Source organism: Chlorocebus sabaeus, chromosome 11, assembly GCF_047675955.1.
Source record: "Chlorocebus sabaeus isolate Y175 chromosome 11, mChlSab1.0.hap1, whole genome shotgun sequence".
Taxonomy (NCBI): domain Eukaryota; kingdom Metazoa; phylum Chordata; class Mammalia; order Primates; family Cercopithecidae; genus Chlorocebus; species Chlorocebus sabaeus.
The window spans coordinates 34,559,159-34,703,337 of NC_132914.1; the positions used below are offsets into that span (position 1 = coordinate 34,559,159).

The window sequence follows — 144,179 nt, forward strand, 5'->3', positions numbered from 1 at the left end:
TTGCAACTACTCAACTCTGTTGTAGTACTAAAGCAGCCATAGCAAGTAAGTAAGTGAATGGGCATGTCTGTATTTCAATAAAACTATTAAAAAAAAAAAAAAGTGGGCTTAGATTTGTCCTGCATGCCAGATTCTCAACTCTGATCTAAGTAGATTTAAAAGAACTATTAAATCTACTATGTAAATTTATGAAGATTATGGGATACAAGAACTAAATTAAAATCCATGTATTTCAGTATCATAGCAGAAAAATTTGAAAATGGAATTGTAATAATTTCTCTTGATTACATCGCTAAAAATCCTAATTACATAGGAATGCATTAAATAAATTGAAAGGCCTCTACCTTGGAAAGTTTAAAAATACTGCAGAAAAATTTAAAAAGACAAATAAATGGAGTTATAACATTTTCACAGGTTAAATTACTGAATATTTGTAAGTTATCAATTCTCTCCAAATTGATTTGTAAGTTTACTGCAACCCCAAACATAAATCCAGAGATATTAAAAAAACAGAAATGGACAAGCTATTTCTAACTTTTAAAAATAAAAAACCAGTGGACCTAGACTAGCCAATACAATCCCTAAAAAGAACATGTTGAGGAATTTACATTTTATAGCAGTTTTCAAGAATTACTATAAAACTTCACTGATCAAGACAGCATAAAAATGATAGTATAATAGCATAAGATCATGAAGGAATAGAATCTAGAAATAAATCTACACATACACAATTAATTTTTGGCCAAGACACCAATACAACTACAATGGAGGATTAAAGTATTTCAACAAATGGTGCTAGAAGAACTGGATATCTATATGGAATGAAAAGACTCTCAACTCTTACCTCATAGTATACACAAACATTAATTCTAGAGAGTAATATATGTTTAAATATAGAAGCTGTATGTAATGCTTCTAGAATAAAACATAGGAAATTATGACTTTGGATAGGCAAAGGCATTTTGGACAGCACACAAAAAGCAATAGCCATAGGGCAGGCACAGTAGCTTACACCTGTAATCCCAACAATTTGGGGGGCCGAGGCGGGTGGATCACCTGAGGTCAGGAGTTTGAGTCCAGCCTGGCCAACATGGACAACCCTTGCCTCTACTGAAAATACAAAATTAGCTGGGCATGGTGGCACATGCCTGTAATCCCAGCTACTTGGGAGGCTGAGGTAAGATAATTGCCTGAACCCGGCAGGCGGAGGTTGTGGTGAGCTGAGATTGTGCCATTGCACTCTGGCCTGGGCAACAAGAGCGAAACTCTGTCTCAAACAAAAAAGAAGGAAGGAAGGAAGGAAGGAAGGAAGGAAGGAAGGAAGGAAGGAAGGAAGGAAGGAAGGGAGGGAGGGAGGGAGGGAGGGAGGGAGGGAGGGAGGGAGGGACGGAGGGAGACCATAAAATGAAAACAACTTATAAGCTAAACTGTCAAAAATTCAAACATCTGCTTATCAAATTATATCACTAAGAAAATAAAAAGGCAAGCAATGGATTGTGAGAAAATATTTGTACTATGTATGTCTGGCAAAGGACTTTATTTAGAATGCATACATGGTAGAAAGTTGTTTTTAAAAAGAACTAAAGAAGTGAATATCTAATTCACAAAGAAAGATATATGAATGGTTAGTTTGTATATAAAAAATACTCAACATCATCAATCACCAGGAAAATAGAAATTAAAACCACAATGAAATTCCATAACATACATCAGAAATGGCTAAAATAAAAAATATTAACAATATCAAGTGTTGATAAGATTGTAGAACAACTGAAACTCTCATACATTGCTGGTAGAAATACAAAATGATAAAACAATGTTGCAAAATAGCTTTGCAGTTTTTAATAAAGTTAAATATATTCTATCCTATGACGTAGCAATTCCACTCATAATTATTCACTCAAGGAAAATGAAAACAGTAGGGTTTATAGCAACTGTATAAAAACCTACCCAAATATTAGAGAAAGGATTTTTAAAATATGGCATACTTATGCAATAGAATATAGTAGCCATAAAAGAATGAACTACTACACTGATATTACACAGAACACATACATAAATTTCAGAGACATGTTGAGCAAAAAGACGCCATACACATAGAGGGCAAACTATAATTTTATCTACATGGAGTTTCAGAACAGTTAAAATTAATATATGGTGAAAAAAATTAGAAAGGGAAGTGAAGAACATTTTAGGACAAAGAAAATACTCTATGTCTTAATAAGATATGGATTACATAGGTGAACTCATTTGTCAAACTCCATCAAATTGAACACATAAAATTTGTACATTGTATATAAATATTACCAAAAATAACTGACAATAAATATTGAACTCTGAAGTTTTGTTGTTCACAGTGGCATTTTATATAAATACAGGAATGACAAATGCTAAAATACACTTGATGGTTTTGGATTGGAATTGTATCAGTATGCACCCATGATTTTTAACATATTGAATATAGGAATGTATAATTTATAGAAACATATATGTCTATATTTATCTTTTTCTTAGCTCTTTTAGAAGCAATGACATACCACTTGCAACGAGTCTGTTGACCCCACTCTGCATTAAAAGGAAACCAGGTTACTATGTACAGGACTGAGGCAGGTAAAATATAAATTAAGCCTGGAGCATCTCGCTGGAGCAAAAAAATTTAAAGTACACAAAAATGATAAGGACATAATAAAGAGATCCAAGAGTTAGTTGGAAGGAATTCCTACTGGCCAGATCTTGAATAATTTAAACATGGAGATAAATAGCAATAATAAATGTTATAACCCATTTCACAAAGTAAGAGTGAATTAGGCCATATGTATAAAAATAGGGTGAACAGATAAAATATCTAGGGGGAAAGGAAAAATGCTTCTCTACAATAGCATGAATGTTAATAAATATATAGCATTGAGGCTACAAAGAACCAGTAGATGATAAAACAAGTAGGTGAAAACTTGATTACAAACAGGAAACTTGCATCATCTCAAAATGTCTTCTCACATATTATGCATTAATAAATTGGACAAAATAGAAATTTTACAATAGAAAAGCCTAGCAGTTATCACTTTCACCAATTAATCAAAGCTACTTGGGAGAAACTGATATAATAGGCCTCTTTATATAACACATTAAGAAAAACAGCCTTACATCAGTGATTTTCCGACCAAAAATACATGATCTCATTCTAAGGAAACATCAGACAACAATCAGGGACATTCTACAAAATAAGTGCCTATACACCACAAAAATGCCAAGTTCAAGAAAGCCAAAGAAAGGCTAAGGAATTGTTCCACATTAAAGGAGACAAGAGATTTGACAACTAAATGCAATATAGAATCCTGAAAGAAATTCTGTTCTGGAGGACAAAAAAAATGTCATAAAGAATGTTATTGAGAAAAATTTTAAATTTGTATATAAACTCTAGATTAAATAATAGTATTATATTAATGTTAAAATTCCTGACTATGATAACTATTCTTTGGTTCTGTTAAAAATGTCATTTTTCTTAAGAAAAACACACTAAATAGTAATAAAGGTATATAGTATCTCTAACTGACTTTTAAGGTTCAGAAATAAATAATTCAGAAAGATACACATTTAGAGAGAAAAACGATAAAGCAACTGGGACAATACATAAACCATTGATAAGCCTGGGAGTTTATTGTATTATTTTTGCATTTTTTCTATAAGTAACAAATTATATGAACACACAAAGTGACCAAACAAGTGTTTTATTTACTTGTGGGTAGTAGAGGCATATATTAGACATTCTCAAGGGGTCTGGTGAGCTCAAACTTTTGCTTTTCTTTTGGGTCCTGTCCCCAGGTCCAATGAAGGTCGTTTCTGGCAGTGAAATTTGTCCTGTATAGTACATCTACCTCAGGCCCTCACTGATTGAAACTGAAAACAACAGATTCAAACTAAGTAACCATGATTTTTTTTTTTAACCAGGTTTTTAAAAATAGGATTAAATGATAGCTTTGAGAAGAAATGCATGCCCTTTTGTTCTCACAGGTAGCTTTTTCCAGAACAACAGTTTCAGTCCCTCTTTTCACCCATTACTTAAAATCATTTAGCTGCATAGTTAGACAGTGACACTAACTTTCATTGTCCCTTAGTTTTCTATGGAGCAGAGATAAAACCTTGTAGCTCCTCTCCCTAGAATCTCCTTGCCTTGTCTTTTCCTTTATGTAAGTTTCCTGGAAAGACTCTGTCCCTGCAGGGATGAGAGCTGTATCTCTGAGAGGGTTTAGTTTAGGAAATAAAATTGTAGAAAGTTCATTTGGCCTTAAATCCAACCCGTATTCTCTAATCCAGTCTTATCAGGAATAAATATTTTTATCTTCATCTGTATGATGCCAACATCTCTAAAACTGGTTTCCCATAGGGAGAAAGGGGTGTGATTAATTATCACCCTCAAACTGCCAGGCAGTCACCACAGAGTGACTGGAAAAGTGAAGAAAAACAGCTTTAGGTAGAGACATGGATTTGAAAAGACAAACATTGATGAAACATTTAGTTCTCATGGATTTTTAATTTATTAACTAATTCCTTCTTCAATTACGGCTACATTTATCTCCCCCTTAGGATTCCAAAAGACACACACACATGTGTTTAAAATAAATCCTAGGACTTAGACTTGGATTCAAAGAGACTGAGCTAATTCCAGGCATTACTCTTCTGGCTAGTATGATAAATTTTAAAAATTATATTTCCACAAATTCCACCATGATGAATTTACTTCTATTATCTTATGTATTGGTTACTGGAAAACCTAATCAAAGAGCCATTTAGACTACAAGACCATGGAGAAAGACACCATTTAGGGCAGGCTGATTATAGATGTGTATTACAACATGAATGTCTTCAGTATAAGCCTTTGAAGTAAGGAAGAGAAGACAGGGAATATCAAGAAACGGATGGTACAGACAGGACTAACTAACACTGGTGAAATCAAGACCCACCCTTTGACTTAATCCCCAGTGTCCTGAGTTCTAAAAGTCAAAGTGGAAAAAAAATGTACTCCAGATCTATTGAAAACAACCCTCACTGGATGATGGTACATGGTGTAATTTCAGCAGAGACACAAACGATTTAAAATAAATTAAGAATGTTACATAAGGTTTTTTGCATCGATGTTCATCAGGGATATTGGTCTAAAATTCTCTTTTTTTGTTGTGTCTCTGCCAGGCTTTGGTATCAGGATGATGGTGGCCTCATAAAATGAGTTAGGGAGGATTCCCTCTTTTTCTATTGATTGGAATAGTTTCAGAAGGAATGGTACTAGCTCCCCCTTGTACCTCTGGTAGAATTCAGCTGTGAATCCATCTGGTCCTGGACTTTTTTTGGTTGGTAGGCTATTAATTATTGCCTCAATTTCGGAGCCTGTTATAGGTCTATTCAGGGATTCAGCTTCTTCCTGGTTTAGTCTTGGGAGAGTGTAAGTGTCCAGGAAATTATCCATTTCTTCTAGATTTTCTAGTTTATTGCATAGAGGTGTTTATAGTATTCTCTGATGGTAGTTTGGATTTCTGTGGGGTCGGTGGTGATATCCCCTTTATCATTTTTTATTGCGTCTATTTGATTCTTCTCTCTTTTCTTCTTTATTAGTCTTGCTAGTGGTCTATCAATTTGGTTGATCTTTTCAAAAAACCAACTCCTGGATTCGTTGATTTTTTGGAGGATTTTTTGTGTCTCTATGTCCTTCAGTTCTGCTCTGATCTTAGTTATTTCTTGCCTTCTGCTAGCTATTGAATGTGTTTGCTCTTGCTTCTCTAGTTCTTTTAATTGTGATGTTAAGAGTGTCAATTTTAGATCTTTCCCGCTTTCTCTTGTGGGCATTTAGTGCTATAAATTTCCCTCTACACACTACTTTAAATGTGTCCCAGAGATTCTGGTATGTTGTATCTTTGTTCTCATTGGTTTCAAAGAACATCTTTATTTCTGCCTTCATTTCTTTATGTACCCAGTAGTCATTCAGGAGCAGGTTATTCAGTTTCCATGTAGTTGAGTGGTTTTGATTGAGTTCTTTTTTATTTTATTTTATTTTATTTTATTTATTTATTTATTATTATTATACTTTAAGTTGTAGGGTACATGTGCATAAAGTTCAGGTTTGTTACATATGTATACTTGTGCCATTTTGGTGTGCTGCACCCATCAACTCGTCATTTACATCAGGTATAACTCCCAATGCAATCCCTCCCCCCTCCCCCCTCCCCATGATAGGCCCCGGTGTGTGATGTTCCCCTTCCCGAGTCCAAGTGATCTCATTGTTCAGTTCCCACCTATGAGTGAGAACATGCGGTGTTTGGTTTTCTGTTCTTGTGATAGTTTGCTAAGAATGATGGTTTCCAGCTGCATCCATGTCCCTACAAAGGACACAGACTCATCCTTTTTTATGGCTGCATAGTATTCCATGGTGTATATGTGCCACATTTTCTTAATCCAATCTGTCACTGATGGACATTTGGGTTGATTCCAAGTCTTTGTTATTATGAATAGTGCTGCAATAAACATACGTGTGCATGTATCTTTATAGCAGCATAATTTATAATCCTTTGGGTATATACCCAGTAATGGGATGGCTGGGTCATATGGTACATCTAGTTCTAGATCCTTGAGGAATTGCCATACTGTTTTCCATAATGGTTGAACTAGTTTACACTCCCACCAACAGTGTAAAAGTGTTCCTATTTCTCCACATCTTCTCCAGCACCTGTTGTTTCCTGACTTTTTAATGATCGCCTTTTCTTAGTCCTGAGTTCTAGTTTGATTACACTGTGGTCTGAGAGACAGTTTGTTATAATTTCTGTTCTTTCACATTTGCTGAGGAGTGCTTTACTTCCAAGTATGCAGTCAATTTTGGAATAAGTGCAATGTGGTGATGAGAAGAATGTATGTTCTGTTGATTTGGAGTGGAGAGTTCTGTAGATGTCTATTAGTTCCGCTTGGTGCAGAGTTGAGTTCAATTCCTGGATATCCTTGTTAACTTTCTGTCTCGTTGATCTGTCTAATGTTGACAGTGGGGTGTTGAAGTCTCCCATTATTATTGTATGGGAGTCTAAGTCTCTTTGTATGTCTCTAAGGACTTGCTTTATGAATCTGGGTGCTCCTGTATTGGGTGCATATATATTTAGGATAGTTAGCTCTTCCTGTTGAATTGATCCCTTTACCATTATGTAATGACCTTGTTTGTCTCTTTTGATCTTTGATGGTTTAAAGTCTGTTTTATCAGAGACTAGTATTGCAACTCCTGCTTTTTTTTCTTCTCCATTTGCCTGGTTGATCTTCCTCCATTCCTTTATGTTGAGCCTATGTATGTCTCTGCATGTGAGATGGGTCTCCTGAATACAGCAAACTGATGGGTCTTGACTCTTTATCCAGTTTGCCAGTCTGTGTCTTTTAATTGGAGCATTTAGTCCATTTACATTTAAGGTTAATATTGTTATGTGTGAATATGATCCATCCATTATGATGTTAACTGGTTATTTTGCTCATTAGTTGATGTAGTTTCTTCCTAGCTTCGATGGTCTTTACATTTTGGCATGTTTTTGCAATGGCTGGTACCAGTTGTTCCTTTCCGCGTTTAGTGCTTCCTTCAGGGTCTCTTGTAAGGCAGGCCTGGTGGTAGCAAAATCTCTAAGCATTTGCTTATCTGTAAAGGATTTTATTTCTCCTTCACTTATGAAACTTAGTTTGGCTGGATATGAAATTCTGGGTTTAAAATTCTTTTCTTTAAGAATGTTGAATATTGGCCCCCACTCTCTTCTGCAAAAATCTTCAATAAAATACTGGCAAACCAGATCCAGCAGCACATCAAAAAGCTTATCCACCATGATCAAGTGGGCTTCATTCCTGGGATGCAAGACTGGTTCAACATATGCAAATCAGTAAACGCAATCCAGCATATAAACAGAACCAAAGACAAAAACCACATGATTATCTTAATAGATGTAGAAAAGGCCTTTGACAAAATTCAACAGTACATCACGCTGAAAATGCTCAATAAATTCGGTATTGATGGAACGTATCTCAAAATAATAAGAGTTATTTATGACAAATCCACAGACAATATCATACTGAATGGGCAAAAACTGGAAAAATTCCCTTTGAAAACTGGCACAAGACAGGGATGCCCTCTCTCACCACTCCTATTCAACATAGTGTTGGAAATTCTGGCTAGGGCAATCAGGCAAGAGAAAGAAATAAAGGGTATTCAGTTAGGAAAAAAAGAAGTCAAATTGTCCCTGTTTGCAGATGACATGATTGTATATTTAGAAAACCCCATTGTCTCAGCCCAAAATCTCCTTAAGCTGATAAGCAACTTCAGCAAAGTCTCAGGATACAAAATTAATGTGCAAAAATCACAAGCATTCTTATACACCAGTAACAGACAAACAGAGAGCCAAATCATGAATGAACTTCCATTCACAATTGCTTCAAAGAGAATCCAACTTACAAGGGATGTAAAGGACTTCTTCAAGGAGAACTACAAACCACTGCTCAGTGAAATCAAAGAGGACACAAACAAATGGAAGAACATACCATGCTCATGGATAGGAAGAATCAATATTGTGAAAAAGGCCCCCATACTGACCAAGGTAATCTATTGATTCAATGCCATTCCCATTAAGCTACCAATGAGTTTCTTCACAGAATTGGAAAAAAACTGCTTTAAAGTTCCTATGGAACCAAAAAAGAACCCACGTTGCCAAGACAATCCTAAGTCAAAAGAACAAAGCTGGAGGCATCACGCTACCTGACTTCAAACTATACTACAAGGCTACAGTAACCAAAACAGTATGGTACTGGTACCAAAACAGAGATATAGACCAATGGAACAGAACAGAGTCCTCAGAAATAATACCACACATCTACAGCCATCTAATCTTTGACAAATCTGAGAAAAACAAGAAATGGGTAAACGATTCCCTATTTAATAAATGGTGCTGGGATAATTGGCTAGCCATAAGTAGAAAGCTGAAACTGGATCCTTTCCTTACTCCTTATATGAAAATTAATTCGAGATGGATTAGAGCCTTAAATGTTAAACCTATAACCATAAAAACCCTAGAAGAAAACCTAGGTAATACCATTCAGGACATAGGCATGGGCAACAACTTCATGTCTGAAACACCAAAAGCAACGGTTACAAAAGCCAAAATTGACAAATGGGATCTAATTAAACTAAAGAGCTTCTGCACAGTAAAAGAAACTACCATCAGAGTGAACAGGCAACCTACAGAATGGGAGAAAAGTTTTGCAATCTACTCATCAGACAAAGGGCTAATATCCAGAACCTACAAAGAACTCAAACAAATTTACAAGAAAAAAACAAACAACCCCATCAAAAAGTGGGCAAAGGATATGAACAGACATTTCTCAAAAGAAGACATGCATATAGCCAACAGACACATGAAAAAATGCTCAGCATCACTGGCCATCAGAGAAATGCAAATCAAAACCACAATGAGATACCATCTCACACCAGTTAGAATGGCAATCATTAAAAAGTCAGGAAACAACAGGTGCTGGAGAGGTTGTGGAGAAATAAGAACACTTTTACACCTTTGGTGGGATTGTAAACTACTTCAACCATTATAGAAAACAGTATGGCGATTCCTCAAGGATCTAGAAGTACCATATGATCCAGTCATCCCATTACTGGGTATGTACCCAAAGGATTATAAATCATGCTGCTATAAAGACACATGCACATGTATGTTTATTGCAGCACTATTCACAATAGCAAAGACTTGGAATCAACCCAAATGTCCACCAGTGACAGACTGGATTAAGAAAATGTGGCACATATACACCATGGAATACTATGCAGCCATAAAAAAGGATGAGTTTGTGTCCTTTGTAGGGACACGGATGCAGGTGGAAACCATCATTCTCAGCAAACTATCGCAAGAACAGAAAGCCAAACACCGCATGTTCTCACTCATAGGTGGGAACTGAACAATGAGATCACTTGAACTCGGGAAGGGGAACATCATACACTGTGGCCTATCATGGGGAGGGGGTAGGGGGGAGGGATTGCATTGGGAGTTATACCTGATGTAAATGACGAGTTGATGGGTGCAGCACACCAACATAGCACAAGTATACATATACAACAAACCTGCACATTATGCACATGTATCCTAGAACTTAAAGTATAATAATAAAAAATAATAAAAAATAAAAAAAAGAATGTTACATAAGGAACTTGCTGACATTTAGCTATATTTATATCTTCTTGAGTCACTTCTGAGATCCCCTAGGACAAGTTAAAGGGTATAAAAACACTAGATTAGTCTTCCCAGAATTTTAAATGGACAGTTAATGTTCAGATCTTCGTTTTAATTATGAAATGTATTTTACTCGCTTAAAATTACATGTCAGAATCATGTACCATGGGTTTACCAAATAATGATGGTGTCCATTGTCAAAGTAGTTTACAACAAGAAAGGAAAAAAAAATTCAATTGACACAATTCTCCTCATGGAAACAAATTAGACAGGGACGGGAGTGAAAATCCTGCCTTTCCACCCTAAAATGGAAGTTGGATTTCTCTATCATCTCTTCCAAAAGATAAAGGCTAGGTAATACTACCTACTCATTCTACCAGGTCTGCATTATTTTAATACCCAAACTAGGCGAGGACATTACAAGAAATGAAAACTATAGAGTAATATATCTCATAAACATAGATGCAGAAAACTTCTACAAAATATAGAAAATTAAGTCCAACACTGTATAAAAAGAATGATAAATGCTATCAAATGGCATTTATCCTAAGTATGCATGAGAGCTTCAACATCCACAAATCAATTAATGTACTGCATCATATCAACAAACTAAAAAAGAAAAATCACACAAACCTATCCATACATGTGAAAAAAGTATTTGACAACCCCAACACCTACTTATGACCGAAACTATCAGTTAACTAGGAATACAGGGGAATTTCCTCAACTTCGTTAAGAATATCTACCAAAAAAAAAAAAAAAAAAAAAAAAAAAAAAAAAAAAAAAACCAACTCTACAGCTAATATCATAGTTAATGGTGAGAAACTCAGAGCTTTCTAAGATCAAGAACAAGGCAGGGATGTCCTCTCTCACCACAGCTTTCCAATACTGTACTGAGAGTCCTAGCTAACTTGATTAGAGAAGAAAAGGAAATAAAAGATTGAGAAGGAAGAAATAAAGCTGTGTTTGTCTACATATCACAAGATCAACTTCATAGAAAATTTGAAAGAATTGACAAAAAAATTTCTTGGAACTAATAAGCAATTAAAGCAAGATTGCAGGATGCAAGGTTAGTATATAAGAATCAATCACTTTCCTTTATAACAAAAATAAATCAGTATAATTTGAAATTAAGACCCCTTTACCACTTATGTTAGCATTCCTACCAAAATAAAATACTTAGATATGAATCTTACAAAACATGTATAAGATCTATATGAGGAAAACTACAAAACTCTGGCGAAAGATTTCAAAGAACTAATTATGTGGAGAATTATTCCATGATCATAAATGGGAAGACTCAATATTGTCAAGATTTCAGTATTTTACACCTTGATCTTACACCTTGATCTACAGATTCAAATCAATTAAAAATCCCAGCAAGTTATTTTGTGGGTCTTTACAAGGTAATCCCAAATTTCATATGGGAAGGTAAAAGACTCAGAGTAGCCAACTGAATATTCAAGAGAACATGGTTGCCTCCAAGTGATACTACATGACTGCAAGATTTCCTGTAAAGCTATAGTAATAGTAACAGCGTGGTATTGGTTGAAACGGACAAAATAGATAAATGGAGCAGAACTAAAAGCCCAGAAATAAATCTACGTAAATAAAGATAACCAATCTTTGACAAAGAAACAAAGGCAATAAAATGAAGTTAAAGATAGACTTTTAACAAATGATACTGGAACAACTGGACATCTGTATGCCAAAAAAAAAAAAAAAAAAAATTCCAGATACAGTTCTTACATTTTTCACAAAACATTGCCCAAAATGGACAATGGACCTAAATGCAAAGTACAATACTATAAAATTCTTACAAGGTAACATAGAAGAAAAGTAAGATGGCCTTTGGTTTGGTGATGACTTTTTGAATATGACATGAAAGACGTGAGCTAATTGGTAAGCTGGACTTTATTAAAAGCAAAATTTAATACTCTGTGTAAGACAATTTCAAGAAAATAAGAAGACAAGTCAAAGACTGGGAGAATATATTAGCAAAGCACACATCTGATTTTAAATAAAAACCTGTTATCTAAAATATACAAAGCTCTCTTAAAACTCAACAATGAGAAACAAACAAACAGATTAAAATATAGGCAAAAGATCTGAACAGATATGTCAGCAAGAAGATATAGAGATGACAAGGATGCATATGAAAAGATGTTCAATATCATATGTCATTAGGGAATTACAAATTAAAACATCATTGAAATGCACACCTATTAGAGAGAGCAGTCTCTGAAACACTGAAAATACCAAACGCCAATGAACGCTCATTCATTAAAGGTGGGAATGTAAAATGATACAGACATTTTGGAAGTCAGTTTGGTAGTTTCTTACAGAATTGTGTGTACTCATAAACTTAAGATAAAGGGGTGGAAAAAGATCTTCCATGCAAATGGACACCAAAGGTAAGTAGGAGTAGCTTTTAAAGTCAGACAAAATGAGGTTTAAAACAGCAATAGTTTAAAAAGACAAAAGAGGATATTATATAATGGTAAAAGGACTAGTCCAACAGGAAAATATCACAGTCCTAAATATATATGCACCTAACACTGGAGCTCCCAAATGTATAAACAGTTACTTCTAGACCTGGGAAATGAGATAGACAGCAATACAATAATAGTGGAGGACTTCAATACTCCATGGAAAGCACGAGACAAGTCATTGAGGCAGAAAGTCAACAACAACAACAACAAAACAATGGATTTAAAGTATACCCTAGAACAAATGGACTTATCAGATATTTAAAGAATATTATGTTCAACAACTGCAGAATATACATTGTATTCATCAGTACATGAAACATACTCCAAGACAGACCATATGATAGGCCACAAAACAAGTGTCAACAATTTGAAGAAAACTGGGCCAAGCGCAGTGGCTCATGCCTGCAATCCCTGCACTTTGAGAGGCCGAGGTGGGCGGATCATGAGGTCAGGAGATCAAGACCATCCTGGTGAACATGGTGAAACCCCATTTCCACTAAAAATACAAAAAAAAGAATAGCTGGGCATGGTGGCAGGGGCCTATAGTCCCAGCTACTCAGGAGGCTGAGGCAGGAGAATGGCATGAACCTGGAAGGCAGAACTGCACTGCACTCCAACCTGGGCAATAGAGCAAGACTCTGTCTCAAAAAAAAAAAGAAAGAAAGAAAGAAAGAAAGAAAGAAAAGAAAAAGAAAAGAAAACTGCGATTATGGCAAGTACTCTCTCAGACCACTGTGGAGTAAAATTGGAAATCAACTCTGTGGCTTGAGGAACCCTCAAAACCATGCATATATACACTTACAAATTAAATAACCTGCTCCTGAATGATCATTGTGTCAACAACGAAATCAAAGAAGGAAATTCAAACACTCCTTGAACTGAACAATAATAGTGACACAACCTATCAAAACTTCTGGGATAAAGCAAAAGCAGTGCTAAAAGGGATGTTCATAGCATTAAATGCCTGCATCAAAAAGTCTGAAAGAGTACAAATAGAAAATCTAAGGTCACACCTTGAGGAACTAGAGAAAAAAAAAAAAAAAAAAAAAAAAAAAAACCAGCAGAAGAAAAGAAATAACAAAGATCAGAGCAGAACTAAATGAAATAGAAACAAAAAAATAAAAAAGGTAAATGAAACAAAGAGCTGGTTATTTGAAAAGATACACAAAATTGATAAACCATTAGGAAGATTAACCAAGAAGAGAGAATATCCAAATAAGCTCAATTAGAAACGAAATAGGAGATATTACAACCAATACCACAGAAGTACAAAAGGTCGTTCAAGGCTACTATAAACACATTCATGCGCACAAACTACAAAACCTGGTTACATTCCTGGAAATATACAACTCCCCTAGATAAAACCAGAAAGAAACAGAAACTCTGAACAGACCAATAACAAGCTGTGAGATTGAAATAATAAAAAAATGCCAACAGTACAAAGTCCAGGGCCAGATGGATTCACAGCTGAATTGTATCAGACATTCAAAGAATAATTGATACCAATTCTATTGAAACTATTCCAAAAGATAAAGAAAGAGGAAAACTTCTCTGAATCATTTTATGAAGCCACTATTACCCTAATACCAAGACCAGGAAAGGAAAGGACATAACAAAAAAGGCAAACTGCAGGCCAATGTCTGTGATGAACATAGATGCAAAAATCCTCAACAAAATACTAGATAACTGGATCCAACAGTATATCAAAAAGATAATCTACAATGATCAAGTGGGTTCCATACTAGAGATGAAAGGATGGTTTAACATATGGAAGTCAATAAATGTGCTGCACGACACAAAAAGAATTAAACACAAAAATCACATGATCATCTAAATAGATGCAGAAAAAACATTTGATAAAATCCAGCATCACTTTCCTCACCTAAATCGGCATACAAGGGACATTGCTTAAGGTCATAAAAGCTATCTATTACAAACCCACAATCAATATTATACTGAGCGGGAAAAAGTTGAAAGCATTCCCCTAGAGAGCTGGAACAAGACAGGGATGTCCACTTCCACCACTTTTATTCAACATAGTACTGGAAATCCCAGCCAGAGCAATCAGACAAGAGAAATAAATCAAGAGCATCCAAATTGGTGAAGAGGAAGGAAAATTGTTGCTGTTTGTTGATGATATGATCATATATGTAGAAACCCTAAAGACTCATCCAAAAAGCTCCTAGATTTGATAAACTAAAGCAGTAAAGTTTCAGGTCACAAAATCAACGTATACAAATTGGTAGCACTGCTATCCACTAATAACAACATAGTTGAGAATCAAATCAAGAACTCAACACCTTTTACAATAGCTGCAAAAAAAAATTCTTAGGAATATACATAACCAAAGAGGTGACAGACCTCTACAAAAGGAACTACAAATCACTGCTGAAAGAAATCATAGATGACACAAATGGAAACACATCCCATGATCATATGTGGGTAGAATCAATATTGTGAAAGTGACCATACTGCCAAAAACAATCTACAAATTCCATATAATTCCCATCAAAATACCACCATCATTCTTCACAGAACTAGAAAAAACAATCCTAAAATTCGTATGGAACCAAACAAGAGCCTGCATAGCCAAAGCAAGATGAAGTAAAAAGAACAGATCTGGGGAAATTATATTACTTGACCTCAAACTGTACTGTAAGACTATAGTCACCAAAATAGCATGATAATAGTGTAAAAATATATACTTTGACCAATGGAACTGGATAGAGAACTCAGAAATAAAGCCAAATACTTATAGCCAAGAGATCTTCAACAAAGCCAACGAAAACATAAAGTAGGGAGGGGACACCCTATTTAATAAATGGTGCTGGGATAACTGGCAAGCCACATGTAGAAGAATAAAACTGGATCTTTGTCTCTTACCTTATACAAAAATCAACTTAAGATAGATCTAAGACTTAAATCTAGGACCTGAAACCATAAAAAACCTAGAGGATAAGATCAGAAAATCTCTTCTAGGCATTGACTTAGGCAAAGACTTAATGATCAAGAACCCAAAAGCAAATGCAACAAAAACAAAGATAAACAGATGGGACTTAATTAAACTTAAAAGCTTCTGCACAGCACAGAATTAATTGGCAGAAGAAACAGACAACCCACAGAATGGGAGAAAATATTTGCAAACTATGCATCTGACAAAGGACTAATAACCAGAATCTAGAAGGAACTCAAACAAACAAATCAAAAAGAAAAAAACAAACAATCCCATCAAAAAGTGGGTTAAGGACATGAATACACAATTCTCAAAAGAATATATACAAATGGCCAACGAAGATATGAAAAAAATACTCAACATCACTAGTTATCAGAAAAATGCAAATTGAAATCACTATGAGATACCATGTTATTCCTGCAAGAATTGCCATTATTTAAAAGTGAAAATAAATAAATAAATGTTGCAGTGGATATGGGAAAAAGGGAACACTGATACACTGCTGATGGGAATGTAAATTGTATAACCTTGATGGAAAACAGTATGGAGATTCCTTAAAGACCTGAAAGTACATCTACCATTTGATCCAGCAATCCTACTACTATGTATCTACCCAAAGGAAAATAACTCATTATATAAAATAGACACTTACACACGTGTGTTTATAACAGCAAAACTCACAATCGCCAAGATGTGAAACCAACCTAAGTACCCACTGACCAATGAGTAGATAAAGAAAATATCTACTAATGTGTAGATAAAGAAGATAAACACACCATGGAATACTACTCAGCCATTAAAAGGATTGAAATGATGTCTTTTGCAGGAACTTGGGTGAAGCTGGAGGCCATCACTCTAAGTAAAGTAACACAGAAGTGAAAAATAAAAAACTATATGTTGGAAGCTAAGTTATGAGTACACAAAGGCATACAGAGTGATATAATGGGCTTTAGAGACTCAGAAGGAGAAAGATGGAAGTGGGGGCTAGGGATAGAAATCTACATATTAGTTCAATGTACACCACTTAGGTGATAGGTAGACTAAAATTTCAGAATTCACCATGAAAATAATTATATATATGTATATAACTGTATATAATTATACAGTTATATATATGCATATATACATATGATTTTTAAAAATCTTTTTTAATATAGAGGCAACAAGTTTATTAGGTATACCAAGAGACGTAGTATAGGCACTAAGCCTCCATTATTAAAAACAAAGGAATCATCCTTCAAAAAACAATGTGTTTTCTTCAGGTTTCTGTAGGGAAAAAATAGAATTGGGTAAATGTTTCAAAAATCATGTCGATTAGCACTTTGGAGGCCAAGGCCAGTGGATCACCTGAGGTAAGGAGTTTGAGACCGGCCTGGCCACATGGCAAAACCCTGTCTCTACTAAAAATAACAAAAAATAGCTGGGCGTGGTGGTGTGTGCCTATACTCCCAGTGACTCGGGAGGCTGAGGCAGGAGAATTGTTTGAATCCAGGAGGCAGAGTTTGCAGTGAGCCGAGATGGTGCCATTGCACTACAGCCCAGGTAACAAGAGCAAAACTCCATCTCAAAAAAAAAAAAAAAAAAAAAAAAAAAAAAAAAAAAAATCATGTAGATTAATTAGATTCCATTTGTCAATTTTGGCTTTTGTTGCCTTTGGTTTTGGTGTTATAGTCATGAAATCTTTGACCATACCTATGTGCTGAATGGGATTGCCTAGGTTTTCTTCTAGGGTTTTTATGGTTTTAGGTCTTTAATCCATCTTGAGTTATTTTTTGTACAAGGTGTAAGGAAGGGATCCAGTTTCAGTTTTCTGCATGTGACTAGCCAGTTTTCCCAACACTATTTATTAAATAGGGAATCCTTTCCCCATTGCTTGCTGTTGTCAGGTTTGTCAAAAATCAGATGGGTGTAGATGTGTGGTGTTATTTCTGAGGCCTCTGTTCTGTTCCCAACAGGTAACTTACAGAATGGGAGAAATTTTTGCAATTTCTCCATCTAACAAAAGGCTAATATTCAGAATCTACAATGAATTTAAACAAATTTACAAGAAAAAAACAAACAACCCCATCAAAAAGTGGGCAAAGGATATGAACACAGATACTTCTCAAAAGAAAACATTTATGTGGCCAAAAAATATATGAAAAAAAGCTCATCATCACTCACCATCAGAGAAATGCAAATTAAAACCACAATGAGATACCATCTTGCACCAGTTAGAAAGGCGATCATTAAAAAGTCAGGAAACAACAGGTGCTGGAGAGGAGGTGGAGAAATAGGAATGCTTTTACACTGTTGGTGGGACTGTAAATTAGTTCAACCATTGTGGAAGACAGTGTGGCAATTCCTCAAGCATCTAGAACCAGAAATACCATTTGACCCAGTAATCCCATTACTGGATATCTACCCAAAGGATTATAAATCATGCTACTATAAAGACACATGCACACATATGTTTATTGCAGCACTATTCACAATAGCAAAGACTTTGAACCAACCCAAATGCCCATTAATGATAGACTGGATAAAGAAAATGTGGCACATATGCACCATGGAATACTATGCAGCCATTAAAAAGGATGAGTTCTTGTCCTTTGCAGGGACATGGATGAAGCTGGAAACCATAATTCTCAGCAAACTAACACAGGAGCAGAAAACCAAACACCCATGTTCCCACTCATAAGTGGGAGTTGAACAATGAGAACACATGGACACAGGGAGGGGAACATCACACACTAGGGCCTGTCGGGTGTTGGGGGGCTAGTGGAGGTATAGCATTAGGAGAAATACCTAATGTAGGTGACGGGTTGATGGGTGTAGCAAATCACCATCGTACATGTATACCTATGTAACAAACCTGAACATTCTGCACATGTATCCCAGAACTTAAAGTGTAACAAAAAATAAAGTCATGTAGAAAATGACTGCTATGAAAGAAACAATATAACTTATAATTCAATGGTAATGTGATAGTAAATACATAGAAACAGAATTACAGAATTATAGCAGATTCTATATTCAGATACAGTTACTCTTTTTACTTGCAAAAATGGTGTAACCAAAGGAAATATTTTCATGCTATTTTTCTTAGTTTTTCATTTCCAAAGTCCCATTCCTAAATTACTATACTTACTGTACTAAAAATTCAAAACAAAAAATGGCTATGTACCCAGAATATGAAAATTATCTGTAGATAAAATAGCTAGTTCATTAAGTAGTTATTCCAAATCATTTCAACCAGTAATGAATGAAAATGCAACTAAAATTTAATTTGTTTTAATACCACCTTGCACTTCTCGGGCTGGAAAACACCATAAGGGAAGAAATTATATGTATCCTGTCTCCAGAATCTATAATATTATGCTATTGAAATACTCAATAAATATTTATTTAACAAAGGATATATTACAAGCATTACAGATTTTAACTATTATGCTATTGAAATACTCAATAAATATTTATTTAACAAAGGATATATTACAAGTATTTTAGATTTTAACTACTTTCTCATTATGACACTTGTCTTATTTTTTCATTATTTAGATATCCACACAAATAATTCTTCAAGCATCCTGGTTTCTTGGTAACTTAACCTCCTTCCTTTTCTCCAAATATCTTGATCTCCATTATACCTTAGTTACCCACACCCATAGTCACACTCTTGAATGTGTCACTACCGATTACTGCACCCATTCCATAATCTGTGTTCTAAGCATATTGTTCTTTGACCTTTATATCCTGTCTTTCTCTTAGTTCATTACTCACTAACACCTCACTCCTACTATTTTTCAACTCTCCATCCAGTACACACAACTTATTGATTCTACCATCAATTCGCTGTCCCTTTTCACCCTCATGTCCTCACTTGCCAAGTGACACAGCTTAAAATTCATAGTCTATCACTATAATAACTCCCTTTGATATATAATTTTAACCCCCTCACTTTGATTTATTCTGGTAAAATTTAACTCTCTACTCGCTCTTACAAAATGCAGCTGAACATGGCTGGAGTCAAATATACAGCATGCTTCATGTTTGCACTCTATAGAATCATAATCACTAGTCACAAAAGGATTTTCAGTATCGCCCCACAGCAATTGCATTACATATACTAATCTGTTCACTCTCCCACTTTGCCAAGCGATTCTTTAATGCATTCTCCTCTCCCTTCATACAACACCATCTCTCCTTTCTTTGCTCTCAGCTGATGACCTTGATTCCTATTTTCTTGAAAAAGTAGGGGAATAAGAAGAGAACTTTCACAGCCTCACATTTAACTTTCACTTGCATCTATGTTCTTTGACTATTCTTTGGGTCTTATTCAATTCACTACTGTACTATACTAGATTCCATTCCCTTCTTATCTATGCAAGAACATTGCTTAAGTTATATTCTCATTCCTCTCCTTCTCCCTTCTCCTCCTATATCATCATATTTTTCTCCTTGTTTTGGATGATTTTATTAAAATATATACATTAATATGTTTAACCTTCCTATATTAGGAAAAAATGTTCTCGCAATCTCATATTCCTCCTCTACCTACTAGCTTCTTTCTCTGCTTCCAGCAGAAATCTTTGAAAAAGTAGTTGACATTCACTAATGTGTGTGTGTATATATATATATTTCTCATTCTTCTTTGAATTTACTCCAATTAGTTCTTTACTCCCAGCGTGGTGAAGAAATGACCAGTGACCTCTGCACTAATTAATCCAATGACCAATTCTCAGCTTTCATTCTACTAGACCTATCACCAGTTTATTGCTTTATTCTTCCTGATATAGTTTTCATTTTACCTCTAGGTCAGTATATTTAAATTTGTTCCTTTTTGGTTTCCTTTATTAGATTCTCCTTATCTTCCCAGTCTCCATAAGAGCTTCCCAGTAGAATATTCTGCATTATGAAAATGTTCAATAGTTCAATTCTCAAATATGGTAGTTATTAGCCAGATGTGGCTATCAAGACTTGAAAAGTAGCAATTGCACCAGAGGAACTGAAATTTAAACCTTATTTTAATTAATTTAAATGTTAACTTTTAGTAGCCACATCTGACTAATGCCTGTCACAGCTCTGTACTATTCCAGTCATTAGGCCTTGGAGCTTCCTTACCTATACTTAGTCCCTTACAAATTGCATTAATTTTCACACCTTTTAAACATAGTCTATATGCTGATAACCCCCAATTTACATTTCCAGCTTGGACCTCTCCCCTGACCTCCAAAACCCTGCCTATTAGCTTTTCCACTTGCATATCTAATAGGCATTATATACTTAACAAACATATCCAAAACTGATTTCGTGGTTCTGTAATCCTCTTCCCACTGTCTTCTCTATCTCTCAGTAAACTGCAACCATACCCCTCAAGATGCTTGGGCCAAGAACCCTAGAATTATCCTTGACATCTTTATTTTCTCATACCTTAATTACAATCCATCAGGACATCCTTTTGTTCTAGTAAAAATTAATAAGTATTCCCACACTTTTCACCACTCCCATCATCTCTTCCCTAGATTATTGCAATAATCTAATAACTGGTATTTGCTTAAGCCCTTGAGCCTTCCCCACCATATATTCTTAACATAACAGCCAGAGTAATCCTTAAACACAAATCGAATCCTATTACTCCTCTGATCAAAATCTCTCAATAGCTTTCATAACACTTACAATAAAAGCCAATTTCTTTTAAATAGCTTTCAATGCTCCACAAAATCTAGCCTTCCTGATACTTCTCTCTTATGCCTTACTATTCTCCTATTTACTCATATTATAGTCCATCCATTCTGGCCTCCTTATTACTTTTCTAAAACATTAGTCAAAGCCTTTCCATGGAGCCTTTGCACTAGTCATTTGCTCTGTCTAGAGTAATTTTTACACAGTCACCCTTATGACTCATCTTCAGGCCTTAGGGATGTCAATAAGACTTGATTGTCCAATCTATTTAAATTTTCATCACTTTCTCATTTCAAAGAATTATCTCCTTAATTTTTTTCCTATAACATTTACCATCACTGATATATTTGTTTGCTTATTGTCCATCTTGCCTCTGGTATAAGGTATAAATAGCATATATTACTTATATCATTTATATTACCTAATGGAGAGCTTGGCAGAAGGTAAGTATAACTCTGATACTTGATGTATAAACAATTAGAATAATTAATCAATTGCTAATCCATGAAAAAATACCTAACCAAAAGAATGCCATACAAAATTATTAGGGGAATGGTTTTTGTCTAATTAATAATGTACATTTGAGCTGACTCTTTTTCTTGGGCTAGAGTCATAGGAAATTAATTACCTATGTCCTGCCTTCTCTAGCAGTTGCTTGATCTACTGGACAGCTCTTTTTATGTTGGGAGCTGGTTAGCTAAAACCATTTTATTCATAATAGCCAATGCACAGGGCCTTGGATCTGAAGTACATCTGTAGAGGATGAACATTTAAACATATCACAGGGAAGAAAATGTGGTTAATGAGATACCATAGATTTTACTGGAAAGATAAAGATTTCAACAAAATATTTTCCTCGTTTCTTATTGGTGACTTGGTTTATAACAAGAAACATATGGCTTCAAATCCACCACATGCTGCTAACTAGTTATATCTGAATGGATTATTTAATCTTCTGAGTCTGTTAGCCCTGGAAAACTGGATAATGACATCTAACTTCTGAGGTTGCTGTGGAATTAATGGCATCCTATTTATCATATAGAAGACATTCATAAATGATGCCTATTATTGTTTTAGTAGTAATGATATAATAGCTCTAAAATAATCATTTCTTTCAAGAAGCAGTGCAGGGCTTGGAGTTACCAAGTTTATTTAATTCAGATAACAACTACTAAGTCCAAGTTCTGAAGTCAATTTCCAAACATGCCCATCATTTTTGCTTGATTTCCCGACCAACAATCAGCATAACCCTGAGTGGCCAACCTAAAAATGTAAGCTAAGTAAGAGCCATGATCAGAGTCAGATGGAGCAGAGGAATGTATCAAACCCAAGGCAATAGCAGCTCAGAGGTAAGCTAGCAGCAATATCATAAGGCTGATTAGACTAGTTGCTTGGAGGAGGCTGGGAAGATTACGCAGTTTTCTAGATACAAGACTAATGTCCACAGGCAAAAGAGAATAACAGATTAAAGGTAGACCTCTGTAAGTGCAGCAGTGCCTAGGAAGCCCTAGTTACCGTGAGTGCTGAATCTGGCAGTAGAGTTGCTACAACCGGTGCCCACATTGGGCGTTTCATTCAAACAGGGATCTCTGGTGAACGATTCAGAAGCTCTTGTTCTATAAATGAGAAGAACTCTAGAGGCTTATTTAGTTCCTCACTGTCAGTGACTCTTTTGACCTGATATACTTGCTGAGCATTTACTATGTATTAATGGATGTAACCCTCACCACGATGCCATGAGGTAGGTACCATGAATATTTACACTTTACAAATGATTAAACTAAAGCAGAGAGTCAGTGGCTGGCTCAGGATAACACAACTTATTATGGCAGAATTGGTATTAGAACTCAGGCAGTCAGGTTCCTGGGTGAAGTAAATCTGACTCTTTCAGAATTTTAGGACAGACAGAAAAATAAGATGATTTGTCACTATGTTCAAGTAAAGAAAACTGAAATACAGTGAGCATCAAAATTTTTTCAAAGTCGTATTGTGTGTCTGAATTTGAAAACTGATTCCAATGTTAATGGAGAATATTTTGCCCAGAGAGTAAAACACCTTTAGAATTTCCATCCCCATATAAGGTCTCAGTGCTCTGCCTTACCTCGTCATTGAAGGAGAGAGGTGGCGCTGAGGGATCTAGATGGCACATTTCTGCACACAGCAGTGCCTTCACGCACAGGGCCAGGCTGTCATATTTTTGGCTGCTGGCTGTAAGTTAGGAGTCACTGAAAGTGAAAGAATAAAATCATATTTAGGTGTATCCTGGGAATGAGAAATAACCACTCCTGCTTCTGTTACTCCATGACCATCTCCAGAATTTTTAGGTTTTGGGAGGTGTTTTTAAAAATGTCCCTCAGTTATTTTCCATTACAGAGAAAAAGTAACTTCTTGGGCAATCATACCAAATTCCATATGATTTGTCTGAACATTTTTAGTCTGCTCAAGTGCATGTTCTAGGTATTCTCTTATTCTTCTCCTACTTGAAATGTTATTTTGAGGATCACTGAGCCAGAAAACATTTCCTGATTAAGCTCATTTGTTAACATCTTCACTAATGTACCTTAAAATTCTATGATAATGAGTATCATCACTGTACTAAAGCTCAAACTCAATCCATTATCAACTTCTATCCTGCAAAAGTACAGGACATATTTTCATAAAGAGGGTGAGTTGATATGGTCGTTTCCAGATTCTGTGATACTCTAAATTCTCTTTAGTCATTCCATTTTTATATACTGAACACCTGTTGTGGATCAGATACTCAGATGGAGGCTAGTGATACAGGAATAAATCAAAGTACAGAGATAGAAGCATGCCAAGATAGAAGAGCACACAGGAGAGCCTCCCTACTCAGATCTTGTGGAGCAAGTCAAGAAACATTTCCTGGAAGAGCTACTCTTTAACTTTTTATGGAAGTTTAAGCTGTGTGTGGCTGTATAAGCTGACTTCATATTGATTTTGTAGATACAAAACTTAAAACAGGCAAAGGGACTTACAGTTTTCATGCCTGCCAAGGGACCAGTGATACTGAGCATATCATAAAATAATTTTTTGCCATGTAAGTAATAATGACCAAAGCTATTCACTTAATTTTTCTATCATCTATGAAATAGAATCTACTTATACATTTATATCATGCAAAACCAGTTATTGAGTGCTTATGGAGTTTAAGTAACTAACGAATGAGGCAGATACAAATATTCATAATATGTAGTTTCCATACTGAAGAAGTTTTCAGTTTAGTGGAAAGAGGTTTTAGAACTGAATAGATAGGAAAAAAATAAGCCCCTAGCGTATTTCAGATGTTAACAGAATAGAAGCACCTGAAATGGGAAAACAAACAGAAAAGAACAATGGGGAAAAACGAGTAGAAAGAAGACTTTCATGATAGCAATTTCACTTATATACAAAGATCAGCATGATCTAATGAAGTTGAGTTATGGATGGAGGGTTCACATTATCATATTAAGAAGCCACAATTATCTAAGCACTGTAAAAATTAAAGGCAAGCAACCCCAGCATGCTGCAGAATCTACCAAGAAAATATTTCTATTAATAAGACAAGCAGTGGAGCACTGAGATGAAATAGCAGTGGCAATAAGTGATGGATGGTATGAAATAGAGCATCTCTCAATGTAACGCGTATGGCTCATTGATTTTAACCAAGAGCAGTTTGAAACAGAAACTACATAAAGTGTATTAAGTAGTTTGGAAAACATTTATCATTTGAAAACAACTTCGCCATTACCATATATAGGAAAATGTAATTCCAGGATTTAAAAAAAAAAAAAAAAAGTGGGATTTTTCAGGGGATCCAGAAGTGAAATTATTAGGATTCATTAGGTTAATTAGAAGAATAAAAGCCACATTCTCATCAACTTCTATGTTTGTGTTTTTCCTGCACTCAAGAGCCTTTATTGTGGGTCTAAACCACATTAGAAAGTCGTTGTTTTCTGGAAACTAGTCTGTAATTCTGGAAATACAGTGTAACAGACAATATTTTTTATTTGTACAGTACATTAAAGCTTCCCTGATGCTCACAATAGCCATGACTGACATTATTTTTTAAAAGCCAAAGTATTATCAATTTTATCAGCCAGGTATAATACACTAATTCCTCCTCTCAATATGATTTGGGTAGTTATATAAATTAATATTTAAAATATTTGTTCATTTTTATAAGTCAGCTTTAAAGAATCATTCCCTAGTTTTAGACTTACTATTCAGGACTTAACTATTGCAAGAGTCAGAAGACTGGTTGGAACTGACAATTTTTAAAACAGTATAGTCAGTCCTTGGTGAAATTAATTGCAATTGATGCAAACAAGATTCTGCTTTCCTCATTTCAGTATGTTTGTTTCTCTCTTGCTTTGAGAGATACTAGCCCTAGATTAGAAAAGCTACTAATGTTAATAGAGCACAAAAAATGGTCTTCACGTAACAGGATTCCAGTGGTAACCCTAATTATAGAGTGGCAATGACATTTTACAAAAAAAAAAAAAAAAAAAAAAAAAAAAAAGAAAGAAAATGTGCTGACTTATTCAGATGTCAAAGTATCCAGTTCCTAATTAAACAGGACTAAATTATTTTCTGAGAGCCTATTGAATTGCATATGACTCACCATAGATAATTTACTGGAAGGGATAAGGATGTAGAAGGAGCCAGAATAAGTAATCCTCACTTTATTCAAAACCCAGAGTTAATTTCCACCCTCTAAAGGACATATTGTGTCACATACCTCAACTGAAAAAAAATGTTAACATAGTAAGCATTGGGAACCTAAGAAATATTAGATGTTGCTGAAACACTTATACCGTTCTCTTTTCTGGTTATTAAATTATTCTTTTGATTATAAACATTTGTAGTGTACATTGCTTTAAATTGCACACATTCACATACACATTCAAGCCAAGAATGCAAGAACATTAGATCTTGTGCATGACAGTACAAAAGGCAAGTGTTTTTAAAAGATTTTTAATTATCACTTATGATCTAGCTCTCATTGTACCTTTCTTTTGCACATTCCTTTGTGCCACCTGAACAGAAATCTTCCCAGCTTTTCTTTGTGTGCCACCCTTTCCTACTTGTTGGTTGCTTTGTGCTCTCAGTCTGACATTCCCTCTTCCGTCTTTTCTTTTGCACGTTCCTTTGTGCCACCTGAACAGAAATCTTCTCAGCTTTTCTTTGTGTGCCACCCTTTCCTACTTGTTGGTTGCTTTGTGCTCTCAGTCTGACATTCCCTCTTCCGTCTTTGACCTATACAAATTCTCTCTGCTCTTTACCACCCAGAACGATTCCATTTTACCTGTGGAGCTTTTGTCATAGCCTCTACCACAGTGAAAATATTTTTTAGAGAAAATAAGAATGATATACATAACAACTAGAAAATAGTACACGACAACCTTTATTGCCACCTCTCCTGCAACCTTTTCTGTTCCTCAATTAAAAAAAAAAAAAAAAAAAAAAAAAGAGTCTGGGTGCTCCTGTATTGGGTACATACATATTTAGGATAGTTAGCTCTTCTTGTTGAACTGGTCCCTTCAGCAGTATGTAATGCCTTTCTTCGTCTGTTTTGATCTTTGCAGGCTTAAAGTCTGTTATGTCGAGACTAGGATTGCAACCCCTGCTTTTCTTTGTTTTCCATTTGCTTGCTACAAAGGAATGTGCACAAGAAACCAAGATGTGTGTGTGGAAAGGTAGGTTAAAGTAAGGTTGTGGAAAGTCTTGATTTCTATATTAAGAAGCATAAACTTAGGGGCATGAAATAAAGTTTTAGAGGAAGAAATGGTATAATGCTTTAGTGAGGGATGAACAATAGCTTTGTGTTTAACTTCCTTGTTCCGAGAAGCTTAGCAATAAACAAATTCAGATGTTTTTTCCGCTGGAAATTCTATGAAGGTTCTACTTTATATTCGCTATAGTAAGCCAAGTGTTCTAGAAGTTGTCTTCAAATAAATGTGTTAAAGTCCTTTAATTCTCACATAGCTAGTACCCTGTAAACAATCTGGTCATAAAAATTGCCCCTCAATCTGAAAATATATCATTTAATTCAACAGTGCCAGCTCTATTTATCTATTTATTTTATCCAAGCTAGTATTTCTCAGTGTGATCACAGGACTCCTGGAGGTCCCAAAGAGTTTTATGGGGAATAGGTGAGGTGAAAACTATTTTCATGATAATACTAAGATGTCATTTGCCTTTTGTTCTGTGTTGACACTTGCACTAATGGTAAAAAGCAACGATGCATATAATAGATAGAATTGATGACATCTTAATCAGTAATTAAGTCATTGGCATCAAACTGTATTGGCAGTCATTGTATTCACATCCACACAAGGGCAGGTTTTTTTTTTTTTCTTAATAATAACTTTTAAGAGGAAAAAATGCTCTTGACAAAATAGTTTGAAAGCACAAATGCAAAAAAAAAAAAAAAATTATGTGAGTGTAGAAAGTAAGAACAAAAAGAGAAAAGAAAACAATCTGAACATCCACCCATAAAGGCTTCGTTACATAAATTATGACATACCCAAATAACAGAACACTGGATTCACTTCAAAGGGTGAAGAATTTCTGGGTACAGATGTTTAAATATGTTCACAATATATGTTAATTGCAAAATCACAGACCAAAGAACAATATATGTAGTACAATGATGATTATCCATATATGTATATAAAATTATACATACAAATATTTGAAAATCAAAAGGTATCTGATTATATTAATGAATTACACGTGGAAACTAATTTTATTCACTTCCATTTGGGTTTTTCTGGTGTGTTTTTTAAACTTTTTTAACTTTAATTTTAGGTTTTGGGGTACATGTGCAGGTTTGTTACATAGGTAAATTGCATGTTGCATGGGTTTGGTGCACAGATTTTTTCACCCAGAAAATAAGCATAGTACCTGATAGGCAATTTTTCAGCCCTCAGTCTCCTTCCACCCTCCACATTCAAGTAATCTCTGATGCCGTTGTTCCCTTCTTTGTGTCCATATGTATTCAATATTTAGCTTCCATTTAAAAGTGAGAACATGCAGTATTTGGTATTCTCTTCTTGTGTTGCTTCACTTTGGATAATGTCCGCAGCTCCATCTATGTTACTGCAAAGGACATGATTTAATTCTACAAAAAAATTTTAAATTGATATAACAATTAAATAAGAATGCCCATCACAGTGTTATTTCTCATTGTGAAAAATTGCAAAAATAATTGTATTTTGTAACATAAATCATGATATATCTGTCTATTCAAGGAAATACTGTACAACTATTAAATGAGGTTATAGAAGGATACATTGTCATAAGGAAAGGTGTTTATAATTCATGGTTTAATAAAAACATTAAAATAGAACATATTTCTGAAAAACATATACATATATAAATATTAATAGCTTTATGTCTGCTTAATTGTGTTGTCTGTGATTTTCTTATTATCTACTTTCTGATTTTTTTACTTAGCAGTAATATTTGTTAATTTGTAAATGGTCCTATGCTACCAAATACCAAATTGAATAACACTTCAGAAGAATAAGAAATGTTCTGAGAATAATATAGAATATTGTGTTTTTGGTTGTGGGAAGATTTAAGAGATTACTTTATTTTTATTTCATTGTCATTATATTTCTGCTGTGACTTTGTAGTTACTATATAGTTTCACATGTATTGCTTAATCCTCAAAGCTCCTCTCCATGTGTAGAAATACCTGTGTGGAGCAAGTATTTTTATCATTATTTTAGATATAAGAAAATTGGGCCTGTGTTTTATATTATGATTTGCCTTCTGTTACTAGGCATGTAGGTTATGACCTATGGTGCCTCCAAATCAGGGCTCTTTCTAATACATTATGATGTTTAAAAGGAAATTTGTTCATATGCCATTTGAGAAAGAAGATATTCTGTCTAATTATTATTATTACTCATAGGTGCTGAAAATTGCACATAGGCTTTTTTTAGTGAAAGAATTTTAACTTTTATTTTAGGTGCAGGAGTACCTGTTCAGGTTATATAGCTAAACTTGTGTCATGGGGGTTTGGTGTACAGATTAGTTCATCTCCCATGTACTAAGTTTAGTACCAGATAGTTTTTCTTTCTGATTCTCTCCTTCCTCCCATCCTCCACCCTCAAATAGGCCCCAGTGTCTGTTGTTCCCTTTTTTATGTCAGTGTGTCATTATTTAGCTCCCATTTGTAAGTGAGAACATGTGATATTTGGTTTCTGTTCCTGTGTTCATTTACTAAGGATAATGGCCTCTAGCTTCATCTATGTGCCATTGCTTTTGGTGTTTTAGTCATGAAGTCTTTGCCCATGCCTATGTCTTAAATGGTATTGCCTAGGTTTTCTTCTAGGGTTTTTATGGTTTTAGGTCTTACATTTAAGACTTTAATCCATCTTGGGTTAATTTTATATAAAGTGTAAGGAAGGGACCCGGTTTCAGCTTTCTACATATGACTAGCCAATTTTCCCAAGACCATTTATTAAATAGGGAATCCTTTCCCCATTTGCTTGTTTTTGTCAGATTTGTCAACGATCAGATGGTTGTAGATGTATGGTGTTATTCCTGAGCCCTCTGTTCTGTTCCATTGGTCTATATCTCTGTTTTGGTACCACTACCATGCTGTTTTCGTTACTGTAGCCTTGTAGTATAGTTTGAAGTCAGGTAGCGTGATGCCTCCAGCTTTGTTCTTTTTGTTTAGGATTGTCTCGGCTATACGCGCTCTTTTTTGCTTCCATATGAAATTTAAAGTAGTTTTTTTTTTTTTTTTTTCCAATTCTGTGAAGAAAGTCATTGGTAGCTTGATGGGGATAGCATTGAATCTTTAAATTACCTTGGGCAGTATGGCCATTTTCATGATAATGATTCTTCATATCAATGAGCATGGAATGTTCTTCCATTTGTTTGTGTCCTCTTTTACTTCATTGAGTAGTGGTTTGTAGTTCTCCTTGAAGAGGTCCTTCACATCCCTTGTAAGTTGTGTTCCTAGGTATTTTATTCTCTATGTGGTAATTGTGAATGGGAGTTCACTCATGATTTGGCTGTCTGTTATTGGTGTATAGGAATGCTTGTGATTTTTGCACATTGATTTTGTATCCTGAGACTTTACTGAAGTTGTTTATCAGCTTAAGGAGATTTTGGGCTGAGATGATGGGGTTTTCTAAATATACAATCATGTCATCTGCAAACAGAGACAATTTGACTTCCTCTTTTCCTAATTGAATACCCTTTATTTTCTTTTGCTTGCCTGATTGCCCTGGCCAGAACTTCCCATACTACGTTGAATAGGAGTGGTGAGAGATGGCATCCTTGTCTTATGCCAGTTTTCGAAGGCAATGCTTCCAGTTTTTGCCCATTTAGCGTGATATTGACTGTGGTTTTGTCATAAATAGCTGTTATTATTTTGAGATACATTCCATCAATAACTAGTTTATAGAGAATATTTAGCATGAAGCGCTGTTGAATTTTGTCGAAGGCCTTTTCTGCATCTCTTGAGATAATCATGTGTTTTTTGTCATTGGTTCTGTTTATGTGATGGGTTATATTTATTGATTTGCATATGTTGAACCAGCCTTGCATCCCATGGATGAAGCCGACTTGATGGTGGTGGATAAGCTTTTTGATGTGCTGCTGGATTCGGTTTGCTAGTATTTTATTGAGGATTTTTGCATCGATGTTCATCAGGGATATCGGCCTAACATTCTCTTTTTTTGTTGTGTCTCTGTCAGGCTTTGGTATCAGGATGATGCTGGCCTCATAAAATGACTTAAGGAGGATTCCCTCTTTTTCTATTGATTGGAATAGTTTCGGAAGGAATGGTACCAGCTCCTCTTTGTTCCTTTGGTAGAATTCGGCTGTGAATCCGTGTGGTCGTGGACTTTTCTTGCTAGGTAGTCTATTAATTATTGCCTCAATTTCAGAACCTGTTATTGGTCTACTCAGAGATTCAACTTCTTCCTGGTTTAGTCTTGGGAGGGTACATGTGTCCAGGAATTTATCCATTTCTTTTAGATTTTCTAGTTTATTTGCATAGAGTTGTTTGTAGTATTCTCTGATGGTAGTTTGTATTTCTGTGGGATTGGTTGTGATATCCCCTTTATCATTTTGTATTGTGTCTATTTGATTCTTCTCTCTTTTCTTCTTTATTAGTCTTGCTAGTGGTCCATCTATTTTCTTGATCTTTCCAAAAAACCAGCTCTTGGATTCATTGGTTTTTTGAAGGGTGTTTTGTGTCTCTATCTCCTTCAGCTCTGCTCTGATCCTAGTTATTTCTTATCTTCTGCTAGCTTTTGAATTTGTTTGCTCTTGCTTCTCTAGTTCTTTTAATTGTGATGTTAGGGTGTTGATTTTAGATCTTTCTTGCTTTTTCTTTTGGGCACTTAGTGCTATAAATTTCCCTCTACACACTGCTTTAAATGTGTCCCAGAGATTCTGGTACATTGTGTCTTTGTTCCCATTTGTTTCAAAGAACATCTTTTTTTCCACCTTCATTTTGTTATTTACCCAGTAGGAAGCATGTTGTTCCATTTCCATGTAGTTCTGCGGTTTTGAGTGAGTTTCTTAATCCTGAGTTCTAATTTGAAAGCACTGTGGTCTGAGAGACAGTTTGTTGTGATTTCTGTTCTTTTACATTTGCTGAGTAGTGTATCACTTCCAATGATGTGGTCAATTTTAGAATAAGTGCAATGTGGTGCTGAGAATAACGTATATTCTGTTGACTTGGGGTGGAGAGTTCTGTAGATGTCTATTAGGTCCACTTGGTCCAGAACTGAGTTCAAGTCCTGGATATTCTCATTAATTTTCTCTCTCATTGATCTGTCTAATATTGACAATGGAGTGTTAAAGTCTCCCATTATTATTGTGTGGGAGTCTAAGTCTCTTTGTAGGTCTCTAAGAACTTGCTTTATGAATCTGGGTGCTCTTGTATTGGGTGCATATATATTTAGGATAGCTAGATCTTCTTGTTGCAGTTATGTAATGGTAAAGGCCTTTACCATTATGTAATGGCCTTCTTTGTCTCTTTGATCTTTGTTGGTTTAAAGTCTGTTTTATCAGCGACCAGGATTGCATCCCCTGCCTTTTTTTTTTTTTTTTTTTTTTTTTTTTTTTGCTTTCCATTTGCTATGTAGATCTTCTTCCATCTCTTTATTTTGAGCCTATGTGTGTCTTTGCTTGTGAGATGGGTCTCCTGAATACAGCACACCGATGAGTCTTGACTCTTTATCTAATTTGCCAGTATGTGTCTTTTAACTGGGGCATTTAGCCCCTATACATTTAAAGTTAATATTTTTATGTATGAATTTGAATCTGTCATTATGATGCTAGTTGGTTATTTCACCCATTAATTGATGCAGTTTCTTCATAGTGTCAATGGTCTTTATACTTTTGCATGTTTTTGCAGTGGCTGGTACTAGTTGTTCCCTTCCGTGTTTAGTGCTTCCTTCCGGAGATCTTGTAAGGCAGGCTGGGTGGTGACAGAATCTCCCAGTATTTGCTTGTCTGTAAAGGATTTTATTTCTCCTTCACTTATGAAGTTTAGTTTGACTGGATATGAAATTCTGGGTTGAAAATTCTTCTCTTTAACAATGTTGAATATTGGCCCCCACTCTCTTCTGGCTTGTAGGGTTTCGGCCAAGAGACCCGCTGTTAGTCTGATAGGCTTCCGTTTGTGGGTAACCCAACCTTTCTCTCTGACTGCCTTTAACATTTTTTTCCTTCATTTCAACCTTGTTGAATCTGACAATTATGTGTCTTGGGGTTGCCCTTCTTGAGGAGTATCTTTGTGGTGTTCTCTGTATTTCCTGAATTTGGATGTTGGCCTGCTTTGCTAGGTTGGGGAAGTTCTCCTGGATAATATCCCAAAGAGTATTTTCTAACTTGGTTCCATTCTCCCCGTCACATTCCAGGTACACCAATCAAACATAGATTTGGTCTTTTCACCTAGTTCCATATTTCTTGGAGACTTGGTTCATTTCTTTTCACTCTCTTTTCTCTAATCTTGTTTCTTACTTTATTTCATTAATTTGATCTTCAATCACTGATATCCTTTCTTCTGCTTGATCTAATGGGCTATTGAAGCTTGTGTATGCTTCACGAAGTTCTCATTCTGTGGTTTTCAGCTCCATCAGGTCATTTAAGCTTTTCTCTACACTGGTGTTTCTAGTTAGCCATTCGTCTAACCTTTTTTCAAGGTTTTTAGCTTCCTTGCAATGGGTCAGAAAATGCTCCTTTAGCTTGGAGAATTTTGTTATTACCGACCTTCTGAAGCTTACTTCTATCAACTCATCAAACTCATTCTCTGTTCAGTTTTGTTCCCTTGCTGGTGAGGAGTTGTGTTCTTTTGGAGGAGAAGAGGTGTTCTGGTTTTTGGAATTTTCAGCCTTTCTGCTCTGGTTTCTACCCATCTTTGTGGTTTTATCTACCTTTGGTCTTTGATGTTGGTGACCTACAGATGGGGTTTTGGTGTGGATGTCGTTTTTGTTGATGTTGATGCTATTGCTTTGTTTGTTAGTTTTCCTTCTAACAGACAAGCCTCTCAGCTGCAGATCTGTTGGAGTTTGCCAGAGGTCCACTCCAGACCCTGTTTGCCTGGGTGTCACCAACGGAGGCTGCAGAACAGTAAATATTGCTGCCTGGTCCTTCCTCTGGAAGCTTCAACCCAGAGGGGCACCTGCCTGCATGAGGTGTCTGTCGGCCCCTACTGGGAGGTGTCTCCCAGTCAGGCTACATGGGGGTCAGGGACCCACTTGAGGAGGCAGTCTGTCTGTTATTGGAGCTCAAATGCCATGCTGAGAGAACCACTACTCTCTTCAGAGCTGTCAAGCAGGGATGTTGACGTCTACAGAGGCTGTCTGCTGCCTTTTGTTCAGACATGCCCTGCTCCCAGAATTGGAATCTAGAGAGGCAGTAGGCCTTGCTGAGCTGTAGTGGGCTCTGCCAAGTTCAAGTTTCCCTGCCACTTCATTTACACTGCGAGCATAGAACGGCCTATACAAGCCTCAGCAATGGTGGACGCCGCTCGCCCTGCCAAGGTCCAGCTTCCCAGGTCGAACTCAGGCTGCTGTGCTAGCAGTGAGCAAGGCTCCATGGGCATGGGACCTGCTGATCCAGGCACGGGAGGGAATCTCCTGGTCTGCCAGTTGCAAAAACCATGGGAAAAGTACAGTATTTGAGTAGGAGTGTACTGTTCCTCCAGGTACAGTCACTCATGGCTTCCCTTGGCTAGGAAAGGGAAATCCTAGCCCTTGCACTTCCCAGGTGAGGTGATGCCATGCCCTGCTTCGGCTTGCCCTCCATGGGCTGCACCCAGTGTCCAACCAGTCCCAATGAGATGAACCAGGTACCTCAGTTGGAAATGCAGAAATCACCCATCTTCTGCACTGATCTTGCTGGGAGCTGTAGACTGGATCTGTTCCTATTCAGCCATCTTGGAAACACCAACCCCACGTTATTAATATTTTCAAAACACCAACTTCTAGTTTTGCTGATCTTTTGAATGTTTTTTTGTGTCTCAATCATCTTCAGTTCAAATCTGATTTTGTTTCTTTTCTGTCTTCTGCTAGCTTTGTGGTTGGTTTGCTCTTGCTTCTCTAGTTCTTTTAGTTGTGATGTTAGGTCATTAATTGGATATCTTCCTAACTTTTTGATGTGGGCATTTAGTGCTATAAATTTCCCTCTTAACATTACCTTATTTGTGTTCCAGTGGTTCTGATACATTGTATCTTTGTCCTCATTAGTTTCAAATAACTTCTTGATTTCTGCCTTAATTTCATTATTTACCCGAAAGTTATTCAGGAGCAGGTTGTTAATTTCTATCTAATTGTATGGTTTGGGGTCATTTTCTTAGTCTTGATTTCTATTTTTTTTTTTTTGGACTGTGGTCTGAAAGTGTGATTGATATAATTTTGTGGGGTTTTGTGCATTTTCTGAGCATTGTTTTATGTTCAATCACATGGTCAGTTTTAGAGTATGTGCCATGTGGCAATAAGAAGAAGGTATATTCTGTTGTTTGGGGGTGGAGATTTTTGTAAGTGTCTGTTAGATCCATTTGTTTCAGTGTTGAGTTGAAGTCCTGAATATCTTTTGTTAATTTTCTGATTCAATGATCTGTCTAATACTGTCAGTGGTGTGTTGAAGTTTCCCACTATTTTTGTGTGGTAGTCTAATTCTTTTTGTAGGCCTCTACGAACTTGCTTTATGAATCTGGTTGCTCCTGTGATGGGTGCATGTATACTCAAGATATACTGAAGATATACTTAAAACCTAAGCTAAGATAGTTAGGTCTTCTTGTTCAATTGAACCTTTTACCATTATGTAATGCCTTTTTATGTCTTTTTTTATCTTTGTTGGCTTAAAGTCTGTTTTGTCTGAAATTAGGATTGCCACTTCTGCTTTTTTTCTGATTTCCATTTGCTTGATAAATTTTCCTCCATCTGTTTTTCCTTTTGAGTCTATAGGTGTCATTGCATGTGAGATGGGTCTCTTGAAGACAGCATACCATTGGGTCTTGCTTTTTTATCCAGCTTACCACTCTGTGCCTTTTAATTGGGGCATTTAGCCCACTTACATTCAAGGTTAGTTTGGTGTGGATTTTATCCTATTATTTTGTTGTTAGCTGGTTATTATGCAGGTTTGTTTATATGGTTGTTTTATAGTGTCACTGGTCTGTGTACTTAAGTATGTGTGGGTTTTTTTGGTCTGGTAATTGTCTTTTCTTTCAATATTTAGTGTTTCTTTCAAAAACTTTTGTAAGATAGGTTGGGTGGTAATAAATTCCTTTAGCATTTGCCTGTCTGAAAAGGATCCTGTCACTCCTTCACTTAGGAAGCTTAGTTTGGCTGGATATGAAATTCCTAATTGGAGTTTTTTTTTTTCCTCTAAGAATGTTGAATGTAGCACTCCCCTCCCCCACCCCCATTTCTTCTGGCTTGTAGGGTTCCTGCTGAAAGGTCCACTGTTCATTTGATGGAAATCTACTTGTAAGTGATCTGCCGTTTCTCTCTAGCTGCCTTTAACTTTCTTTCTTTCATTTCAACTTTGGAAAATCGGATAATTATATGTCTTGGGGGTGATCTTGTGTAGAATCTTTCAGGGATTCTCTGTATTTCTTGAATTTGAATGATGACCACTATAGAGAGGTTGGGGAAGTTATCATGGACAATATCCTAAAATATATGTTCCAAGTTGCTTACTTTCTCCCCATCTTTTTCAGGGATGCCACTGGTTCATATATTTGCCCTTCTTACATAATTCCATACTTATCAGATATTTTATTCATTCCTTTTTATTCTTTTTGATTTATTTTTGCCTGATTGTATTATTTCAGAGTACTAGTTTTCAAGCTCTGAGATTATTTCCTCAGCTTGGTCTATTTTGCTATTAATACTTGTGATTGCATTGTGAAATACTTGTAGTGTGTTTTTTCAGCAATATTAGGACAGTTAGGTTTTCTCTTATACTGGCTATTTCATCAGTCAACTCCTGTATCATTTTATTATATTCTTAGTTTCCTTGGATTGGGTTTTGTCATGCTCCTGAATCTGACGATCTTCATTCCTATCCATATTGTGAATTCTATTTCAATCATTTCAGCCATCTCAGCCCTGTTAAGAAGCCCTGTTTGAGAAGTAGTGTGGTCAGTTGGATGACATAAGACACTGGAGATTTGAGTTGCCAATGTTCTTGTGTTGGTTCTTTCTCATCTCTTTGGGTGTTTCTCTAACTGTGGTGTAGAGTAAGTACTGTCAGTAGACTTCTTTTCTGGATGTTTTCATAGGACCCAGGCACTGTCCAGGATCTAAAAGTATGGAACATTTCACAGATTTGCATGAAATCCTTTTGCAGAGGCCATGCTCTTCTTCTCAGTGTCATTCCAATTTTAGTATATGTGCTGCTCATACAAGCACTATAGACTTTCATTTGCTTGAATTTTTACATTTAACATGGTCAATTAATAAAAATATGTATAATAAACAAAGTAATGTAGTGATTTCTTTAGCAGAAGAAAGAATCCCTTGAGGACAAATCAAGCCTCATCTTGTAATTTTTCATTCAACCTGATTAAATCCATAGAGTAGCCTATTTTCCTTTTACTTATGTAGTTCTTTAAGCTGCTCCTCACAGTTGGATAAAGTTTTTAAAGCAGTTCAGCTCTTCATTTTATCTCAAGTGCCTTCTCATTAATACCCACAGAGGGACAAGACAATAATGTTAAAACAGCAAGATAGAAGAAGAAGTTCAAGAGACAATTACATCCGCAACATCTCCTCTTGACTAGTGACTTAATTTCACAAAATTACAGTTTTGGAAAAGCGCTAGAGGATATCATGTTAAGTCTTAAAAATCTGTCATAAGTGGTCTCCATATCCTCTCTAAAAATCTGCATTAAGCAAAAAGGAATGTCTTCTCTCCCAAGATGACTCATTCTAATTTCTGACATCCACAAATATTATTTATTTTGTACTGAGGCAATTATCTACTTCCTTTTGGCATCTACATATTAGTCTATTTTTAGTCTGTTTCCTTCTTTTAATCCCCTCTAAAGTTTGCTTTCCTTAGCTGCAGCCATTTTCTCCAATGCCTCAATCTCTCCCTTTCATTTAAAGCACTGCAGGCTTAGTTTTTTAAATAATTGATTTCAGTCATTAGGCTTCCCTCCCATTACTCCTCATCAAGGGCCACCCTAACTTTCTTAGAAACAAAATTTGAAAGCAGCTAATTCTGAGAAAGCTCATGGATAAAATCAGCAGTGAGACAACCAGCTGCCCATGGCAGGAGGAATCCAGCCACCCTGCTGCTCTAGCATAGGTCTCAGCTTTAACAGGAAATCAAAATGTCCCCTGGGAAAGTATGAAGAAAAGTTTATTTCACTACCACAATGTTGTCACCTTTGCCATGAAACAAAAAATAAAAAGAAAAGTTAGGTTTGCATAGATGCAACCCAAACTGAAAGTTAGAATAAAATGGATATTTTTCCAAAGTGTAAAAAATGTCTTTCTCTCTTGACCCACTCACACATTTTGGAATTTATTCCAAGAAGATAATCTAAAATATCTCCCAAAGATTTTCACAGCAAGTTGTTCACTACTATTACTTATAATAGCAAAATCATGGGAAATAAACTAAGTGTCTGTAATTTGGTAATGATAGAAAGTTATCAAAATCTATATATGAGATATCTAAAATAGACTCATAAAAGCAGAGATTAGAATGGTGGTTAGCAAGGCATGGGGAGAGGAGGAAGTATGGAGTTGTTCAATGGGTATAAAAATTCAGTTACACAGGATGAAACTGGACGTTAGTTATACGAAGTTACCCCAAAATTCCTGAGTATAAACTGAAAATATAAAACCATAATATATAATTATTTCATAAATAGCTATGTATAAACCTCTTGGCAAAATGTATATAACCATGCACTCCAGCCTGGGTGAAAAGAGAGAAACTCCATCTCAAAAATAAATAAATAAACCACTACATACTGCATCAGGCAGGAACTGCATGGTTATATATATTTTGCCAAGATGTTTATATATAGCTATATAAGAAATAATTATATATTATGGTTTTATATTTTCAGTTTATACTCAGGAATTTTGGGGTAACTTAGCAAAAGAAACTATCAGCAGTGTAAAATAGGCAACCTACAGAATGGGAGAAAATTTTTGCAATCTACTCATCTGACAAAGGGCTAATATCCAGAATCTACAAAGAACTCAAACAAATTTACAAGAAAAAAACAGACAACCCCATCAAAAAGTGGGCAAAGGATATGAACAGACCCTTCTCAGAGAAGACATTTATGCAGCCAACAAGCACATGAAACAATGCTCAGCATCACTGGCCATCAGAGAAATGCAAATCAAAACCACAATGAGATACCATCTCACACCAGTTAGAATGGTGATCATTAAAAAGTCAGGAAACAACAGGTGGTGGAGAGGATGTGGAGAAATAGGAACACTTTTACACTGTTGGTGGGACTGTAAACTGGTTCAACCATTGTGGAAGACAGTGTGGCAAATCCTCAAGGATCTAGAACTAGAAATACCATTTGACCCAGCCATCCCATTACTGGGTATATACTCAAAGGATTATAAATCATGCTGCTATAAGGACACATGCACACATGTTTATAGAGGCACTATTCAAAATAGCAAAGACTTAGAACCAACCCAAATGTCCATCAATGACAGACTGCATTAAGAAAATGTGGCACATATACACCATGGAATACTATGCAGCCATAAAAAAGGATGAGTTCGTGTCCCTTGTAGGGACATGGATGAACCTGGAAACAATCATTCTCAGCAAACTATCACAAGGACAAAAAACCAAACACCACATGTTCTCACTCTTAGGTGGGAATTGAACAATGAGAGCACTTGGACACAGGAAGGGGAACATCACACACCAGGGCCTGTTGTGGGGTTGGGGGAGTGGGGAGGGATAGCATTAGGAGATAGAGGTAAGGGGTTCAGCACACCAACATGGTACATGTATACATATATAACAAACCTGCACCTTGTGCACATGTACCCTAGAACTTAAAATATAATAATAAAAAAAGAAATTCGAATTAGAAAGTTGGGCTCAAAAAAAGAAAAAAAAGAATTAGATCTCCATTTATATATGTAACATAATAAAATGGTAATCACTGTTATGTTTTTCCTCCTCTTGACAAGTGTTAAGTGAGTATCACCTTTCCCAATGTTTACTCGCTTTTGAAAGAGACTCTTTTATACTTTTCAGTGTACACTATTTTTATCCTGATAGTTCTGCTGCTTCCAGTGAGACTTCTAACAGAAATGATCATCAGAGATTCTTGGGCACCGCCTTGCACTTAGGCATTAAATCCCGTCAGTGATGTGACCTTTAAGCAAGGGGCAGTTCGGTTTTTACTTTCTCATATACATTTACAGGGGATTTCAAAAAATTCATTTTATTGCTTCCAAACTTAAATCAATATTTCACTACCTCTAGCCACTTTATTAGCAGAGAAGTTTTATTTTTAGAACAGTGTTACAGATCAGCATTATCCTACAACTCCCACCAGTATTAACCTTAATATAATAATTTAAATTTCCAAGATTTGAATTAGAAAAGAAAGTTTTAAGCTGCTAATTGTCCCTCGGGTACTTTCTTCTGGGCCCTGAGACATAGAATCTCCCTAGACAGATCGATTTTTCACATGCCCTAAGTATGCACTGAAAGGGGCTGTGCTGAACAGCTTTCACCTTCTTTCTGGTTTGTCAATTCCTAAAATGATGCCCTAGCCACAAAATGGTGAAACTCTAGAGTATAGGTTTTAGAATTTGACCAACATCAGTTCAAATCCTGACTATGAATTATAGAATATGCATTATGCAGCAAGTTACTTGATCTCTTTGTGCTTCTGTTTCTACATCTTCATCTGCAAAACATGGGCCATAATACTTGAAGATAAAATAAGGTAATTTAAGTGTTTTGCAGAGTGACTTTCATGTATTAAGTGTCAATGAGTGGTAGCTATTTTTGGCAACAGCTTTTCATCCTTATTTGTATGGCTAGGACTTATCTCTCCTTTCCTGGCACACAAAAAAAGACAAGGAAAAGTATGTAGAATCCCAGATACAAACTAGTATTTTTCATAGTTAAACCCAAGATAAATTAACAACAATATCTTCAATAATACCAACAATCATACTGAGCAAGTGTCTGGAAACAAAAAGAAAATTAATCCTTGATTTCAAAAGGCTTATGGATCAAGAAAATTCTATTAGAAATACCTTGTCTATAAAATGACATTGTCTGTATGATAATATATCCAAAAAAGCTTTCCATTTCTGCTTCTGCAACAGCAATTTTGCTTTGATTTGCTTATATTTTTTATAAATACATACTTTAGCATATCTACATGACCCCAAACTGTGAGAATTAAATGAATTTTTAGTCATGTAGTTACTACATTCCTATAACTAAGTGTGTTTAGGCAATAATATTTTATGCCTGCTTCTAATTTAGACTTCCTTGTTTACACAACCTCTGGGCTTTGTAGGCTAATGTTTTCAAAATCTTATTTGTATATCTTACCTATAATCTCTAAAACTTAGGATATGCCCCTAAAATAAGTAGTATTTTGTGAGCTATTAAAAACAATCACACAAACAGAATGCTCTAATAGAATCTAAGTAGTATTAGAGGACTGATTATGTAAAGCCTGTGCAACATGCTCTTTTAACTCTATTACTTGTGTCATTGCTGACAAAATATTTATTGATCAGGAAATAGAAGTAGGTACTGCAAACACAGAGAAGTATGACTTTGACTATGCATTCAAGAAGAATGTGTTACTTAGTATGACTTTGATTACTAAAAAAAAATCCATTTCTTCTTGTTATCCACCCCCAGGAAAACTGTTCCAACTGTAAGACAAGACAATATGGGTATAACCTAACAAGTAAGACTATGCTATAGATAATAAAATGTAGGAGCAAGCTCCCTACATGTGGTTGGATTTCCCTAAGCTGAAAAGTTTAAATGTAATAGTGTTTAATTAATTAGATGGACTTCCTTTGATTAATCAAATCAACTGACATTTTTAATATGAAGTAGGTCATTTAATAACAATTTCAGCCTACTGCTCTTATGCCTAAAGCTCTTAAAAATATCAATAAATAGGACACACCATAAACACTACAGGTGCAGATGCAAAACAAACTTACATAAATTTAGATGATATTAATGCTTAAAATTCTATAAAAAGATGCATATTATGCACAATACATGGGATTAATGCATTTCTTTCTAATAATGTTTCCTTGCTGCAAAGCGGGCTAGAGTCTGTATTTTTCTTTTTTCTTTTTTTCCTTTTTTTTTTTTTTTTGAGACGGAGTCTCACTCTGTCGACCGGGCTGGAGTGCAGTGGCCGGATATCGGCTCACTGCAAGCTCCGCCTCCCGGGTTCAGGCCATTCTCCTGCCTCAGTCTCGGGAGTAGCTGGGACGACAGGCGCCCGCCACCTCGTCTGGCTAGTTTATTATTATTATTTTTTAGTAGAGACGGGGTTTCACCAGGTTAGCCAGGATGGTCTCGCTCTCTTGACCTCGTGATCCGCCCATCTCGGCCTCCCAAAGTGCTGGGATTACAGGCTTGAGCCACCATGCCCGGCCAAGTCTGTAATTTTCTAATTTGTCATCTAGTATGTCAAAGATTTACATCCAGTAAAGTATCATTGTTTGGAATCCATAATTTCATATTATCATCAAATTACTTGTGAATGGCTTTGAGGGTAAGTAAAACATAAAAAGAAGTTTGCGGGGGGGGGGGGGGGGGGATTCCTGGAGCAAGATGGCCAAATAGGAACAGCTCCAGTCTCCAACTCCCAGCACCAGCAACACAAAAGATGGGTGATTTCTGCAGTTTCAACTGAGGTACCAGGTTCATCTCACTGAGGAGTGCTAGACAACTGGTGCTGGTGAGCTGGTGCAGCCAATCAGCTAGAGTTGAAGCAGGGCGAGGCATCCACTGACCTGGGAAGTGCAAGGGGGAAGGAATCCCTGTTCCTATCCAGGGGAACTGAGACACACAACACCTGGAAAATCGGGTAACTCCCACCCTAATACTGTGCTTTACCAAGAGTCTTAGCAAATGGCACACCAGGAAATTATATCCCACACCTGGCTGGGAGGGTCCCACACCCATGGAGCCTCCTTCATTGCTAGCACAGCAGTCTGAGATCTAACTGCAAGGCAGCAGCTAGGCTGGGGGAGGGGCGCCCCCCATTGCTGAGGCTTAAGTAGGTAAAAAAAAAAAAAAAAAAAGCCTCCTGGAAGCTCAAACTGAGTGGAGCCCACCTGAGCTCAAGAAGGCCTGCCTGTCTCTGTAGACTCCACTTCTGGGGACAGGACATAGCAAAAAAAAAAAAAAAAAAAAAAAAAAAAAAAAAAAAAAAAAAGCAGCAGAAACCTCTGCAGATGATAATGACCCTGTCTGACAGCTATGAAGAGAGCAGTGGATCTCCCAGCATGGAAGTTGAGATCTGAGAATGGACAGAATGCCTACTCAAGTGGGTCCCTGACCCCTGAGTAACCTAACTGGGGGACGTCACCCACTAGGTGCAGACCGACACCTCATACCTCACACGGCTGGGTTCACCCCTGAGACGAAGCTTGCAGAGCAAGAATGAGACAGCAGCACTCACTGTTCAGCAATATTCTATCTTCTGCAGCCTCCACTGCTGATACCCAGGCAAACAGGGTCTGGAGTGGACCTCAAGCAATCTCCAACAGACCTATAGCTGAGGGTCCTGACCGTTAGAAGGAAAACTAACAAACAGAAAGGACACCCACACCAAAACCCCATCACTACGTCACCATCATCAAAGACCAAGGCAGATAAAACCACTAAGATGGGGAAGAAGCAGTGCAGAAAAGCTGGAAATTCAAAAAATTTAAAGAATCAGAGTGCATCTCCCCCTCCGAAGGAACGCAGCTCATTGCCAGCAACGGATCAAAGCTGGACGGAGAATGACTGTGACGAGTTGACAGAAGAAGGATTCAGTCGATCAAACTTGTCAGAGCTAAAGGAGGAACTACGTTACAAGCACAAAGAAACTAAAAATCTTGAAAAAAGAATGGAAGAATGGATAACTAGAATAATCAATGCAGAGAAGGCCATAAACAAACTGACAGAGATAAAAACCATGACATGAGAAATACGTGACAAATGCACAAGCTTCAGTAACTGACTTGATCAACTGGAAGAAAGAGTATCAATGATTGAAGATCAAATAAATGAAATGAAGGGAGAAGAGAAGTCTAGAGAAAAAAGGAAAAATAAATGAACAAAGCCTCCAAGAAATATGGGATTATGTGAAAAGACCAAATCTACGTCTGATTGCTGTGCCTGAACGTGAGGGGGAAAATGGAACCAAGTTGGAAAACACTCTTCCGGATATCATCCAGGAGAACTTCCCCGACCTAGTAAGGCAGGCCAACATTCAAATTCAGGAAATGCAGAGAACGCCACAAAGATACTCCTCAAGAAGGGCAACTCCAAGGCACATAATTGTCAGGTTCACCAAAGTTGAAATGAAGGAATAATGTTAAGGGCAGCCAGAGAGAATGGTTGGGTTACCCACAAAGGGAAGCCCATCAGACTAACAGCAGATCTCTTGGCAGAAAGTCTCCAAGCCAGAAGAGAGTGGGGGCCAATATTCAACATTCTTAAAGAAAAGAATTTTCAACCCAGAATTTCATATCCAGCCAAACTGAGTCACAAGCAAATGCTTAGAGGTTTTGTCACCACCAGACCTGCCGGACAAGAGATCCTGAAGGAAGCACTAAACATGGAAAGGAACAACAGGTAGCAGCCATTGTAAAAACACGCCAAAATGTAAAGACCATCGATGCTAGGAAGAAACTGCATCAGCTAACGAGCAAAATGATCAGCTAATATCACAATGACAGGATCAAGTTAACACATAACAATATTAACCTTAAATGTAAATGGACTAAATGCTCCAATTTAAAGACAAAGACTGGCAAATTGGATAAAGGGTCAAGACCCATCAGTTTGCTGTATTCAGGAGATCCATCTCACATGCAGAGACACACGTAGGCTCAAAATAAAGGGATGGAGGAAGATCTACCAAGCAAATGGAGAACAACAACAACAAAAAAAGCAGGGGTTGCGATCCTAGTCTCTGATAAAACAGACTTTAAACCAACAAAGATCAAAAGAGACAAACGAGGCCATTACATAATGGTAAAGGGATCAATTCAACAGGAAGAGCTAACTATCCTAAATATATATGCACCCAATACAGGAGCACCCAGATTCATAAAGCAAGTCCTTAGAGACTTACAAAGAGACTTAGACTCCCATACAATAATAATGGGAGACTTCAACACCCCACTGTCAACATTAGACAGATCAACGAGACAGAAAGTTAACAAGGATATCCAGGAATTGAACTCAACTCTGCACCAAGTGGACCTAATAGACATCTACAGAACTCTCCACTCCATATCAACAGAATATACATTCTTCTCAGCACCACATGGCACTTATCCAAAAACTGACAACATAGTTGGAAGTAAAGCACTCCTCAGCAAATGTGAAAGAACAGAAATTATAACAAACTGTCTCTCAGACCACAGTGCAATCAAACTAGAACTCAGGACTAATAAAATCAATCAAAACAGCTCAACTACATGGAAACTGAACAACCCGCTCCTGAATGACTACTGGGTACATAACGAAATGAAGGCAGAAATAAAGATGTTCCTTGAAACCAATGAGAACAAAGATACAACGTACCAGAATCTCTGGGACACATTTAAAGTAGTGTGTAGAGCGAAATTTATAGCACTAAATGCCCACAAGAGAAAGCTGGAAGATCTAAAATTGACACCCTAACATCACAATTAAAAGAACTAGAGAAGCAAGAGCAAACACATTTAAACGCTAGCAGAAGGCAAGAAATAACTAAGATCAGAGCAGAACTGAAGGAGATAGAGACACAAGAAAACCTCCAAAAAATCAATGAATCCAGGAGTTGGTTTTTTGAAAAGATTAACAAAATTGATGGACCGCTAGCAAGACTAATAGAGAAGAAAAGAGAGAAGAATCAAATAGACGCAATAAAAAATGATAAAGGGGATATCACCACTGACCCCACAGAAATACAAACTACCATCAGGAATACTATAAACACCTCTATGCAAATAAACTAGAAAACCTACAAGAAATGGATAATTTCCTGGACACTTACACTCTCCCAAGACTAAACCAGGAAGAAGTTGAATCCCTGAATAGATCAATAGCAGGCTCTGAAATTGAGGCAATAATTAATAGCCTACCAACCAAAAAAGTCCAGGACCAGACCGATTCACAGCCGAATTCTACCAGAGGTACAAGGAGGAGCTGGTACCATTCCTTCTGAAACTATTCCAATGAATAGAAAAAGAGGGAATCTTCCCTAACTCATTTCGTGAGGCCAACATCATCCTGATACCAAAGCCTGGCAGAGACACAACAAACAAAGAGAATTTTAGACCAATATCCCTGATGAACATCGATGCAAAAATCCTCAATAAAATACTGGCAAACCAAATCCAGCAGCACATCAAAAAGCTTATTCACCATGATCAAGTGGGCTTCATCCCTGGGATGCAAGGCTGATTCAACATATGCAAATCAATAGATGTAGTCCAGCATATAAACAGAACCAAAGACAAAAACCACATGATTATCTCAATAGATGCAGAAAAGGCCTTTGACAAAATTCAACAGCCCTTCATGCTAAAAACTCAATAAATTCGTTATTGATGGAATGTATCTCAGAATGAAAAGAGCTATTTATGACAAACCCACAGCCAATATCATACTGCATGGGCAAAAACTGGAAGCATTCCCTTTGAAAACTGGCACAAGACAGGGATGCCCTCTCTCACCACTCCTATTCAACATAATGTTGGAAGTTCTGGCCAGGGCAATCAGTCAAGAGAAAGAAATAAAGGGTATTCAGTTAGGAAAAGAAGAAGTCAAATTGTCCCTGTTTGCAGATGACATGATTATATATTTAGAAAACCCCATCATCGCAACCCAAAATCTCCTTAAGCTGATAAGCAACTTCAGCAAAGTCTCAGGATACAAAATCAATGTGCAAAAATCACAAGCATTCTTATACACCAGTAACAGTCAAAACAGAGAGCCAAATCATGAATGAACTTCCATTCACAATAGCTTCAGGGAGAATAAAATACCTAGGAATCCAACTTACAAGGGATGTACAGGACCTCTTCAAGGAGAACTACAAACCACTGCTTGGTGAAATCAAAGAGGACACAAACAAGTGGAGGAACATACTATGCTCATGGATAGGAAGAATCAATATCGTGAAAATGGCCATACTGCTCAAGGTAATCTATAGATTCAATGCCATCCCCATTAAGATACCAATGAGTTTCTTCACAGAATTGGAAAAAGCTGCTTTAAAGTTCCTATGGAACCAAAAAAGAGCCCGCATAGCCAAGACAATCCTAAGTCAAAAGAACAAAGCTGGAGGCATCACGCTACCTGACTTCAAACTATATTACAAGGCTACAGTAACCAAAACAGCATGGTACTGGTACCAAAACAGAGATATAGACCAATGGAACAGAACAGAGTCCTCAGAAATAATACCACACATCTACAGCCATCTGATCTTTGACAAACCTGAGAAAAACAATAAATGGGGAAAGGATTCCCTATTTAATAAATGGTGCTGGGAAAATTGGCTAGCCATAAGTAGAAAGCTGAAACTGGATCCTTTCCTTACTGCTTATACGAAAATTAATTCAAGATGGATTAGAGACTTAAATGTCAGACCTAATACCATAAAAACCCTAGAAGAAAACCTAGGTAATACCATTCAGGATATAGGCATGGGCAAGGACTTCATGTCTAAAACACCAAAAGCAACGGCACCAAAAGCCAAAATTGACAAATGGGATCTAATTCAACTAAAGAGCTTCTGCACAGCAAAAGAAACTACCATCAGAGTGAACAGGCAACCTACAGAATGGGAGAAAAGTTTTGCAATCTACTCATCAGACAAAGGGCTAATATCCAGAACCTACAAAGGACTCAAACAAATTTACAAGAAAAAAACCAACAACCCCATCTAAAAGTGGGCAAAGGATATGAACAGACATTTCTCAAAAGAAGACATGCATACAGCCAACAGATACGTGAAAAAATGCTCGTCATCACTGGCCATCAGAGAAATGCAAATCAAAACCGCAATGAGATACCATCTCACACCAGTTAGAATGACAATCATTCAAAAGTCAGGAAACAACAGGTGCTGGAGAGGATGTGGAGAAATACGAACAGTTTTACACTGTTGGTGGGACTGTAAACTAGTTCAACCATTGTGGAAAACAGTATGACGACTCCTCAAGGATCTAGAACTACAAAAAACATTTGATCCAGCCATCCCATTACTGAGTATATACCCAAAGGAGTATAAATCATGCTGTTATAAAGACACATGCACACGTATGTTTATTGCAACACTACTCACAATAGCAAAGACTTGGAATCAACCCAAATGTCCATCAGTGACAGACTGGATTAAGAAAATGTGGCACATATACACCATGGAATACTATGCAGCCATAAAAAAGGATGAGTTTGTGTCCTTTGTAGGGACATGGATGCAGCTGGAAAACAGTCATTCTCAACAAACTGTCACAAGAACAGCAAACCAAACACCACATGTTTTCACTCATAGGTGGGAATTGAACAATGAGATCACTTGGACTCGGGAAGGGGAACATCACACACCAGGGCCTATTATGGGGAGAGGTGGAAGGGGGAGCAATGGCAGATGGCATTGGGAGTTATACCTGATGTGAATGACGAGTTGATGGGTGCTGACGAGTTGATGGGCACAGCACACCAACATGGCGCAAGTATACAAGTATACATATGTAACAAACCTGCACGCTGTGAACATGTACTCTAGAACTTACAGTATTTAAAAAAAAATAAAAGAAGTTAACTATAGTTATAGATAGTACCCTATACTTCCTTGTTCACTCAACGGACAAGAATCAGACCACCAGATTTTGCCCCTTTTGCTAGCAATGTACACTCTGGCCGTTTTAAAATATTTTGTAATCTTGAAGTTTGCTCAGGTTGTGTAACCCTAATTACAAGCACCCAAATTTTTCTTAGGAACAATTTGAGGGAAAGTGTGTTATGTCCTACATTTTTGTCCCCACAAAATTCATATGTTGAAGTTGTCACTCACAGTGTGATAATATTTGGACATAGGGTCTTTGGGAAGTCATGAAGGCAAGGTCCTGCTATCACGGGATTAGTGCCCTTACAAAAATGAAATATAAGAGAGCTTGTTCTCACTCTCTTCACCAGCACACACTGAGGAAATGTCCTCTACACACAAAGCAAGAAGGCCTCAGTCTGAAAACCAGAAAGAGAGCCCTCACCAGAAACGAATCCCACCAATGTTAATCTGGATATCTAGCTACCAGAAATGTGAAAAATAAATTTCTGTTGTTTAAATCACCCAGTCTATGGTGTTTTGCTCTGGAAACCCCAGCAAAGTAAGACACAACAGTATATTATTTCGTCTGTGAGCCCAACACCCTGATGAATTAGATAGGAGACCAGGCTCATTGAACCCATGCAATAAGACCCTTGTTGTTTCCATAGGATTCACAAGAAGTAATACAATCCCCACTGACACAGTGGAGAGGCTCTTGGTCTTGCCCACTAGGGGGTAGAGGAGGCTGATTGACTCATTCATAGGCATTCTCCCAGGATTATAATCATGACCCCTGCTATGGTTTAAATGTTTGGTTCTTCCAAAATCATGTTGAAATTTAGCTGCTATTGTAGCAGCATCAAGAAGTGGAATCTTTTAATACTGCACTAAATATTGAAAATAGTATTTAGAGGTGGGTGATTAGGTCATGTGGGCTCTTCCATCGTGAGGGAATATCATTATCACAGGAGTGGGTTCTTTATGAAAAACAAGTTTGCCCCCTTTTCTCATTCTCTCTGTCTCACCTTTTTGTTCCCCTTGTACCATGGGATGATGCCAAAACCAGGCTCTTGCCAGATGCTGACCCTTCAATCTTGGACTTCTCAACCTCAAGAACCATGATCCACTCAACTTTTGTTCTTTATAAATTATCCAGTCTGTGGTATTATGTTATAGCAGCACAAAATGGATTAAGATAATCCTATGTGTAGGCTATTTCTCTATTTTGTAACACTTCAAATAACCACAGAAAATTATGTGTTTAGCCACAAGTGTACCTATGCTAACTGAGTTAGAAATGAGGTAGTGTTTCATAAATGGGAGTGATGTACAGTTTGTTCTTCTTCAGGAACTGGTAGAAAGAGCTAGTAAATCCTGATCAACACTAGAGAAAGAGAAAGAGAGGTAGTATCTCTTCTAAAATAAACTTCCTTCAGGTCTTCCAAATTCTATTCTGTTTTTCTATAGGTATGTCTTTATTAACTTTCTTTCAATATCGCTAAAAAATGCCTTCTCAGCATCTACCTTTTGAGAAGTAATTATTGTTGCCCTTTATTTCCAGCCATGGCAAGCAACAGTGAAAGAAGGTGACAATGGGCCCAGCTGGTCTGAATATTACCTGACACCAGGACCCCACAACCATAATAAGGCTGCCTGGGTCAGAGTGACTGCATGTACTCCCCGAGGCAATAACACAGTTAAGAAAGTTATTTACAAGGAGCAAACATCTTATTATGAAAAGAAAACAGAAACAAGAAAAATGAAGTAAATTTCCCAATTACAGACTCTCGGCCATTTTCTAAAATCCTCCTGTCAAGTTTATAAATGTAATTGTTAAACAGTTGCTAAGAGTGGCAAAGAAAATGTCAATAACAAGGATCAAATAATTCTTTCTTAAAAAATCAAAGAAGACTGAGGTCAGTCTATGGTGCCAATCAAAGGCATGAAAACAAGTTATTACTCCCTTGTAAATATAAGTTCATTTTAGTAAGGTTTCTCCCTACAGTCATAATTAGCTAACAGTATTATCCTACAATTGAGATGTCTGGCTTTGTTAAGTGATGGGATGTTAGCATATGTGTACCACACGTATGAATTTTACCTTATACATTTTCAGAAAAGGTGAAATTTGTTATTTGGATGTTAGGCATGACTCCAACTCCAAGCCAGTGTATTTATTAGTGATGATATTTATGCATAGTGCCCAATTTCAGAATATTAGCAAAATTAAACTTGAATGATTCTAATTTATAATTACTTTCAACTCTCTTTAAAACTAGATCTGGTAACCTTTGGAAGTTAGTGGAATAAGTCTTCTTGAAGGTCTTTCACACTACTGCACTTTCATTTGGGCTAATCAGGAAAATATTTTTGTTTTAACTAAAAAACATCCAGCAGGCTGTATATTGGAAGTCCATATCTTAGTAAAAACTCAGACTACAGCCTTTGTTAATACTATCTTTCCCTCTCACAGGCATCATGGAGGAGGCATGATCTGATAAAGAAATAGTAAATATATCAATGAGTTTGGATTCATATACTGGTGTTTTAAAATTCTAACTTAAAGAAAATATTTCAGTATTTACTGTTGCAAACCAAAAGCTAATTTTCATTTTTATCATACTTCATGTTTGCACATTTCATATAATCCCTTTTTTTTTCCCTTCAGAGACAGTAGGTCACCATATTGTGATGATGTGAAGGATCATATGATCTCTGTGGTTTCTCAAAATGAATGCCATTGTTTTGACTGATTTTCCAGGGCACGAAACACATGTTGTTGCTCTTTTATGTTTCATGTCCATAAAACATAGCGCATTACTGTGCATAGCACAGGCCCTTCATTGACAGTAACTGATGAATTCCAAGAGAGGAGGAAAGAGCTTAACAGTTTTCTTACCCTTGGGGGATGGATGAATAAAAGCAGATGCTAAAGTATTATGTGAAGGTATAAACACTAACTTTTTTTTTCAGGGAAACAAGAATGTTACTAATGAGAGAAATTAACATTTCAGAACTGACTTGAGGCCCTTGACTATGAAGAAAGTATTTCTACTAAATTTGAGAATTTATATATATATATGTATATACACACACACACACACACACACACACACACACACACACATATATATTTTTATTACACTTTAAGTTCTAGGGTACATGTGCACAACATACAGGTTTATTACATATGTATACTTGTGCCATGTTGGTGTGCTGCACCCATCAACTCGTCAGCACCCATAAACTCATCATTTATATCAGGTATAACTTCAATGCCATTCGTCCCCCCTCCTCCCTCCACAATAGGCCATGGTGTGTGATGTTCCCCTTCCAGAGTCCGAGTGATCTCATTGTTCAATTCCCACCTATGAGTGAAAACATGCGGTGTTTGGTTTTCGGTTCTTGCGATAGTTTGCTGAGAATGATGGTTTCCAGCTGCATCCGTGTCCCTACAAAGGACACAAACTCATCCTTTTTTATGGCTGCATAGTATTCCATGGTGTATATGTGCCACATTTTCTTAATCCAGTCTGTCACTGATGGACATTTGGATTGATTCCAAGTCTTTGCTATTGTGAGTAGTGTTTCAATAAACATACGTGTGCATGTGTCTTTATAGCAGCATGATTTATACTCCTTTGGGTATATACTCAGTAATGGGATGGCTCGGTCATATGGTACTTCTAGTTCTAGATCCTTGAGGAATTGTCATACTGTTTTCCACAATGGTTGAACCAGTTTACAGTCCCACCAACAGTGTAAGTGTTCGTATTTCTCCACATCCTCTCCAACACCTGTTGTTTCCTGACTTTTGAATGATTGCCATTCTAACTGGTGTGAGATGGTATCTCATTGTGGTTTTGATTTGCATTTCTCTGATGGCCAGTGATGACGAGCATTTTTTTCACGTATCTGTTGGCTGTATGCATGTCTTCTTTTGAGAAATGTCTGTTCATATCCTTTGCCCACTTTTAGATGGGGTTGTTGGTTTTTTTCTTGTAAATTTGTTTGAGTCCTTTGTAGGTTCTGGATATTAGCCCTTTGTCTGATGAGTAGATTGCAAAACTTTTCTCCCATTCTGTAGGTTGCCTGTTCACTCTGATGGTAGTTTCTTTTGCTGTGCAGAAGCTCTTTAGTTGAATTAGATCCCATTTGTCAATTTTGGCTTTTGGTGCCGTTGCTTTTGGTGTTTTAGACATGAAGTCCTTGCCCATGCCTATATCCTGAATGGTATTACCTAGGTTTTCTTCTAGGGTTTTTATGGTATTAGGTCTGACATTTAAGTCTCTAATCCATCTTGAATTAATTTTCGTATAAGCAGTAAGGAAAGGATCCAGTTTCAGCTTTCTACTTATGGCTAGCCAATTTTCCCAGCACCATTTATTAAATAGGGAATCCTTTCCCCATTTATTGTTTTTCTCAGGTTTGTCAAAGATCAGATGGCTGTAGATGTGTGGTATTATTTCTGAGGACTCTGTTCTGTTCCATTGGTCTATATCTCTGTTTTGGTACCAGTACCATGCTGTTTTGGTTACTGTAGCCTTGTAATATAGTTTGAAGTCAGGTAGCGTGATGCCTCCAGCTTTGTTCTTTTGACTTAGGATTGTCTTGGCTATGCGGGCTCTTTTTTGGTTCCATAGGAACTTTAAAGCAGCTTTTTCCAATTCTGTGAAGAAACTCATTGGTATCTTAATGGGGATGGCATTGAATCTATAGATTACCTTGAGCAGTATGGCCATTTTCACGATATTGATTCTTCCTATCCATGAGCATAGTATGTTCCTCCACTTGTTTGTGTCCTCTTTGATTTCACCAAGCAGTGGTTTGTAGTTCTCCTTGAAGAGGTCCTGTACATCCCTTGTAAGTTGGATTCCTAGGTATTTTATTCTCCCTGAAGCTATTGTGAATGGAAGTTCATTCATGATTTGGCTCTCTGTTTTGACTGTTACTGGTGTATAAGAATGCTTGTGATTTTTGCACATTGATTTTGTATCCTGAGACTTTGCTGAAGTTGCTTATCAGCTTAAGGAGATTTTGGGTTGTGATGATGGGGTTTTCTAAATATATAATCATGTCACCTGCAAACAGGGACAATTTGACTTCTTCTTTTCCTAACTGAATACCCTTTATTTCTTTCTCTTGACTGATTGCCCTGGCCAGAACTTCCAACATTATGTTGAATAGGAGTGGTGAGAGAGGGCATCCCTGTCTTGTGCCAGTTTTCAAAGGGAATGCTTCCAGTTTTTGCCCATGCAGTATGATATTGGCTGTGGGTTTGTCATAAATAGCTCTTTTCATTCTGAGATACATTCCATCAATAACGAATTTATTGAGTTTTTAGCATGAAGGGCTGTTGAATTTTGTCAAAGGCCTTTTCTGCATCTATTGAGATAATCATGTGGTTTTTGTCTTTGGTTCTGTTTATATGCTGGACTACATCTATTGATTTGCATATGTTGAATCAGCCTTGCATCCCAGGGATGAAGCCCACTTGATCATGGTGAATAAGCTTTTTGATGTGCTGCTGGATTTGGTTTGCCAGTATTTTATTGAGGATTTTTGCATCGATGTTCATCAGGGATATTGGTCTAAAATTCTCTTTGTTTGTTGTGTCTCTGCCAGGCTTTGGTATCAGGATGATGTTGGCCTCACGAAATGAGTTAGGGAAGATTCCCTCTTTTTCTATTCATTGGAATAGTTTCAGAAGGAATGGTACCAGCTCCTCCTTGTACCTCTGGTAGAATTCGGCTGTGAATCGGTCTGGTCCTGGACTTTTTTGGTTGGTAGGCTATTAATTATTGCCTCAATTTCAGAGCCTGCTATTGATCTATTCAGGGATTCAACTTCTTCCTGGTTTAGTCTTGGGAGAGTGTAAGTGTCCAGGAAATTATCCATTTCTTGTAGGTTTTCTAGTTTATTTGCATAGAGGTGTTTATAGTATTCCTGATGGTAGTTTGTATTTCTGTGGGGTCAGTGGTGATATCCCCTTTATCATTTTTTATTGCGTCTATTTGATTCTTCTCTCTTTTCTTCTCTATTAGTCTTGCTAGCGGTCCATCAATTTTGTTAATCTTTTCAAAAAACCAACTCCTGGATTCATTGATTTTTTGGAGGTTTTCTTGTGTCTCTATCTCCTTCAGTTCTGCTCTGATCTTAGTTATTTCTTGCCTTCTGCTAGCGTTTAAATGTGTTTGCTCTTGCTTCTCTAGTTCTTTTAATTGTGATGTTAGGGTGTCAATTTTAGATCTTCCAGCTTTCTCTTGTGGGCATTTAGTGCTATAAATTTCGCTCTACACACTACTTTAAATGTGTCCCAGAGATTCTGGTACGTTGTATCTTTGTTCTCATTGGTTTCAAGGAACATCTTTATTTCTGCCTTCATTTCGTTATGTACCCAGTAGTCATTCAGGAGCGGGTTGTTCAGTTTCCATGTAGTTGAGCTGTTTTGATTGATTTTATTAGTCCTGAGTTCTAGTTTGATTGCACTGTGGTCTGAGAGACAGTTTGTTATAATTTCTGTTCTTTCACATTTGCTGAGGAGTGCTTTACTTCCAACTATGTTGTCAGTTTTTGGATAAGTGCCATGTGGTGCTGAGAAGAATGTATATTCTGTTGATTTGGAGTGGAGAGTTCTGTAGATGTCTATTAGGTCCACTTGGTGCAGAGTTGAGTTCAATTCCTGGATATCCTTGTTAACTTTCTGTCTCGTTGATCTGTCTAATGTTGACAGTGGGGTGTTGAAGTCTCCCATTATTATTGTATGGGAGTCTAAGTCTCTTTGTAAGTCTCTGAGGACTTGCTTTATGAATCTGGGTGCTCCTGTATTGGGTGCATATATATTTAGGATAGTTAGCTCTTCCTGTTGAATTGATCCCTTTACCATTATGTAATGGCCTCGTTTGTCTCTTTTGATCTTTGTTGGTTTAAAGTCTGTTTTATCAGAGACTAGGATCGCAACCCCTGCTTTTTTTGTTGTTGTTGTTCTCCATTTGCTTGGTAGATCTTCCTCCATCCCTTTATTTTGAGCCTACGTGTGTCTCTGCATGTGAGATGGATCTCCTGAATACAGCAAACTGATGGGTCTTGACCCTTTATCCAATTTGCCAGTCTTTGTCTTTAAATTGGAGCATTTAGTCCATTTACATTTAAGGTTAATATTGTTATGTGTTAACTTGATCCTGTCATTGTGATATTAGCTGATCATTTTGCTCGTTAGCTGATGCAGTTTCTTCCTAGCATCGATGGTCTTTACATTTTGGCATGTTTTTACAATGGCTGCTACCTGTTGTTCCTTTCCATGTTTAGTGCTTCCTTCAGGATCTCTTGTCCGGCAGGTCTGGTGGTGACAAAACCTCTAAGCATTTGCTTGTGACTCAGTTTGGCTGGATATGAAATTCTGGGTTGAAAATTCTTTTCTTTAAGAATGTTGAATATTGGCCCCCACTCTCTTCTGGCTTGGAGACTTTCTGCCAAGAGATCTGCTGTTAGTCTGATGGGCTTCCCTTTGTGGGTAACCCAACCATTCTCTCTGGCTGCCCTTAACATTATTCCTTCATTTCAACTTTGGTGAACCTGACAATTGTGTGCCTTGGAGTTGCCCTTCTTGAGGAGTATCTTTGTGGCGTTCTCTGCATTTCCTGAATTTGAATGTTGGCCTGCCTTACTAGGTCGGGGAAGTTCTCCTGGATGATATCCGGAAGAGTGTTTTCCAACTTGGTTCCATTTTCCCCCTCACGTTCAGGCACAGCAATCAGACGTAGATTTGGTCTTTTCACATAATCCCATATTTCTTGGAGGCTTTGTTCATTTATTTTTCCTTTTTTTCTCTAGACTTCTCTTCTCCCTTCATTTCATTTATTTGATCTTCAATCATTGATACTCTTTCTTCCAGTTGATCAAGTCAGTTACTGAAGCTTGTGCATTTGTCACGTATTTCTCATGTCATGGTTTTTATCTCTGTCAGTTTGTTTATGGCCTTCTCTGCATTGATTATTCTAGTTATCCATTCTTCCATTCTTTTTTCAAGATTTTTAGTTTCTTTGTGCTTGTAACGTAGTTCCTCCTTTAGCTCTGACAAGTTTGATCGACTGAATCCTTCTTCTGTCAACTCGTCACAGTCATTCTCCGTCCAGCTTTGATCCGTTGCTGGCAATGAGCTGCGTTCCTTCGGAGGGGGAGATGCACTCTGATTCTTTAAATTTTTTGAATTTCCAGCTTTTCTGCACTGCTTCTTCCCCATCTTAGTGGTTTTATCTGCCTTGGTCTTTGATGATGGTGACGTAGTGATGGGGTTTTGGTGTGGGTGTCCTTTCTGTTTGTTAGTTTTCCTTCTAACGGTCAGGACCCTCAGCTATAGGTCTGTTGGAGATTGCTTGAGGTCCACTCCAGACCCTGTTTGCCTGGGTATCAGCAGTGGAGGCTGCAGAAGATAGAATATTGCTGAACAGTGAGTGCTGCTGTCTCATTCTTGCTCTGCAAGCTTCGTCTCAGGGGTGAACCCAGCCGTGTGAGGTATGAGGTGTCGGTCTGCACCTAGTGGGTGACGTCCCCCAGTTAGGTTACTCAGGGGTCAGGGACCCACTTGAGTAGGCATTCTGTCCATTCTCAGATCTCAACTTCCATGCTGGGAGATCCACTGCTCTCTTCATAGCTGTCAGACAGGGTCATTATCATCTGCAGAGGTTTCTGCTGCTTTTTTTTTTTTTTTTTTTTTTTTTTTTTTGCTATGTCCTGTCCCCAGAAGTGGAGTCTACAGAGACAGGCAGGCCTTCTTGAGCTCAGGTGGGCTCCACTCAGTTTGAGCTTCCAGGAGGCTTTTTTTTTTTTTTTTTTTTTACCTACTTAAGCCTCAGCAATGGGGGGCGCCCCTCCCCCAGCCTAGCTGCTGCCTTGCAGTTAGATCTCAGACTGCTGTGCTAGCAATGAAGGAGGCTCCATGGGTGTGGGACCCTCCCAGCCAGGTGTGGGATATAATTTCCTGGTGTGCCATTTGCTAAGACTCTTGGTAAAGCACAGTATTAGGGTGGGAGTTACCCGATTTTCCAGGTGTTGTGTGTCTCAGTTCCCCTGGATAGGAACAGGGATTCCTTCCCCCTTGCACTTCCCAGGTCAGTGGATGCCTCGCCCTGCTTCAACTCTAGCTGATTGGCTGCACCAGCTCACCAGCACCAGTTGTCTAGCACTCCTCAGTGAGATGAACCTGGTACCTCAGTTGAAACTGCAGAAATCACCCATCTTTTGTGTTGCTGTTGCTGGGAGTTGGAGGCTGGAGCTGTTCCTATTCAGCCATCTTATCGCATCCCGAGAATTCATATTCTTTAGTGATTGTAACAAGTAAATTTGCTGCCTAGATTTTTTTGCTAATTTTTTACAAATACTCTAGCATAATGAGATTTTTATTTGACTTTATTGCTCTGTGCTATTGATGTTTTTATAAGTAGGGAAACAAGTGAGAAGAAAATGTATTTTATGTTGGGTAAGTAGACATATTGAGAAGGCAACTTAATGCTTTGTCTACTTTATTCTAATCAGAAAATAAACTATTCCTTCCTTCAAATATCAGCTCTATGTATAATATGATTAAGAACTCTGTAAAATTCTTCAGCAAGATTTTCAAAATATTGCCCTAGAACCTTAAGATAGACAGAATAACATCCCCTGAAAGATCCCATACCCTAATCCCCAGAACCTGTGGATATGTAAGGCTACATGGCAAATTACAAGGATAATTAAATTGCAGGTTGAATGAAGGTTGCTAATCAAATAGCCTTAAAACAGAGAGATAGCATGGATTGTCCAGGTGCTTACAAGGTTAACATGGGTCCTTACATGTGGAAGAAGGAGACAGAAGAGAAGGTAAAATGAATATGGTGTGGGCAGAACTGTACCTGATGTGTCTGACTTTAAAGATGTAGAATGGGGGTCACAAGCTGATGAATAGGGAAACCTTTGGAAACGAATTCTCTCCTAGAACCTCCAGAGGGAGCATGTCCCTGCTCACACCTTGACTTTAAGCCAGTATAATTTTGGAATTCAGATCTCCAAAACTGTAAGGGAATAAGTTTAAATTGTTTTAAGCTGCCAAGTTTGCAGTAAGTAGTAACAGTGGTAATAGAAAGGTAATATAAACTCTCTCTCTCCCAGGTTGGTTTAATATCAGAATCTGATGCTATGTACTACACATCTAGTCATATCACTGTTCAGATGATTTATTTGCTGGAAAACTTTCTAACAGACTTAATGAAAAGGGGCTCCACAAATAAAACTTCATAATGATTTTTCAGTGTTTGTTTCCACATTTTCTACAGACATTTCTAGAGATTACCTTTCATGTGCCTACAAGTCAAAATTGAATGTATCTCCAACTAATTTCCCTCAGGCTGCTATTAAACAATTAACAATCACTTTTTTCACAATAAACATAAGCGTTTAATAACTTAACATTTGCTTTATCAAGTCATTTATGTGCCTATATTGAAGGAAATAATAATAATTGTGATCTTTCAAAAACATAATGCAGAAACAGAAAATGCAAAATCACATTATTAGTGATAATGTATGTGTCCTTTAAATGAAGTCCCACTCTGATGTAGTTCATTAATAGCTTGGGCCTTTTAGTATGAAAATACTTTTAAACATTGGATGGGTGATTGGACCTAATCCTTCAAGTCCTTTTCAGCATGCAGTTCCAAAACTCTATGATCCTCTGTTGACGTAGATCAAAGCACAGAATCAGGCTGCTTTCTTAAAATAAAACTTCTTATAAAAATCCTTAAAAGCAAGGCTTCCTTTATTGCATTTGAAGATTTGAAGTTAGCCTCAACAAAATCTCATTTACCTGGCATGCTTGCAGACTTATTTTAAGGATAAACTTTAAAAAAACACACACACATTCCAAAGTCAGACACAGGAACAGATATAGAAAAGTAATTAGTTAAGCTTTTAAAATATCTGGTTATTTCAAACTTATAATACAATGTTATCACTTAGCAATTTGATGAATGTAAATTAACAATGGCTTTGTGATTCAGAAATAATATTGTGAGCATTTGTTTATAAAAAAGTAGTACTTGCCTCTCCCAGGTATCACCATATAGATATCATTTGAAAACTAAGTTATTTAACCAAAAGTTGAAGGAATCTTATCTGAGGATGTTTCTTGCTCTCAATAAAATTATTTTATTTCTTCTTAGCAATATCTGTTGATATTTTAACAGTGGTCAAAATATGTTCCTTATTACACATCAATACCTATTTAAAACTATAAAGGAAAGTTTTACATGCTGATCCATGAAGGCCTAAGAACCGTGAGACTGGATTAATTGGGAGTAGAGGCAGATGCATGATACAGGTAACATTCCTATACCCACCATTTTAATCAGGTAGCTCAGTTTTCTCTAGTTTATATGTTGGATTTCACTTTTGGTTGGAAGAAATGTTTGGATAGCAATGTCTTAAAGAACTTCATTGCAATAAAATTCACATTCATATAGAATATATTATATAAAAGCACATTTCAACTCTATCATAGACTGATGGCTATTCCTGGGCACATGGCTACCCGGAACAAAGACTTCATTTCCTATCCTCCCTTGCAAATAGGTTTGGTTGCGTGACTAAGCTGTCACTAAGAAAATGGAAATGGAAATGGTGTATAAAATGTTTGGATCATGTCTTTAAACTGCAGGATTGTGCCCCTGATGACCCTATTTTCTTTATCTTACTGTTTGAAAGAGGAATTCTTGGAGCTCTCTCTACTTTGAAACTTTAGGATAAAGATCACATCACCAAATAAATCTGTAGATTACCATAACAGCCTTGAATTACCTAAATTCACACTTTCATGAGAAATAAACCTTCACCATGTTTGAGCTACTGTCATTTTGTGTTTCTATCACATCTATGCAAACCTAAATAAATTACCATCTTACAGGCTTTTATGCTATTCCTGATGAAGACTATTAAGCCTAACTGAATTCTGACAACTGGATACATAAATCAGATCTTTTATCTTTTTCTATTCATTTATGTATTGACAAAATAATAGTTATGTAAATAACATAGACATATGTTTGTCTGAAAATTATATTCCTATAAATGTAAGTAGATTAAAAAATGTTATGGCTTTCAAAATTTGTATTTGGTAAGATTGAGAGCTATCATCTCAGTTTACAAAAATAATGTATATTTTATAACACTGCTTTCAATTTAATTACAATCTCTGAGAATGCTCAGAGATAACAAAATCAACTACCCTGAAGAAAAAATGTCTGAAGAATAAGCATATGTATAGCCCAGCATTACAATTAGTCTTTTAAGTAACAGTAAACAAATGTTTCTAAAAGCTTTTGAAGTGAAAAACATTTTAATCACTTAAGTCAGAAAACACCATTATCCTGCAGAATCAGTAGAACTGGTAATAACAATAAATTGAATTGTCTTGCTAAATTAGTCAGTGAGTATGAATGTTCATGATTCACTACTCAAAAGTAAACAAACACAAAAATGCCTTTGAAAGAAATTGACTTTCAGTAGTCAGAACAATAAAGTATTAGCACTGTCATTTAAATTAGGAACATTGAAGAAATTGAAGATGATACCCAGCAATATAATAGATTTTTGCACCAAAGACTGATTTCTGCACCAAAGACTGGTGAGAGACACTAGAAGGAATGCAAGAAAAGGGGCATTCTAAACACAGCAACAAGGATAGAGTCTAGTTATCCTAGGGAAGGAGCTAAGGAAATCAGAACCAAGACATTCAAGAAATAGTAATGCAGGAATCAATGGAGATGAAAGTCAAACTGGTTACTCAAGTACAGTTATGACAGGTGAAACTCAAAAAGTCCAGGTGGTAAAATCACTCCAGGTGGCTGGCTAATCATTATCAGAGAGTAATAACAGATGGATCAGGGATCAGGAGTGAAAAATGCCATTTTTGGTGAAGGCTACTAGGCAGACATGAGATTCCAGGCAGAAAACATAGTCAGTGAGAGCACAGAGGAATGAGGCAGATCTCAGACATTAAGAACTTGGGATACAGGAAAAGAATCACGTTTCCCAAGACATTTCTGGAATATCCAAGTTAATATTTGTGATCTATGAGAGGGGTACCCAGTACTTAGTCATGGTGATAACAACAGGAGATAGACAAATTCCAAGGCAGACAGGGGTGGGTCCCTGGTAGGGCTCAACCTTCAACCTTCAACCTTCAACCTGAGGACTTAGTTTCCAGTTCCAGACAGAGTCCATTACTGGAGTGAGTACTTCTATCCTGTCTTACCTACTCTGCTCTCTCTCTCTGAATTGATTCCTTCTGGATGGTGCCTTGTAACCAATTGAATGATGCTTTTTCCAAGACCACCCATGCACCAGTCAGCATGAATGCCCCCATTACAACTCATAATAACCCTGGACTCAGCCACACAGAGAGCTACCCATTTCAGGTCACCAGTCACTGTTGAGAACTTTTCTGTCACTCAATAAAATTCTACCCTGCCTTGCACATTCTCTGGTGTGAAAGGTAAAGGGCACAAAACAGATATACAGTGACTTAAAATTTTTATGTACATAAAGATGCATTAAAAATCAGAAAGGAAATATACATTTTAGTAGCCTAATGGATAGTTATTTTCTTATCTAAATTTTTATGTTATATATGTGTCATTTTTATGCTAAAGGGAATTACTAAATTTATTTTTAAAATAAATACAATTTATGAAACTTTAAAATTTTACATTTAAAGCTTTAAGGAATTTCAGATGCAGAGATTAATAACTAATGAAATTTATAATATCAAAGAAGAAATCATAACTAATATCACCAGCAAAATTATTAGGGTAAATAATATATAAAAGACAGAACTTGGATTAAAAAAAAAAAAGGAAAACTAAAAAGAGATCAAAGTAGAAACACTTTCTTTAATCAATCCTTGGCAAAGAGATTTCACCAATCTCTAATGAAAAGAAATTGATATCAAACCCTATATAATAATTATGTACTTTTCTGTATAAAATTATGTACAATTTTACAGTACAATAATATAGATTTAGTCACCATTACATTTTTGTTGTCTTCATAAAATTATTAGTTATAAAACCTTTTCTTGGTTAGTTTCAGCTAGATGACTAAATTGAATCAACTATATCACCTTTATAATTAAGATTCTGTTGTCCAAACAGGAAAATTGAAGTAAGCAATTTTCCTTATGGAATATTATTCCATTAAATGTCAACCCAGGATGGGTTCGATGCATAATATAAAAAACACTACTAAGACATCTCTGGAACACTTCAAAGTGTATTATCAACCAAAAAAATCTTCAAATTTTGGTTTGAAAAAGAAAAAACCCTCAAATAGCAACCAGTTGACAGCAAGCATGCTTATAAAGAAATAGAATTCCAGTTACTATTGATAATGTTTGCAGTGCTAAATTCAGTCCTTTCTAGGAGACATTTCCCTAACAGCTGAAGAAAATATGCTAAAAAAAAAATAAGATCCCCCATTCTGCCCTGTGAAGACATGCAAATCCATAATGTATTTCTCCTTTTGCTCTCCATGCCATGGTTGAAGTTCACAATGTTTCCAGCCCTATTAAAATCTATCCTTCTTGGATAACATGCTATTCTTTGATAAGCTGAGATAAGCAATTTACCAGCTCATGCTGAGTTGTAACAGTTACTAATCGGCTGCTTCTCAGGTTGTAGTGTTGCCTTCTGAGATACAAAATTCCTGAACAGTAGAAAAATGAATTATTGGTGAATGATCCAGGCACTGATAAGCAAGAACAATTATTATATTTAGGGAGAAAACTTTGGTTTGACCTCAAAATGCTTCATACACCATTTTAGGTAGGTCTGCCTGTGTTTAAGTGTCTGTCCTTTGTCATCATGAGGGATCAGAAGGATGCATTTTCTCTTGCCTTGCCATTCTGTGGATCAGGATTTGCTGTAGAGAAAAAAAACATGATAACAGGCTTCCTTATAATAGGTAAATCTATAAACTCCTTTAGCTTCCCTGAAAATAAATAGGAGAAAATGGGAAAAAATATATTTCTGAGTTTTTGTATTTTTTGATAAATGTTCAGTCTTCCCAAAATGTCTTGGAAAGATTAGAAAATAGAAAAAAAGCATATACCTTGAAAGCTTCAAATCATGGGGATAAAAAAGCTAAACAGATCTAAGGTCATTTGAGGCAGAAAATGCTTTCAATCAGTTTCCTCATCATGTCATCAAATGTGACTTTCCCTTTAGTGACTTCTTTACATTCATTCTTTTAAACTTAAGTTTCTTAAAAATGAAAGGCTTTGGTTTATTTCTAAATAGAAGGCTATGATGAATGAGGTGTTTTATTGTTTTTCTCAAAGTCTTTCAGTCTTCCTAAAAGAGGCCACTTTGTATTTTTATTTGCAAGATTTAATATTAAGCTAGTTTACATAAAATGAATCTTTCACCTACAAGAGCAAATTATTTTCACTCCCTGGCTGTATTTGTTACAGTTTATCTTGTGAAATTAGGTTTACTGCCAAATTTTAATATAGAGTTGACAATAATGGAGTTTTTGACTAGTTTGAGACCGGAACACAAATCAGCTGATTAAGAACAAATTAACTGACCTCTGGTTCTATTACTAATTTTTTTGACAGCCATTGCCCTAGTCTGCTATGACCTATGTAAATGGAAACATATTTCCAAGATAATCACTCCCTTCTTCTGAGGATGAGGATAATAAGAATGCCAATCTCTTAAGATCATTTTGAAGATTAAGTAAGAAGAAGCATAACAAACTTGTGGCATATGTAAAATCTCTTAAAGGTTAGTTATTATTGTCATTAGTAAATAAAAATAAATGGGAAGAAGAAATAATAAACTATTGATTGGTAAATATGACATTATATTAACAGGTTACAGAAAAAAATATACACACAAACATATCTTTTCTAACATTCTGAATAGGCCTATATTGGAAAGTGCAAAACAAACAATGGGAAAAAAGCGGTAGTAGTTCATTAGAGGTAAGAATGTAATGAGAAAGACAAAGTAGTTTTAATATGCTCAGGTATCCAAGTACTGAGTAATTTTATAACAGATTAGTGAAAGAACATTTATATACCATTTAGGAACATTTATATTAAAAGAAATCAAAAATATTAGAACTGTTCCAGTTTCCAAAATCAAGGTGCTAGTAACTACTGGAAATGACAACCTCACTGTTGATACTTAGTAAATTTCTAGAATCAATTGTTAAAGAAATTGTTTGTTTATTAGTATGTGAAAAATAAGATAACCTTCAGGGAGCATGATTGCTTACTCAAAGTAAGGAACAGTAAAATAATTTTGATATTATTTTATACATTGATTAGAGAAATGTCAGAGAGAAATATATCATCATTTCAATAACACAGTATGATATGGTTTGACTGTGTCCCCATCCAAATCTCAACTTGAATTGTAACTCCCACAATTCCCATGTGTCATGAGAGGAACCCAGTGGGAGGTAATTGGAACCTTCACTGTTCTTGTGATAGTGAATAATTCTCATGAGATCTGATGGTTTTAAAAAGAGGAATTCCCTGCACCAACTCTTGTTTTGCCTGCTGCCATCCATGTAAGACATGACTTGCTCCCCCTTGCCTTCTGCCATGACTGTGAGGCCTCCCTAGCCATGTGGAGGTGTAAGTCCATTAAACTCTTTTTCCATATAAATTACCCAACTCGCGTATGTCTTTATCAGCAGTGTGGAAACAGACTAATACAGTAAATTGGTACCAGTAGAGCAGGGCATTGCTGAAAAGATACCCAAAAATGTGGAAACAACTTTGGAACTGGGTAACAGAAAGAGGTTGGAACAGTTTGGCGGGCTCAAAAGAAGACAGGAAAATGTGGGAAAGTTTGGAACTGCCTAGAGACTTGTTGAATAGCTTAACAAAATTGCTGATAATGATATGAACAATAAGGTCCAGGCTGAGGTGACCGTAGATGGAGATGAGGAACTTGTTGGGAACTGGAGCAAAGGTGACTCTTAGTTAGTGTCCATTTGTTTCAAATTAAAGAAATCCTTTTAGTATTTCTCATAAGGCAGTTCTAATGGCGGATTAACTCACAGCTTTTATTTGCCTGTAAAAGTCTTTATCGTAGTTGCACAGCTAAATAACAGCCTTGCTTCATATATATTCTTAGTTTACAGGGTTTGTTTTCCCCCTTTCAGCACTCTGAATATATCATTCCACTCTCTCCTTGTCTGCAAGGTTTCTACTACTCTGATAGTCTTATGACTGTTCCTTTGTATGTGATGAGTTGCTTTTCTCCTGCTTTCAAAATTCTGTTTTTAATTTTTAGAATTGATTATAGTGTGCCTCAGGGAATATCTCTATTTAATTTATTTGTGGTTATTTGGGCTTCATGGATATGGATGCTCTGTTTCTTCTCCAGATTTGGGAAGTTGTCTGTCATTACTTTTTAAATAAACTTTCCTCTCCTTTCTCTCTCTCCACTACTTCGGGGACCCTCATAGTTTACATAGTGGTTCATATGATGGTATCTTATAAGTCATATATGCTATCTTCACTTTTTAAATTGTTCTTTTTTTGCTCCTTTGAGTAATTTCAGATGCCTTGTCTTTAAGCTCATTAAATTTTTATTTTACTTGATTGAGTTTGCTATAGAAGCTCTCTGTATAATTTTTATTTCAGTCATTATATTCTTCTGCTGCAGGATTTCTGATTGCTTTTTAAATAGTTTCTATCTTTTTGTTCAAATTATTTTATGTATTTTTGTGGGGCTTTTCTATTAGTTTCTACCTGTATTCTCTTGTAGTCCACTGAAGGTCTTTAAGAGGATTATTTTGAATTATTTGCCAGGCAGTTTGCGGATCTTCATTTCTTTAGGATCAGTTACTGGTGATTTATTTTGTTCCTTTGGTGATGTCATGTTTCCCCGATTATTCAATTTTTCATGATCATTATGACCTTCCTTTGGGTCTACACATTTGAAGAAGTAGACAACTTTTGCAGTTTTTACAGTTGGCTTTGCAGTGAAAGCCCTTCACCAGTCACTTCATCCATAAATTCTTGGTGGGCCTCTGGTTGGTTTTGTGGGTAAGATTGCTTCTTCAGTCCTTAGGCAGGGTAGCCTGATGTCTTGCGGGGTCAGAGTGGTTGAGCCTGAAGCCTGAGTTGCATGGGCATGCCATGGTTCTGGGTCCATGAAGACCTCTCTGGCACCTAGATCTGCAGGGGCCGGCCCAGCATCAGGATCTACCAGTGTACGCCTGGACTCTGGATCTGTTGGAGCCTGTGGCTGTGGGAACTAGCCTACAGCCTGGATCTTCAGGGGCTAGTCTGAAAAATGTCTGTGGAGGTTAGCCTGGAGCTAGGTTGATCTAGAGGCAGGGTTCCAATTGGCACGCCTGAGTCATGGGTACATAGGAGCAGTATTAAAACTTGGGTTGGTGGGGGATGTTCTGAGACTGGAGTCTACTCATGCGGCTCTGGACCCTGGGTCTGCTGGAGCAAGCATTTGTTGGGGCCAGTGTTAGGCCTGGGACCAAAGGGACCAGCCTGGTGTTGGGAGGACGGACACAGAATGTAGAGCTGCAGGGGGCTACCTTGCAGACTAAGTGCAGATATCAGCCTGATGCCTGAGCCTATAGAGGCTGTCCTGGAATTTGTGTCTGTAGGTGCCAGCCTGAAGCCTGGGATCAGAGGAGGTGGCCTAGCATTGGGTTTTACTGGGGCATGTCTGATACCAGGGTCCATACCACTTCCCTCCCCTTCTCCAAAGCAGAAGGTATCTCTCTCCATGTTGTGTTGCCTGGGTTTGTGGGGAGGATGATGCACATAATGTGGAACTGTTCTTCCTGCTCTCTTTAATGTGATGTTTCTTATTTCAATGCTATACCCATATGCCATAATCTCTTACATGGATTCCTTAGCTCTTGTGAAGGTATGCTCATACATTGTTATTTGTTCAAATTGTTGTTTTCTTGAGGGCATAAATGCTGTAAGGTTTTATTCTGCCATCTTGCTGATGTCACTCTCTCAAAGCTCCATATGAGTATTAGTTAACCATAGATGTAATAAAAATTAGAAGCAGAATATAGATAGTAAGAAAGCTAGCACATTAATTTCTGATATGGTTTGGGTCTGTATTCCCACCCAAATTTTATATAAAATTATAATCCTCAATGTTGGAGGTGGGAGGCAGTGGTAGGTGATTGGATCACAGGGGAGGTTTCTGAGGAATCTCAGCACCATCTCTCTAGTGCTGTTCTCCTAATAGAGTTGCCATGAGATCTGGTTGTTTAAAAGTATATAGCATCTCCCTTCTCATTTTCTTTCTCCTGTTCTGGCCATGTGAAGTTCCGTATTTCCCTTCACCTTATTCCATGTTGTAAGTTTCCTGAGGCCTCCTTAGAAGCTGAGCAGATGCCACCAGGCTTCCTGTGGGGCCTGCAGAGTCATAAGCCAATTAAACCTCTTTTTGTATATAAATTACCCAGGCTCAGGTATTTCTTTATAGCAGTGAAAGAACTGACTAATACAGTTGCCAAAAATAGAAAATTATGCTTATCATAGGACTAAGTATCCCATTTATTCTATTCCAAATAAACCAAATCAGCTTACAGACTTCTCTTTTTCTCAGTGTGTTTTTTAAAAAGACATTAATAGAAATATGACACTTGTGAGTAGGGCGTTTTGACTTGTTAAGAAAAAGAGAAAAATGTAATATATGAATGAGCTGGGCATGTTTAAACAAAAGGAATTTTTTTTAAATAGCAAGAACTATCTTAAATATTTAAACTATTATCATTTAGGAGTGGCTTTACCATGTGTTGTTTCTAATAGTAAAACTAAAATTAGTAAATGAAGGTCATGTAGTGGTAGATCTCTTGTCAAGATTCAAAGAACAATGGGTTTTTATGATGTATTGAGTTTCATACTATAAAACGAATTCATCTGTATGATCACAGAATAAAAATAATACTGAGGAAGATAAGTCAACTTCTCTTTAATGTCCAGCCTCAACGAGTACAACTATGTAATAGAGGTTGAGAGATTTTGGAGGCAAACTTCCTGGGTTCATTTTCCATCTTCCTTACTCATTTTCAATATAATTTTGTGCCAATTACTTAATATCTTTGTACCTCAATTTCCTTACCTGTAAAATGCAGGTCCCTCAAGTACAATTATAAAATAAAAATTTTTCAAAGTTAAAACTTTTTTTAAGGTTATAGCAAACTTATTTGACAAAAAGAATGTATCTGAAAAGATATGAGTTACTTACAGCCATATTTTCTCATATAATGTGAACGTTTACAAGTTTCTTCATAGAAATGTTAATGTGTTTGATTATGATGTGCTGCCCCCAGACCCTTCTGGGGGTAATATATGTCTATAATATATGTACTGTATTATTTTTCTGAATGCTTAAAGTCTCTAATTTTTTAGACACATCTGTCCCTAATGATTTCAGCAAAACTGTACACCTGTAATACCTATGACATAATAAGATTATATCAATTAAGTATGCAGAAAAAAGCCAGGCGCAGGGCCGGGTGCGGTGGCTCAAGCCTGTAATCCCAACACTTTGGGAGGCCGAGAGGGGCGGATCACGAGGTCAGGAGATCGAGACCATCCTGGCTACACGGGGTGAAACCCCGTCTCTACTAAAAAAAAAAAATACAGAAAACTAGCGGGGCGAGGTGGCGGGCACCTGTAGTCGCAGCTACTCCAAAGGCTGAGGCAGGAGAATGGCGTAAACCCAGGAGGCGGAGCTTGCAGTGAGCTGAGATCCGGCCACCGCACTCCAGCCTGGGCGGCAGAGCGAGACTCCATCTCAAAAAAAAAAAAAAAAAAAAAAAGCCAGGCGCAGATAAACGCATAACTTATTGTATTAGTCTGTTTTTATGCTGCTGATAAAGACATACCTGAGACTGGGTAATTCATAAAGAAAAAAAGATTTAATGGACTCACAGTTCCATGTGGCTGAGGAGGCCTCACAATCATAGTAGAAGGCAAAAGTCATGTCTTACATGGCAGCAGACAAGAGAGAATAAGAGACAAGTGAAAGGGAAAACCCCATATAAAATCATCAGATCTTATGAGACTTATTAACTACCAAGACAACAGTATGGGGAAAACTGCTCCCATGAGTCAATTTTCTCCCACCGGGTCCCTCCCACAACACAGAGGAATCGTGGAAACTACAATTCAAGATGAGAGTTGGGTGAGGACACAACGAAACCATATCACTTATGTTAGCTACTACCACTACAAAAATTATTTTATTTTTTTGTATCCCTTATATTCAGAACACAGTCATGAAAAGGAAAAATATTATTTCTTTATCACATACAAAAGTGATACCATGCATATTGGTACTTGCAAACTTTTATAACCAAGACTTTTTAGTAGTGCTCTTACAAAAGATTTCAACTTATTAGAAATCTTATAATCTTTAATTTCTCATAGTTGGAGAGTGCTAAAAAATTACTTTCATGGAAAAAGTTTAAGCCATCTTCTGTATATAAATAGAACAAAAATGAGAGCATACACTTAAAATGGTTAAACTTTCAAATGCATTTTCATCCAAGACAAACATTTCTGTGAAATATATTCCTGATTCTTTGCAATTCTAAGAATTTTACTTCTTAGAGAACATGATTTTTGTATGTGTGAAGAGGTCGTACTAACTTTCAGAGTAACTATTTTTATACACAGTCCAAGAACTTGTAACTTATAAACTGAGAATCTTAAAGTATGACTTTAAATTCTTACAAATCTTTCTCGATAGACCTGGATAGCATCCATTTATTTCACAAGTTTCAAAGAAATATGTACACTCTACACATACTTTTGAACAATTCTGTTCTAGTAGTCCATTTTCTGTTGGTATAAAATAATATCTGGGATTGTGTAATTTATCAAAAAAAAGAGGTTTATTTAGTTCTACAGGCTGAGAAGTTTGAGGGCATAGCCTTGGCTTCAGGAAAGGGTTGGGCTGTGTCACAATATGGCAGATAAGTCAAAGGGGAACTAGATACCTGCAAAGAGGGAGGAGGGGGAAACAGTAAGGAAATTTGCTTTGTAACAACCTGCTCTTGTGGGAACTAATTCATTCCTGAAAGAACAAGTCTAATATCCAAGAGCAAGAACTTATTACCGAGAAAATGGGACCAAGTCATTCATGAGGTATTTACCCCAATGACCCAAACACTTTCCACTGGGCCCCACTTTCCAACACCACCACACTGGAGGTCAAATTTCAATATGAGCTTTGTGGGGCCAAACAAACCATATCCAATCACAACACCTGAATACTGTATACTATCAGAGACAAAGAGATTATTGGTCAAGTAGAAAAAATTGAATTCTAAAAAAATAGCCATCTCAGAACGAGACTGTAGAGTTTAGAGCGGAGGGTTGGATATTACAATAGTAAATTCATGACTATCACATCGTTGATAATTGATCATTGATGACAGCCATAGAGTTAAATAGCATCATGAAATTGTAGAATATCACTTGCTAAAAAGTCATATTGTTGTGAAGAATGTACATCTTTCTCTATTTTTAATATTTTAATACTTCCTAGAAGATATGAAGAAATAGTAGGAATTACATATTTCTGTCTTATCTTCATTCTCAGTTTAATAACTGGAGGATGATTATGTTCACTGAGTCAGTGAGCCTAGGAGGAAAAGTAGCCTGAGACTTAACAGTAAAATGAAAGGCTGCAGTTTTGTCTGTCAAAACCCAAGTCACTTTATGACATCCAACTGGAGAGTGCTGGTAGAAACCCAATTCTCCTTCATGTTTTCCTTAAAGAGACATAAGTATCAGAATAATACTGTTCTATTCCCCTCAATTACTTCTTCCTCAAACATCTCTCCGTGTGTGGAAAAGCAACTAATCTATTTGCCAAGTTAGAGAGACTTCAGCATCCATTGAGTTAAATTGACAGAGTGGGGCAAAAACAAAAACAAAAAGAATTTAGCGAAGATTTATCTCTTTTCTCTCTTTGTTGTTCCTCTGCTGCATGGAATATGAGAAAGGTCATAGTTTTCTCTTCTAGCCTGAATGTAAGAAGAGGGAGAGACGGGAAGAGGGAGAGAATATGTGTGTATGCACTGAGGATGATTGGCAGGAACGTGAAAAAAGGAATGGGAGTTTTGCCACATTCTCCAACTTAGAAATTACCAAATAGCTCTAATCTAAAACTAATGTTTCATTTTCCTCTCCACATGGATCCTTATTTTGTTTTCTCCCTCTGGATGAAACCCAAAAAGTAATGACCTAGATTATTCCAATAGATTATATAGGATAATAAACTAGATTATTCCAATCTCCAAGAAATATATCCAATAGGTGGCTGGAGATACAGGTATATAACCTATGAGAGATAAATGTTTGGTAATTAGCAAATAAAGGGTCATTGAAGCCACAGGATTGAATAGGAGATCATTTAAGGAGTGCGAGTTAAGGAAGAGAAGACTTCTGAGACTGAAGTTGAAAACTATAGATGACAAAGAAAAAGACAACTTGTTCATGATGGTGAAGTGAAACATATGCGGGAAGAAATTCAAAAGGTTCTGGGAATCAAAGTCAAAGTATTCCAAGAGAGTCATCAAAGGCATCAAATGCTGCACAGGCCAGATGAGAACACTTACCCTGTGGCAAAGGCAGAATAATGCATTTTATTCAGACTGACTTGGTGGTGAGTGTTTTATTTGTTTACAGCACAAATCCCAGCTTCAGAAGAAAATGGGTTACACATTTGCCTGGGTATGTACTGACTAAATAAAGAGAAAGGCTTTTTAGAAGCCTCTTCTAAGTATGAATTACAGAGTTTCCTGTGGAAAGAAAGAAAGAACCAGGCAAGAAATCTTTATTCAGTAAAAAGATGGCTTTTGTTTGGTGGTGAAGTAATAACAAACAATGGCATCAAGTAGGATCTGTAGGAATTGATCTAACATTTAAATACTTGGAGAAAAACTATAAATACTTAACAAGAAAATGAAGATAGGAGACAATTAAAAGTATTGTTACTACTACCATATTATTGTTATGCCCATAAGTTTTCAGGCCTAAAAATTTGTGATACTACATAAGAATCTTTTGTTTTCCTCACTTATAACTATTTATATATTTAATTATATATATATAATAAATATATATTTAATTTTATATTTTATATATATTGATATAATATATTATAATATATATTTAATATATATTATATATATTTAAATACATATAATTATATATAAATATATTTTATATATTAATTTTTAATATATTTAATAAATAAGAGCTTAGTGTAGTTCTTTGTAATGGACCTGTATAGATAAAAAAGATTTCTTTGTACCTTCAGGCATTTAGTATTTTTGTAGATGAGAAACTAAATATACAAATCAACAATGGCCAATCCGTATATAAAAATAGAACTCTGACTCTCCATCTGCAGTAACCAATCCAGAAAACAAACTGCTTACCTATAATAACCTGCTTGGGATGCCAACCTACTATATGTAAGTCAGACTTCTAAGGAATCAGACCACTATTCAGAGTAAATGGTCCGGGAAGCCAAATGATAACCTTGTAACAAGTGGCCCCAAATGCCCTGGACTTGATTAATAATTGATGACTTCCCAAATTTTTGCATGACTTTAGGACCATCTAGAGGCATCCAAATATGTTCTCCAAGCCAATCACATAGGATGCCTCACTTCTAGTTTATCCCACCTATGGCTTTTCCACACCAACACCCCTAATCAGGGCACACCTGAAGGCTTTCCTTTTCCCACTATAAAGCATTCCTATTCCTTTGCCTGCCTTTGAGTCTGTACCAAACACTAGTGATGGTGGCTGACTCCATTGCTATAGCAAGCTCAGAATAGCCTTTGCTTGTTCTCATTTGCTCCCACTCTGGTAAGACTAAAATATAAATCTTTGATCTGATGATTTATTGAATGCCATTTATTAGTAAACTTTTCCAATAAAGGGGCTGTTGTTAAATCAGTTTTTCTAGGCAAACAAACGTATACAATTTAGCCTCCTCACTATACACTTATTATTTTCTTTCATCCTCAGACAGCGCTTTTATTCCGCACACAACCATTTAAGCCTTGTCCTGAGTGCAACAAGAATACTGGCCAGAGGTGCTTGCAGTTGCAGCATTTACCTAGAGATAAGTTTGCCATGAAATATCTCGCTTTTATTATTATTTTCACGTTCCTCTGGTATATCAGCTTTGGAAACAAAAGACATCATTCCGTTTATAGCATTCTGTGTTTATTAGTGGTCTGTCCATTTACAAAAATATAGTAATTCTCAGTTGCTGAAAGTGTCAAATCCTAAAAAATGTAGCATGCCTACATATTAACATCATTCTCAAACAGTTGTTGGCTGAAGATTCATTTGATGAATCTAATTTTTCCAAAATAAACAATTATGATGATTTAGATGATTCTGATGTTAGTTCTGTTTATAAATAACTCCAAGAACACTTTTTATATTTTATTTTCACATTGAAAATCAGTCAGATTTGCTTCGGCCTTGAAGAGTAGGTTTATGTAAAATTAAATGAGTGCTGGCAGCAAGCTGTACTTTTTTTTTCTAAATGGGAAAGTGGCTAAATTAAAACATATCTATTTTTAATTATTATCTTGCAAAATATAGTACAAAAAGCAAATATTGTTTCAGTGAAATCCTTTTAAATTTATACAAATTGTATTTATCATCTTACCTTGCATTTATCCCTTTTATGGGTTCCAAATGACCAGACAATTTTATTGAATCTCACATTACATTTCCATGTGCACATCTTACTATTTCTCTATTTTCACAATTTTTTTTCTTTTTCTTTTTTCTCCTTTTTAGGGATGAAATTGCCTTTAACTTCTTTACCTGGCAAAAATGACATGCCCTTCAAGGTACAATTCACATACCACCTTGTTCATGAAAACTTCACGGTCACTAACAAAAAACAAAAAAAGATTTATAGTTTTCCTGAACTTCTATAATGCTGGTTTCTCTTATAAAATATTTCCTTCTCTTGAAATTATTATTCTTGGCTTTCACCTATTACTTGGAGCTCTTTGAGGGCTGTATCGCTATTAAGTGCCTAAAATATAAAGATAAATTAGGCAACCCACTAGTCTTTGAGGCATTCACACTCTAATGAGGATATGTATGTGTGTTCTGTATAATTAACAATATGATGATATGATGAGTTCTAAAGGCTCACAGAGAGGAATAACGAATCCTACCTGGCAGGAGTTTGAATATGCTTTAAAGAGAAGATAAATGTAGGCATCCTGCCCTGTGTACACTCTTCCTAGCCCTGCATCCTTTTCTTCCCATCAAGAGGTGGCCCTGAAGATATGTTTGAGTAAATATCTATGCTTCTCCTAGCCAAGGCTGATCCTACAGGAGAAGCTTGGCCCAAGCTAGAGTAATTAGACAATTTTTTTAAAAGTACTTTGAAAATAAAAATTCTAAACCATTCTGTTTTTAACTAAATTGAAAGAATAAAAATCCTGTGGTAGCTATTTTCCATCATGTACATGAAAAAAAAAAAAAAGAACCCAGTTTCAGAGGGAGAGAAGAATGAAGACTACACTGAAGGAAAGATAATATAATGACATTTAGCTTCACAGAAAGAGACAAGGAGAGTGAGAAAAAGAGTTTTGATTCCAGGCTATTTTCCAATTCCTGACACTAGTCCTCCTGAGGCTTGACTGTAGTTCTCGCCCTTAGTTTCTGTTTGATAGCCTTGTGTGTCCTTCTATCAAATTCACAGTTTTTATAAAATTTAGCTTAAGGTGATCTCTGGTACTGCATCCAAACAATCTCTGACTAAGACAGCTGTGTAATAAAGGGTAAATAACAATTTGACAGATATATAAAGGGAAAGGGCAGGACACTCTAACAAAAGGAAAAATGACCAAAGATATGGAAATGTGAAGTTTATATTTGAGAATTATCAAGTAGATCAAAATAGTTAAAACATGTGATGACTGACAGCATTGTTGAAGCCTCATTAAAAATACACTTAAACATCTTACTAACAAACTTGGACATTATCCCAATGGCAGTGGAAAAGAGAATGTGGAAACATTTCAACACAGATGTTAATTAAAAAGGCTGCAATTAAAATAGATTAGGCTCCCTGACAGTCACTCTGCGGCCTCAGATGACTTTCTTCCTCTTTATTCTCTTCCTCCAATTAATGATAGTAATAATAGGCAATACTAGTAGCTAATATTTATTTAGTACTTACTTTGTGCCAGACAACCTAGTAATTATTTTATATGTACTACCTGATTTCCTTATGGGGCCCTGAGCTAGAGACTATTATTATCCTCATTGTACAGTTAAGAACAATGAAATACAGAGAAATTAAATAACTTGTCTTATGCAACTAGCAGGAAGTTCGTATTTAGAGTGTATCCAAGATAAAACTTTGGTTTAGTTTCAGGTTTTGGGTTTTTATCCAACCTTGTTTCTTCCTTTTATATATTCCTTGTTTTTCACTGTTATTATAAAATTAAACCAAAAACATTAAATATCAAAAGCTCTACTTAAATTGTTGATTAAAAGTCTTAATCTGTATTGAGAACATCTGTATTGAATACTTGCCAGTGGTGTTTTTAGCTGCAGTATTTACCTAGAGATAACTGGTGACAGGAAGCCACACACACATACACACACACACACAGAGGAATAAACACCCCTCCCCCCCACATACACACACTTTAGTCTCTAATAGGGATTTATACATGTAATCTCTGCAAATAATCCTTTCATGCAAGATAATGTTTACAAATGTCAGGCTCTCTTTTCTTTTAACCAAATTTTGTATCATCAAAGCCACATCCTCATTTTGCAAAACTAGAACCAGTTTTGAGCACTTTCTAAGCATTTCTGAGAAATATATCTGTATCCAGTTTCCAAGGCACTAAAAAGTCTATTGTCTTGCATTTAGGATTCTTTTATGACCTGGATGGTTTTGACAGTGAGTGGTCTGATAACTACAATTGTATATTCATTTTCTCCAACAATAATAGCTGTAAAACATTAAAAAAAAAACTTGCTGCTAGTCATAAATTTTCTTCCTCTGACCCCTCTTGACCTGCATATATAATTGACATAAAAATCCTCACAACCAATTGAGTAGTAGATAGGGTATTGCACCCAGTAGAGTCTTACCTTCATAGCTAGGCTGCAACTTATAGAAACAACAGTAGAAGTTGATCTTTTGCACCAACTGTGGTTAGTATTGCCTAGAATATAGTCCTGTATTAAATATCAGAGCTTAAACAGAAGAAAGGTTATTTTGTTACCAAACTGTATTTCTTGCAAAACTGGTTTCATGTTACCAAGTTGACTCCTTCTCTAGGTCTTCCTTGGTGATCCCTAGACTATTCAGTTCAACAGTGATATAGAATAGGTGGACATTCAGAATTAATGTAAAGTTATCACATCAATAGCCTTTGCTAGCTTCATCATCCCTTTCAATGTAGCATACAGGACTGTAGGAATTTTGAATTCAATCCATGAAGCTACTAATAGTATCCATTGCCTAATTGTAGTATAGATCATCAAAGGAACCTAAGTCTGAGAAAGGCTCTTTCTGGCACCTTCACCCAAAAGCCCATGCCTATAATCAATAAATGTAATCAATGGGAACAAAATGGTTCTATATAGTATTTATAAAACTTATCTCAAGGTTCAATCCTATATTAACCTACTTATTTCTGTCTCCCTAATAAATGAGTCCACCCAGACTCTGCCTAAAAGTCTCACCCATTCAAATACATTGAATATTTAACTATATTGTCAGATAATCCCTATGTACTATGGCAGTGCTAGTTTATAGAAGGAACAATTAAATAGCCCATTTTATTAACACATTTAGCCATAGGTGTTAGGTTATATGTCATGAAAATTTAAGGTACTTCTTTTACACCCAGTTTTATACTGCCTTACTAGTGAAATGAATATTCTGTTTGGAAGAAGTGTAAGTTCTACATCTTTATTGTTTTAATTGTTCTCTAACAATATTCCCCATTTCTATATCTTCTTTTTCTGTAATCCTTTGTGGTGATAACTGGGGTGGCATGAGCTAGTCTGAATCCTAAATGGAGAAACCTTCTGTCTTCTGTATCAGTCAGAGCCCAGTGAGGAAACAAACTACACTAGGTATTTGTATAGAAAAAAATTAATATATAAAAATGCAATAATTAGGATTCATTTTCAACAGAGTAACTGAAAAGGAAAAATAACAGTGAATTATTAGGGGGATAGCAGTGATAGGAAGCAGCAATCATCCCTAAGGCTGAAGAAACAAAGGCAGAAGTTTACATGTACCCTAGAACTTAAAGTATAATAATAATAAATAAATAAATAAAATAAAATAAATAAAACAATTAAAAAAGATTAGTAAAACTTAAAAGTGAGGATGAGGAGACCTGCAGATTTAAAACACAGAGCTTTGAGGATGGTGTGCTCACCTGGTGCTGGTTTCTCTAAACACCAGAAGGTATTTAGAGGAGGGGGCCCAAGCAACTTTGACTCAGACCTCTGAAGAGGGAGTGCCTGTAAACTTACTCCGAAGGTAGTTCTTCAAATAAAAGAAGATTTGCAAATTAGATGCCTCTGCTGCTATGAGAAGGAATTGTACTCCTGGAGTGAAAAATCGTCACTAGAATGAAACACACAGGAAAAGAAAGCAGTCATGAAGCAGACAAATGCAGAGAGAGGAGCAAGTTTCTTCTTCTAGTCTTTCAATGTCTCTCTAGCACACTCCATCAACAAAGCCTAAAGAATACCAGCTAGAAAAGTAGAATTGTGGTGTATAGACATTGAACCCTAATAAAATAGAGTATGGAACAGTGTGTTTGAAGCTCAGAGACAATAGCTTCATAGATGACACCACTGTTCCCTTGGGCTACTCTTCTCCTGGTCCTATGAGTTTCATACTGGTTAAATTTACACTGGTCCCTATTTCTGTTAACAAATAAAGCACAGTTTAATGCACTTAAGGATTCAGGAATATTAAGAAGAAAATGGTTGATTATTGGTGCTGGTTGCCTGAGTGGTAATTAGGTATGTATTAATCAGGGTTCCCCAGAGAGACAGAACCAGTAGAAATGGCTTATACATATCTACATATGCATATATGCATTTATTATATATAAATGATAAATATATTAGTAATACATATGTAATATACATATTAGTTATATATATATATATATTTTTTAAGAGGGGATTTATTAGGAAAATTGGCTCACATGATTATGGAGGCTGAGAAGTCCCATGACAGGCTGTCTGCAAGCTGGAGACCTTGGGAAGTCAGTAGCATGGCTCAGTCCAAGTCCAAAGGCCTAAGAACCCAGGAGGACACTGGTGTAAGTTCCAGAGTCCAAAGGTCAGAGAGTCTGAAGTTTTGATATCTAAAGGTAGGAGAAGAAGAGTGTATCCCAGATCCAAGGTGGGGGGAGGGGGAAGAGAGAGAGAGAGAGAGAGAGAGAGAGAGAGAGAGAGAGAGAGAAAGAGAGACCGGGACCAATTTACTTTCCCTTTGTTTTTGTTCTATCTAAGCCTCCAGCCATCGGATGGTGCCTGCCTACATTGAGGAAGGATCTTCCACACTTGGTCCACTCAAACTCTTAAGATTATTTCATCTGGAAACACTCTCATAAGCATACTAAAAAATAATGCTTTACCCGTTCTCTAGGTATGCCTTAATATAGTCAAGTTTACACCTAAAATTAACCATCACAAAGTATAAGCTCTTCATAAGGTGTATGTGTGTATATATGTGTATATGTGTGTATACACACATATACATGTAAGAGTATGTATATATAGTTTGAAATATGATTGATATATAAATGGTTTGCCCCATACCTCTTAAATTCATTCAGCCATCTATGAGTTCATCTATGAGGAATATATAAAAATATCAAGCTGCAAATTCCACATCTGAGGATCACATTGATGGGATTTCTCATGCTCATTTTGAAATCAGACATGATTGGAACATTTGTCTATAATTAATTACCCCCAAATAGACATACAACAACCAGTCATGTCCACTTGCTTTACCACAGTACGAGTCACTGGTTACAACTCTTGTGTTGGTGTACCCCAAGCAAACAGTATCTGTGTGATGCTCATCAGTCATAGCTAGACAAACTACATGCATTTCAGCCTCTTACCATGACCATTCTTATATTGTTTCACTCTGTTACCAGTTTTGGTCAGCTACAGTAGAGCATCTTTTCAGTGGTAGCCACCAAAATACTTGGCATTATCACCAGTACATCAAGTTCTGTTGTTTTATTCTTTAACAACTTTCTTAGAACAGTGAGATTGCAGACAATCTACTCCTAAAATGAGCAAAAAAATGAAAAAAAAAAAATCTAAATAGCTAAAACACATGAAAATATGATATACTTTCTTACTCACCAAGGAAATGCTATAAAGCAATCTCACTTCACATGCACCAGAATGACTACGATTCTTTTTAAAAGCTAAGGATGCCATGTATTGGGGGATGTGGAACAATTAAAATGTTCCTACTCTGTTGGTGGGAGTACAAGTGTGTGCAACAAATTTGGGAACACTGTCTGTCAGAACCTACTAAAGTTAACCACATGTATGTCCTATGACCCAGAGTGCCACATCTAGTTATATCTGACAGAGTTGTGTGTATGTACAAAAAGATGTACAAGAAAGTTTAGCAGAACTATGAATAATAGACAAAAACTAAAAACAATGCGAATGTGTATTAACTCTGAAATAAATTATAGTCTTTCACAAAAAATACAACCTTGAAAATACATTGCAATTATACCTAACAGCATAAATCAATATCATAAAGCTAATGTGGAATTCAGGAAGCCAAAGACAAGAATACATCCTATATTATCCTAGTTATGTACAGTTCAGTCACAAGTAGAATCAAACTATGGTGAGAAGCTATGATGGTAGTTGCAGTTGGATCTGGTATGGGGCTAAGAAAAACTTCTGAAATAGTAGTAATATTCTGTTTCTTGATTTTGGTGCTGTTACATGGGTGCGATACATTCATAAAAACTTACTGAGCTGTATATTATAAGATGTGCACTTTTCTGCACAATCTTTAATGTTTTCAAGTAGAAGGGAAGAAAATGGTGAAACCTTTGTGCTTTATCTGATAGAAGTTCACCAGAAGACACTGGGACTATCCACACTGTAGCTTCTACTGCTACATGTTCATGGTCCTGATATACTCTGCCTCTACCTCAACCTTTGGCACATTCTTGGATATAACACTATTATCTAATGAGAAAGCAAACTCTGCTCAGCCACATGTTTTTACATAAATATTGCTCTAGTATAACTTAAGACACAAATGGAATTTCTAGGTGCAGAGTAATCAACTGATACTCAATAATATAACAAGCATTGTTGTTCAAATGGAGATGGACTAGCCAGAATCTACATATGAGTGCTATACCATTCTCACAGCATCTGTCATACCTCCAGTCAAGGTATATTATCATGGTAGGTAACACAAGGCTCATGGGAGCTTATGAGTCATTCGAGGTACAGTCAAATCAGTGGGAATGGCCCTGGTCACTCAGGTCTTCACACAAAATTAGCCTAAATTAGTAGGTAATATGAAAGATTTTCATTCTGCCTATATCATGAGAACCTGTATTATTTGGTTGTTCACTTGGTATTTTAGTGGTTGGAGCCATGGCCATACATGAAACACTTATGTACTAGTGACATATTCAGTTAATGGAGACAAAATTACCTCAACCTTATGGAAGGCTCCATACCATTAAGCATGAGGTCATTGTTCTGCCTTATCTGAGAAAGGCCCTGTGATCTCTCCCAGGTGGAGGTCAGGAAACCTTGGCTGCATTCTCAGTCTGCTTTAGAATGAAACTCTTTAGGCATCTGTTTCAGGTTCTCAGCTTTATGGACAGTTTTCTACCTAAGGCTCCTCCACTCTGCATTGTATCTCTTTCTCTACACGATTTGGAAAAAAAAGTACTTTTCTTTATATTGAAAGAATGTCAGTGGAAGACCCTCTAGGGGTATACTCATCTCAGGAGCCAGTGTAGCCATAACCTCAAGCAAAGATCAAAAGAAAAATATAAATATAACTAGATATAAATTCTTTTTCAAGATACCCATCTTGGGAGAGAATGTTTTAATAATTATTTTTTCAGGCCTGTTATCACTCTCCAATTTTATTTCAACAAGTTTAAACCAACCAGATAGTCTATTTTAAATAAAATTATTTCTGAAACATAAAATATTACACCAATATAAGCTTTATATATGTCAATTAAATGTGTTTAATTTGTACTTGAAATTGATATTCTCCTACTAGAAATAGTAGAAAATTATTTCTGTGACTGTCCCCTCTGAGAATCATTTAAAGAAAAAAAAAACACCTCAATTAGCTTATGTTAAATTTTCACAAATCACAAAGCTCCAAGACACAGTTCTTTTCATAATACTACATTTCTTATTGTTAAGAATATTTTAATTTTACATTTAAAAGTTATTCAGAATATTATATGATCTTAACATTTACAGTTAATTATTACCTTTGTCATCCTGCATCTTTTAAAAGGCCATTCCTATAGTGTGGTGGACAGAATAATGGTCCTCCAAAGATAGTCATGCCCTAATTTCCAGAATCAGTGAATATTTTATACTACATGGCATGACTTTGCAGATATTATTGAGGTTACTGGATCTTGAGACTTTATGCTTGGTTACTCAGGTGGACCCAGTGAAATCACATGAGTCCTTAAAAGCAGAGAGCTTTTACTGCCTGGATCAGAAAGATGAGACAGAAGAAAAAAGAAGAGATTCAAAATGTGAGAGAAACTTGACCCACCGTTGCTGACACTGAAGGTGGAGGAAGGGGACCACAAGCCAATGAAGCCCCTAGAAACATGGGTAGCCTCTAGAAAGGAGACCAGCCTTCAGCTGACAGCCAGCAAGACAACAGTAACCTAAGTCCCACAACCACAGGAACTGAATCCTGCCCACAATCCATGTGAACAAGAAATAGACCATCCTGTAGATTCTCCAGAAAGGAACACAGCTCTACCAATACTTTGATTTTATCCCAGTGAGATTCATGCCAGACTCATTACCTAAAGAACATTAAGATAATAAATCTGTACTGTTTTACACACTGCTAAGTTTGTGGTTTTTTTTTATAGCAGCAATAAACATCTAATACATGTACAGAAAGTTGCATAATGCAAGGTAAAGATTTCTCAGACCTTCCCTTTCCATAGTTAAAACAGTTTTTAATGAATTTTTAAATTGAAAATTACTAGTTATTTCCTTGAAGAGGCTTCTCTGGCCTCCTATATCCTTTGATATTACTTGATAAGAGTCAGGAGAGGAGTTATATAGCATGATTGGGCAATGAGCAAAAAGCTCAGGCCAATTCTTCAATTTCCTCTGAGGAATTAGCTCTTCATTTCTTTTACAATATTTATTGAGCATTTTAAGATTTGTACTCTGTTTTTCATGCTGAAAACACAGAAATGCATACATTTTATGTCATTGTAAAGATTACTTTCTAGTTTGGGAAAGGGAGTAAGATTTCAAACCAGTAATCGAATAAACACGTAATATATCAGGGGAAATACATGCTCTGAATAAAAGTAAAGCAGTTTAACCATTCAAGACCACAAATGAAAATAGCCAGTATGCTGAAATTAGGATAACCTAAGATGACGCTGTGGTTCCAAGAAAATGGGGCATTTTTATGCTTCCTATCCTCCCATCAGTTGGCCATAGATGGTTGGCTGGTGCCGTTGTAGGAAGTGTGCCACAGAGAAGGGTAGCTAAAGTTCCAGTTTTCTGTTTGGAAGACCAGAAAGAAGATCATGGTAGAGAAGAAGAAATAGCTGGGGAAATTATGAAGTAAAAGGAGCCTGGGAAAACAACCTTATAAACGTATGTTCTCTTGGACTCAGTCCTGTAATTCTTTAATGTATTTAGGCAAGGTTAGAGAAACATCTCAGAGCAAGATGGCCAAGCAGAGAAGAAGCCAATATGTGATATCTTGATACATTTCTGGGAGCCTCTTTTGTTTTCTGTTTCCTAAAACCCGAGCCTCCAGACAAGCCAACAAAGGCAATGGTTGTAGAAGTGACAGAGGTGGCAGTGAGGGTAGTAGGCCCTTAAAAATGGGAGATGGCAGAATTTCTTTTCTCATCTAAGGAGTTATGGTCTTAGAAGGATAGGTGAATACCCCTGCCCTTACCTTTTTTTTTTTTTTCTCTTTCTGTTCTCCAAATAGTTGTCCCCAGATGTGGGCACAGTCACAGACAAGGCAGAGATTAGTCACCAAAACCCCAGATTTCTGGAGCAAAGAAAGGAGCACTAGGGATTTATGCAAATTGAACAACAGAAAGGGAAAAAAAAAGATTTCAAAAAGTGTGTAGAGTCCAAGGAGCCTGTGGGACAAAACCGAAAGATCAAACACTCTGGACATCAGAGTTTAAAAAGAGGAAAAACACGTAGTGTAAAAAAGTTTAAAGAAATAATGGCTGGAAACTTTCTAAATTTGGCAAAAGGCATAAACATACAGATTCAAGAAGTTCAGCAAAACCCAAAGTGGATAAACTAAACTCCAAAGTATTATGTCTAGATATACAACAATTAACCTCCTAAAGACTAATAACAAAGAAAAGAAACTCTTAAAATTATAGAAAATAGCAGGTCACTTATAGGGAAAAAAAAATGACTTGAATTTCCATTGGTTTCTGATCAAAAACCATGGAGACCAGAAGAAAGCAGAACAATATTTTCCAAGTATTGAAGGAAAAGAATGGTAATTCCAGAATTCTATATACAGACAAAATGTATTTCAGTAATAAAAGTTAAAGACATTCCCAGATGAAGGAAAACTAAGAGAATCGGAGACCTATTCTAAAAGAAATTCTTCAGTTAGAAGAGAAATAATGCCAGCAGAAAACTTGAACTATCTGGAAGAAGGAAGAACAAAGAAATGGTAAATATCTAGGTAAATATAATGGACTATCTTCTCCTTTTGAGCTCTTTAAAATATGTTTATAGTTAAAAGCAAAATTTATAACATTGCCTGGAAAGAAGTTCAATGTGTGTAGACATAATACAAAGGAACAAGTGCCAAGAGTTATGCATTCTACTTGAATTGGTAAAATATTGATTCTAAATAGACTTTGAAAGTCAAAATACCAAAAATTCTAAAGAAATAATAAAAATACAATTGAGAAGTTAAAATATAATAGAAAATATTCAAAAATTCAAAATAAGGAAAGAATGGGACAGCCTGAGTGGAAACGGCAGCTTCTGTTTCATATGAGAAGTAAATGAACTACTTTTCCTCCTTTCAGTGTTAAATGAGAGAATGATGAAAAATAGAGGTATAAAATTAGACGATAAGAAATTGAAACAGTAGCTGCCATAACACAGGAGGCATACACTCCCAAGAGAGAGACAACAGTGGTGGGTGGGGCAGTGTCAGGGGTCGTTTCACAGCATCTTAATACTCTCAGATGTTATTTAAATGACAGAAGAGAGATAATTTGACAAGTTAGGACTCTAAGTGAGGAAAAGGGAAGAATTACTGAAAGAAAAAAGTTGAGAAATTATTTGGTGTTTTTAAAAAATAATTCTAAATTGAAAGATGAGTCAGTGATATTGAGGATATTGAATGAAAGAGGGATAAGCTGGTAGGAGAAGCTATAGAAGATATAAAGGATGTGAAAGAATGAGGCAGGCTCTGTAGGGTAGCTCTGTCGGGTAGCCCATTGAATACTATGCTACGCAGTGATCACTTACTACAATGCTATTTTTTCACATCTTTGTCTCTCCTGCTCTTACTCTCAACTCTATCTTCCAGTATACTTGATATGTAGACGTGTAGATAAATTTTATATACACAAATATATACCCAAACACACCTGCTCTGGGTATAATTGAACATTCCTACCTTATATTCTCTCAGACTGCATGCCACACTCTGAGACGGTATTTGTGCATCACATATAAAAAGAGCTCCTATGACTGCTGAAGTACAGTAGTCTACATGGAATGTGCTTTGTAATATATGTAGTTTACTCTGGTAAAACTTGTTTATCACACTCTAAGTTGTGCATTGTCCAACAGTTTTGACCCATAAACCAGTTGTCAAATAGGATAGAAATGATAGTGTAGAGATGATAGAGTCACAAATACTTCAAACCACCATAAAGTTTTCCTTTTATTGCCCAGTAAAGAATATATATCAATATTTAATTAGCACAAAAATAAAGAGGAATTAGAAGGCAAAGTTAATGGGAAATTAAGAATTTGGTATATTTGAAGAATAAAAACACATTTTTTAAAACTCATAACGGGATGACATCTTTAATGCTTTTCCCATTGAGAAAAAAAAAATGCAGCTTGCTGCCAGAGTTCATTTAATTTTATGTAAACATGATCTTTGAGGCTGAAGCAAATATGACTGATTTTCAATGTGAAAATAAAATGTAAAAACTGTTATCCAAGTTATTTCTAAACAGAACTAACATCAGAATCATCTGAATCATCAGAATCATCTATTTTGGAAAAAAATATCAGATTTATCAAGTGAATCTTTGGCCAACAATTGTTTGAAAACAATGTTATCATACATAGGAATGCTACAGTTTCTAGGATTTTACATTTTCAGGAATCAGAAATGACTATATTTTGTAAATGGAAACACGACTACCAAAAGCAGAATGCTGTAAATAGTATGACGTATTTCATTTCCAAAGTGGGCTATGCTAGACCAATGTGAATATAACAATAAAAGTGAGATATTTCATGACAAAGTTATCTTGGGGTAAATGTTGCAGCTGCAAACACTGCTGGCTAGTATTCTTGTGGCAAACAGGACAAGGGTTAATGTTACTTCAAACTTCATAGTGCCATTTGTAAAAGATTAGTAGTATCTGTGACTAGCCATTTAAAAATCTCAAAATAAGTGGTCATAAAGAGTTGAAGGTTACACAAACATTAACTTAGAACTTTAGAACTGGAAGATATCTTAGTGAATACTTAGTCTAACCCTTCATTATACAGATAAATTCAGTTACTAACCTATGATCCCAAATTAGAAAATGGAAGAGCCAGAGAAAATTCAAACTGAGTCAAAGACGGCCCAATATACCTGTCCTTTAATTTTTTGAGGATATTTAAGGTAAATGTCCTAAAACTCATATGACTATAACAATAAAATGGCATGCTTTCCTATCCCCCAATTTTTAAAAATAATTTCAACTTTTATTTTAGATTTAGAGGGTACACATGCACATTTTGTTTTGTTTGTTTTTTATATAAGGTCTTTCTCTGTCACCCCCACTGGAATGGTATGGCAAGATCTCAGCTCACTGCAACTTCCACCTCCTGAGCTCAAGCAATCTTCCAGCCTCAGCATGCTGAGTAACTGGGACTACAGGTGCACACCACCACACCCAGCAATTTTTTGTTTTTTTCACTTTTTGTAGAGATGAGGTTTGACTGCATTACCCAGACTGGTCTCAAAGTTCTGGGTTTAAGTGATTCCCTCCACCTCAGCCTCCCAAAGTGATGGGATTACAGGTATGAGCCACCACATCTGGTCAATGCAGGTTTGTTAACTGGGGCTATTGTGTGATGCTGAGGTTTGGAGTACAATTGGTGGTGCCACTCAGGAAGTGAACAAAATAACCAATAGTTTGTTTTTCAACACTTGGCCCACACTCTCCCTCCCCTCTTCTAGAAGTTCCCAGTTTCTACTGTGGCCAACATTATGTCCAAGAATAAGCAATGTTTAGCTCCCACTTATAAGTAAGAATATACAGTATTTCATTTTCTGTTCCAGCATTAATTTGCTTAAGATTATGGCCTCCAGCTGCACCCATGTTGCTGCAAAGGGCATGATTTTGTTCATTTAATGACTGCATAGAATTTCACAGTATATGTGTACTACATTTTTTTATCCAGCCAACCATTGATGGGTACCAAGGTTGATTTGATGTATCTGCTATTATGAGCAGTGCTGTGATAAACATGTGAGTGCATGTGTCTTTTTGGTATAATTATTCTATATTCCTTTATGTATGTACCCAGTAATGAGATTGCAGCATCAAATGTTATATTTCAAATTCCTTGAGAAAGCTCCCAACTGCTTTTCACAGTGGCTAAACTAGTTAACACTCCCACCAACAATGTATAAGTGCCCTCTTTTCTCCACATCCTCACCAGCATGTGATGTGTTTGACTTTTTAATCATATACATTCTGACCGACGTGAGATAGTCTCTTATTGTGGTTTCTATTTGCATTGTTCTGATGATTAGTGATGTAGAAGGGTATGTTTTCATGTTTGTTGGCTGCTTGTATTTCTGCTTTTTAGAAGTATACTTTCATGCCCTTTGCCCATTTTTAATGGAGGTATTTGTTTTTTCCTTGTTGAATCAAGTTCCTTACAGGTTCTGGATGTTAGATCTTTGTTGGATACATGGTTTGTGACTATTTTTCCCCATTCTGTAGGTTGTCTGTTTACTCTGTTGATAGTTTTCTTTGTTGTGCAGAAGCTCTTTAATTACCCCACTTGTCAATTTTTTTTGTTGCAATTGCTTTTGAGGACTTAATTTTTTTCCCAAGGCTGATGTCCAGGATAGTGTTTCCTAGATTGTCTTCTAGAATTCTTATAGTTGTAGGACTTACATTCAAACAGTTAATCTACCTTGAGTTAACTTTTGTATACGGTAAAAAATAGGCATCCAATTTCACTTTTCTGCATATGGCTAGCCAAGTACCCCAGCACTATTTATTGAATAAAGAGTCTTTTCCTATTCCGTATTTTTGTCGACTTTGTTGAAGATCAGATGACTGTAAGTGTGCGGTCTTATTTCTGGGTTCTCTATTCTGTTCCATCAGTCCATGTATCTGTTTTTGTACCAGTACTATACTGCTTTGGTTACAGTAGTCTTGTAGTTTTAAGCCAGGTAATGTGATGCCTCTAACTTTTGCTTATGATTGCTTTGGTTATTCCGGCTCATTTTTGGTTCCATATGAATTTTAGAACAGTTTTTTCTAGTTCTGCAAAAAAACGATATTGGTAGTTTAATGGAATAATGTTGAATCTATAGATTGCTTTGAGCAATATGGATATTTTAATGATATTGGTTCTTCCAATCCATGAGGCATGGGATGTTTTTCTGTTTGTTTCATCTATTCTTTCTTTCAACAATATTTTATATTTCTTGCAAAGATCTTTCACCTCCTTGATTAGATGTATTTCTGAGTATTTTATCTTTTTATGGCTATTAAAAATGGAATAGCCTTCTTAATTTGACTCACTGCATAAACATTATTGATGTATAGAAATGTTACTGAAGGCCCAGTGTGGTGGCTCACAACCGTAATCCCAGCATTTTGGGAGGCTGAGACAGGAGGATCACTGGAGCTCAGGAGTTTGAGACAAGCCTGAACAATAAAGTGAGACTAAGTCTACCAAAAAACAAAACAAAACAAAACAAAAAAACAACCCCAAATAAAAAATGAGCCAGGCAAGGTGGCATGTGCCTGAGGTCCTAGCTATTTGCAAGGCTGATATGGGAGGTTTGCTTGAACCTAGAAAGTTGAGGCTGTAGTGAGCCAACGTCACATCACAGCCTTCTAGCCTGGTAAAGATAGTGAGATTCTGTCCAAACAATATTAAGAAAAAAGAAATGCTTGTGATTTTCGAACATTGATTTTATATTCTGAACCTTTACTGAAGTCATTTGTCAGTTCTAGGAGGCTTTTGGTGGATTGTTTAGGGTTTTCTAGGTATAGAATCATATCATTAGTGAAGAGAGATAGTGTGACTTATTTTCCTATTTGGATGATTTTATTTCTTTCTCTTTCCAGATTGCTCTGGCTAGCATTTCCAGTGCTATGTTGAATAGGAGTGATGAGAGTGAGCAACCTTATCTATTCCAGATCTCTGAAAGGGGAATGCTTTCAGTTTTTGCCTGTTCAGTATGTTGGCTGTGGGTTTGTCATAGAAGGCTCTTATTGTTTTGAGGTATGTTCCTTCAATGCCTACTTTCTTGAGGGTTTTTTTTTTTTTTTAATCACGAAAAGGTGTTAGATTTTATTGAAAGCTTTTCCTGCATCTATTGGGATGATCATATGGTTTTTGTTTTTAATTCTGATTATTTGTGAATCACACTTATTGATCTGCATATGCTAAATCAACTTTGCCGTTTATGAATGACGCCTAGTTGTCTGTGGTAAATTTAACTTTGTGATATGCTGCTGGACTCAGTTTGCCAGTATTTTGTTGAGGATTTTTGCATTTACATCCATCAAGGATATAGGCCTGTATCATCATCATCAGGTATATTTGAAGAACAAAAATACATTTTTTAAAACTCGTGATAATGAGATGACATATTTAATCCTTTTCCCATTTAGAAAAAAATTTAAAAAAAAGCACAGCTTGCTGCCAGAGTTCATTTAATTTTACATGAACACGCTCTTTGAGACTGAAGCAAATCTGACTGATTTTCAATGTGAAAATAAAATGTAAAAACTGTTCTTGGAGTTATTTCTAAACAGAACTAACATCAGAATCATCTGAATCATCAGAATCACATATATTGGGAAAAAATCGGATTCATCAACTGAATCTTTGGCCAATAAGGATATTGGCCAGCATCATCTTTGGATGATGCTTGCTTCACAGAAGGAACTAGGGAGGAGTTCTTCCTCCTTAGGAATTTTTTCAGTATAATTGGTACCAGCTCTTTTTCGTACATCTGGTAGAATTCGGCTGTGAATCCAGGGCCTTTTTTTGGTTCATAGGTTTTTTTATTATTATAACAGATTCAATTTTGGAACTTGATATTGGCCCATTTAGAGTTTCAATTTATTCCCGATTCGATCTGTGGAGATTGTGTGTTTCTAAGAATTTACCCATTTCCTCTATATTTTCTAGTTTGTGTGTATAGAGGTGTTTTGTAATAGTCTCTGAGGATGTTTTGTATTTCTGTGTATTTCTCAATTATGATAGAGCATTGGATAGTCTTTTATTAACTCAACATCATCTTCACTCCTGCTAGGAATCCCGCTAAATAAATTTCCCTTCATCTTCTCCCCTATGTGGTTCTATTTTAACATCTGTCAATGAGAAACCATCTCATGCTGTTTAGATGTGACTGAAAGAGACAGTTGCTGGCAGACAAGTAGGCAGATGGCAGTTATATGATTTTCTGACAGTCTCCTGTGAATCACTCACTATAGTTTAGCTGAAACACATGATAGCAAATTTTTGTTAATCACTTGAGTTGGTTCTGCAAATTAAGACAGTCAGTGGGAGACTCCCAGAGGTTCTTAAATTCCCAGCAATTTCTAGGTGAAATCCACTTCAGAGTTCAAATTGAGATTATCTTCTCTGAATTCTGATTCCTCATCCTAGACAGCAGTTATATATGCCTCTAATTTCATGTGTTACAATTCTTTGTAATTAGAATATAGAATGTTTTCCATTTTCTTGACTGAAGCATGATTGATATGTATAGACAAGACTCAATATTTTCACCACCAAAAGTTAGTCCCGTGCAAAATTTGGATCTGTTATTTCTGGGAATAGCTAAAATTGGATCTTAAGAGCGTATAATACATACAGTCACTGCATTGTATCATGTATGACACACATAATCCCATTTTTACACCTTGTAAAGACACTTGGAAAAGTTTAAGCACTGTCACTGCCCATGAAGACAAGGAATATTATCCATCCTGAAGATTTTCATGTATGCTCTCACCACATATGTCATTTTCACCCAGAGGAAGGTAGAAGAGCCTCCTCCTTAGGTCTGAGACATGCTTTTCCACTGGAGTTCTTCTTATACCCAGAGTTTTACAAATCTCTCTGAACACTCTCATGAACTCATTCTCTAGAAATGATTTCCTTCCAAGAATCTCACCAAATGTCTCATGAAAAAAAAAAAAAAAGTTATTTCCTTTAACCAGATGACTTCATTTGCATTACTGGACTGGGAGACTCCATAATATCTGTATAGTCCTCTTCCATTCAATTTTCCCTCCCACCCACCCCCACCACAAAAATAAATTTGTTTCACCTAGTAACCAACAATCCTTTTATCATATTAACCAATGTAAATCTCACAGGATGTTAAAATGGTATTTTTCTTGTCTCCATGTTAGCTGAAGCATAAAAACAATACATATACCTTCCAAAATGACACCATTTTCCTGCAGTTTTAAAGTGGGTAAAAGAAAAAATAATTCCTAACTCCATCATTTACATTGAGGATAAAAAGATTCGTAGAAAATTTATAAAGAAGGTATTTGGAAGTGGTTACTGCTGTGTGGGAAGCTTCAGTCTGCTCCTTGTCAAGATGAAGGACTAGGATTGGGTTTCCTTTTCTTCATCCAAGCCTGGTGTGGAGACCGTGAGGATTTGCATTGTAAACTTCTAAACTAAGAGCCCCAGTTTCTGTATACTGAAATCTATTGTGTTACTCTCACACAGTAGCCTAGAATTAGAAGAATACTGTGACCAACCCATTACAGATAAATATGGGACTTCTCTGATGACCAACTTTGGTTTACAAGTTCCTCCAAGAGCCTTTGCTGAGCTTTCCTTAGACAGCACTGTAGTCTAGGACCCTTCCAACTTGGCTTTCTTCCTCTCTTTTTCACTAAGAGGCTGGCTTTTATTGCAGGTGTGAAACTTTCCCAGCCTTCTCCAACTCCCTCCCATGTTATCTCACAGACATCTTTGTTAATAATATCCTTGCACATTTAATACCTTCTTGGCATCTGCTTCTTGGAAGATCCAAACTAATTCAGGTGGCAGTAGTAGCATAACAGTTGGCTGACCTGACTTAACCCACTGTCTGCCACGTGAAGTGGATTCTTAAGTGGGGCATGGCTAATCCCTGGAGCAAAGTGATGGCTCAATTGCTAAAACTATCACAACCAATGACAACCTGGGAAAATGTCCCAGTGTATGGGAATGCTGTGGCAAGGGTAATGATGCAGGTACTTGAAAAATGGAGGGCTGCGGGGAGGTAACAAACAATGCATACAAAAATAATGGAGTTGACTGGTTACTGTTAAATTATGTTGACACCCTACAGAAGGATAATGGGATTCTGAGGGCTTTTAGCAAGCAGTTTATGGCTAATTAAGAAAGCCAGAAAGTCCCTGTGGTGGTTTATAAGGAGGTCATTATTTCCAACAGTAGAAGAATATATAGTTGAGCAGCAGACTCAAGGCCTCATTAACAATTAATTCTGGAGCTTCTGAGATGTTTAAATGCTCACTAAATCAGGTCTGTTATGCAAAATTTATCTACCTCCCAGAGAAAGTCAGAGATCTTGAAACATGGGACAAGTATATCTGGTTAAATGTCCTAAGTACACTGACTCTAACTCCCCTGGATCTTTTGGGCTTGCAGAAGTACCTCACTCTTCCCTAGTAATTGCTAGTACTCCCACTTTCCCAAATGGCAATAGGTCTCTCCATCCCCAGGAGCTGCTCTCACATCCTCTCCAGCTACCAGATTAATAACTAACATGAAATTTCTGTGTAACCTCGCTAGAAGTGTGCTGAGCCTAGTATTGAGAGGTGAAGCCCACTGGGCTTCTTGGTCTGGTGGGGACTTGGAGAACTTTTCTGTCTAACTAAAGGATTGTAAACACATCAATCAATGCTCTGTGTCTAGCTAAAGGTTTGTAAATGCACCAATCAGCACTCTAAAAACGCACCAATCAGTGCTACGTGTCTAAAAGTTTGTAAAGGGACCAATCGGCACTCTGTAAAAACGCACCAATCAGCACTCTATAAAATGGGCCAATCAGCACTCTAAAATGGACCAATCAGCAGGACATTGGCAGGGCCAAATAAGGGAATAAAAGCTGGCCACAGGAGCCAGCAGCAGTAACGTGCTGGGGTTTTGTACCATGCTGTGGAAGCTTTGTTCTTTCGCTCTTTACAATAAGTAAAAAGCTTCTGGACAGCAAAGAAACAACCAGTAGAATGGAGAGACAACCTGTTAAATGGGAGAAGATATTTGTGAACTATGCATCTGACAGGAAACTGATATCCAGAATATACAAGGAAATCAAACAACTCATCAGCAAAAAACCCAGCAACAACAATAAACAATCTCATTAAAAGTGAGCAAAGGACGTGAATAGACATTTCTCAAAAGACATACAAATGGCCAATGGGTATATGAAAAAAAATGCTCTATGAAAAAAATGCACAACATCACTAATCAGGGAAATGAAAATCAAAACTACAATGAGATATTATCTTACCCCAGTTGGCGTGACTGCTATCAAAAAGACAAAAAACAGATGATGGCAAGGTAACAGAGGAAAGGGAACGCTTACACACTGTTGGTGGGAATGTAAATTATTACAGCCATTGTGGAAAACAGTATGGAATTTTCTCAAAAACTAAAAATAGAACTACCACAATGAGCACAAAGTAATTATTTTCATTATAAAGTTGATAAAGTTTATCATTAAACACAGACAAGAGCCTAGTTTATAGGGCATCTTTCAAGGTTGCCACTCTCATAGCAAAAAAAAAAAAAAAAAAAAAAAAAAAAAAGTATTAATGCTGAGAAATATGCCCTGGCCAAAACTTCCAATACTATGTTGAATAGGAGTGGTCTGAAGAAAACCTAGGCAATGCCTTTTAGGACATAGGCATGAGCAAAGACTTCATGACTAAAACACGAAAAGCAATGGCAACAAAAACTAAAATTGACAAATGGGATCTAATTAAACTAAAGAGCTTATGCACAGCAAAAGAAACTATCATCAGAGTGAACAGGCAACCTAAAGAATGAGAGAAAAATTTTGCAATCTATCCATCTGACAAAGGTCTAATATCCAGAATCTACAAAGAACCTAAACAAATTTACAAGAAAAAAAAATTCAAAAAGTGGGCGAAGGATATCAACAGACACTTCTCAAATGAAGACATTTATGTGACCAAAAAAAACATGAAAAAATGCTCATCATCACTGGTCTTTAGAGAAATGCAATTTAAAACCACAGTGAGATACCATCTCACACAAGTTAGAATGGCGATCACTAAAAAGTCAGGAAAGAACAGATGCTGGCAAGGACGTGGAGAAATAGAAACAATTTTATACTGTTGGTGGCAGTGTAAATTAGTTCAACCATTGTGGAAGACAGTGTGGGAATTCCTCAAGGACCTAGAACCAGAAATACCATTTGACCTAGTAATCCCATTACTGAGTATATACCCAAAGGATTACAAATTATTCTACTATAAAGATACATGCACACGTATGTTTATTGCAACACTATTCACAATAGCAAAGACTTGGAACCAACCCAAATACCCATCAGTGATAGAATAGATTAAAAAATGTGACATATACACCATGGAATACTACGCAGCCATAAAAAGGATGAGTTCATGTCTTTTGCAGGGACATGGATGAAACTGGAAACCATCATTCTCAGCAAACTAACACAGAAACAGAAAACCAAACACCACATGTTCTCACTCATAAGTGGGAGTTGAACAATGAGAACACATGGACATGGACACAGAATTGGAACATCACACACCGGGGCCTGTCAGCAGGTGAGGAGTTAGGGGAGGTATAGCATTAGGAGAAATACCTAATGTAGATGACGGGTTCATGGGTGCAGCAAACAACCATAGCACAGTATACCTATATAACAAACCTGTACATTCTACACATGTATCCTAGAACTTAAAGTATAGTTTTAAAAAAGAAGATATACAGATGGCAAATAAGCATATAAAAAGATGCTCCCCATCATATGTCATCAGGGAAAAGAAAATTAAAATTTATTATCTTTATTATTTATGTATTGATTTGGTAAGGTATTGCTTTAAAAAAAGCTATTAGACTATAAGTGTCCCCAATATTTATGTATGTTGCCTCAATGTTCAAAGCTTTATTTTTTTTTAGCAAGTTGATTTGTGTCTTAACTTTAATTCTATCCTAATTAGAAAATCTAACAAAATAACTAAAAGAAAAGACAATTTACCCAGTCCATCAGTGGTAGTCATGGCAGGAAATAGAATGCACAAACTAATTATTGCAAAGAGTTTAATGGAGAAAGTGTTCCTAAATGTGTGCTCAGGTTTGTAGGAATCCATTAAAGGATTGTGAAATTTCCTGAGACAAGTGACATCATTCGTTAATACTGCTAGGCCTGAGAAGTCCAGGAGAGCTGACAAGAACACAGCTAGCAAGATAACTAACTCTAGGAGCTGGACCTCTTAACAAGACTTGTTTGGTCTTTGAAAGAGGAACATAGCCTCTTCCAATCCCAGTATAAGCAAGAGCAAGAGAGGAGCAGAGCCAGGGGAATATACACGGAGGACCTCTTCTTTCTCCAGGATTATGATCTGCTTGTTACTGTGATTTGCAGAACCCAACTAGAAGTCAAAGGGCAAGGGAACCTTGGTGTACTTGTGGTACATATAGGCCAAGTCTCTGAGGTATGGATCAAAGAAGTGAGGGGTGTGATATGTGTAGACAAACATGTTGTTGGGGGCAGATATACACACACAGCTCCTCTGATAAAAACTCTACAAAAGATCTGGAAAAGAACTGAATTTAAAAATCAAGAAATTCATTAAGAAATTAAGGTCAGGCATGGTGGCTCACACCTGTAATCCCAGCACTTTGGGAGGCCTAGGTGGGCGGATCATGAGGTCATGAGATCAAGACCATCTCATGGTGAAATCCTGTCTCTACTAACACAGTGAAACCCTGTCTCTACAAAAAAATACAAAATATTAGCCAGGCGTGGTGGCAGGCACCTATAGTCCCAGCTACTTGGGAGGCTGAGGCAGGACAATGGCATGAAACTGGGACACGAAGCTTGCAGTGAGCCGAGACGTGCCACAGAACTCCACTCTGGGCCACAGAGCAAGACCCCGTCTCAAAAAAAAAAAAAAAAAAAAAAAAGGAAAGAAATAAATCAAAAACTTGAGGTTCCCATTATTAGATGAATTGTTAAAGGTTACACAAAAATTGACCTCTAAATACATTTAACTATTTGTCTAGCATAATTCTCAGCATTTGTTGACATCTCAAAGAGATAGAAAAATTAAGAGGAATCATGCTCTATTTAAAAATATTGTAAGCCAGAGGGGTATAAGAAAGTCAAAGCAGGAGATCTAGGGCCTTATTTTTACCAGAGAATATGAGAGAGAGAGAGAATAAGAGAGAGAAAATAAGAAAGAATAAAAGAGAGAGAGAATGAGAATGGATATGAATATATAGGGAGCTTAGCTTTTGTTAAATGATGTAATAACTTCAGAGAACATGCTCCACAGTAGTAACTATTACTCATTTTGAGCATTTTGCTCCAAAGTCAGAACATGGTGTGAATTTAAATTTTCTTGAAGCTCACATGCAAACTTCACACTCGGAGGTGTGATGGCGTGCACAGTCCTGACCAGTTCACTTTATGCTAACTCTCAGATAAAACAGAATCTTTGTTTTGGCAGCCAGAGGTTTTACCGTTTTGACCCAAGGCTCTATCCATCCACGCATCCATCCACCCACCCACCCTTTCACCAAGGGTGGTAATAGGAGACTCAATATTCACTTTTAAAACCAATTTCTAATTTTTGTGTGCCTGTAAACAAAAGTCATATATAATGAAAATCACAAGGATTATTTTAAATTGTGTTTATTATTGCTTTCTAAAGAACAGCAGTAACAGTAAGCACATTATATAAAAGTGATTGGAAAATTAAAGTGGAAACTGATGGAACACTACCAGGCAGGCTCGATGGTTGGGTTGATATTTTACTCTCATTTTTACAAACACCTAAAGATGATTAAAATAAGTTTCTGAAATACAGTCTGGTTAAGCAACATTTTTGTTTCATTTTAATGGCTGAAATTAATGTAGACTTTATCGCAATGTCAACGAAGGATTGTTAAGGAAAGGGACTAACAGTGCCGATGAGTGAGTGGCCTGCCACTGAGAAGTTGAACATAAAGCAATGCAAAACTAAACAGAAGTTCCAGGAAAGTAAATTTGGCTTACCCCTCTGATAAGCTAACTTCTTAGCCTGGAACATGACTTCTTATGGCAAACCATCCATTCTTAATATGAAATAATGATGTTTGAATAAAATATATTTTTATGGATTAGCTGTCATGTAAGTGGTTGTTTATAATTTAATTCTTTCTTTCTATGAAAAACATTTTTTCCTTTCTGTCAAAACTAAAACCATTACTTCAACCCTAAACACATAAATTTTGTTTTTTAAATGTCACTTCAAACAATGTCACAGTAACGTTATGAGTCCAAGCTGAATCAAAATTATTTTTTAAAAAATTTAATAGAACAATGATTACATTGCTTCTTGCATTTCCAATTTAAGGTAACAATATATAGTCATCCAGACAGAACTCACTATGACTCACTGGATCTACCTTTATGACACTTCTTTCTAAATGTACTATGCATATTGAGTACTATGACAGAGCAAGAAGTCACCCAATAACAAATTGTTTTGAATTGAACATTCTATACATAGAGTTTACTTTCATAGCTCTAAGCTTAACCTTAACAAAATAATAATAATTTCAGAGTTAACCGTTAAATGGATCTTAAAGGTGTAAAAGACCCATTAACTTTATACCATAAATTATGAGGTACAGACTTCTTTAACTATATACTTGTTACTGTTCTAATACAATCCACTTCAGAGATGGAGAAAAAATCCTAAAACAGCATCCTTCTTTGCTGCTGTGTTCATTTTATTCATTGCAAGAAAACAAATCTCATTTCGAAAGGCTTTGAACAGAAACCTCATATAAACTCTTATCTATTCCATTATGTTCTCTACCTCTTACTCTAAGAAATATTGTATTTATTTTGTCAGGCAACTCCAGTCATGCAGATAGGTAAAGTGGTAGGATATTGACCATAGCTTATTGGAGAAGTGATAAGGCAACAAATCCCTTTCAAAAACATCTTCCCTTCCTACAAAACATACCACTGATAATTTCACTAATATTGTACTGTATTCCTGGGCATATTAGAATCAGAATCAGAAAATAATTTCTGAAGAAAAAACGTAACTACTTTAACTCAATTTCCTTATTCAACAAATAGGGAAATTAAGTGTCAGAGATATTCAATTATTTGGCTAAAGTCAACTAACCACACAAATAATAATAGATATAGGACTACAGGCTGTCTTCTGATTTCCCATCAGTATACTTTTGCTTCATTAAGCTTTCTTTAGCATAAGTCACCAAAAAATACTTAGCTTGAGTTAGTGATTTTAGCTTCCTCTTTCAGTTTCTTGTCTACTTAATCCAAAGCATATACCCTGGTACAGCAGGATGTATTAAAAATTTGCACATATTTTGCCTTGGCTTGTAATGAAAAAAAAAAAAAAAAAAAAAAAAAACCTATGGCAAACACTATCATCCATACATTTTTGATCCATAAGCTGGAGCTGCCCTGAATGACCTTCAGACTGAGATGGGGGTCATTGTTACCTCAGCAAAAGTCAGGGACACATTTCATGTAACCTTTCTAAGGGAATAATATTCCCTATAGGTAAGCTTCCTGCAGAACACATGCCTGAGGATTTAGTGCTCTACCAGGTGTTTTCCATAAGCACTGGGATGTTCCTGACAACAACCCCAAGGTGGAAATCGTGGGGTTTTCATGAGACAGGCCTTGTTTACATACACATACACACACTCAACACATGCGCACGCACACACACACATGCACTACAATTCCAGAGGACACACATGGAACTGTTGGAAACAGAATTTAGAATTTTTAGAGATCCCTTCGCGAGATACATCTCAGTGGTTGCCACACCTCACACATACACACACAATGTGGTCTCCCAGTTTAGTCCCAATAATTCAAGTTAAGCTCAACCCCTGTCAAAGGGACTGCCTCAAGGCAGTCAGGTTCAAGTAGTCCTGCTTGCTGATGCCAATTCATCTGTTCCACAAGGTATAGGCATCAGGAAATGTCCTTTGAGGAAAAAGCAGGAGCTGGGTCCATGCCCTGGTCTCTCGCTGTAAAAGACTTTAGGAAAGGAATGGTTTGTTTGAATTCAAGGTGCTTGCAGCAGCTTGGAAGGTAGCGTTGGATAAATGGCCCACAACAGCAATCTAAAGAGCTGTACAGGTGGTTTCCTCCTGGGAGGAAGGCTCCAGGAACCATTTCTGGAAGACAAGTATCATTAAATCCCCTGCCTCTACTGCCCCAGGAGCCTAATGTGTTTCCTCCTCCGGTGCCCTGGATTTTGCTATTCTCCTTTGTTACAAAGTCTTCATGTCCGCTTTCATTAACTATAACTACATTTTTTTCTGTCATTCCCTACCGAACTTTTCATCCAAAAAGGAGTTTCACAGAAACTTTTTCATGCAATCTAAACATATTTAAGTCCAAATCTCCTAAGCCCCCTTTTCAGCCAGGCTGATATGGGGTCACCTTTAGGAGAAAGACAGTCACATCATCCTGCCAAGGGGAATAATCACAGGGAAATCCTGAAATTTACAGTGTTTCTAATTAAACCATTCTTCGTCCTTTTTGTTCAAATCATAACCTAATTTAAAAAAAAAAAAAAAAAAAAAAAAGCCTGGCGAGATCAGCCCTAGTACATGCCATTGCTCTTTATAGTTTATCTCTAATGTTGTAAACAATCCTGCACTATTACCAGCTGTATAATGATGAAATTGAAGTTCAGGAAGGTTTAGTGAGTTTTCCAAAGATGTATAGGTAGCAGGTGGTCCCATTATGAACTTAGTTTTGACTGTACCCAAACGTGGTGTACATCACACTTCAAAAATCTCTAAGCTCTGCCATAGAGTGGATTAGGTGCAGAAGAAAAGAGTGAAGTAGTAGCAGCTGATTACAAAAAGGTGAAAAGAGCACATTCTAAACTGTCCACTCCTGTTTGAACTAGAGCACCTCCTCCTTGATGATAGATAGATAATAGATAGGTGGATAGATGGATTCTGAAGAACATTTTGTTTGAAAAGATGTTTTAAGAACTAGACACGTTAAGTAAGCTAAGTAACTACAAGGTGGCTAAGTAGACATTTAAGAACTTTTTGTTTTGGTAGATTTTGGAAAGAAAGAAAAATAAACCACTAAGCTTCACCATGCTGTATCTACTTAAAATCGAAAAGGTGAAGATGGTCCCATGTCAAACTTCATGTACCTCAATAGGCCAAAAACATTTACCCACTATATATTTGAAATTTTCACTAGTGTTCCTAAAGATTGGTTAGAAGACAGAATTTTGAAAAAGGAGTCATCTATAAGTATGTGCATGGACCATTTAGCCCAAAGTCATCTTTATGTATCAGTTTAGGAATTTCTCAAAGTCATCTTTATTTATCAGTTTAGGAATTTATTGAGAAAAGTAGCATTTATATTTACTGTAGTTATGGTTACACATCTATAGAGGCAACATGTGGAACAAGAAAAATCCAGGATTGCCATATGTATTGAACACATCTCTTCAGGATAAGCCCTTTAGTAGGCCTTGTAATACATGCCAAAAAAAAATAGAAGTCATGGTAGTATGACTAAATCTGGCCCTATTAAAACATGGGTTAAGTTGAGTTGCAACCTATGATAAGAGACCTACTTCATAAACATATTAACTCAGGTTTGAGGGTCACAGTAGTAAGAAGTAATGATGGTACAGGTAGTGACATTAATAGTATTAGCAATTACTGTAACAGTCAACATTGTCAAGGGTTTACCCTGTGTTAAGCAATGTAATAAAAAGTTTTTATGCATAAAGCTGACTCATTTAATTTCTACTTTAATTCTCAAGTCTCAACTTCAGTTTTAGAAATACAGTATTAAATATAAACTAAAACTGAAAAGGTTAAACAGATTGCTAGTTAGTTAAGCAACAGCTTCTCACTAACAGACAAACATTCAGGTGCAGACCTCTGTGACTACAGTCTGTGCACTTATACTACAGTTGCTCAGAGAAGACATCCGAGAAAGCTTAAGGAAGAGACAGGATAAGACATCCAGGAGAAGGTGAGTCCTTCCTCAAGTCAAAAAGAACTACAGAAAGAAATTTGTTTAAAACAGGCCCAAGGGATTTATTTTGGACCTCCACTTCTGTCCAAAAGATTGAATAACAGGAACTGGATTTATCTTTCTGCTTAACACAGCCAAAAAATGAATATATGAAATAGCTTCAAGGCACTGAACACCTAGACAATTAACCACCGGGATTCTTGAGAGGTGGAAACAAATCAGGTGAGTCTATGATTGCCGCAGCTTACTGCCATGAAAGACACAACACAGGGTGGGGAGCCCAGGCAGATGCCAACATAGCCAAGACCAGGGAGAAGAAAAAAGCCAGACTCAAAAAAATGCATAATAAAGTTCAAGGCCTGTCAGCAACAAAACAATGTTGAAAAGGAACAAACAGGAAAGACTAACCATACAGGATTTCAACACTTAAAGTTATAGTAATCCAGAGAGTGTGGCACTGGAATATAGGTAGACACATATATCAATGGAACAGAATAGAGACTTCACGAACAACCCAACACGTATAAATGACTGATTGTTCACAAAGCTATACATGCAATCAACTGAAGAAAGGATAGTCTTTTAAAGAGATGATGCTTGGACAATATTCATATGTAGAAAAATATCCTTCAATACATCATATTAAATATGAATATGAAGTATTCATATGAATATGAATATCCTTTAATACTTCATATTAAAATTTAACTAAAAATGCATTATGTAATTAAATGTAAAATCCAAAATAAACTGCTAAAGGAAAACATGAGAAAATATTTATTAACTTGCATTACAGAAATATTTCTTAAATATAATGTATAAAACATAAACCCTAAAAGAAAAAGTGAACAAACTGACTTTGTCAAAATTAAAAGCTTCTACTCCTTTTTTTTGGCTAGTCAATTGAAGCAGTGGAGGGGGAGAAGGAACAAAGAAATCTATAACTGGTAGTTATCAATCAATTCTAAACACCACTGCATTCAGACAAGCAAAAGTTTCTACTTTTTAAAGACACTGTTATAGGAGAAAATATTTGGAAGCATATATCTGATAAAGAATTGTATCCAGAATATACAAATGACTTATACTCAATAATAAAACAAACAGAATAGGAAATATGCAAATATTTGAAAAGACACTTCAGCAAAGAGAATATATGAATGCTACATAAGCACATAAAATGACACTAAACATATTTACTTATTAGATAAATACATATTAAAAGCATAATGATATACCAATACATGCTTTAGGATGGCTAAAATGTGAAAGACTGTCTATACCAAGTAGTGGTAAGAATGTAAAGGAACTAAAATTTCCATGCACTGCTAGTTTCAATGTAAAATAGTACAAAAACTTTGGAAAACCATTACTTAAAATGTTAAATTCAAAGAAAAATTTCTGAAATGATAAATATACACTTGCCATATAATCCAGGCATTCTACTCCTAGATATTTACTTCCTCTCCCCTCAAAATCAGAATGTATATCCACACAGACTTGCACACAAATGTTTACAGCAACTTTATTAAAATATCCAAAAGTCAAAATGTTCATCCAGAAGTGAATATATAAACAATCGTGGTACAATACAATGCATCAGTACTACATAATACAAAGGAATGAACTATTGGCACACAACAAAATGGATGAATCCCAAAATAATTTCACTGAGTTAAAGAAGCCAAAGAGAAAGGAGGACATACTGTATGGTTCCATTTATATAAAATTCAAGAAAATGCAAACTGATCCACAGTGACAGAAAGCAGATTAATGGTATTCTGGAGACAGTGGGGTAAGAATGGGAGTGAGAAGGGATTAAAAAGGGGGCACCAGGAAACATTTGGAAGGAGATGGATATGTTCATCATCGCAACTGTGGTGATACTTCAATGGGTTATATGATATATCAAAACTTACCAAATTTTTAAAATTTTACATTTAATATATGTGGAGCTTGTTATACATTAGTTAAATCCCACAAAACTGTTTTTTTTTTTTTTAAATAAGAGACATTAACCTCAAATATGTCCTGGTGAAATCAATTTCAACTGCAATTTGATCATGAATAACAGAAAAGGCTCAGTTGCTATTTTGTAATTGCTATTTTCAAGGTAGTTTCACTGATTTTCATATATGTTGATTTTAGAAAATGTCTCCATTAGACTCCTTTCTTTCTGTAAAAAACTTTTTTGAAATACTTTCTCTTGTTTATATCTAGAAAGGTCAAGTTAAATTGAATGGAAATCAAAGTTTTTCATATCTATCTTCAGACTTGGAATTGACCAGTTTGTAATTGATCCTGGACACTCTATCACAAGGAAATCACTTACATTATCTTCTGAAGCCTACTGAGATGCAAATTAACCAGCTATTCCCAAGAGAGCTGATTACACTGGCTTGTCAACTTCAAAAACTTAATTAACAATTTCTTGGACTGACCCCTCTTAGACACCTAGAATCTAAGAAAATAAACACAAAAATAACAAAAGGATTTTAAGTTTGTCATATCTTAGCATCAATTAAGGAAATGTCAGCATACTTAACGCTGGACCTTTTGAAAGGAGTTGAATAGATTTAGTATCAAAATAAATTATTAATTTTGGAATAAAGAAATTCATGGCTATAATACCATTGAGAATTATACTGTGCTGTTTCCATGCTGATCTTGTGTTTCCTGCCCTATTCTTCCATCTGGTGCTTTTTACACTATTCTGTACAATTCTATCTACTATACAAGTATCTGCTGTGATCACAATCACAGTACAAAACGATGTGAACTCCACTTATCCTGCAAGGCATAGAGGATCACACCCTGCTAAAGAAGAAACTTTGGAAAAGATAGGTCACATTGTTAAATAAAGTACATAGAAAAAGAGGACTTTGTTGGGGGGCATGCCCAAGATGGCCGAATAGGAACAGCTCCAGCCTCCAGCTCCCAGTATGAGCAACACAGAGACAGGTGATTTCTGCATTTTCAACTGAGGTACCAGGTTCATCTCACTGGGGTGTGTCGGACAGTTGGTGCTAGTTTGCAGGTGCAGCCTGACCAGCGAGAGCTGAAGCGGGGTGAGGCATCACCTCACCTGGGACACACAAGGGGGAAGGGAATTCATTTTCCTAGCCAAAGGAAAGTGAGACACACAACACCTGGAAAATCAGGTAACTCCCACCCTAATACTGCACTTTATTTACCTAGGGTCTTAGCACACGGCACACCAGGAGATTATATCCCACACCTGACCCAGAGAGTCCCATGCCCACAGAGCCTCCCTCCTTGCTAGCACAGCAGTCTGAGATCTAACTGCAAGGCAGCAGCTAGGCTGGGGGAGGGGTGTCTGCCATTGCTGAGGCTTAAGTAGGTAAACAAAGCCGCTAGGAAGCTCAAATTGGGTGGAGCCCACCACAGCTCAAGGAGGCCTGCCTACCTCTATAGACTCCACCTCTGGGGACAGGGCATAGCTAAACAAAAAGCAGGAGAAACCTCAGCAGAGATAAATGTCTCTGTCTGAAAGCTTTGAAGAGAGCAGTGGATCTCCCAGCATGGAGGTTGAGATCTGAGAACAGACACACTGCCTGCTCAAGTGGGTCCCTGACCACTGAGTAACCTAACTGGGAGACATCCCCCATTAGGTGCAGACTGACACCTCACACCTCACACAGCTGGGTACACCCCTGAGACGAAGCTTCCAGAGCAAGAATCAGACAGCAACACTCGCTGTTCAGCAATGTTCTCTCTTCTGCAGCCTCTGCTGCTGATACCCAGGCAAACAAGGTCTGGAGTGGACCTCAAGCAAACTCCAACAGACCTGTAGCTGAGTGTCCTGACTGTTAGAGGAAAACTAACAAACAGAAAGGACACCCACACTAAAACCCCATCACTACGTCACCATCATCAAAGACCAAAGGCAGATAAAACCACAAAGATGGGGAAAAAGCAGTGCAGAAAAGCTGGAAATTCAAAAAATCAAAGCGCATCTCCCCCTCCAAAGGAATGCAGCTCATCTCCAGCAATGGAACAAAGCTGGACGGAGAATGACTTTGACGAACTGAGAGAAGGCTTCAGTCTATCAAATTTCTCAGAGCTAAAGGAGGAACTATGTAACCAGAACAAAGAAACTAAAAACTGTGAAAAAAGATTTGATGAATCGCTACCTAGAATAACCAATGTAGAGAAGTCCTTAAAAGAACTGATGGAGATGAAAACCATAACACGAAAACTATGTGACAAATACACAAACTTCAGTAACTGACTCGATCAACTGGAAGAAAGAGTATCAGAGATGGAAGATCAAATGAATGAAATGAAGCGAGAAGTGTAGAGAAAAAAGAATAAAAAGAAATGAACAAAGCCTCCAAGAAATATGGGATTATGTGAAAAGACCAGATCTACATCTGATTGGTGTGCCTGAAAGTGATGGGGAAAATGGAACCAAGTTGGAAAACACTCTGCAGGATATCATCCAGGAGAACATCCCCAAACCTAGTAAGGCAGGCCAACATTCAAATTTAGGAAATATAGAGACCACCACAAAGATACTCCTTGAGAAGAGCAACTCCAAGATACATAATTGTCAGATTCCCCAAAGTTGAAATGAAGGAAAAAATGTTAAGGGCAGCCAGAGAGAAAGGTGGGGTTACCCACAAAGGGAAGCCCATCAGACTAACAGCAGATCTTTCAGCAGAAAGTCTCCAAGCCAGAAGAGAGTGGGGGCCAATATTCAACATTCTTAAAGAAAAGAATTTTCAACCCAGAATTTCATATCCAACCAAACTAAGTTTCATAAGTGAAGGAAAAATAAAATCCTTTACAGACAAGCAAATGCTTAGAGATTTTGTCACCACCCTACAAGAGATCCTGAAGGAAGCACTAAGCATGGAAAGGAACAACAGGTACCAGCCATTGCAAAAACATGCCAAAATGTAAAGTCTATCAATGCTAGGAAGAAACTGCATCAACTAACGAGCAAAATAATCAGCTAATATCGTAACGACAGGATCAAGTTCGCACATAACAATATTAACCTTAAACGTAAATGGACTAAATGGTCCAATAAAAAGATACAGACTGGCAAATTGGATAAAGAGTCAAGACACATCAGTTTTCTGTATTCAGGAGACCCATCTCACTTGCAGAGACACACATAGGCTCAAAATAAGGGGATGGGCTGGGCACAGTGGCTCACGCCTGTAATCCCAGCACTTTGGAAGGCCGAGACGGGTGGATCACGAGGTCAGGAGATCGAGACCATCCTGGATAACATGATGAAATCCCATCTCTACTAAAATACAGAAAAAAATTAGCCGGGCGTGGTGGCGGGTGCCTGTAGTCCCAGCTACTCGGGAGGCTGAGGCAGGAGAATGGTGTGAAACCAGGAGGCAGAGCTTGCAGTGAGCAGAGATCGCGCCACTGCACTCCAGTCTGTGTGACAGAGCAAGACTCTGTCTCAAAATGAAATGAAATAAAATAAAATAAAATAAAATAAAATAAAATAAAATAAAAATAAAGTGATGGAGGAGGATCTACCAACTAAATGGAAAAAAAAAAAAAAAAAAAAAAAAAAACCGGGGTAGCTATTTTAGTCTCTGATAAAACAGACTTTAAACCACCAAAGATCAAAAGAGACAAAGAAGGCCATTACATAATGGTAAAGGGATCAATTCATCAGGAAGAGCTAACTATCATAATATATATGTACCGAATACAGAAGCACCCAGATTCATAAAGCATGTCCTTAGAGACTTATAAAGAGACTTAGACTCCCATAAAATAATAATGGGAGACTTCAACACCCCACTGTCAACATTAGACAGATCAACGAGACAGAAAGTTAACAAGGATATCCAGGAATTGAACTCAACTCTGCACCAAGTGGACCTAATAGACATCTACAGAACTCTTCACCCCAAATCAACAGAATATACATTCTTCTCAGCACCACATTGCACTTATTCCAAAATTGACCACATAGTTGGAAGTAAAGCAATCCTCAGCAAATGTAACAGAAATTATAACAAACTGTCTCTCAGATCACAGTGCAATCAAACTAGAACTCAGGACCAAGAAACTCAGTCAAAACCACACAACTACGTGGAAACTGAACAACCTGCTCCTGAATGACTACTGGGTACATAACGAAATGAAGGTAGAAATAAGGATGTTCTTTGAAACCAATGAGAACAAAGATACAACATACCAGAATCTCTGGGACACATTTAAAGCCGTATGTAGAGGGAAATTTATAGCACTAAATGCCCACAAGAAAAAGCTGGAAAGATCTAAAATTGACACCCTAACATCACAATTAAAAGAACTAGAGAAGCAAGAGCAAACACATTCAAATGCTAGCAGCAGGCAAGAAATAACTAAGGTCAGATCAGAACTGAAGGAGATAGAGACACAAAAAAACCCTCCAAAAAATCAATGAATCCAGGAGCTGGTTTTTTGAACAGATTAACAAAATTGATAGACCACTAGCAAGATTAATAAAGAAGAAAAGAGAGAAGAATCAAATAGATGCAATAAAAAAATGATAAAGGGGATATCACCACCAACACCACAGAAATACAAACTACTATCAGAGAATACAAAAAAAAGAGAATTTTAGACCAATATCCCTGATAAATATTGATGCAAAAATCTTCAAGAAAATACTGGCAAACTGAATCCAGCAGCACCTCTAAAAGCTTATCCACCATGATCAAGTGGGCTTCATCTCTGGGATGCAAGGCTGGTTCAACATATGCAAATCAATAAACATAATCCAGCACATAAACAGAACCAAAGACAAAAATCACATGATTATCTCAATAGATACAGAAAAAGCCCTTGACAAAATTCAACAGCCCTTCATGCTAAAAACACTCAATAAATTCGTTATTGATGGAATGTATCTCAAAATAATAAGAGTTATTTATGACAAACCCACAGCCAATATCATACTGAATGGGCAAAAACTGGAAAAATTCCCTTTGAAAACTGGCACAAGACAGGGATGCCCCCTCTCACCACTCCTATTCAACATAGTGTTGGAAGTTCTGGCTAGGGCAATCAGGCGAGAGAAAGAAATCAAGGGTATTCAGTTAGGAAAAGAAGAAGTCAAATTGTCCCTGTTTGCAGATGACATGATTGTATATTTAGAAAACTCCTTCGTCTCAATCCAAAATCTCCTTAAGCTGATAAGCAACTTCAGCAAAGTCTCAGGATACAAAATCAATGTGCAAAAATCACAAGCATTCTTATACACCAGTAACAAACAGAGAGCCAAATCATGAATGAACTTCCATTCACAATTGCTTCAAAGAGAATAAAATACCTAGGAATCCAACTTACAAGGGATGTAAAGGACCTCTTCAAGGAGAACTACAAGCCACTGCTCAGTGAAATCAAAGAGGACACAAACAAATGGAAGAACATTCCATGCTCATGGAGAGGAAAAATCAATATCGTGAAAATGGCCATACTGTCCAAGGTAATTTATAGATTCAATGCCATCCCCATCAAGATACCAATGACTTTCTTCACAGAATTGGAAAAAAACTGCTTTAAAGTTCATATGGAACCAAAAAAGAGCCCACATTGCCAAGACAATCCTAAGTCAAAAGAACAAAGCTGGAGGCATCACGCTACCTGACTTCAAACTATACTACAAGGCTACAGTAACCAAAACAGCATGGTGCTGGTACCAAAACAGAGATATAGACCAATGGAACAGAACAGAGTCCTCAGAAATAATACCGCACATCTACAGCCATCTGATCTTTGACAAACCTGACAAAAACAGGAAATGGGTAAAGGATTCCCTATTTAATAAATGGTGCTGGGAAAATTGGCTAGCCATAAGTAGAAAGCTGAAACTGGATCCTTTCCTTACTCCTTATACAAAAATTAATTCAAGATGGAGTAGAGACTTAGATGTTAGACCTAAAACCGTAACAACCCTAGAAGAAAACCTAGGTAATACCATTCAGGACATAGGCATGTCCAAGGACTTCATGTGTAAAACACCAAAAGCAATGGCAACAAAAGCCAAAATTGACAAATGGGATCTAATTAAATGAAAGAGCTTCTGCACAGCAAAAGAAACTACCATTAGAGTGAACAGGCAACCTACAGAATGGGAGAAAATTTTTGCAATCTACTCATCTGACAAAGGGCTAATATCCAGAACCTATAAAGAACTCAATCAAGTTTACAAGAAAAAAACAACCCCATCAAAAAGTGGGTAAAGGATATGAATGGACACTTCTCAAAAGAAGACATTCATACAGCCAACAGACACATGAAAAAATGCTCATCATTACTGGCCATGAGAGAAATGCAAATCAAAACCACAATGAGATACCATCTCACACCACTTAGAATGGCAATCATTAAAAAGTCAGGAAACAACAGGTGCTGGAGAGGATGTGTAGATATAGGAGCACTTTTACACTATTGGTGGGACTCTAAACTAGTTCAACCATCGTGGAAAACATTGTGGAGATTCCTCATGGATCTAGAACTAGAAATATCATTTGACCCAGCCATCCCATTACTGGGGATATACCCAAAGGATTATAAGTCATGCTGCTATAAAGACACATGCACACATATGTTTATTGTGGCACTATTCACAATAGCAAAGACTTGGAATCAACCCAAATGTCCATCAGTGACAGACTGGATTAAGAAAATGTGGCACATATACACCATGGAATACTATGCAGCCATAAAAATAGATGAGTTCATGTCCTTTGTAGGGACATGGATGCAGCTGGAAACCATCATTCTTAGCAAACTATCACAAGAACAGAAAACCAAATACCGCATGTTCTCACTCACAGGTGGGAACTGAACAATGACATCACTTGGACACAGGAAGGGGAACATCACACACTGGGTCCTATTGTGGGGAGGGGGTAGCGGGGAGGGATAGCATTAGGAGATATATCTAATGTAAATGACGAGTTAATGGGGGCAGCACACCAACATGGCACATGTATACAAACTTGCACACGTACCCTAGAAGTATAATAAAAACAAAAATAAAATAAAATGCATACATGAATGGCACAAAAAAAAAAGAGAGAAAAGAGAACTTTGGTAATTTTGCAAATATTGAAATAAAATGTAATGTTTATGATGATGTATAAAGCATTAATATTTGCAAGCTAATAGGAAATACATATAACACTCTGTTCATGCAATACTTTGATTTGCTAAATTCTTTTGCCTATATAAAAAGCAGATTGATAGAAAAAAATCAATGCTTACAATTCAGAATGTTTGTCCATAATATTTTTATCTCATAGTTTACCTAATATTGTAACTTACTGTTTGTTCTGTGCATGGAGACTTAGTACATGTTGTGTGTCCTTCAACGGTCACACCTGTTTCTTACTGTTTTGAAAGATATTTCAACAATTTGAGGTGCATGTCCCTCAGGGTGAATCCACTACATTGCTTCTTAAAATTTAAGTCAGACCATTTGAAACACACCATCTACATATAATGAAAAAAAAAATCTATCTTCAAGTATTTTAGCAGAAAAACAATAAGACAAAGAGTTATTTGTAAATATATTAGGCTAATATCAAAATCTAAGGAGAATAAGAATAATGTGCCAACTGGTCTACCTCCTGCAACATTATAGTGGGTAGGCAGGAAGAACAAAGCACCTTATAAACATAATCACATCCCAGGAGATCCTAAGGGTATGGTTAGGTATCCTGTAAAGGAGAGCATTCTTAGAAAAAAAAAAGAAAAGAAAAGAATTCCAAGCTGCAACCTGTGATCTACTTCCTGACTGAGCTTTCTTTACTCAATCGAAGTATGTAGAACAGATTCAATAGCTGTTTGTATTCATTTGTTAGGGTTGCCTTAAGAAAATGCTGCAGACCTGGTGGCTTAAACAACAGATTTATTTTTTCACCTCTGGAGAGTAGGAATCTGACAAGGTGTCAACTGGGTTGATTTCTTCCAAGGCCTTACCCCTCAACTTGTGGGCAACCACCTTTCATCTGTGTGTTCATACGATCTTCTATGGGTCTGTTTAATTTCCTTCTCTTTTTTTTTCTTTTGAGATAGTGCCTTACTAAGAGGTGACAATGTGCCCGGGCAGCCCTCACTCGCTCTGGCGCCTTCTCGGCCTCTGCATTCTCTCTGGTCAGGTTTGAGGAGCCCTTCAGCCCACCGCTGCACTGTGGGAGCCCCTTACTGGGCTGGCTGAGGACGGAGCCAGTTCCCTCTGCTTGCAGGGAGGTGTGGAGGGAGAGGCGCTGCACACAGCCCTCGTGGGCCAGCAGGAGTTCTGGGTGGGCGCGGGCTCGGCAGGCCCCGCACTGGGAGCAGCGGGCCGCCGCCACCGCCCCAGGGAGTGAGGGGCTTAGCACCCTGGCCAGCAGCTGCGGAGGGTGCGCCAGGTCCCCCAGCACTACCGGCCCGCCCAGGTCGGGCTCAAATTCTCACCGGGCCTCAGCTGCTTCCCTGTGAAGCAGGGCTCCGGACCTGCAGCCCTCCATGCCCGAGCCCCTGCCACCTGCGGGCTCCCCGGCTGGAGCCTCCCTGACGGGCGCCGCCCCCTGATCCGAGTCGCCCAGTCCCATTGATTGCCCAAGGGCTGAGGAGTGTGGCGGTGCCCCAGAGGACTGGCTCGCCCCCTGCCCCAGCAGGGAATCCACTAGGCAAAGCCAGCTGGGCTTCTGAGTCTGGCGAGGACTTAGAAAACTTTTATGTCTAGCTGGAGGATTGTATAGGCACCAATCAGCACTGTGTCTAGCTCCGGGTTTGTGGATGCACCAATCAGCACTCTGTACTAGCTAATCTGGTGGGGACTTGGAGAACTTTTCTGTCTAGCTAAAGGATTGTAAATGCACCAATCAGCACTCTGTGCCTAGCTAACGGTTTGTAAATGCATCAATCAGTGCTCTGTGTCTAGCTAATCTAGTGGGGACTTGGAGAACTTTTATATCTAGCTAAAGGATTGTAAATGCACCAATCAGCACCCTGTGTCTAGCCCAAGGTTTGTAAATGTACCAATCAGCACCCTATTAAAATGGACCAATCAACTCTCTGTAAAATGGGCCAATCTGCTCTCTGTAAAATGGACAAATCAGCAGGATATGGATGGGGCCTGATAAGGGAATAAAAGCAGGCTGCCCAAACCAGCAATGGCAACCTGCTGGGGTCCAGTTCGGGGAAGCTTTGTTCTTTCCCTCTTTGCAATAAATGCTGCTGCTCACTCTTTGGGTCTGCACTGCTTTTATGAGCTGGAACACTCATGACGGGGAAGGTCTGCAGCTTAACTCCTGAGACCAGCCAGACTGTAAACCCACTGGAGGAACAAACAACTCCAGATTAGAGGAATGAACAACTCCAGATGCACTGCCTTAAGAGCTGAAACATTTACACCACAAAGGTCTGCAGCTTCACTCCTGAAGCCAGAGAGACCACGAACCTACCAGAAGGAAGAAACTCCGAGCATGTCTGAACATCAGAAGGAAAAACCTCCGGATACACCATCTCCAGATAACACTCACCGTGAGAGTCCGTGGCTTCATTGTTGAAGTCAGACCAAGAACCCACCAATTCCAGACACATTACTCACCCAGGTTGCAGTGCAGGAGTGCAGTGGCATTATCACAGCTCACTGCAGCCTTGACCACCTGAGCTCAAGTGATCCTCCCATCTTAGGCTCCTTGCTAGGATTACAGGCATGCACCACCATGCACAGCTAATTTTCTCTCTCTGTGTGGATGTGTATTTTTTTGTTGAGATAGGATTTCATCATGTTGCCCAGGCTGGTCTTAAACTTCTGGACTTAAGCAATCCACTTTCCTCAGCTTTGCAAAGTGTTCGGAATACAAGCGTGAGCCACCACAGCCAACCTTTTCTTCTAAGGACAACAGTCACATTGGATTATAGTGCACCCTAATTTTACCTTAATTATCTCTTTAAAGGCTCCGTCTCCAAATACAGTCACATTAGTACTGAGAGGTAGGGCTTCAACATATGAATTTGAGGGATAATATGGTTTGACTGTTTCCCCACCCAAATCTCATCTTGAATTGTAGTTCCATAAAGGGCTTTTTCCCCACCTTTCACTCTGCACTTCTCCTTCCTGCCATCATGTGAAGGAAGACATATTTGTTTCCCCTTCCACCATGATTGTAAGTTTCCTGAGGTCTCCATAGCACCGCGGAACTGTGACTCAATTAAACTTCTTTCCTTTACAAGTTGCCCAACCTCAGGCAGTCCTTTATAGGAGCATAAGAATGGACTAAGGGGAGACACTATTCGGCTCACAACATCATTCAGTGTGATACCCCATCCATGTCTCTACCCCCCCACACACACACACAAGAGTGTTTTAGGCTATTCAGCTATGCTTCACTCCAAGTTTTATAAATAGTACACATAGTACATACTACTATTAACAAGTAGTACATAGTAAATATTGAATGAAGAACAACAAATTTGATGAATAATTTTATTTCCTTCAGTAAGTATTTAATATTTTTGTTAAAGTTTGTGAATTTCTCCCTCATTGGATTGTTAACAAACTTGGAGAATTTGTGAAGTTATAAAGCAAGATGAAACATAGAATAATAATTGTAATCATCATTATCTCAGCCATACTGAATTTACACCCAAAACTAAATTAATTATATTAAACGTATAAGCCAAAACAAAATTCTTAATCTCCCCTTTCTCCAAAATTTGGCCTTACTTCTATCTTCCCCTTAGAAAACAGATCCACCGCTTTTATTAAACCAAAAACCTGAGTTGTCCCTGAATCCTTTCATTCACAAAATACCCACATTCATTTTATTAGCAAGTTTCACCAGTTCCACTTCCAAAACGTATCCCAAATCAATTCACTAACGTTTACTTTACTGTCTCTTATTTCTACCACTCTTGTCCAGGCCACCATCTTTTATCACATGCATTACTCTAATCTCTCTCCCCACCTCTAAATGCCTTCTTCACTCAGGAACCAAGGTAATCTGGCTAAATATTAATCAGATAACATAACTCTCCTATTTAAAGCTTCCTAGTGTCTTAGAATTAAATCCATACGCACTAAAAAAGAATATCATGACCTGGCCTCTGCCTACCTCGTAGGACTTCCCCTTCCACCATATCCTCCAATCATATTGCTCTTTCTATTACCTACTATGTAGGGTTTGCTTTAGAGTCTTAGTTTCTAACAGATAGAACAGGTCTACTAACTGTTTTCTCTGATTAGAAACTTATTCTATTTAATCTGGATATAGCTGAAACGTCACCTCCTCCAAGAAGTCTTTTTCTTATTCTAGTCTGAAGTGGCCTCCAAATCATTCTCTATTACCCTATTTTAATTTTCTGTACGGTACTTACAGTTGTCTAGTATTTTCTTATTTTTATTTTTTTCTCTCTATGCATTACATGAGAATTTTGACCTTGACTGTCTTGATTGATGCTTTAACCCCAGAACATAAAACAATGCATGATAGAGTGGTACTCAATAAATATTTATAAAATAAATGAGTTACCAGCTGCTCTTTAGAATGACAACATGGGATTCTTGACCTTACAAGATGGTCACCAAAATTCACCCTATAACTTTGTTTCTATAGCTGCTCTTAAGATTCCTGAGATCAATAAAATAAATGAACAAGACAAATTGTGCACATCTTTATTTCTTTTTAATTTTCCTTCAGTGCTTTGCAACAAAGACAATGACTATGGTATCTGATCCTCAGGAGCTCTGATGAGAATCTACTCTTGCCCAATTCACTAACCTAGTCACTAATGACTTTTGGCAGCACAGGCAAGAGCTCTAAAAGAAAGCAAAAATCAGGAACTTGTTCCCAGCACATTTTGAATATTTATGAGCTGCTGCTCATGGAAGTAACTATTAGTGGCTCAACGCCATGAAAAAGAACTTTCTATACAAAAACATAGGTAACAATCACAATTCCAAAATGGCATAAAATGCTTTTGCTATCCTGACTTCTTACAACAACCATATCTACTAGAAGTTTTTGACTACAGTATAATATTAATAAGTTTGAGGTAGTGAGAGAAAAATACTCATTGCTTTCTAATTCTATCAAATGCTGCTCAGTTGCATAGATTTACTCCTTTAGAGAATTGTAAAGGAATCAACAGAATTTTTTTTTTACTTTCCCTGGGGATAAAACATGACAAACGTCATCAGTCTAAGAGAAAATAGTCTTGATACCCTCTCCAGTAATCACCAACTTCTTCTTGGGGTAAGGAGCACTTTGAGAAGAAGGGGAAAATTAACTTTTAATATATTTGGGCAATGAGATTTAAGGTCATCTGAATTAGCAGGATATATTGTTCGAGGATCAGCTGGTGGTTTTTAAAAAGTACAAAGTTGAATGTGCCTTCATTTTGTTGGTCCTTTTCCAACTGATAAATTATTTCCTGTCTCCAGTGAATTGGTTTAGTTTTGTCTTACTATAGGTATAATCGTGCATTTTATTCCCAACTGAGCCACCAATCAAGTAATAAAAGTTTCTAAAAATGTTTGTTTTTAGGCTTAAAATATGATCTTAAAGACTATACTGTAGACCACCCAGTTTTATTCACTATCCTGCTGACATTATTAGTAATGAATCCTCATCCATTTTTGGCTTTCCCTTTCTATTCCTTAGTCACAGTCCACGTCTCTCTTAAAGTGTTATTTCTTTTTCTAATTCCCCATTCCCCTCACTGACGGTCACAGATCTTTTACCAGAAAATGTATGCACTGAGAAACATTCTGTATTTATCACACAGCTGCCAAAAGAATAAATATTCCTTGATAAGAAAGAACATTCAAGTGTCATTTTCTAAGAAGTTCTTGGATTATAAAGCTTAATATATATGTAAGAAAAATAGTTTGTCATTAATTATAGTTATTCTTTTAAGCTTCCCTAGTCAAACAAGTATCAAGAAATTTATAAATGATACTGAGTTATTTTGGTCAGTTATCCAGTTAGAAATTTGTTCCCCAAAGATGACTCTTCAGGTTGCAAATACTAATTGGCTTTCAGTGGTAACAATGAGTGTGCATAGTTACATATTTAAGGAAAGAAGCTAGGCAGCTGGACTCCCCACTACTTAACAATGGTCTTGTGTCTAATTCAGAAGTACTACTTGACAGGAAAATCCTTATTGTCCCAATTGTTCAAGGTTGATGGTGTTTTTCTTTTTTTTTTTTTCCTTTTTCCTTTTTTATTATACTTTAAGTTCTAGGGTACATGAGCACAACGTGCAGGTTTGTTACATATGTACACTTGTGCTCTAACAAAGTTAGCTATTCACCTTGAAGGCATCTTATTTCACACAAAGAGCCGTGACTCACGGGAACTGGGAAGAAAAAGAAAACTGATGAATTTCCTGAATACCTCTGCTATTGCTATATAATTAGCATTTGGCTCTATGTATCATTTTATTTTTAGATGACATTTTAGGGAACACTATTAAATTATAATGGGTAGCCAAAAGGAGGTGACCTGTAATCATGCTAAGAATAGAAGAGGAGTGTAATGCAAAGGCAAAGAGTTGAACAATTTGATTTGAAACCTGGCCCTGACACGTATTAACTATATTTCATTTTGAAAACTGCATAATCTGAGTTTTAATTTCCTGATTAGTAGATAGTAAGTACACTTACTTTACTGAGTTCTTAAGATGATAAATGAAATAATAAATAAGGAATATATGGCACTTTGCATAGTTTGTTTCATATGTTATATACATAAGAATTTTCTATCATCATGAATACTGACTAACTTGACTAACAGTTTACCAAGCCATTTCATCCTATGAGAAAGGAAACAGACATAGAGGATTAAATAATTTGGCCAGATTACAACTAGTTAGTAACAGCCAAAACTAAAAACCATGTTTCTAAATTTCAGAGATGTATTCTTTCCATAGCTATGACTCCTTAGTCTGAAGTTTCTGACATTGCTCCATGCGTTTAATCAGACAATTTAACTTTAGAGTTAGAATCATCAGTCAACTCACTGACAACCTCATGCAGCTGGTGACACCAGTGGAGGGGTCATCCTGAAGAAGAAAGTGTTTATGTATTGAAATAAGGAAACATGGATAATCTGTTTTGATGATTAGAACAGACTTGTTCCAGCAAATCACGATGCTTTTAAATCAAGATGTTTTTACTGGATCCTGTTCTTTTTTGTTGTTGCTGTTTGTAAGGGAGGGTCTGGAAATCAGATATGGTTGCTGTTTGCAGCTATGAGGATTGGGTTTGCAGCTGCTACTGACATTATAGGAAACAGAATAAGGAGTTTTGTTAGAAGTTGAATCCAGCTAGCTAGCACTGTAGCTAGCAATAATTATGTACATGTAGTGATAGTACACACATAACTGAAATGGATTTTTTTTAATGATGTGCTAGCAAGTCAACTAAACCTTTTAACGGATTTTGTTGTGGATGAGTTGATATAAATGGGGATATCTTGAAGTAAAAGAAAGTAGAATCAGCTCATAGAAAGGGATATGAATTATTTTCCCGTAGAGGGACATCTTTTTAGTCTTTTTCTCTTTACCTTCTCTACCCCCTGCCCACATACACATAAAAAAAAGTATTTCTAGAGGAAAGAAATAATATTTAGATGAGTGTAAAAATACTCCAAATATCACAGGTGAAGAGGAAAAATAACTGAGTAAATGACACAGAAACTAACCATCAGAAGGCCATTGCAAGTAGCACAAAGAGAAAAACAATGAGTTTAGTTGCACAGAAAGAAAGAATTCTGAGAGGAAAAAAGCAAGCCAAAGAGGCATGATAGTATAATGAGTAATAGAAAGTAAGGACACTGGAGGAAAAAAACAGGTGACAATTAATCCTAGAGAGAGGAAACTTGAGTTGAAAAAAGCAGCAGAACACCCAGATGGAAGCCAATCCATGAGCTCATTTTAGAGCATCTCACTCCTTTGGTCACAGTAACTCTCCTCCTTTGTGCAACTTCTCTGCAAATACCTGAAATACAAGGTAGCTATGACCTGCCAGGCCCTCTTGTTAAGAGGTTATCAAAATAGATATTTATGAGACAAGCAAATTTCACATAGATGCTAAAGTTCCTAATATCAAAATCCCATTATTTTTGGACATAGTTAAAAAGCAGAGAGGGAGCCCACCTGTTCCTATAAGGGTCAGTGAAGCTATTCACATCACTTATGCCACGTCACAGAAATATATAGCTGGACAAACATTTTTAGTTAAAAATATTTTAAATATTTTCATAAAAGCATCATAGAAAGGTAGTAAGGAAGAGCCAAGCCAAAAGTGAAAACAAGAACCCAGACTGAGAGGCAAACATTAAAGCCACTTTTGCCCTGAGAGCATTTGCTGATAATGTAAAATTAAACTCCTAGTTTTCTCCATTTTGTGAGGTGAGAGCAACATAACTTAGAATTCAGAACCAACATAAGATATATTTTAGCAGATTTAGATTTGAGCATCTCTACTCCAAGCTGGGATTCCCTAAAGGTTGTGCCGTCAAGGTTAAGGAGAACAGAAAGTAAGGCAGTTATTACATGGGGAATTTGATCCCAGGCTTAACTTTCTTGGATCAGGGAATTTCAAAACTTAAACTTGGTTTAAGTAGTTACTGACTAGTAATGCGCTCTGGTGCTTGACAGAACCAAATGATATCTCCTTTGGAGGAAGCTGTCTACATAATACGTCAAAAGTCAATCTTGCAATTTTTCACATGCAATATTGAACATATATTCAACAACAGGAAAAACAGGAAACTGGATTCTGTAAGTTCAAATGAGAACAAAAATGAAAGAGAATTAGAACCAAAGAGACTTGAAAAACTAGAATTATCAAATGCAGGTGATAAAGCAACAATGCATATAAAGAAATAAATGTGTTTGGAAGTCTTCAAATTTTAATTAATACATAACTATTATGAGAGCTCTTTTAACAAATTTAAGTTGCAAGGAAAAAAATAAATCAAAAAGAAATTAATTATTCCTAAAATATATAAAGTAGTATGTGTTAATATATGTGCATTACAATGATTTAAAATGCAATCTTATTCCTGGACAAATACTGACACAATATCTTTAGATAAATTCATTAGGAAAAAAAGCTTTAAAATCAACAGGTTTTACTTGTGATATGGGAGGGTTGTTGACGAGATGTCTATACAATTGAGTATATATAGCAGTGAGAATGAAAGAATGATCTAAATTTCTATTAATAAAGATTGATAATTGGTCAGACATTTATTGCTTAAAGTCAAAATGCTAGCAATCATTTTCTAAGGCTACCTTGTTGAATTTTCTAAGGCTCACCTTTAAAAAGTGCTTAAGTGGGAACTATGGATAGATATAGGGATAATTTTGGAATAAATATAACACAACCTTAATTAAGCATGTAGAGACCCTCTAATTAGACAATGGATCTGTCTACATGTAATGATAATTCTGTCTAGAGTCATGATTCTTAAACTTTGAGACAGGATCCCACTCTGACACCCAGGATGGAGTACAGTGGCATGATCATGGCTCACTGCAACTTTAGCCTCCAAAGCTCAATTGACCCTCCTGTCTTAGCCTCCTGAGTACCTGGGACCACAGTGTGCACCACCACGCTTGGCCAAATTTTTTATTATTTGTAGAGATGGAGGTCTCACCATGTTTCCCAGGCTGGTCTTGAATTCTTCCTTATGCAATCCCCCAATGTTGGCCTCTCAAAGTGCTGAGATTACAGGTGTGAACCACTGCGCCCAGTCTTTCTTATACTTTAATGTGTATATGAATCACCTGTGTATCTTGTTAAACTACAGATTCTAATTCATTAGGTCTGGGGTAAGCCTGAGAGTCTACATTTTCTAACAAGCTTCAGGTGACGCTGATACTGGTGGTTTTGACTAACAAGCAATGGTTCTTCACCTTTAGTCTTCATTAGAATCACCTGGAGGCTTATTGAACTACATTTCTGGTCCCCACCCACAGAGTTTTTCATTCAGTGGCTCTAAGTTGGAGCCTGAGTTTTTTCATTTCTAAAAATAAATAAATAAATAAATAAATAAATAAATCCCTGGTAATGCTAATACTGCTGGTCCAGGTGCTGGATTTTGAGATCCACCAATTTGTTGTATAGGATTTGAAGTAGGCAATAGAAAATGCCAATAACACAGAACGAAATAGCTTTGTTCATCATCCAAGGCTCAGGCCAATCAAGCTTCACCGGCGAAAGCACCACAAGGAGCCTGGGCTAATAAGTTCTGCCAGATATCTCGACTACTAATTAGCTCTAGGGATAGCAAACATTCCATTGATATGCTGGGAACATTAGTTTCCTGAGCCTAGTCAGAAAAAAAGGTTTGAAGTTCAGGAATTAAACATAACTCTATTGGTATTATTTCATATGTATAAAAAACTTATAATCAACTGGTAGTCATTTTTACAGAAAAGGAGGGCCAGAGACGTTGCTTGAGATCACACAGCCTGTGGCACAATTAAAATCAGCAAGTCCTCTACTACGATTGTGTAAAATGAAATATTCCACAGTACATGGTGATTCCACCCAAATCTTTTCTCCTTAAAGCAGATGTTCCTTGAAGTGTCAGGTTACACTATACGTTTGGGGAGAATTCACTCAATTCTTTTCTGAAAGTAATTAGGCAGAAGATCAGGAATTATTTACTGCCAAGGTATTTAATACACCTCTAATAACAGAAAAAAAAACGAGGGGCAGGAAACTGGCTTTTATTGAGCAGCTATAATTTTCAGACCCTGTGCTACACACTCTCTCCAACATATTTATGTTTGATCCTCATAACACAGTTTCAGGATGAAGACCTTGGACCTCAAAATTAAAGTCACTATTCCAAAGTCAAACACCTAAGAAAAAGAAGTGTTATTTATTCCATCTCTAAGGAATAGGACCCAATGTGCCATGCTCTTGGCAAGCAGAACATTGGAGAAGGTAATGAAATGGCCCCTGGGTAGAGAAGTAGTCCAGTGATTTAGAAGAAAGACTAAAGATTGATTGAGTCCATTTCCTCTACAGGACATATGCAAAATCAGCCCCACCCCTATATTGCACCTACACACATATATTCCATCACTAAATTATTTTATAAGGATGTACCCTAGAAATGCTGTACCAGAAATGGACAAAGCTGAAATTATCTTTCCTCGAAAACTGATTTCTTCACTTGTAGGCCTTATTTTAGAAAATGGCAACATCATTTTAAGCAATGCTGAACCCTGGGAGTCATCTTGACTCTTCCTTTTCCAAAACCACTACATCCACATCTGTCACTAATACCTTCCAACTCTACCTTCTCACGATATCTTAAAACATCTATTCCTCTCCATCTTGCTTCCCTCACCAGATTTTAAAAGTAATTAACTACCTTTTATCTTCACTATGAGAATATTTTACTAACTGACCTTCTGTGGTATCAAAATATTTTCCTAAAAATCACATGATCTGCCCACCCCCCCCGGCCCTTCCACCCAGGATCCTCCAAACAAACACCCGACATAATATATTCACCCTACCATGGTCCTGTTCCTTTTCTTCAGCCTTGATTCTCCACTCTCCACCAAGTTCACTGAATTATATTAGTTTCCTGAACACAAAATGCTATTTCACACATTTTTGTCATGGCCAACCTGCCTGAAGGAGCATATAGGTCCTAGATAAACAGCCTGTTATCCTCTGGAATAAAAAAAAAAAAAAATTAATCAGATGTAATGTCAAACTTACTTGACAGATTTCTTAAGAAAACTTTTAGACTCCTGAATGCCACAAACTACAAATCCAAGCAGAGGTTCTCTGAGTGTTCCTTTTAATTTTTCTTTCACATAATCAGAATACCTAATCAGAAAGGTTATCTGCAGCATGCCATCAGTGCTGGAAGGGGTAGCAGGGTTTCAATAGCTCAAAAGGTCCTCCAAACCTGTCAGGGTAGAAAATAAACACAAACCAGGTACCTACTTTGGGCCAGACACTCTTAATGCCTAATATCTAAAGGAGTACTTACCAAAGTTTTATGTGCATAGGAATCACCTTCAGTTTTTCTAGGGTAGGGCTGAAGTTCTGAATTTTACTGCACTTAAAAGTGATATTATTGATGTCTGTCCACAGAGCACAATTTCAGTAGCAAGGCTCTAGTCTATTACAACACATCCTGCTGACATGGCATTGGGCTTGAAATCCCCACAATTATTATTTCTTTGTAATACCCTGAGGAAAAGTTGGTCTGCAGCTGGTGGCATATTACGCGTGTTAAACATATACTACCTATTCAGGCACCCCATAGGGACTACAGCAGCCATGAATGGGATACAAACACTTAGATTGAAGGAAATGAGGTGATAGGATGGCAAATTTTGCCCATAGAGAAAGTAAGGAGGCTACAGATGCCTCATGGTGGCAGTCTGAAGAATGCAAGGAAAAAAGGATGAGAAACACCATAGACAAACATCTTCATGGTCATCATAACCATCATTTTGTGAATGTCTGTTATACGCCCAGGCATGCACTTTTAGGATAGGCTTTGACTAAAACATATATGAATCATTTTCCTTTTCTTCTTCTATTTTGGCACAGAAAATATTTAGTATGTTGCAGTATATGTAATGAACAAAAATTTTTCTTTATCATTTGAAGCTGAGACATAGGACTAAATATTGTTTTGTTTCAGAAATGACCTTCATCCACTGACCTGAGTCTAAGCATGAACTGCTGCTTCTCCAACTTGCTGGTACATGTCTTCCTGGAGCAGATGGGTTGGCTATTTTTGCCCAAGGGTTAGGAGACTTTGATCCCAAGAAAACATGCACTTAAGGCATTTTATTTGTGCTCTGATTGGCCTGAAGCTGAGTCCCCTAGGGATGCTGTGCTGCATTCCTCATTTCCAGTGAAACAGATTAACTGGGATGTTTGTGCCCCAATCTAACAAAGATTGTCTTAGAGATGAATACAATCCTGTCCATGCTAAAATATATATATATATAAAATATATATAAAAATATAGTATATAATATAATATATAGTATGTTTTATATATATATAATATATAGTATGTAATATATATATATATATATGACATGCCCAATATCTTTGTTAACAGTTTCCAGAAAACTTCTTAGAAATTCAAAGTCAGTGGCAGTTATAGAGCCCTAGGAGAAGGCAATAAACTAACCTAGTGGCCAGAGTATCTTCCAAATGTGTTTCCTGTCCCTTCAGCTACTAAACAAATATTTAACAGGATCTGAGGCTGAACAAGACACTGAATCTATATCTGCATACTCATTTACACATGTATAATCATGAAGGCTACATATGCAACAATATATGACATATCAAATTTTCTACATAGTACATTTTGTATTAAAAGGCATAAAAATAGTCATTAAAATTGGATTCTCCAAAAACTACAAGATAAAAACTAGCCTTTGAAGTCTGTGTTACAAGGCTCTTCACCATTTTATTGTGGCTTACCTGTCACAACTCATCTCCTGACATGCATACTGGCCCCTCTTATAATGCTATACTCCTGTAATATTGAACTATCTGTTGTTTTATGAGTGTTTCAGGCAATTTTATACCTTTGTCATTTTTGTGTGACCTATTCCTTCTGCCTTTCTCCACACACACACACACACACACACACACACACACACATATATATATATATATATATTTTTTTTGTAGTAAACTCCTATTCATCCTTCTAAGCCCAGGTTAAATATCACTTCCTCCTGGCCATCTGCTTCTTCTCTTGAATCAATCCATATTTGATCATGGTGCTATACTTTGTATGTTCGTTTCTTATTATACTTATTACACAATATATTATAGCTATTTGTTTATATGTCTGTCTCCTCTACAACTATGGGTAATTTATTTCTTTTCATCTTTGTAACTTTAGTACCTAGCAGAGTATGAAAAAATTCTTGTGAAATTGAAATTAAATTGAAGAACCTAGAAGAAACTGCAGTAGAATCTAGTTTAGAATGGAACTAGAATCTAGTTTGGAATGGAATCTAGTTTAGAATGGAACGTTTTAGAATAGAAAGATATTTTAACAATCATGTAGTTCAGGGGTCAAATTATACAGATATGAAAACGAAAGCCTGGGGAGGTTTGTTGACTTTGCTAAAACTCATAACTGGTTAATGGCATAGCCTGAATTATAATTTGGTTCTAGGCCATCCCAGTGTTGCCACAAGTTGTTTTTCTTTCTTTTTGTTTGTTTGTTTGTTTGTTTGTTTGTTTCAGAGATGAGATCTCATTCTATTTCCCAAGCTGGAGTACAGCAGCATGATCATAGTTTACTGCATTCTCTAACTCCTGGGCTGAAGTGAGCTGCCTGCCTCAGCCTCCCAAGTAACCAGATCTACAGGCACACACTGACACATCTGGCTAACATGCTTATTTCTTATAGAGATCAGGTTTCACTATGTTGACCAGGCTGGTCTCAAGCTCCTGGCCTCAAGTGTCTCTCTCCTCAGCCTCTCAAAGTGTTGTGATTGCAGGCGCGAACCACTGTGCCCAGTTCACAAGTACTTTTTGAACATGTAAAACGAATGCTGGACCATCTTGTATGAACCTGTCTGATATCATGCCTCACATTTTCATGGATTTGGTGCTATTATAGTATCTTTCCTTATGTAAGCAATAAGCATAATTCCATTATGTCTGTGTTTTTGCCATGTGACAAGAAGGTGGTAACAATAATTTTAGTTTTATCTTGAATAAATGATGCCATGGAACATTCTATTGTACACTATGCCTCCGCTTCACTTAAAGTGGTCAAATTCATAAACCCATGGATATATTCATTATGGAAAAGACTTCTCCTCTCTTATTCAATGCTGTATGATTTTTCTATTCTATCAATTATAGGATGACAGAGAAATTGGCCACATACTAATTCCTCAATTGTAGGAGTCCATAGTAATATCCCACTCACAGTCATTAACTCAGCATAGGCAGGGTGGGAGACATGGCTTATACTGAAGGGCCAGAGTCAGTAAGGTTTTCTCTTTCCCTAAAGAACCAGGTGCACAGAAGTAAAAGGAAAGGAAAGACTTTGACAATACACTTCCACCTGTTCTTCACCCACCTTAAGTTGAAGAAACCTGGAACAATGATAAGGCACAACGGGCTGAAATCTATGGAACCAGAAAACTAGTTCCAAGTCCTAGAGACTCTAGTCATGTACATGAGGTGACTCCCTGATTTTCCAATTTTTTTCACTTATAAAATAGGAAGTTTGAGCACCAATAATTCAAACACAAGACAGCATATGGAAGAGGTATTATGCTAAGCACTTGGTGGGTATTACTTTATTTAAAAGTAATAAACACTTGTTTATTTATTATTATTTGCTTGTTCATATTATTTTCTTCATTTTACATAGGTATGCTGAAGATGTGTTAGAGATATAGTTCAAGTCCAGGCTTGTCTAAGTCCAAAACCCACCTTCTTAACTACCTTTTGATACGTTCTCTCAAAGTGTATGATCTAATAAAACTTGAAAATCAGCCTGAGTGTATATGGAGTGACATAACAAATAAACTCATTGGTATTCTGTGTTCTGGGGAGGTAGTCACCCCTTCCACTCAGTACACTAGTTTCATACAAATTAGATCAAACATGCTAAATACCATACAGGAATATACACAGCCCAAAACTCTGCTCAACAGCATCTGGCTACCTCTGAGAGAAAGAAGTGAGCTTTCGGTCTCTAGCAGTAAGTCTTGTACTGTGCAAGTGTAATCTTAAATTATACATTTACCTTCTGTAAATCCCAATTTTGTTCCAAAAATCAAGACAATCTACATCATTCCACTCTGTTACAAAGAGGAAAGGATAAACACATACATGTGTAATCACAGCCCATCCCCATACACTGATGTGGCATTTAAATGAATAAGCACATAGACAGAAGGGACAGTAGCAGTCATTGAGCCCAAGCTTTAAAAGAAAAATGGACAACCCAAGGTTGGCTTAAGTTTTAAATATTTATACAACAATCAGTTGCTGCTTCTTTTCTAGATGTCTCCTTTGATCAAATTATAGATATTGCTTAGTTACATTATAGATACAAAAGGAAGGGAGGGGGAGGACAAAACCTGAATTGGTAGCTGATAATCCTTTTCTCTGTTTTTGCCTAGATTTCCAGCTTCTGTGTAACCTTAGTTAAACCGTGTCTTTTCTTAGGACCTCATTTTCATTTACAAAATGAGGAGGTTAGACCAAATTGTTTCTGAAGTCTTTTCCATTTGTACTAAAAGTAGACGCTACCTTTATGTGTCAAATAAGTGCACTGCTAAGTGTGTGATTACTGAAGACCGCTTACATGCAGTGATCTATTGATTGATTGATTCATTCATTCATTCAGCAAATACTTATTGAGAGCCTACTGTGTGCCAGAAACTGATATATATGTTAGAATACATGAAAGAACAAAACAGATAAGTTGTACTTCACTTCATGTGACTGCTGCCTTTACTTTCAAACAATTCACAGAAAAAAAATCCATGTGCACTACTTTAGAGGAATCAAAATGAGATGCAACCCAAAGAGTCTGGAACATTCTTTTCTGGCACAGTGGTTTTAAGTATACTGCTCCTCAACCTTCTTTAATGCTATAATAAGAGTGTTATGCTGTAATGTGTACCTTTCTCAGGAACAAAACTTTGTTTTCCAACTCCAAATACTATGTCAGTAGTATTTGTCAGCATAACTGGCACCCATTGCCTTGTTTGTAATGGCTTCCTTGTTCACTGGCTGGCCCTGGGATTATCTCTACCAGAGTCACCGTATGTCCTTCATTTGCCCACTGTTGCAAAGGTTTTCCTGAAACTTTAGCAGTGCTCCCTCAAAATGCTCTGTTATTACCAATTTGTATCACAGGAAAAAACATCATTCACGTCAGGGGATAGGGCACAGGATGGCCAACTAGATGCAGTCAGGAAGCACCACTCCCACTAAGAGAGACCAAATTATTGAGTAAAACATCATAATTTGGGCAGATATTTGGAGAGAAACACTAAGAGTGGATGGAGAGGCAATGCTGAAGACTAGGTTGAAGAGGGAGGAAGGTGAGAACCCTGTATGTGGTGTCCACATGTCAGGGTTAGTTCCTGGCCCCAAATGACTCCTGGGAAAGGGGTGAGTGAGGGAACTGAGGGATGCATTATGCTTGCAGCAGACTTCTAAGATCCTAGTTACAGAGGACCCTGCATCTCCCATGGATGTGTGAGCTGGCAGGGGATCTCCCTGGGGAACAGGCAGAGATAGCCCTTTGGACAGCAAGGGACCTGGGAGCTTTTGTGTGCCAGGCAAGTCCAGCAGACAATGGCCATAGATCCCAACTCCTCAGAGATCCCCATTTTCCTCCAGGAGGCAGAGCCCCAGCTGATCTCCAAGCCAGGAGACAGTGGGGCTAGCTTCCCTATGAGACTGAGGCATATCTGCTCTACAAGGCTTCATGCCTGCTGGTCCCTCCCAGGGCCCATGCCTAGTCATCCTGCAGGAGCGGTGCAGGAGTGGGTGCACAGTGCAGCCCCCACAGCACAGCCTGAGTATGTTGCTGCACCTGAGTGCCTTTCTGGTGACCCAGGAGCGTATAAGATCCCCCAGGAGAGTCGGAACTGGAGCCTGAACCCCAAGATGTCTCACTGCCCCCCGGCTGCAGTGCACAACTCAGGAGTACAGAACCAAGATCTGTGACTGATACTTAAGCAAGGAAGAAGACCTATCCCTCAGAGCAATGAGAGAAACAAGATGCATGGGCTTCCGGGTAGGGTGGGTGCAGTGCATGCCTCCCTCCATAAGGCTGATCCAAAGAGAGTGTGGCCTATCTCCGTGCCACAGTCTCTGCCCAAGGTGCCACCATAGCTCAGAACATCTGACAAAAGAATGCAGGAGCAGCACCAGCTATCTGGAGGGGGCTCCCCCAGACCCAGAAGCAAACCTGGTGAGGGGGCTCTCTCTCTCCCCTACTATCCCACTGTCAAGGATGCTTGCTAATATGAGGAAGTACAAAAGAACCCACAGGCTGGGCATTGATCTAGCTATGGGTCATTACTCCTAAGTGTCATCTATTCGATTACAGTTCAAACTACACCACCAAAAATTTATTCTGATTATATAGACACTGGTGAAACCAAGCACACTAATTCACTCACACATAAAAATCTTATACAGAGCACTGACCCTCTGAAAGCATTGAGAAGCAAAGCCAACAGACTATACTTAACTTAGACCACAGTTAAAAGAATATCAACTCTCCCCAGTGAGAAAGAATTAACACAAGAATTCTGTCAGTCCAAAAAGCCAGAGCCCCTGTATTAGTCTGTACTCATGCTGCTGATAAAGACATACACAAGACTGGGTACTTTATAAAGAAAAGGAGGTTTAATGGACTCACAGTTCCACGTGGATGGAAAGGCCTCACAATAATGGCAGAAGGTGAGGGAAGAACAAAGGCATGTCTTTCACTGCAGCAGGCAAAGAGAGAAATGAGAATCAAGCAAAAGGGGTTTTTCCCTTATAAAACCATCAGATCTTCTGAGACTTATTCACTACCACAAGAACAGTATGGAGAAAACTGCCCCCATGATCCAGTTATCTCCCACCAGGTCCCTCCCACAACACATGGGAATTATGGGAGCTACAATTCAGGATGAGATTTGGGTGGGGACATAGCCAAACCATATCATACTGCCTCTGGCCCCTCTCAAATATCATGTCCTTACATTTCAAAACCAATCATGCCTTTCCAATTGTCCCCCAAAGTCTTAACTCATTTCAGCATTAACTCAAAAGTTCACAGTCCAAAGTCTCTTCTGAGACAAGTCCCTTTCACCTATGAGACTGTAAAATAAAAACCAAGTTAGTTACTTCCTAAATACAATGGGGGTATAGGCATTGAGTAATTAGAGCTGTTTCAAATGGGATAAATTGACCAAAACAAAGGGGCTACCAGGCCCAGGCAAGTCTGAAATCCAGCAGGGCAGTCAAATGTTAAAGCTCCAAAATGATCTCCTTTGACTCCATGTCTCACATCCAGGTCATGCTGATGCAAAAGGTGGGTTCCCATGGTCTGGGCAGCTCTGCCCTGTGGCTTTGCAGGGTACAGCCTACCTCCTGACTGCTTTCACAGCCTGGCGTTGAGTGTCTGTGGCTTTTCCAGGTACATGGTGCAAGTAGTCAGTGGATCTACCATTCTGGGGTCCGGAGAACAGTGGTCCTCTTCCCACAGCTCCACTAGGTGGTGTCCCAGTAGGGACTCTGTGTCGGGGCTCTGACCCCACTCTTCTACACTGCCCTAGCAGAGGTTCTTCATGAGGGCCCTGTCCGTGCAGCAAACTTCTGTCTGCACATCCAGGCATTTCCATACATCCTCTGAAATTCAGGCAGAGGTTCCCAAACCTCAATTCCTAACTTCCATGCACCTGCAAGCTCAGCACCATGTGGAAGCTGCCAAGGCTTGGGGCTTGCACCCTCTGAAGCAGCAGCCCAAACTGTACCTTGGCCCCTTTAAGCAATGGCTGGAGCAACTGGAATCCAGGGCACCAACTCCCTAGACTTAAGAGAACAGGGTGACTCTGGGCCTGGCCCATGAAACCAGTTTTTCCTCCTAGACCTCTGGACCTGTGATGGGCAGAGCTTCCCTGAAGACCTCTGATATGCCCTGGAGACATTTTTGGGGATTAATATTCGGCTCCTCATTACTTATGCAAATTTCTGCAGCTAGCTTGAATTTCTCCTCAGAAAATGGGTTTTTCTTTTCTATCCTATCATCAAGCTGCAGATTTTCTGAACTTTTAGGCCCTGGTTTCCTTTTAAAACCGAATGTTTTTAATAGCACCCAAGTTACCTCTTGAATGTTTTGTTGCTTAGAAATTTCTTCCACCAGATACCCTAAATCATCTCCCTCAAGTTCAAATTTTCAAAGATCTCTAGGGCAGGGGCATAATGCCACCAGTCTCTTTGCTAAATCATAGCAAGAGTCACCTTTACTCCAGTTCCGTACAAGTTCCTCATCTCCATCTGAGATCATCTTAGCCTGGATTTCATTGTCCATATCATTATCAACATTTTGGTGAAAGTCATTCAACAAGTTTCTAGGAAGTTCCAAACTTTCCCAAATTTTCCCGTCATTTGAGCCCTCCAACTCTCTAGGAAGTTCCAAACTTTCTCACATTTTTCTATCTTCTTCTGAGCCTCCAAGTGTTCCAATCTCTGCCTGTTACCCAGTTGCAAAGTCACTTCCATATCTGTGGAAGTGCACCCTACTCCTGGTACCAATTTAATGTATTAGTCTGTTCTCATGCTGCTGATAAAGACATACCCAAGACTGGGTACTTTATAAAGAAAAGGAGGTTTAATGGACTCATAGTTCCATGTTGCTGGAGAGGTCTCACATTCATGGTGGAAGGCAAGGGAAGAACAAAGGCACATTTTACATGGAAGCAAGCAAAGAGAGAAATGAGAACCAGGCAAAAGGGGTTCCCCCTTATAATAACATCAGATCTCATGATACTTATTCACTATCATGATAATAGTATGGAGGAAACTGCCCCCACAATTCAATTATCTCCCACTAGGTCCCTCCCACAATACCTGGGAATTATAAGAGCTACAATTCAAGATGAAGTTTGGGTGGGGACACAGTCAAAGCCTATCAGTCCCCTTATCTCCAAACAAGTATAGTAGCTCCCAAGCAATAGTTCATAACCGTTCTGAAACAACTGAAATGACAGATATAGAATTCAGAATATGGATGGTAAGGAAGCTCATTGATTTAGGAGAAAGTAGAAACCTGATCCAAGGAAACCAAAGAATCCAGTAAAATGATCTAAGAGTTGAAAGATGAAATAACGATTTTAAGAAAGAATCTAACTAAACTTCTAGAGCTGAAAAACTCAACACAAAAACTTCATAATACACTAGGAAGTATTAACAGAAAAACAGACCATGCTGAGGAAAAAATCTCAGAGCCTGAAGATCAGTGCTTTGACTAAACTCAGTGGGACAAAAATTTCTAAAAAGAAGAAAAATGAAAAACCTCCACAAAATGTGGGGTTATATAAAGCGAGCAAACCTACAACCCATTGGCATTTCTGAGAGAGAAGAGAGAATACGCAGCTTGGAAAATATATTTGTGGATATACTCCACAAAAATTCCCCTAATCTCACTAGAGGGGTTGATATGCAAATCCAAGAAATACAGAGGACCCAGGCTAGGTATTATACAAGGCACATAGTCAGCAGATTAACCAAAGTCAGTGCAAAAGAAAAAAATCTTAAATGCAGCTAGAAAGAAGGATCAAGTTATCTAGAAAGGGAATATCCTCAGGTTAGTAGAAGACCTCTCAGCCAGAAGAGACTGGGAGCCAAATTTTAGTGTCCTAAAATAAAAGAAATTCCAGCCAAGAATTTCATATCCTGCCTCCCTAAGCTTTATACATAAAGGAGCAATAAAATCTTTCTCAGACAAGCAAATGCTGAAGAAATACATTACAACTAGGTCAGCCTTATGGGAGGTCCCTAAGAGAGTGCTAAACATGGGATCAAAAGAATGACACCTGCTACCACAAAAACACACAAGCACATAGCCCACAGGTATGCTAAATCAACGACATAATCAAGTCTACCTAACAACTAGCAAACAACATGATGACAGGATTAAAATCACATATATAATTATCAACCTTGCCTGTAAATGAGCTAAATCCCCCATTTAAAGGACAAAGAGGAGCAAGCTGGATAAAAAAGACAAACCCTACCATCTGTTGTCTTCAAGAGACCCATCTCAGATGTGATGACATTCACAGGCTCAAAGTAAAATAATGGAGAAATATCAATCAGGCAAACAGAAAACAAAAAAGAACAGGAAGAGCTATTCTTAAATCAGATAAAACAACCATTTTAATACAGAACCAAAGTGAACTTCTAGAACAGAAAAACCTTTCAATATTGACTTCAGACTTTAATGAAAATTAAGAACAATGAAGGACATTACATGATGATACAGGGTACAATCCAATAAGAAGCTTTAACTATGTTAATCTGCTGGTAACCTGATGGTTTTCCCTCCATGTATAAATTGACCCTTCTCTCTAGCTGCCTTTAAGATTGTTTTCTTTTTCATTGACTATCCAACATTGGAGAACCTAGAGTTATAAAATAAATTCTTCCTGGTCTACAAAAAGACTTAGACAACCACACAATAATAGTGGGGAACTTTAACACCATACTGAAAGCATTAAACAGATAATCGATTCAGGAAACTAACAAAGACACTCTGGACTTATGCTTGACACTTGACCAATTGGACCTGATAGACATCTACAGAACACTCTACCCAAAAACCACAGAATATATATTCTTATCATCTGGACATAGACCATATTCTAAGATTGACCACAGGCTGGAAATTGAACAACTTGTTTCCAAATAACTTCTGGGTGAACATCAAAATTAAGGCAGAAATTTAAAACAATTTGAAATTAATGAAAATAGGGACACAATTTACCAAAATTTCAGGGATGCACCCAAGGTAATATTAAGAGGAAAGTTCATAGCCCTAAACATCTTCATCAGGAAGTTGGAAAGATCTCAAATTATTAATCTAACTTTGTACCTAAAAGAACTAGAAAACAAAAGAACAAACCAACTCCAAAGCTAGCAGAAGATAAAAAATAATTAAAATTAGAGAGGAACTTAATGAAATTGAGATGCAAAAATCCATACAAAAGATCAACAAAACCAAGAGTTGGTTATTTAAAAAATAAATAAGATTAATAGACTGCAAGCTAGATAAAGAAAAATAAAGATCCAAATAAGTACAATCTGAAGTGACAGAGATGACATTACAACTAATCACACAGACATACAAAAGCTCCTTAGAGAATACTATGAGAAACTCTATGCACACAAATAAGAAGATATGGAGGAAATGGATAAATACCTGGAAACCCACAATCTCCCAAGATTGAGTCAGGAAGCGATTGCAACTCTGCATAGAACAATACTGAGTTCTAAAATTGAATTAGTAATAAAAAGAAAACCTACCAACCCAAAAAGACCCTAGATCAGATGAATTCACAGCCAAATTCTACCAGAAAGACAAAGAACTGGTTTCAATCCTACTGAGACTATTGATTTTTTTGGAAATCAAAAGGAAGGAACTCCTCCCTATGTCATCAGCCTAATACAGAAATCTGACAGAGACACAACAAAGAAAGAAAACTTCAGGCTAATATCCCTGGTGAATATCAATGCAAAAATCTCAATAAAATACTAGCAAATTGAATTTAGCAGCACATCAAAAAGTTAATTCACCATGATCAAGCAGGCTTCCTTCCTGCAGTGCAAGGTGGGTTTGAGATAGGCAAATCAATAAAGGTGATTCCCCACATAAACAGGATGAAAAGCAAAAGCCATATGATCATCCCAATAGATGCAGAAAAAGCTTTCAGTAAAATTTAACATCATTTCATGATAAAAACCCTCAACAGATCAGGCGTCAAAGAAACATACCACAACATAGTAAGAGCGATCTATGACAAACCCACAACTAATATACTGAATGGGTAAAGGCTGGAACCACTCCCTTGAGAACTGCAACAAGGCAAAGATGCTCACTCTCTTTTAAAGAAATCATTCACATGTAACTAACTATCACTTAGGAAGGGCAACTTTTATGGAAAAGAAATGATACATACCCGCTCCAAAGAATCTTTTTTTTTTTTACTTGATTTGCAGGAATCTGTCATGGAGGAAGACAGTTAGTAACTGCCTTCAAACTTAGTAGTAGGGAATAGCATGATGGAAAGAATGATTATGAGATTGCCACTCTCTAGTTGTACAACTTCAGGAAGGGCATTCAACCTGTAAGTCTCATATTTTAGTGGTAAAATAACATGTACCTCAGTGTTGCTATGAGGATTCAATCAGATAATATAGAAGTGCCTAGCACCTATCACCAAACATTACCTAGACAATATACCTATCACCATAATATAAAATTGAATACCCAATTACAAGTTACATAAGAGTGCTCAAATATAAAGAAGATTGTAATTATGGAGATAAAGTCTAGGTAATGAATTGATTGTTTCACTCATGTTTAAAATTTTACATCTATGGCCTCTATGTTCCAGCACAATAAATGGTGGCTTCCTTTCTTAACTTTTCCTAATATCCTATCTAAGTTTCTATAATGAAATCAGCTGTTTATCCTAATAGACAATTCTAACTTCCTAGGCGTTAGGAGCACCTATCTCATTTACCAACTCACTCACCAATGAATCAAAAAAGCAACACAAAACCAAAAGAAAATGCCAAGTATTGAGTTCAAGCCCTAGATTCAACTACTTTACCATCTGCATGACTTTAGGCATGTTGATCTTTCTAGACTCAAAATTTTTCAGCTGTAAAGTGGTAATCTATAGTTGCTTTACAAATGTTTGTGGGTTTTATGTAAAGATGAAAAAACTTATACTCTTTGGCTTTGTAAATTTGGGTCTTTCATAAATATAATTAATAGTATCATTTATCTTATTGGTATATATGACTACATTCAACTTAAGTAAAACTAGTTTATGATTCTATATATTTACAATGTGTAACAGATTTATTTTCTATTCTTACAAACTATACCCTAGAGAGAAATTAAAACCTGGAATCTGTGAAAAGGCAGCCAATATTTTTCTCTCCTTATGCTGGAAAACCAGAAAATAGCAGCATAATGAGACAAGCATAGTAATTAAACTATTTGCAGAACTAATTCTATGTGATATGATGAAGACACCCTCCTGGCCCTCAATAAAATATAAATAAGCAAATTTGTCTTACAAAGCATTATTTTTAAAAGACAGAAATTCACCTCTTACCTTTATCTTCTTTCACTTTCCAGTCTAGGATTTTGTATTATTTTGCAAAGTAGAGATGATTCATTTCTGAAAAATGGCAACCATTTTCAGTGCTGGCATAGGAGGGTGGCAATATTGGTGAATAATTCTGAAAGCGTGTCTCTATACAACATCCTAGATTCTGCAGCTTCTTTTCAGGACCAAATATGTCTATTTCATTTTTTTCTTCTGTTTTCTAGTAAAAACCTAAGTTGTTTTTGAGCCAGATTATGGGGTCAATAAACTAAACACTTTAAAGTGTATACATTCAATCTGTAATTAATTGCCCATAAAACTTCACTGGAAATTAAATGAGGGAGAAGAATGTATTTATCAGAAATCCTCTTGGAGAGTATTCTACATGTTACTGAATCGAGTGCTCCTTTATTGCGGTGTATGCTGGAAGAAAGGGGTTTTTCATGAAGCACAACATCCCTCCCTACACCCTCCCAAAAATCTCTCCTCACAAAGGGGTATGAAATGGACCCTAAACTACCCTGTAAGGATGTCATCAAGGTGTCAGTGGGATTGTATTCCTTCTGGAGGCTTTAGAGCAGAATCCATTTCCTTAACCTTCCCAGTTCCTAGAGGCCTCCTGCCTTCCTTGGCCTATGGTCCCTTTCTCAAATCACTCTGACCTCTGCTTCCATCATCATGTCTCCTTCTCTCATTCTGACCTTCCTTCCTCCATTTTCTAAGATTCCTTGTGATTATGTTGGACCTACTGAACAGGCCAGGATAATATTCTCATCTCATGATGCTTAACCTAACCATATCTGCAAAGTATCTTTTGCCACTTAAGGTAACACATTCACCAGTTGTAGGGAGTAGGAGGTAGACACCCTTGGGGAGCCATTATTCTTCCTAATATACTGCATATGCTATTCTGGAATAAAAAGGATGTGAATTTAAACCCTGAATCATTATTTGTTCTATAGGACTTCAAGCAGATTGCTGAAGTACTAAAATCTTTCCAAAGCTATACATTGGTGATCTTAGTTATATCTGCCTCATAGAGTGGTTGTGAGAGTCAAATAGGCCACAAAGCTAGCTGAACAATGCCAACACAGTGACTACATCTTATTTGCTATACTAATATTTCTCAAATTTCAGTGACTAATGATACTTTTCAAGAAAAAATGTTATCTTCAGCATGGATAAAATATTTAAATTATTTTGTTACTTAAATAACTACAGCTGAGTTAAAACTGTAAGTACAACTGAGATAAAATTGAGTTAGCTTTTGTTTACAACTCTTAAACAAATATATGAAGCAAATTTACAAGGCAAATTAATAGACTTAAGCAATGCTTGTAAATTGCATACTTGCTACTATGCCATTGTACTTTTCCAGTTTGACATTCTTATTTACTGTGTGTGTGTGTGTGTGTGTGTGTGTGTGTGTGTGTAAGTGTGTTTTGAGATGAGATGGGGTCTCACTCTGTCACCCAGGCTGGACTGCAGTGGTGCAATCTTGGCTCACTGAAACTTCCACCTCCCGGGCTCAAGTGTCCTCCCACATCAGCCTCCCGAGTAGATGGGCGCACCACCATGTCTGGGTAATTTTTTTGCATTTTTGGTAAATATGGGGTTTTGCCATGTTGTCCAGGCTGGTCTCAAAATCCTCAGCTCAAGCGATCTGCCCACCTCGGCATCCCAGAGTGCTGGGTTTACAGCCATGAGCCACTGTACCAGGCCAGCGTTCATATTTGCTACAGTTTTATGATACCCAAAAGCTCTCATCATCTTTCAATGCTCAAATTATGCATTGGGAAACCTTTAGGAGCAGGACAGTCAGTCATGTTATCATTGGGCCTCCACACATCACCAGCCTGGGTATAAACATAAAATCAAACACAGGTGCTTAGGTCACATTGCAATATCAACTCTAAGAACATCTAGCACTGCATTTTCTAGCACAATAGCAACTAGCCACTAAAGAGAAGTTAATATAAAAATATTAAATTAATATTTAAGTTAATATTTAATTAAATTACCAGCCTGGCCAATATGGTGAATCCTTCTCTACTAAAAATAAAAAAATTAGCCAGGCATGGTGGCACAGGCCTGTAGTGCCAGCTACTTAGGAGGCCGAAGCAACAGAATTACTTGATCCTGGAAGGTAGAGGTTGCAGTGAGCCGAGATGGAGCCACTGCACTCCAGCATGGGCAACAGAGCAAGACTCCCGTCTCAAAATAAATAAGTAAATAAATTAATTAAATTAAAGTCTCTGTTCAACTACCCTAGTTGCATGTGACTGTGGTTATCATATTAGACAGTATAAAATACATTATAATTATTGTGGAAAGTTGTGTTTTAAAATTTTTATGGAGAATTATGTACCTTTAGACAACATCTAAAAAAACTGCTGCTTAGGAAACACTACAATAGAAGATGGCCGAATAGGAACAGCTCCAGTCTCCAGCTCCCAGTGTGAGTGACACAGAAGACAGGTGATTTCTGCATTATCAACTGAGGTACTGGGTTCATCTCACTGGGGAGTGCAGGACAATCAGTGCTGGTCAGCTGTTGCAGCCCGACCAGCAAGAACTGAAGCAGTGGGAAGCATCACCTCACCTGGGAAGCACAAGGGGGAAGGGAATCCCTTTTCCTAGCCAGGGGAACAGAGACACACAACACCTGGAAAATAGGGTAACTCTTACCCCAATACTGCACTTTAAGCAAATGGGCACAACAGGAGATTATATCCCACACCTGGCCGGGAGGGTCCCACGCCCACGGAGCCTTCCTCATTGCTAGCACAGCAGTCTGTGATCTAACCGCAAGGCAGCAGTGAGGCTGGTGGAGGGGCGCCCACCATTGCAGAGGCTTAAGTAGGTAAACAAAGCCCTGGGAAGATCGAACTGGGTGGAGCTCACAGCAGCTCAAGGAGGCCTGCCAGTCTCTGTAGACTCCACCTCTGGGGACAGGGCACAGCTAAACAACAACAACAACAACAACAACAACAGCAGAAACCTCTGCAGCCACAAGCAAACCTGTCTGACAGCTTTGAAGAGAGCGGTGGATCTCCCAACATGGAGGTTGAGATCTGAGAAGGGACAGACTGTCTGCTCAAGTGGGTCCCTGACCCCTGAGTAGCCTAACTGGGAGACATTCTCCACTAGGGGCAGACCGACACCCCACACCTCACACGGTGGAGTACACCCCTGAGAGGAAGCTTCCAAAGGAAGAATCAGACAGGTACACTCGCTGTTCAGCAGTATTCTATCTTCTGTAGCCTCTGCTGCTGACACCCAGGCAAACAGGGTCTGGAGTAGACCTCAAGCAATCTCCAACAGACCTACAGCTGAGAGTCCTGACTGTTAGAAGGAAAACTAACAAACAGGAATGACACCCACACCAAAACCCCATCAATACGACACCATCATCAAAGACCAGAGGCAGATAAAACCACAAAGATGGGGAAAAAGCAGGGCAGAAAAGCTGGAAACTAAAAAAATCAGAGCGCATCTCCCCCTCCAAAGGAACACAGCTCATTGCCAGCAACGGATCAAAGCTGACGGAGAATGACTTTGACGAGATGAGAGAAGAAGGCTCCAGTCCATCAAACTTCACAGAGCTAAAGGAGGAATTACGTACCCAGCGCAAAGAAACTAAAAAGCTTGAAAAAAGAGTGGAATAATTGATAACCAGAAAAATTAATGCAGAGAAGGTCATAAACGAATGGACACAGATGAAAACCATGACACGAGGAATACGTGACAAATGCACAAGCTTCAGTAACCGACTCCATCAACTGGAAGAAAGAGTATCAGCAATTGAGGATCAAATGAATGAAATGAAGCGAGAACAGAAATCTAAAGAAAAAAGGAGAAAAAGAAATGCACAAAGCCTGCAAGAAGTATGGGATTATGTAAAAAGACCAAATCTACGTCTGATTGGGGTGCCTGAAAGTGAGGGGGAAAATGGAACCAAGTTGGAAAACACTCTTCAGGATATCATCCAGGAGAACTTGCCCAACCTAGTGGGGCAGGCCAACATTCAAATTCAGGAAATACAGAGAACGCCACAAAGATACTCCTCAAGAAGAGCAACTCCAAGACACATAATTGCCAGATTCACCAAAGTTAAAATGAAGGAAAAAATCTTAAGGGCAGCCAGAGAGAAAGGTCGGGTTACCCACAAAGGGAAGCCCATCAGATTAACAGCATATCTCTCAGCAGAAACTCTCCAAGCCAGAAGAGAGTGGGGGCCAATATTCAGCATTCTTAAAGAAAAGTAATTTCAACCCAGAATTTCATATCCAGCCAAACTAAGTTTCATAAGTGAAGGAGAAATAAAATTCTTTACAGATAAGCAAATGCTTAGAGATTTTCTCACCACCAGGCCTGCCTTACAAGAGACCCTGAAGGAAGCACTAAACATGGAAAGGAACAACCGGTACCAGCCATTGCAAAAATATGCCAAAATGTAAAGACCATCGAGGCTAGGAAGATTGCATCAACTAACGAGCAAAATAACCAGTTAATATCATAATGGCAGGATCAAGTTCACACATAACAATATTAACCTTAAATGTAAATGGACTAAATGCTCCAATTAAAAGACACAGACTGGCAAACTGGATAAAGAGTCAAGACCCATCAGTTTGCTGTATTCAGGAGACCTATCTCACATGCAGAGGCATACATAGGCTCAAAATAAAGGGATGGAGGAAGATCTACCAAGCAAATGGAGAACAAAAGAAAGCAGGAGTTGCAATCCTAGTCTCTGATAAAACAGACTTTAAACCATCAAAGATCAAAAGAGACAAAGAAGGCCATTACATAATGGTAAAGGGATCAATTCAACAGGAAGAGCTAACTATCCTAAATATATGTGCACTCAATACAGGAGCACCCAGATTCATAAAGCAAGTCCTTAGAGACTTACAAAGAGACTTAAACTCCCATATAATAATAATGGGAGACTTCAACACCCCACTGTCAACATTAGACAGATCAACAAGACAGAAAGTTAACAAGGATATCCAGGAATTGAACTCAACTCTGCACCAAGCAGACCTAACATCTACAGAACTCTTCACCACAAATCAACAGAATATACATTCTTCTCAGCACCGCATTGCACTTATTCCAAAATTGACCAAATAGTTGGAAGTAAAGCACTCCTCAGCAAATGTACAAGAACAGAAAGTATAACAAACTATCTCTCAGACCACAGTGCAATCAAATTAGAACTCAGGACCAAGAAACTGAGTCAAAACCACTCAACTACATGGAAACTAAACAACCTGCTCCTGACTGACTACTGGGTACTTAACGAAATGAAGGTAGAAATAAAGATGTTCTTTGAAACCAATGATAACAAAGATACAATATACCAGAATCTCTGGGACACATTTAAAGCAGTATGTAGAGGGAAATTTATAGCACTAAATGCCCACAAGAGAAAGTTGGAAAGATCTAAAATTGACACTCTTAACATCACAATTAAAAGAACTAGAGAAGCAAGAGCAAACACATTCAAAAGCTAGCAGAAGGCAAGAAATAACTAAGATCAGAGCAGAACTGAAGGAGATAGAGACACAAAAAACCCTCCAAAAAATCAATGAATCCAGGGGTTGGTTTTTTGAAAAGATCAACAAAATTGATAGACCGCTAGCAAGACTAATAAAGAAGAAAAGAGCGAAGAGTCAAATAGATGCAATAAAAAATGATAAAGGGGATATCACCACCAACCCCACAGAAATACAAACTACCATCAGAGAATACTATAAACACCTCTACGCAAATAAACTAGAAAATCTAGAAGAAATGGATAATTTCCTGGACACTTACACTCTCCCAAGACTAAACCAGGAAGAAGGTGAATCCCTGAATAGACCAATAGCAGGCTCTGAAATTGAGGCAATAATTAATAGCCTACCAACCAAAAAAAAGTCCAGGACCAGATGGATTCACAGCTGAATTCTACTAGAGGTACAAGGAGGAGCTGGTACCATTCCTTCTGGAACTATTCCAATCAATAGAAAAAGAGGAAATCCTCCCTAACTCATTTTATGAGGCCAACATCATCCTGATACCAAAGCCTGGTAGAGACACAACAAAAAAAGAGAATTTTAGACCAATATCCCTGATGAACATCGATGCAAAAATCCTCAATAAAATACTAGCAAACCGGATCCAGCAGAACATCAAAAAGCTTATCCACCATGATCACTTGGGCTTCATCCCTGGGACGTAAGGCTGGTTCAACATACGCAAATCAATAAACGTAATCCAGCATATAAATAGAACCAAAGACAAAAACCACATGATTATCTCAATAGATGCAGAAAAGGCCTTTGACAAAATTCAACAGCCCTTCATGCTAAAAACTCTCAATAAATTCGATATTGATGGAATGTATCTCAAAATCATAAGAGCTATTTACGACAAACCGACAGCCAATATCATACTGAGTGGGCAAAAACTGGAAGCATTCCCTTTGAAAACTGGCACAAGACAGGGATGCCCTCTCTCACCACTCCTCTTCAACATAGTGTTGGAAGTTCTGGCTAGGGCAATCAGGCGAGAGAAAGAAATCAAGGGTATTCAGTTAGGAAAAGAAGAAGTCAAATTGTCCCTCTTTGCAGATGACATGATTGTATATTTAGAAAACCCCATTGTCTCAGCCCAAAATCTCCTTAAGCTGATAAGCAACTTCAGCAAAGTCTCAGGATACAAAATTAATGTGCAAAAATCACAAGCATTCTTATACACCAGTAACAAACAAACAGAGAGCCAAATCATGAATGAACTTCCATTCACAATTGCTTCAAAGAGAATAAAATACCTAGGAATCCAACTTACAAGGGATGTAAAGGACCTCTTCAAGGAGAACTACAAACCACTGCTCAGTGAAATCAAAGAGGACACAAACAAATGGAAGAACATACCATGCTCATGGATAGGAAGAATCAATATCGTGAAAATGGCCATACTGCCCAAGGTTATTTATAGATTCAATGCCATCTCATCAAGCTACCAATGAGTTTCTTCACAGAATTGGAAAAAACTGCTTTAAAGTTCATATGGAACCAAAAAAGAGCCCACATCTCCAAGCCAATCCTAAGTCAAAAGAACAAAGCTGGAGGCATCACGCTACCTGACTTCAAACTATACTACAAGGCTACAGTAACCAAAACAGCATGGTACTGGTACCAAAACAGAGATATAGACCAATGGAACAGAATAGAGTCCTCAGAAATAATACCACACATCTACAGCCATCTGATCTTTGATAAACCTCAGAAAAACAAGAAATGGGGAAAGGATTCCCTATTTAATAAATGGTGCTGGGATAATTGGCTAGCCATAAGTAGAAAGCTGAAACTGGATCCTTTCCTTACTCCTTATATGAAAATTAATTCAAGATGGATTAGAGACTTAAATGTTAGACCTAATACCATAAAAACCCTAGAAGAAAACCTAGGTAATACCATTCAGGACATAAGCATGGGCAAGGACTTCATGTCTAAAACACCAAAAGCAACGGCACCAAAAGCCAAAATTGACAAATGGGATCTCATTAAACTAAAGAGCTTCTGCACAGCAAAAGAAACTACCATGAGAGTGAACAGGCAACCTACAGAATGGGAGAAAATTTTTGCAATCTACTCATCAGACAAAGGGCTAATATCCAGAACCTACAAAGAACTCAAACAAATTTACAAGAAAAAAACAAACAACCCCATCAAAAAGTGGGAAAGGATATGTATAGACATTTCTCAAAAGAGGACATTCATACAGCCAACAGACACATGAAAAAATGCTCATCATCACTGGCCATCAGAGAAATGCAAATCAAACCACAATGAGATACCATCTCACACCACTTAGAATGGCAATCATTAAAAAGTCAGGAAACAACAGGTGCTGGAGAGGATGTGGAGAAATAGGAACACTTTTACACTGTTGGTGGGACTGTAAACTAGTTCAACCATCGTGGAAAACATTGTGGAGATTCCTCATGGATCTAGAACTAGAAATATCATTTGACCCAGCCATCCCATTACTGGGGATATACCCAAAGGATTATAAGTCATGCTGCTATAAAGACACATGCACACATATGTTATTGCGGCACTATTCACAATAGCAAAGACTTGGAATCAACCCAAATGTCCATCAGTGACAGATTGGATTAAGAAAATGTGGCACATATACACCATGGAATACTATGCAGCCATAAAAAAAGATGAGTTTGTGTCCTTTGTAGGGACATGGATGCAGCTGGAAACCATC

General features: G+C 37.2%; 1 non-coding gene across 1 annotated transcript; it reads right to left on the bottom strand.

The window, feature by feature from the left end:
* Window positions 1–37,133: 37,133 nt before the first annotated feature.
* On the bottom strand, window positions 37,134–37,240 carry LOC119621317 (U6 spliceosomal RNA). The gene has a single exon (XR_005237868.2). It is a non-coding gene; the product is annotated as a U6 spliceosomal RNA (small nuclear RNA).
* Window positions 37,241–144,179: the final 106,939 nt, after the last annotated feature.